Source organism: Thamnophis sirtalis, unplaced genomic scaffold (genome assembly GCF_051295495.1).
Source record: "Thamnophis sirtalis isolate CommonGarterSnake01/CBP01778 unplaced genomic scaffold, rThaSir2_p1.2 scaffold_3, whole genome shotgun sequence".
NCBI lineage: Eukaryota > Metazoa > Chordata > Lepidosauria > Squamata > Natricidae > Thamnophis > Thamnophis sirtalis.
This window is the reverse complement of record NW_028261383.1, coordinates 177151306-177293357: the sequence shown is the minus strand read 5'-3', so window position 1 is coordinate 177293357 and position 142052 is coordinate 177151306. Positions and strand designations below refer to the sequence as shown.

The 142052-nt window shown below is 42.2% G+C and overlaps 6 protein-coding genes and 1 long non-coding RNA gene across 30 annotated transcripts in view; 3 read left to right on the top strand and 4 right to left on the bottom strand.

The window, feature by feature from the left end:
• CDKN2D (cyclin dependent kinase inhibitor 2D) overlaps window positions 1–680 on the bottom strand; it is a 2927-nt gene extending 2247 nt beyond the window's left edge. The window contains exons 1-2 of the mRNA XM_014054473.2: window positions 322–680; window positions 1–15 (exon numbers count right to left, since the gene is read on the bottom strand). The exon at window positions 1–15 is cut by the window's left edge and continues 146 nt beyond it. Coding sequence (XP_013909948.2) covers window position 1 — 1 coding nt within the window. The 5' untranslated portion in view covers window positions 2–15; window positions 322–680. The remainder of the gene's footprint in view (window positions 16–321) is intronic.
• Window positions 681–3776: 3096 nt separating this feature from the next.
• Window positions 3777–22427, bottom strand: AP1M2 (adaptor related protein complex 1 subunit mu 2). Its single transcript, XM_014054476.2, has 12 exons — window positions 22315–22427; window positions 20513–20669; window positions 18905–18972; window positions 16095–16225; window positions 14871–15018; window positions 12772–12898; window positions 11551–11693; window positions 9844–9915; window positions 8992–9150; window positions 8484–8609; window positions 6136–6211; window positions 3777–4817 (listed from the first exon to the last, which is right to left on the bottom strand). The coding sequence occupies exons 1-12, from the start codon at window positions 22354–22356 to the stop codon at window positions 4795–4797; spliced, it is 1272 nt and encodes a 423-aa protein (XP_013909951.1). The 5' UTR covers window positions 22357–22427; the 3' UTR covers window positions 3777–4794.
• Window positions 22428–30555: 8128 nt separating this feature from the next.
• Window positions 30556–78178, top strand: SLC44A2 (solute carrier family 44 member 2 (CTL2 blood group)). 4 transcript variants are annotated; one of them, XM_087711093.1, is made up of 22 exons: window positions 30556–30790; window positions 44381–44429; window positions 46783–46856; window positions 48525–48609; window positions 50041–50125; window positions 52639–52767; window positions 52889–52949; window positions 54092–54221; window positions 57163–57246; window positions 58653–58765; window positions 59361–59492; window positions 59715–59814; window positions 61180–61272; window positions 61414–61498; window positions 62014–62276; window positions 62860–62954; window positions 63217–63320; window positions 64075–64148; window positions 65482–65552; window positions 66082–66170; window positions 66613–66697; window positions 74562–75654. In XM_087711093.1, exons 1-22 carry the CDS (start codon window positions 30739–30741, stop codon window positions 74681–74683), a joined length of 2175 nt encoding a protein of 724 aa, XP_087567219.1. In that variant the 5' UTR covers window positions 30556–30738; the 3' UTR covers window positions 74684–75654. The 4 variants fall into 4 exon arrangements, with proteins under 4 accessions (XP_087567219.1, XP_087567221.1, XP_087567220.1 ...); XM_087711095.1 differs by lacking the exon at window positions 74562–75654 and adding an exon at window positions 77829–78178 and having other exon boundaries at window positions 30558–30790; XM_087711094.1 differs by lacking the exon at window positions 30556–30790 and adding an exon at window positions 38713–38815 and having other exon boundaries at window positions 74562–75653.
• Window positions 69554–88772, bottom strand: LOC148048420 (uncharacterized). Its single transcript, XR_015696092.1, has 3 exons — window positions 88490–88772; window positions 84211–84373; window positions 69554–71201 (listed from the first exon to the last, which is right to left on the bottom strand). It is a non-coding gene; the product is annotated as an uncharacterized LOC148048420 (long non-coding RNA).
• On the top strand, window positions 87837–115446 carry ILF3 (interleukin enhancer binding factor 3). Of its 12 annotated transcripts, none has more exons than XM_087711092.1 (20): window positions 87837–87998; window positions 89608–89687; window positions 89769–89995; window positions 97252–97432; window positions 98802–98949; window positions 100284–100375; window positions 100733–100828; window positions 102985–103096; window positions 103444–103541; window positions 103825–103936; window positions 104019–104129; window positions 104357–104556; window positions 105882–106040; window positions 106557–106694; window positions 106792–106965; window positions 107136–107292; window positions 107593–107646; window positions 111915–112256; window positions 114225–114341; window positions 114814–115446. In XM_087711092.1, the coding sequence occupies exons 2-20, from the start codon at window positions 89685–89687 to the stop codon at window positions 114942–114944; spliced, it is 2652 nt and encodes an 883-aa protein (XP_087567218.1). In that variant the 5' UTR covers window positions 87837–87998; window positions 89608–89684; the 3' UTR covers window positions 114945–115446. The 12 variants fall into 12 exon arrangements, with proteins under 12 accessions (XP_087567218.1, XP_013909961.2, XP_013909957.2 ...); XM_014054486.2 differs by having other exon boundaries at window positions 107133–107292; window positions 111915–112265; XM_014054482.2 differs by having other exon boundaries at window positions 107133–107292; window positions 111915–112265; window positions 114225–114350.
• A 7405-nt stretch (window positions 115447–122851) lies between these two features.
• Window positions 122852–137143, bottom strand: QTRT1 (queuine tRNA-ribosyltransferase catalytic subunit 1). Its single transcript, XM_087711088.1, has 10 exons — window positions 136649–137143; window positions 134449–134517; window positions 133102–133240; window positions 130787–130865; window positions 128646–128761; window positions 127353–127491; window positions 127183–127258; window positions 126872–126981; window positions 126042–126126; window positions 122852–123042 (listed from the first exon to the last, which is right to left on the bottom strand). The coding sequence occupies exons 1-10, from the start codon at window positions 136859–136861 to the stop codon at window positions 122890–122892; spliced, it is 1179 nt and encodes a 392-aa protein (XP_087567214.1). The 5' UTR covers window positions 136862–137143; the 3' UTR covers window positions 122852–122889.
• A 4252-nt stretch (window positions 137144–141395) lies between these two features.
• Window positions 141396–142052, top strand: part of DNM2 (dynamin 2) — a 75232-nt gene continuing 74575 nt past the window's right edge. For 6 of the 10 annotated variants that reach the window (XM_087711085.1, XM_087711083.1, XM_087711084.1 and 3 more), the window contains exon 1: window positions 141397–141642. In XM_087711085.1, coding sequence (XP_087567211.1) covers window positions 141482–141642 — 161 coding nt within the window. In that variant the 5' untranslated portion in view covers window positions 141397–141481. Of the gene's footprint in view, window positions 141643–142052 lie in introns of all 10 variants that reach the window. The other 4 variants (XM_087711087.1, XM_087711086.1, XM_087711082.1 and 1 more) reach the window with 2 other exon arrangements.

Genomic DNA, 142052 nt, shown 5'->3' with positions numbered 1-142052 from the left:
TGCCCGCACAGGCCCCTGCGGAGAAAAAGAACGGGCGACGGTGAACGAAGTGACAGCCGGCAGAAGAGGCTCCTGGCGCCGCCACAAGCCCTTTCCTTTTGCGACGGGAGTTGCTCTCCCCGCCCGTCCTGCGTGGAAGCGGCCGCTCTTCCCGGGATGCGGGGAAAGCCTTAGGTGCGGCCATGGATGCTCCGCATCGCAGCTCATCCTTGACGTTTGACAGCAGGCCGGCAGGGAGTAGCGACATTTCCCCCGTCTCCCCGGCGGCGGCGGCGGCGGCCTTCCCTCGGGCGGGAATCCCGCTCGCTCCAGGGCGCTTACTTCCACTGCCGGGCGGGAGGGCGCCTCTTCTCCAAGCGCTCGTCCGGCAGAGCAGGAACCGGCGCCTTGTTCCGCGTTGCCTGCCCGGCTACAGGACCGGCCTCGCCGCCGCCGCCCCCGAGGAGGAGCCGGCTCAAAGCAGCCGCCGCGTCCTGAGCAGGCAGAAGCTGCTAGAGAGCCGAGCCAGAAGGGAGGCGTCCGACGGTCGGCTGCCTCCTCCAGGCTGCGCTGCGCGGGGAAGAAGAGCCGCCGAAGAGAGCCGTGGCGGGCAGCGCCGCCCAGCCGTCCAAGCGAGGAAAGCCCGTCCCGCTGATCGAGCCGCTTAGTCGAAGCTCCGCGCCGCCGCCGGCAGAAGGGCGCCCTCCCCCCCCTCCCTCCCCCGGCCCCGCCCCCTCGTGACGGCCGCTGTTTGTGGCTTGATTCCCTTCTGCGCGATTAATTTGGATACACTGTAACCTGTCTGACTCCCCATTTCACCGCCCCCGCCCGATCTGGCCAATCACGAGCCAGCTCCGGGCAGGGAGCCGGAGAGCCTCGCCTTTTGATTGGTCCACCAGTGGCGGACTGCTAGGCGGGTCTCTCCGATTCAAACAGTATTTCGGGCGGGAAGAAGCGGTCTCCGCCTCTCACCTCTCGGCCCCAGGCGGCCGGGCGAGGCAGAGGTCGCGACCCGGGAGGGGGGGGCGGGAGGAACGGCTCCCTGCCCGTGGAAGCGAGCAGCCAATCCCGGCCCTGTTGGGTTGGGAAATCAGTGCTCCCCTCTATGCTCCACCAGGCTTCCCTCGTAAAACCCGCCTCCCTTTTAGGCAAGAGGGGTAATTGCTTCTGGGCAAAGGGAACCACCTGCATTTGCTCTAGTTGGGATCAGCCTCACAGGTGGCTTCTGCACAGGTGTTTTTAAGAAAGCCCAGTCAGGTTTTCTATGCATACACTCCATCATCACACGGTGGTTTATCTCTCCGTCCATAGAAAGGATTTGGAAGAGCCGTAGCAAGTCCTGCTTCCAGTCTTCAGTTATTATGCTCTCTTTTGATGAGCAATTCCAATTGACCTCAGAATTTGCACCTATCCTTGATTTTTCATCATGGGCCCTCCCCCTCCCCCGCCCTTCACTGCAAAGGCAGCCTTTGCCTGTGTTTTCTTGAGTAAAAAATGTCAATCTGGTTTTCACCACCCCAGGGAATGCTGTCACTTCTAGCAAAGCTCCCCATTTCATTCTAGGCGAATATCTCTGCTGTAACTGGTCATCTGAGATCCTCTCCTATTTTTTAGAGGCAGAAAGCAGTCCCCGGTCTTTCTTAATAGCCCACAGCAGATGCCAGCCCTTAAGGAGGTGAAGAGCTTCCTGAAAGAGGAACCCAGCTATCTAGATCAGGGCATCAAACGCAATTTCATTGAGGGCCACATCAGGGCCGTGTGTGACTCCTGGGGGCCAAGGTGGGCGTGGCTAGCTTGACATCACTCATGCTGGGGGCACCTGTGGGGGCCTGAGGGCTCTGCCAGTGGAAACGGGCTCCTGAGCTCCATTTTTTCCTGTGAGGGCCTCCTGCAACCCTTTGCCAATGAAAATGAAGCTCGGGAGCCGGACCTTTGCTGGTTCCAGAGTAGCCCTGCAGGCCAGATCTAAGTACCCCATGAGCCAGATCCTGGAGTTTGACCCCCCTGGTCTAGATGGCTCTATTCATAAGCAAAGCAAACACAGCAGGCAGAAATCCATTCAAGACAGGATATTTCAAAACTCCTTGCAGCAAAGTTCGACAGCTAACAAAAGCAGAATGGTAGGATTCGTACCTCAGCCCCTCACCCAAGATCCATGCCAGGACAAAAGCCATTGGGCACAAAAAGAATTGCCCAACATCCTTTCAGAACACAAGCCCCTTCATCACACACACACACACACACACACACACACCAGCAGCATTTCAGGGCCTGTATAAAATCCTGGCAATCATCTAGCTAATTGTTCAGCTGACCCAAAACCACAAGCCCGGTGGTTCTGTTCTTCAATAAATGGCCCTCCATTCCAAGCAGCCTCCAGTCTCCATTTTATTCCCAGCATCTTTCTCCCACCTTGGAACTGAATCATATGGATTTTCCTTCCAACAATAGGAAAGAAGAAAAAGTTATGATTCCCACACTCCCACGGGTCCCCCCCGAGGGCAGCCCTCCCTTCGCAAGCTGACCAGAGTTTTTGGCGGCCCCCACTAGCTGCCGCAGCTGCTGTTAGACAGCTGACTGGCAAAGAAACTTCCCAGCCTCCCTGAGAGCCCCTTTGCAAAGGCAATGGATTTTGCAAGGCAATGGGATGCTTGTGTGTGAAGGACGTGGTGGCGATGGCAGCAGCTTTTTCACCCACCGGGACACTTTTCGGCAGCCTGCAGTCAGCCGCCGCCTCTTTGGCAGCCTCGGGGGCAGGGCCAGCCGGCCACCGCCAAACTCAGCCACATTTCCCCCACCGGTTCGGGTGAACTGGTGCAAAGAGGACGAATACCACCTCTGATGAAAGGACTGGGAAGCAAATCCTATGAGTAACAGTTGGAAGAAGGTTGAAAGGGAGCAAGTTTCCAAATATCTGAGGGCTGCCACACTGTGGAGGGTTTAGATTTGCTCCAAAGGGCAGGATTAGAACTCATGTAAGGATGTCGATACCGATCAGATGTTAGGAAGAACTTGAGAGCAAGAACTGCTAATTGGTAGAATGAATTAGCGCCTGGAGCAATTTCTTCCCCTTCACTGGAGGCTTTCAACATCGTCTCCCGGGGGATGGTTTAATGAATCTTGTACTGAGCTATAGATTGGATTCTTACGTTCTTTCTAACGCTATCATTCCGTAAAAGAGAAATTACATACTACATGCATCTGCATACATAGACATTCATTTGTAGGTAATGGAGAGTCAAATGACAAAGGAAATAATAAAAGGATGAGAACCATCATAATATCATTATCTGCTTATCCTGCAGTTCCAACTATTGCATTTGAAATTACAAAATCCCAATCAAGGAAGGAAGAAGTCAGAAGAAGGTTGTTGGGAGAAGAGAAATAAAATAATTGACAAATGCCAACATACAGAACACAAAGCATCTCTCTCTCTTTTTGCTTGCATCGAGAACTGCCTACAACGTTCCTAGTTTTTGTTTATCGTTCTTTGAAGGAGAATAGGGTAAACAAAACATTGTCCAGGAAGCAACTTCCAGGGCTTACACATTTTGCCTTGATAAGGTCAGGCAAATAATTCTTGATTAGTTTGTTAATATTTAGATATCCCTCCTATCCTGCAGGACTCCTGAGAGCTCTACTAGCTGCCCCGGTTTTGTCCATGTTCCCCCAAAATTTCATATCTATATCTCTAACCTCAATCCAAGGGTTCAAACACTGGAGTAAAAGTAAAATGCAAAACTGATCCGTTGGAAACAAAAAGGAAATAAGGATGAATATCATACCACAATATAATAATAATTTCACTGAATTTTTTTTTATTTCTGTCCCTTTAGAGTTAGTCATGCTTTAAGAACAAGAAAACTATTAAGTCATTTCATCATCTTTATAACAAAAGGTAGGCAGTTACTATTCTCATTTTACAAAAAAGAACAGAAATTAAGAATTTACCACAATTTCTCAGACAATTCAGGTACAAGTTGATCTTTCAACCCAGACCTGCAGTTCTTGATTCCATAACATTGCATTGCTTTCTGTCATTGCATCCTTCCTGCACACACAACTCTCCCTCTGAAGAAACTTGGTTATATTATTTCTGGATGAACCGAATTCTATTCAGGCACTAGTAAGAGGCAACATCCATTCCCCTGCATAAAGTTTTCCAAATAGAGAGACCCACCCACTCACCGGTGGTACTACCACATCTGCTCTTTTGTCTCAGGAGTTCTCTAAGAGAGAAATTCTGAATGAAGCAATAGCACTTAGGACTTATATCCCACTTCACAGGGCTTTACAGCCCTCTCTAAGCGGTTTACAGAGTCAGCATATTGCCCCCAACAATCTGGATCCTCATTTTACCACCTCGGAAGGATGGAAGGCTGAGTCAACTTTGAGCCTGGTGAGATTCGATCTGCCAAATTGCAGGCAGCTGGCAGGCAGGCAGAAGTATCTTGCAGTACTGATTCTAACCACTGCGCCGCAGTAGCTCTTTTACTCATTAAAGATTTTTCACCCCAAACCCTTGCAAGGCACAATATACAAACTTTCATTCTTTCATTCAAGCTAGGAAGAAGTATACATGCCATTGTAGACAACAAGAAGAATAAGAATAAGATTCTCTCCCACCCAGATCAACCTTTGGTGCAATTGTCCAACAACTATCTACCCAAGTGGTGGTTGGAGGGACTGAGGATCAGAGTAGCACTTTGCCAGGAAATATACAAATATACAAGATCAGATCCAAATAGAGCCTGGATTAAAAGTCATTCAGACGTCTTCATTCTTGACAGTATCAGAATCTCTGGAATCATACGATTAATGTGACCGAAGTTGATAATCTGTGGGGGGAAAGTATCAAATAAGTTAAACTCCCTTGTACTTTAATCTTCTTGACTGCAAATAGTTCTACTTCTTGGTGAACTTGCAATGTTTGCTGAAAAATGAAAATGTTCACATATTGAAACTTACTAAGTTCCAAAGGTGGAGTAGGACTGTGGAGTAGGACTATTATTGTCTACATATCTGGCAACCTCACAATTATCCCAGGAAATGAAAAAACATTTGGACAAAATTAGGCTGTAAACAGCATGTGCTTATAACAAGACAGGGCAACTTTTCCAGAAATCTTTACTCTCAGGTAGGGGTATCAAACTCATTGGCCATGGGCTGGGGGCGTCATGTGCATCACCCGCATTCTAGTGGTAATACATCACATCCCATGACCCCACGAGTTTGACACCCTGCTCTAAGGGCTTTGATCAAATGCCTGCTACAAGCCTCATCAAGGAGAAATTAACATAAGGACAAAGGTCTATCTAATTCAGCAAGAGCCAATTATATATTCCTAGGAAACCTACAAGCAAAACGGTATAGGACCACCACTTCATACCCTCCTCCAGCACTGGATGCCAACTCTGATGCCAGGAGAACTACCTAGGCATCAGAACTAATAGGTATTGATAATTCTTATACACTGCAAATTTGGCCAACAAAGCGGAGTAGCATAGATACAACAATGTTTGCTGGCTTCATATTTTCTCATTTCAAAAGTCTATCACAAGATAGGATCCCATACATTTAAAATTCCAATCCAGAGCTCTGCAGAATAATCACGCATATTCTAGAAAAACCAAAGGATGTGGTGGGAGGAAATAACTTAGCCGATATTTATTAAACTGGTGTATGTCTAAATCTAGATTAATGGCTACTTGGTAGTTAAAATTTGTCATTCCTCCTGTAGGAAAATGACACTGAGTACAGGAATTTCTATAAAGCAGAATGCTTCCTCTGTTCTGGCTTTGTACTTCAACTCCTATGAGTACAGAGGATTATTTCATTTTTTAAAAAGGGCTAAGGAAAATATTAGTTCTCTTTCATGGCATGCAGATTAACTCTAACTCCCATATGCCTGAGTGGACATTGGTTAAATATTAATTTTTGCACAAAACCAAACCAGGAAATGTTGGTTGGCAAAGATTGTTCAGATAGCTACCAGAATGAAGATTAATAAATCATGCAAATGGTGGCTTTCTTGGTTTCTGGAGCATATTTGAAAGTTAATGCTATAACTGTGCTCAATACTAAATTTAGTATGCTGGGTGAATATGGTCAGTATCTCTATATAGATCCAGGTTCTTCATGGGCTTTAAAGTTTACCTCCACTCTGGGTGATATAGCGGACCCATGGTAGAGCCTGGTACCCACTCTTTTCAATGATCTTCATGTACCGTACCTGGTCAGAGTGAGATAATATATAAGAGAGAGAAAAAAGAGAAAAAAATGTGCATTAACTATCTTTAATTCATTCAGATTTGGTGGCATCTCAAGGCTTCCACTGAATTTTAACTTCACACTATATTGTGGTCAAAGGATCTTTTCCTCACCAGTTTAGAATGATAATTATCCCAGGGATTCCCAATTGATGTTGCAGCAAGAATGGACTGGAAATTAGCGGAGCTCTGATGAGCTCCAAGAAAACCAGTCAGTATCAGTTGTCAGGAGCCTTGCAGTGACGGTGAAGATAGGAGAGGCGTTTCGTGGATGGCAATTTCCTCACTAGGACAGAAACAACTTTTCCGAATTGGTGGCAGGGGTGGCAGCCATTTTCTCACGGTCGTCTTAAAGCTGGGGCAACCGAACTTAAGAATTGTGCTAGAGCGATGTTTGGACAGATGCTGGAACTGGGTGAGATAACTGGCAACTCTCACTTAAAAGAATTTTTTTGGAAATTTGAAATCAATGTTCTTAAATTAATTCCGGAGCTTGGAATAGCGGCTATTTGACACTTTTGGAACAAAAAAGGAAAACCCTGAGACTATAAAATAAAAGGCCGAAGAATTATTCATGTAATTGGGAAGCGGGGGGGGGGGGAACAAAAAAACAAAAAAAACCCAATGAATTTCAGGAGAAAGTATGTGTATTTTAAATTCCCTGGATATTTTGATCAATTAGCTGTACATTATATGGAATAGAAATTCAGAGTGCCATCTACTGGAGTTAAAAAGTGCTACAAAGTTTATCAGATTTGGTGAGCGGAATATATACTAAAACAGATAAAATAAGAGCTGGAAGAGTTGACCTTGGCTACAAAGAAGAAGATAATTTGGTGATAATGAGGGAATTTAAGGAGTGCTTGTATTTGTCTTTTTTCTTTTTTGCTCTCTTTGAAGAAAACTAATTGTTAACTGGATTTGTCTAATTTTGGAATTGGATAACTATGAGACTATATTAATATAGCAGAGCACCTATCTTTGAAGAGAAGAGAATAATTGAAGAAAAGAAAAAAAACAAGGAAATTAAATAGACTTTAAATTTGGACTAATTGTGAAAAGAGATAATTGGGGAGGTTTTAAAAGATTTTCAGATTGTTCTAAAATGGAGTTTCTGATATTTGGAAATATTTGGAAGAGAGGGATAGGAGAGAGGGTGGGGGGGAAGATGAGGAGGATAAGGAGGAGTGGAATGTAGAGAGAGGAGAAGGAGAAAGGAAGGGGAAGTAGAGTAGGAAAGGATGATGGAGGGAAGAAAGGAGGTAGGAGAGAGGCAGAAGAAAGAGGTGTATGGAGAGCAGAAGAGCTAATAATGGGTTTTTATCTTTCTGGGCGTTGATGACAAGAGGAACTGATGTAATTACTACTTAATACAATAGGATATTGGCTATGGAATAGTATACATGTGATTGTATGTTATGAAAATGGAAAATAAAAACTTTCTATGGATATGGAAGCATAAATACCATCAACATAGAATGGAGTTTGCTCAGAAGCGGAAATACAGCAATGAGAGGAAGAGTGGGAAACAGAGGAGAGAAGAAAGGTGGGAAGAGAGGGATAGGAGAGAGGGTAAGGGGGGAAGATGAGGAGGATAAGGAGGAGTGGAATGTAGAGAGAGGAGAAGGAGAAAGGAAGGGGAAGTAGAGTAGGAAAGGATGATGGAGGGAAGAAAGGAGGTAGGAGAGAGGCAGAAGAAAGAGGTGTATGGAGAGCAGAAGAGCCAATAATGGGTTTTTATCTTTCTGGGGGTTGATGACAAGAGGAACTGATGTAATTACTACTTAACACAATAGGATATTGGCTATGGAATAGTATACATGTGATTGTATGTCATGAAAATGGAAAATGAAAAAGTATATTTAAAAATAAAATAAAAGAGTAAGAGATGATGGATAAGGGGGGAAATGTTAATAGAAGAGAGGTATAACGGACCCAGTCAACACTCTGTGCATAAAGTATGTATGATGAAAAAACAGAAAAATTGCTATAAAACCTTTTTAAAAAAAGAATGATAATTATCCCATGTATTTGGCATATAGTCATTTGAATAAATGTGAAAAAAAATTGCAGCAACTAGTAATAGTGGCCTGTTCTTAACTGCAACCGACCACAGTCTGAACAGCTCACATCCTTCACTCATCCTAGCTTTCTTTTCTCTTCCTCAATTCCACCTGACCTTATATAGTCCCAAGGTCAGAAACGATTCCCACGTCTCCATCAAATCTGGCTTACCTGAATCCCAGAGACCGTGAAGTAGGGGATTTCAAATCGGACCGAGATGGGTGGCCGACCTTCCAGCTCTTCCTTCTCAACGCTGGGCAGCCCAAAATGGGCTCGCATCAAATATTCTTTACCGCCCTGCAAATACAAAAAGGTTTTTCCTGGTGATCTGAATCCAGATTTCCTGGCCACTTGTTCCCACAGTGCGGCTCTAATGACTAGAAGACAACCCCACCACCACCACCACTATTGGCAGTTTTTATCATAGCCCAAGCTTCATTATAATCTAGTTGGAAAGAATTCAGTACCTATTATAGCCCCCCAGCAGTGGCTCTTACAATATTTGTCAGAAACTTCAAGATACAGTTAAAAGCTCTCCAATAAAATAGGGCCCCACTCCAAATTCAGCACCATATGACTTAAGGAATGTTCCTGGCGAAGGTCTAACTGATTGGGAAGGGCTGCTGATGTGAAAGATGCAGGGCACTGATCAGAGAAAGACAAAAGGATTTTTTCTTACTTGGAAGGACTTTATGTTCCAGACAACCGTATTCTTTTCAGGCAGATACTTGGCATTGCCAATGTTGGTTTTGAATTTGGGTGAGTCAGCATCACTTGGGACAGGCACACTTATCTCCACACCATTGGCCACTGATTGTTTCTTGAACTGGCCCTTTGCCTTTTAGAGGGGGAAAAAAGCAGAATAAAAATAACATATGGAAAAAGACATATTTCCCTGATGAATTAAGTCTTTGACACAAGAGAAAGATCCAAAACTCAAGATGGTTTGGACTCATTTCTTCTTACTCAATGAAGGCAGACATGCTGTTTTCTGCAGATTCCTTTGGAACACAGAACATATTGCAGAGTGTGGAACCTTAGAGCCGGATGGGTCTCAGGAGTCTTCCAGTTTAACCCCCTGCGCAAGGCAGGAGCCTTACACCGTCCCACTCAAATGGTTGTCCAGGCTATTTAAGATCTGGCTGCTCCGGCAGGCTGGGGGGCTGTTGAAATAGCCAGCCCCACGGTAACTATGAATGTTGTGTATTTTAAACTGTTGTTTATCTGTCTGTCTATTTATCCCCTTCCTCTGTTTATTGTAGAGTCCTTCGGGTGTGGGCGGCATACAAGACCAATAAATAAATACATAAAATATTTCTGAAAAGCTGAAGTGACGGAGCAGCCACAATCTGGGAGGCAACAACCTATTCTTACTTTTAGGTGGGATCTCTCTCTATGCTTGCCAATTGGAATCAATCAATAGCATTGACAGGAACAAAACATAAGAGGGTGCGTTTTATTAGCATCTAGTCTTTTTTTTTTTAACACTGGAGCTTGCAGATAAAGGATGATATTGCTCAAAATAATTCACCTTAACCATAATCTCCACTCGGCTGTGAGAGAACTTCTCAATGACAGATTCGATCCAGATGAGAGGTTTCACCTTATTGGGATGGGGAGGGGGAGAGAAAGAACAAAAGATATGCATGAATTTCAAAGCTTCCAATATAATAGAAAACGTAGAATAGTTCAATGATTATTGCATTAAATATGATGAAAATTATCATCTCCTTGGAGCTGTTATAATTAAAACTCCATTAGTTTTAATTAGACTGCATAGTTGAGCAGCCTTATTTAATGTCGCAACAGCAGGAATAATACTCCATGAGACATAGTCTAACAATAGCAGCAGTAGTACTTAGACTCATATATCGCTTCACAGGGCTTTTACCGCCCTCTCTAAATGGTTTAGAGTCAGCATGTTGCCCCTAACAATTTGGGTCCTCATTTTACCAACCTCGGAAGGATGGAAGGCTAAGTCAACCTTGAGCCTGGTAAGATTTGAACTGTCAAATTGCAAAAGTAGCTCCACTCTAACCACTGCACCATTGTGGCTCATCATCAACAATCATTTATAGAGCTTCTAAATCACTTTTTTTTACTACCAGTTCTGTGGACGTGGCTTGGTGGGCGTGACAGGGGAAGGATACTGCAAAATCTCCATTCCCACCCTACTCTGGGGCCAGCTAGAGGTGGTATTTGCCAGGTCTCCGAACTGCTCAAATTCTCTGCTACCGGTTGTCCAGAACCTGCTGAATTTCACCCTGTTCTAAATAATTTTTGATTGCAGCAGCATAGAAATATGTTTAAGTAAAATCAAGAATGGCTAATTTACTTGTTAACTGCAAAAACGCCATCAATACTATTTAAGAACTGATAGGAAGGAGAGATGGTCCTGGTTGGCAAAACTGCCCCAGCTATCTTTAGCTGGAAAGTATTGTATTCTATTTGGCAATAGCACTTAGATTTACTGTATATGCCTCCCTGCAGAACTTTACAGCATTCTCTGGGAATCTTACAATAGAATCATATCTGGGTCCAACAATCTGGGTCCTCGTGTTACCACTCTCGGAAGGATGGAAGGCTGGGTCAACCTTGAGCCCCATCAGGATCGAACTCCAGGCTGTGCCCACAATACTATATTCTAATCACTGCAGCACCAAACAACATATTTAATTTTATTTTGCTGGGGAAATGCTCAGAAGAAGAAGAAAGTGCTGGGATTCTATCAGATTAGAGCATATCTAATTATCTTGTGTAACACTGAGTTCATACTTTGCATTAAACGATATAACTCTTTTTGGGCTGGTTGCATGTGTTATATGCATGGCTGGCTTGTTGGTGCAAAGACCCCTGACACTCTATTCACAGCCATTACTGGGCACTTATCATGCTTGCAAAGTTTTTCAGATATCTCAATAGACAGTTTTCTGATAGGCAAAGAATCCGCCTGCTTGAAAAAGGAAACCATTAATTATCTGGACATATTTTCTTTTGTTCTCTCCTTACCAAAATAAAACCTCCCTTCCACAGCACTTTCTACTATTTTATAAATAGGCAACTGCCACTCTTGGACGTCAATCATTAGCCAAGTGTAGGTCTTATCTTGGTGAACCCAGAACCAAGGGAGGGATGCCTATCTGAGCAGAGGGAAGATGGTACATGAGATCACTCTTGCTGTGAGTAAAGTCCCAGAATATTTTTTCTCTCTGTTCTGTTGCCAGGAACAAAGATTTACCTGTGTACTCAGGCGATACGACATAAGCTCAAAATCTCCATCAGGGGGAATGAAGGAAATAGTACGATCATTGTCAAAACGGGATAGTCGCACACACTGGTGGAACTTGACATCCTCGAGTTCTACAGACTTATTTTTTCCACCTGAAAGTCAGAAGTTATTAAAAGACGCATATCATCTCTGGCACAGTTTCAACACTAGACGTATTAAGAAACAATTGCCTGTTTTTGGTTGGAAATGTCACAAAACTTTAAATCTTCAATGGAAGAGAAGTTTCACAAAAGAGAAGGAAAAAAATGAGCCCTACTTTCTGATAATCAAATCCTAGGCTGCAGAAGAAACATATAAAGTTAGGAACAGCTTTGCGGAGCAGAAAGCTAAAAACTAAATAAAATTTAACAGTACAAAATTCCAATTAAAAATTATAGCATAGTTGTTCTGACCCCCCACCTTGTTCGTTCAGAAACGAAAGCCAAATGAAGCTTGCAAAGGAATGTCTTTATCAGTCCCGGCTCGAGCTGGCTGCGAGCCCAAAATAAACACAGATAAAAGGCTCTGGCAAAAGGTCTTCACTCAAACTAATACCAAACAGAATTACATAAATCACTTATCCAAGTGCTTTTCTCAATGGTTACACACAAACGGAGAACGTTGACTTCTGCAACCAGGGCGTGGCACCATCAGTCTTTTTATCCGCAGGAGACCACCCTAATGAGCAACAGCTGCTTGTTATCACCTCCTATGAGTCCTCAATTGTTCCTTTCGGTCAGCTCTTCTCCTGCGTGCATCCCGAAACAACTCACAGGAGGTTTCTGTGTCAGCCTCTCTTGTCTCCTCCCCACTGACCCAAGGCTCAGTCGTTACCTGGGGACCAACTAGTCTCTCTGAGCCCTGCTTGGAGTCAGACCCCAGGCCCTCCGCCTCCTCCAGGCCTGACTCATAGGGCCCCTCGCTGTCAGAGTCTGAGAGCAGCTCCAAAGGCTCCAGCCGAGCCACAACACATAGTCTATTGAAATTAAATCAAAACGTATGGACTTTGATAGACATTCTCAAAGCAAATTTGCAAACTTGCTCTTTCTCCTAACTTTATAACCAATCTGCCACTTTCCATAGATGGATATGAAAGTGCAAAGACATTATTGATATGAGACTCAAATCTGAGACTCGCCTAATGTCTACTCCTCCCCAAATGCATCCGTCATTGCACTGTGATGTACTTACGTCCTGTGAGCTCAAAAAGGACCCTGTCGTTGAGGCCCAGGCGGAGCTCCGGCATGCCAGAAAGGAACACCTTCAGTTTGATAGAACCCACGATCTCGCTCAGCAGGACGCCCCCATTGGCATTAACCTGAAAGACAAAGTAGGGCCTGAGGTCCTCCATTTACTCTCCACATCTTCTCCATGGGGAAACGTGGCTTCTCCTCTCTCGAACATAGTCATGCTGAAGTTCCCAACAAAACCTTCACCACCGTTAAATCAGAGTGGGTAATCCTGTGAGACTCAAACGGTGGAGTAATAATGATAACATGAAATATGAATGACATCAAGTAAAATAATTTTATATTTATTTTAAAAAATTGAATTGTTAAATTGTCCTGTCGCTAGTTGTCCCATGGCAAGTTGGCCATGGCGAATTGTCCCACGGCAAGTTGTCCATGGTGAGTTAACTGTGGCTGGTTGTCCCATTCCATACAGTGATGGAGAACCCATGGCTGAAGGCAAGTCTGATTAATCGTTCTCATTGTTAGTAAATTCCTCCTTAGTTCTAGGTTGCTTCTCTCCTTGATTAGTTTCCCACCATTGTTTCTTGTCTTGCTTTCTGGTGCTTTGGAAAATAGATTGACCCTTCTTCTTTGTGGTAGCCCCCAAATATTGGAAGACTGCTATTATTGTCACCCCAGTCTTCCTTTTCACCAGACTAGACATATCCAATTCCTGCAACTGTTCTTCATATGTTGTAGCCTCCAGGCTCCTAATCATCTTTGTTGTCCTTCTCTGGTGACCAAAACTGGATGCAGTTTTCCACATGTCTTAGTATAAAGCTATAGTAGTACTTCACATGATCTTGATTCTATCCCTCTGTTAATGCCGTCTAGGATCGCCTTGGCTTTTTTGGCTGCTGCTGCTGCACACTGCTGGCTCATATTTGATTGTCCAGTAGGCCTCCAAGATCCCTCTCGCCGTGAAGGCTATTGAGCCAGGTTTCACCTAATCTGTACCTGTATATTTGGTTTTTCTTGTTTAAGACCTTACTTTTTTCTACACTGAATTTCATTTTGTTGGACAGGGTCCAGTGTTCAACTCTGTCCAGATCCATCTGGATCTTGAGCCTATCATCTCGAGTGTTGGCTATTCCTGCCAGCTTAGTGTCATTTGCAAATTTGATGAGTTCCCCTTCTATTCCCTCATTTAAATCATTTATGAAGATTTTGAAGAATATTGGGCCTAAAATAGAACCTTGTGATACCCCATTGCTTCCTTCCTTCCATGTAGATATTGAGGACTACATGTTGAGTGTGATTTGTCAGTCAGCCAATGAAAAAAATGAACTTGAGATTTATGGCTTTGACCTAGAAATTATAGAAGGAAGAGTATCATGATGTAGTGTAAGTTTAAAGAGGTGAAATTGTATTTATAATTACTGTAAAGAATATGGGAAGTCATTTCTTTGTATTTTTTCCTTTTCTATTTTTCTTTTAACTTTTTTCTTTTCTTGCTTTTGATTTCTCTTTACTTCCTTTCTTTTTTCTTTTTCTTTTTACTTTATATTAGTTTATTATTAGTTTTATCTTTCTAAACATTAATAAAGTTATATAATTACAAAATTACATATATAACAAGGCAGATGCACAGGTGCAGAAGCAAAATGAAGATCTTTCTCTATTTTTCTGTCCATTGCCAAAATGATAGTCTTCCTCTGCTTCATAGGGTTATTCTTTGAACTAATTTTCCAGGTTTTTCAGTTGCTCAGTTAAAGTATGCTTAAGGTATGACATTCTTATAAAATTCTATGCCAACTACACTTTTTTCAAGTATGTTGGCTTTACTAACTTAATAAAATAACATAACATTTCACTTTTATATATATATATTAAATTTTACATTATTTAATAAAGATAGTTGAGGTTCTTGAAAAAGTGTAATGTATGTATCCTTAGCGTTTAAATATGCCACCATGTTCATGGCATAAACTCAAAGTTCACTATTTTTGTACCTTACAGACATTAAAATAGCTTTCTGAACCTGTTACAATCATGTTGAAGCTTCTAAAAAACTCATTTATATAATCTTCCACCACAAATAATTGACGTCTGTCTCACCAACAGGTTAACCGATTCAATGACATCAATGAAGACCTCATTCTTCTTATATTTGAGCCCCTCCGACCTCCAAGAGACGGCGTTGGTGACAGTGGCTGGAACTTGGGATTTAGCTGTCTCCAGTTTGTTGCCCTGCTGAGTGATGTACCTGCGATGCAGGGAAAGAATTCTTCCTGATCAAACATCCCACCACAGAATAGCTTCTCTCAAACACATTTTGTTGTCTAGAGTACCATCAAAATATCAACAGCATTTCAGTTGGGCAGGGAGGGGAAGGGAGTGCTGGCACATGGATTTTCCAATGCGAAAAGTCCTTCCTTATTAGTAGGGCTAAGAATGATCTCTCTCTGAATCCTTCCTAGTTATAATGCTGAGACATACCTGTATATTTGACAAAAAAAAATTAAAGGTTCACATTCAAAAACTAGAATCTACTTATACATGCACATTAGGATTTCAAGAAAACCAAGATTAACAGAAGACGGGACCCCATGGACAGAAATGGGAATGAATTAAGTCAAAGGAGGAACAGGAGGATTGGGAACGTATTGAAAATAAGATACCAGAAGTTCAATTTCATAATGTTCCACCCCCAACGTTAACAAAACAAAGCAGACGTCATTGTGGATGCATAGGGAGTTTGGGCTGAACTCAAGAGTTACAGGAAATTGAATAGGGCGTAATCACCCAGGAGGGATACCAAGAAGCCATTAATATCTGCAGAAAGACAGAAAGCTTAGCGCAAAACATGCATTTAGGACCATAAGGAACGTTAAAAGCAATAACATTTTTTTTTAAATTATGGTAACAGTAAAAAGAACAATTGCAAAGAAGTGGGCCTCCTCCTGCCAAGAGGAGCCAAGAACTACTCAACTGTTTTGCTTCAGTGTTGCTCCCAGGGGGGAGGGGGGGATCTCTCTTCCACCTAAGTGGAACTATTGGCAAAGCTAGAGTGTAGTAACCCAAAAAAGATAGTGATGAAAAAAAGTTTGTCTCCAAGATAAAACTAATTTTAAATTTGAAAGTCTGGCAGATGTCATGTAAGAGTCCCTTTCTGTGATCTTTGAAAAATGTACTGGTAAGTATGAACATCTAAACTAAAAACCTAAAATTGTATGCATCTTGGAATTTTGTTTCATTGCAACATTTACAGTTTTTAAAATCCTGAACAGCAGCAGAAAAACAGATACAGATCCTAGAAGAAGAAGTAAACGGATTACTTACTCCTGCAAAATTTTACTATCTGTCGTCTGAGGAAACCCGAAGTCCATCAGCTCATCCAGTAGCTCATACACAATGACAAAGTTGTCACGGATGCTCTCTTCCTCCAGCTCCTTGAAGTATTCAGAAAAAACCTGGCAAGGAGAGAATGGATTTCATACTAAAGAATTGAAGCTATTATTACCCTGTAGTGAAGTTTCCAGAATCCGTATTGCTTGGGCCAAGTGTCTCTTCTGGAACGTCCAGTTTTGTGCACATATGGAACTTGGAAAAGACAACAGGTAGGGACTCAGGTCAAACTATTCGCAGGGGTAGGGAGGAGACTATAAAAGAGGCTAAGTATAAAGTTGGGTGAAGTAACCACCCTTCAACCGATTCTTAGGTCCTGCAAGCAATCTTCTCCAAACGTCTGTTAAAATATGTTCTTATTCAGAACATCCATCAAATGGAGTGTTCCAATTCCACTATGGCTGCTTCAAGGGGGGGGGGTGTTTCTCCTGGCATGACTGCCGGTTCGGTGCATGCGGTTGCCTATGGATAGGTCTGTGCATGTGCAGGATATTTTGAAAGGTCAAAAAAAAAGATGTTGCAATGACCGGGGAACCAGTTCGGGGACGTGGCGAGGATGCCATCCCTACCGGTGACCCAGTCACCATTTCCACTACTGGTTCCACTGAACTGGTGCGAACCGGTAGGAGCCCACCTGTGGGCTGCTTCTCTATGCGTAGGGTGTTCTGCTATGGCTTTGTACTAGAAGTAAATAAAGTACTTGGAGATGTGAAAGAAAACTGAAAATCCTTACAAGAATGAAGGTTGCTGAAAGAAAAACAGAATCGTTTTGAAGGATAAATTGCTTTAGTTGTAGGCTCCTCACTCTTCACTATTCTAGCTAATCAGCTGTTATTCATGTTCTGATACCTCTTCCTCTGAAGAGGTCTTCAAAATTACCACTGGTCCAAAATATATCTTGTAAATCATTGACAAGTATTAAATGGAGTAAGTGAATGAAAATGTCATTTGCTGTGGGCCCAACTGCTAATTTAAGTTTATACAGATCCTTGGTGCTAATCTTTGAAATAGATTCTACCATATTGTCAGGACTGCCATGCTGCTGCGCCAGCCATGCTTCATCAGATGCCAGTCTGCCATTTGCAACAGGAGAGGGAAATGTGGGGCGGAATAAGGTGCGGGGCTAGCATGAGGGGGATCGAAACTCCTCATCTTGACATTCCGTGAGAGCCACTGGCCATTCCAAGGTCTCCTCATGGAATGAAACACCTTCCAGCCTTTCAAGCCAGGGACCAAAACAGTTTGCTTGAATGTAATTGCCCAGAGATAAGCAGGGGGGTGGGGGTGGGGAAGTGGGGAGGAAGAGAATAGTTAACCAGATGCCACGGATGTGAAAGTTTAGATCTGGCTTTGCTACACTGTCCCCACTTGGCTGTACTTTTCATAAAAATGGATTCTTGAGTCTTTCTTTTCTAACTGATTAAATTGGGACAGCTGACACATATTTATTTACAGTTATTTAATACATTTACCTAGTTGTTTGTTTTATAACCAACTGGGCAGTTCCCAATCAATGAAGGATCACCTTCTCCACACAGAAACCTTTCTATAAGGTCATCCTGTGCGATTATGGGCAAACACTATTTGAATGTGCATGTAAATAACCTCAGATTTATTTTCTCAGATTTGGATAGAATTCAGAAGTGGAATAAACAGGAAAATGCAACAAAAAGTTAAGGAATGGCAAATGTCTATGGAGATTCACAGTCACCAAGGTCATGGCAGTCCCAAAGGTGTTTTTTCAAGAGGCAACTGGACTTTCTGGATTTTCTTTGAAGATAATATTCATAATAATGTTGCTTCGTTTATTGTTTTCTTCGTTGTCTGTTATGGAGGAGCTTCTCAAAAAAAGACCCCACAGGAGCTCCTCAGAACGTGTGGCTATCCCAAGTGGGCCTTCATCAAATCTCCAGAAAGGCCCCACAGGAACAATAAGGGACAATGAAGAGAACAATAGACAATGTTGTCATTCCGTACGTTGCGGGAATATTGGAAAAGCTCTGGAGGACCTTCAGCCAAAGTAACATACCTGCACACTTCAAACCCAAGGAACACTAAGGCAGAAATCTGTCCACCCCAAGGATAAAACACCCAGAAACAAACTGAGCCAAGTGGTACATGCAGTAGAATGCAGTGAGCCATGTGCAGATCCGTACATTGGGGAAACAAAACAACCACCTCATAAACGCATGGCACAATGTAGGAGAATCAACCCACCTGGACTAGATCCAGCAGTCCACCTGCATTTTAAAGACAAAGGACACCCTTTTGAAGACAGCAAAGTTCACATTTTTGGACAGAGAGAATTACTGGTTTGAAAGAGGGGTCAAAGAGGCCATCTATGTCAAAATTGATCAGCTCTCTCTCTCTCTCAACAGAGGGGGAGGGATGTGACATCATCTATCTCCAGTCTACAACACAGTCCGTTCAACGGCTCCAAAAATGCTCCACACCCATTTGCACCACTCAAATAAACCTCCAATTGACTTAAATGACCGGCTAAAAGAATGCAAATGATTATCTGTCTTCAAAGAGTATCAATCCTTCCATTCCCCAACATCCAGTCAGAGCTGAAGAAGCTTCTTGGATGAGAAGGGAAACGTCTTCAAGGAAAAACCAGAAAGTCTAGTTGCCTCTTGAAAAAGCCCCTTTGAGTTAAAGAATGGCCACTTCCTTTTTCCTTCTGAAGTAGGAGAGAATATTTTTTTCCTTGGTGTGCTGAATGTTTGAAAAAGGCTACGTACCTCAACCACTTTATAGAGAAAGGAATATACCAGTGAGGCATTGGCATTCTTCATGGTGATGGCCACCACTATGTGAAAGATTAAGGATAAAGATGAGACATATACGAACAGTTATATTGGACACCTGTACTCTAGAGAGAATATTAACACAAAGGGCAAAACTGCATATACTACATAGTGGATAGTTGAGAGCCAACATGCATAAATGTGTTACTGTGGGGAAAAAGGGCACTCTTGTCTTAATCAGAGCTTATCAGGTGCATAAACATGCTTATTGCAAATAGCATGATCAATAATTCCACTTATGCATCCAAAAGTAAAGGAAAAGAAGTAACACTGACACTTGGAAGCTTGGAAATATTGTCTTTTTTCCCCCTTTGAGCATTAAAATTCATTTTGTTGGATAAGGCCCATTGTCCAAGCGTGTCAAGATCTTTTTGAAATCCTGAGTTTGCCTCCTGGGGAATTTGGCTATTCCTGCCAGTTTAGTGCAACTCTCAAAGGGACCTTGGAATCCTAGTGGGCGGCCACTGAAACAGGAGCCAGCAGTGTGTGGCAGCAGCCAAAAGAGCTGATACAATAGGCTGCACCCAAGCTGGTGGAGCGGCCGCCCGCTCGGAACAACCGCACGGCTCACCTGCACTGGCTGCCTCCCTGGTGCAGCCGGACCGGAGCGGTTTCTCTTCTCAGAGGAGCTGTGGCAGCCTGCCTGTCCCTTTCAGGTACTACTTCGACCCCCGGGAGGGAGGGGGCCGGGGGGGGGCATAAAGGGAGCAGCAGTTCCTCTGTGAATGGAGTGGAGGGGGGAGTTCAGGTTCTCTGCCATTCAAGCATTCAAGGTTAAGGGCTGCAGCAGAGAATCCCAACTTTTCCCCTCTCCCTCCGTTCGGAACAGATGCAGCCTCTCCACACGCTGCCCAGTTATGGGGCCAGCCTGCTCTGCCCTGCAGTATTCAGGTGGGGGGGTTTCCTCTGTTTGGGGGAAGAATTTGGTTGCAGAAACAGCAAGTGGGGAGTAGCCTTGGAGGGCCTGTTCCACCTTCCCCCTTTTCCTCTCAGCCACGTAAAACCAGAAATCTCCCCCCCCTCCAAGCAGCAATTGACATAACAAGGATTGAGAGAGGTTATCAACTCCCATCTGTGTTGAAACATCTCTATTCCTTCTCAGTAAGTTTCCAAATTCGGTTCAAAAGGCTGCTTGAAGCTCAAGTTATAAATTCATAAATAAACAAGAATGCATATTCTAATTGACTCAAATTATAACTCAGCAATGGAAATTTTGGACTCAATTATAGTTTTAAGTTGAGTATCACTTGTAGCTTTCCTTTGAGACTAAACACTTACAGGGCGTGATCCAACAAGGCAAAACTTACACCCCACCTCTTTCTATCCCTTGGTTAATGACAATTTCTAGTGCGTACACAAAAGCATTTGCACACAGCCAAGTACAAAGCAGGGCGTCATTCTCAAGTATGGCCATATACTGTCTCCTCAACCACTACAGATCTGCTCTTTGTAACAAAACAAGAGGCTTGTTTTCTTGTTTGAGACGTACATTTGCAGCGTGGCTGAATCCCATCACTTCTCACTCGGGCTCTGAAAGGATACAGTAGAGGTTGCTATGCTTTATCCAAAGGAAGTGGACTTTCCCATGGGAGAGGACCGGGGTCAGGTCAGACTCTTCCTCTTTTTGCATGACGAGTGGCATGAAGTAATCAATCTCCGACATGCTGACATCTCCCTTATAGTTGCGGCTGATTAGTGGCTACAGTAGACAAAAGTGGTTAAACAATGTAGAATTCAAAAACAGTATGAGTACGTATGTTTGGAGTAAGCACCGGGAGAGGAGTCTTTCCTCTTACTACAGGGCAAAGCACATCTTTTTCTCCAGCTGCTGCTCCATTTAGACATCAGTTTCTGCCATTAAATTCTATAGCCTTCAGGCTATGTTGGATTGCAGATACGAGACACATTGCAGATCCAGGCTGAATAAAAAAAGAGCGATTCCATCAGTAGCAACACTGACGGATGAGCAGATGTGCTTCCGTGTATCTGTGGTGAAAAATAGAACCATTGCTTGGATACCTTGAGGGGGAGCTTCAACAGTGGGAGCCCCAGACTTCAACAGGCCCCTCCTGTCAAGAGCCTAGGGATGGCTTATAAAAACTGCACTGTCAACTTGCAAGAACAAAAAGATCCGTAGAATGCAGGGCTTCAGACTCAATTTGAGGGCTATTGGCAGGATATAGCTCCAACTACCAGTACTGTGCTTAATAAAATCAACATACTATATACAGATTTGGGGTGTTTTAGGTCCACTTTCTGAGTAACAAAACAATACAGGGGGACAGTTGGTTAACTTTGTTACCTAGATACTAAGGGTAGTGGGTGCATGTATGTGAAACAGAATAAGGGGCTTGTTTAACATACAGAAAATCATAGTAATATACTAATGATAGTAGTAAGAGTGAGCAATTCTCAGCTTACATATTACTTTAATAATGTTGTTGAAATGAAACCACAATGTAGAACTTGGAAAAGGAAGGAAATAAATGAATACTGTTAATATGTTGTCTTTACCAGCTTTAAATGATAACTTTTCATACAAATTTACTCTAAAGATTAGTCTTGCTCTCAAAAATTGCCACACACTGTAATGTTTATGCCAGGGAGAAGGTTCTGTGCTCTTGTTTTCAGCCATTCTGTTACAGAAAGTCTACCAATAATTCTTCATTGACAGTATTACTTCAAACCCTTTTCGGGCAGTGGGAGGCAACTCCACAGACCAGGCACGCCAGCTGTTTAGCCAAGTCTGCTATCCCTGAGCTGCTTCCATTTTGTTTCCTTACATGATGGGCAAATCCAGCTTCTAGCAGGATGAAAACAACTGGGCCCAGATCCCTGTTAGGAAAGGCTAAATGTTTCAGCCTTTGGGGGATAATTCCTTTGTGACTCCCCATCCCTGTACCACTTTCCCAGGTCTCAGCTCTAAAACAGAGGCAGAAAACCTAACTACAGAACTTCTTGTCTTTCTTCAATTTCCTCACCCGAAGGAAAATGTAGGGAAAAGAGAATGGGTGGAGAGGGAGGCAGACTTGTCAGGCAGTGCTGATGAAAAAGAAAGATCAAGTCAGGAGCTACAATCAAGACATCGAGGGTCTAAATCTGGACTTTTACTCCTCTTTTACTCCCCTTTGTTTAATTTGCACACACACGCACACACACACCCGGCGTGGGAGGGGAAAAAAAGTCAGGCCCTCCACTAGGATCCTCTACCAGAAGAAGCTTCACCTGCAAACAAGCAGGAAGGCCAATATTCGTGGACCTTCGTTACTACCGAATCAAGGGGATTATTATTCTCCCGCACACGAACATCTGAAGAGGAAGAAGCGAAGCGCAGGGAGACTCACCTTCCCTTTCAGGTCCAGGATGAAGATTGCCGAGGCAGACATACTGTCGCGCCGACCTACTTCCTCCTATTCGGCGGAGTTTTGCAACCACCTGAGCCAGGTGAGCCAGCTACACCTTCAGGTGAGCTGCGCTTCTTAAAGGGAAAGACCTGCTCAGGGGAGTCAGGGAAAACCTCCAACAGACAGGAAACGCGCAGCAGCCCTGGGACTGCAATTGTTCGAGCACGGTTACTTTCTCAAAGGAGAAGCCGGCTTCAGAGGCTGCGGGTCGGACATGGGGGGACGGGGGGGGGACGGGGGGGACATAGACCTGTTTTATTTATGAGCTCTCGGGACAGCCGCGAATTCGTCATTCTTTTTCGAATCTTCTGGTCAGTTCCTTTCCCGAATCTCGGTGGCAGCGAAGTGGGTTTATTGCAAAATAAGTGTCTGATAGGAGCATTTATTTTTGCGGCAACGGGCTGGATTTATACATTTGTTCTGCTGCTGGTGATTTAATTGTGGTGTTGCTTTGGCTAATCCGCAGTTGGCTGAGTTTATGCTAAAATATGGTTTGCAAACTATGTTTGCAAATTTTATATGTCACAATAAACTATAAGTAAGCCAACCATATAAAACTTGCCTTCCTCATTGTTCATACAGATCATACAGTTATTTGCTTAATGGTGACTTCTTGAATAAACTCTTATTGGCAGGGTTCAACAAAAAACCAAGTCTCATTAAATCACATGATGGAAAATGAACCCCACAAGTTTATCATATGCAAAAGGCTTAAACAAAATGCTGAGCCATCTTGTGGCTTATTTAAAATGGCTTATTGCATTATCTGAACCCAATTGCTGTGTTTTATAAGCTATGGTTTAATGTGCCATGTGAATCCAGATATGATGTATTGAAGAAATCATGATTAATTGGCAAAGAAAGAAAGCGAGAATTAGCATAAAAATGTTGCAAGATTCAAGAACTACAGGTGGAAAATTTGGTTTCCTGAATTGGGAGTTATAACTATCAAGCAGCAGCTTTAACGTGGATAAAAGAATGGATATTACTGAGAAATACATTATTGTCTTAGAGGGACATGATATGCAACATGCATTTTTGTGGTATGGGAAAAACAGAATGCATGGTTATTTTCAGAGACATCATGTAAGAAATGTTTTATACACAATACGGGAAAAAGTGAAACAAAAGCATTATATGGAAATATCAATGTGGCTTTCAACGGTGGAAGCTTTAACACACCCGAATATTAGTAGTATGAGAAATGTCATTAGACATAAAGATATACTAACAGTAAGGGGAGAATTAAAACAGAAAAAAAGAATTAGAAGAAGAAGGGTTCTTCATATAGGATGGTTTAAACAAATGCAAATACAAACAAGGTATGAGAAGGATGTTAAAGAGTATGGTTTTAACATGGAAAATTCAGAACGAGATAAGATACTCATGGGAACAGATGAAAAAATGATTTTAAAACAGTAACTTACTCAGAATAAACTTAGAAGAAGAAGAGGTTAAAGAAACAATGATAAGATGGGCAAAAAACTTTGGATACACAATAGAACTAGAAAATTGGCAACAATTATGGAAAAGGAACTATAAATTAACAATGGAGACAGCATATAAAGAGAATTTGTATAAAATGTTTTATAGATGGCACATGCCACCTGAAAGATTAGCAAAAATATTTAAGGATAAATCAGCCAAATGTTGGACGTGTCATCAATTGCCAGGATCATATTATCACATGTGGTGGACGTGCAGAAATGCAAAATGGTTAGAGAAAATGATACATCAGCCCATAGAATTTAGACCAGAGGTATTTTTATTGGGTATTCTACCAGAGAAATGTAGTAAAGAAAATTCATATTTGATTGTATGGATAATAACAGCAGCTAAAATTGTATTCGCACAAAATTATAAACCAGATAAAATCCCATCAGAAGGAGAGATAATAAAGAATCATAGGGCTGTTGTGTGTTTTTAAATTATGCATTATTATGTTTTGTTTTATTTTTTGTCTGTACCCCCTTCCCTGATTTGAATTGTGAGCCGCCCTGAGTCCCCTTCGGGGGAAAAGGGCAGCATACAAATATAATCAATCAATCAATCAATCAATCAATCTTTCAGCCCTCTCTAAGTGGTTTACAGAGTCAGCATATTGCCCCCACAGTCTGGGTCCTCATTTCACCCACCTCGGAAGGATGGAAGGCTGAGACAACCCTGAGCCGGTGAGATTAGAACCGCCGAACTGCAGTTTAGCAGTCAGCTGAAGTGGCCTGCAGTACTGCACCCTAACCACTGCGCCATCTCGCCACCTAGATCCCTCTCACAGTTACTGCTGTAGCAGTAACAGTTCGACTTATATACCGCTTCATAGGGCTTTCAGCCCTCTCTAAGCGGTTTACAGAGTCAGCATATTTGCCCCCAACAACAATCCGGGTCCTCATTTCACCCACCTCGGAAGGATGGAAGGCTGAGTCAACCCTGAGCCGGTGAGATTTGAACAGCCGAACTGCAGAACTGCAGTCAGCTGAAGTAGCCTGCAGTGCTGCATTTAACCACTGCGCCACCTTGGCACCTTGACTGCTGTTGAGCCAGCAACCTTCTATTCTATACCTGTGCATTTGTAAAGTGTAAAGCCTTACTTTTCTCACCACTGAATTGCATTTTGTTGGATAGGGCTCATTCTTCACGTTTGTCCAAATCATTTTGGATATTGAGCCTATTTTCTAAAATGTTGACTATTCCTCCCAGCTTGGTATTATCTGCAAACTTGATGAGTTCCCCTTGAACGCCTCATCTAGATCATTTATGAAAATGCTAGAACAGGGGTGTCAAACTGGAGGCCCGTGCGCTGAATGCATCACATGCAGGCCACCCCCACCCCATCTCCACAAAGGCAAACCCCGTCATAATACATCACGTGATATCACATGATGCGATTGACACCTGTGTGCTAAAGAGAGCTCGGCCTAAGACAAACCCTTGGGCTGCATGCTTCACTCCGTGTATTGTAGATTGGGATCCACTGGGGCCCACGCATTGAGTGCAGTTGTTTAGCTAAGTTATGAATCCATCTGGTGGTGATGTTGTCTATTCCATATTTTCTGTCTTTCCAAGAAGTAGGTTGTGATTTACATCTATTTAGCTCATAGCCGAGGGAAAAGAAATTATATATTTTCCATTCTCAGTTCTGAGCTAAATTTCCGTACCAAGATACAAGTATAATGGTAAATCGTAACTTGTTTTGTTTTGTTGAGTCTGTTCTGTGCATTTAGCAATAATTAAGTGGCTGCCATAAAGGAGAGGAATCAACCAAAGGACCTGAACAAGAAGCAATGGATGGAAATTAATCAAGGAGAGACCCAACCTAGAACTAAGGACCAGTGGAACAATCTGTCTCCAGAAGTTGTGGGTTCTCTAATACTGGAGTTTTTAAAGAAGAGATTGGACAATCATTTGTCTAAAATGTTTTAGGGTTTCCTGCTTGAGCCTCCCTTCCAAATGTTATTCTGTGATTAAGTGAATTATACGATAAAGCAAATCTGGTTTCCCCTATTAGTTTTGCTTGTCTGAAACTGGTTGGGAAATTATAGATGATGATCACGTGAACCGAGGACTGTGAAACTGTCATTCATATCTGCCAGTTGACAAGCAGCTGGATTTTGATCAGGGGATTCTACAGTTATAAGTATGTGGACTTTTCTGTGGACCATTGTAACTTTGAATAATCAATAAAAAATGGTTATAAGTCAAGAACTACCTGTAAAATAAAATGATAATTAATACACAAATTTTGATATTCTATGAAAACTAGCTATTAAAAGATAAAATTATCTTTCTTTAATAATACCATGGAGATCATGTTTTTCTAGTATTGAGCAAACCCAGCCAATCCCCACAAGACAAACCTTGAGTAAAAAAGACGAGTTCAAACCCCAAATGACTCTTATTTCAGATTATGTCATGAGTTATAAAAACCCCATGGAGCTTGTTTTAAAAAAATATTATTTATTAAAGTTGTGCAAAAGTTAAAAAATAAAGAAAAATGAAAAAAGAAAAAAGAGGAAGGTGCAAAAAATAAGGGAAAAATGGAAAAACCTTTTTCAAAAATTTCGAATCTAAAAATATATTGGCCTTTTGATGTAAAATTCAATATTACATAGTATTTCTATAAACAATTCTAATCATCAAATCCCCAAATTAATAGAGCCTTTCAGATCTAGCAAAAGCTCCAAGTGATTTCCACACAGAAACAAAGTTAGACAAAGTATTTTCTTTAATCAAGGTGGCACCTCACCGTTTTGGCCAGTTCTAAGAGTTACTCTTCCTAATAACTCTGAACCTGAAATATGGAGCTTTTTTATGCAGCTGCTAGAAGGGGGGGGGGGTTTGAAATGGGGAAATTCCCAAACTTGTTAACTACATTTTTATCTCAGCATGTTATGCAAACTCTGCCCACATCTTGCTAAAGGAAATGCCAGAAAATGGTTGAAAAGTGGGAGAAACATCGTTTTCTGGCATTTTAGAGTCAGCTGTTCAGCACATACCATGGCCGCATCTCCTACCATGCTTGGGTGATGGGACTGAGTGCATGAGGGTTCCTGCATTCTGTGGGTGTTCTTCTGCTGCTCATGCACAGTGCTAAGCTTTCTTAGGCCAGGAGGGGTGTCTGTGTTGGGAGGGAGCATTAGCCCCGTCTGGAAAGTACCAACTCCTCTGCTTCAGGCAATGCCAGCTATGCTGAGCCTGAGCCACAAAGGGCCTCCTTGATATCAGAACAGAGGACTTCAGAATCCTGACGGGAGGAGTGCAAGGAAGCCCCCTTGCCCCTCTTCAAGCTGGAAGAATGGATGAATAGCAGCCCCCTCTCCAGGAACTTGCCTGGCCACCAGCCATGTGCTCAGCGGAGCCTTCCGCCATTGGGCCCATCGGCAGAACAGATGAAAGCTTGCTTCGGCTCAATATCTTGGTCGTGGAGATTGCACAGCCTGCGATGTCAGATTGTTCCAAGGAAGCCTAGCTGAGCATGAAACCAACAGCTCTTCCTGCCTCCAACAGCTGGTGCTCAAAGAACAAAGATTTTGCAGCCAAACCAGTTCTGTTGAGTTACTTTGTATTGGTTTCAAATGCATTAAGTCACGTTTCTAATTTTCAAAGCAGCCTAGAAAGTATTTTTAAAAGACCACAAGATAAAATTGTAGTGCAATGTAATACATGTTTATTACAACACTTCTAAATTAGCATCAATACATGGATGTAAACCAGTGTCTTTCCCTCAATGGAGTAGCTACACAAGGGCGGGGGGGACTCCAGCCAATGCCAACCAATTGCCGGATCCCTATGACAGAAAATGACCCGATGGGGAGTGAACCGATCCACCCCTTCATCTTCTCCATACGCCTCACAGCCCCAAAACCAGGGACCCAAGGTACTTTTCAAGTACTCAGGCTAATAGATTCAGGCTGCACTAGATGCTTGATTAACCTAACCATGGCCCTGAAACTGGGGGTTAGAGCAAAGAGACTGGCCCATGCAATCAGATTTGAACAGGTTGATGGATCCCTACTGGGGGGAGCCTACGCCACCCACCTAACCGAACTGGTGAGGCTTAGAGCTGGTGGACCACTGGGAAGCAATTCGATTCAAGAGTGAAAGACTCGGTCGTACTGGGGCTCTCTTGGCTACACAAGTACAGCCCGACAATCTGGTGGTAACCAAGGGGCACCCGGAGGCTGAGGATAGCAAGAAGACCCCGACCCCTTGTTCTGGTGGGGCTTTTGGGAGGGTCCCTGCATGAAGACACCAGCAAATAGAAACATCGCGCATGCAGGAAACCCCCCCCCCAAAAAAGCCCCACCAGAACAATTGGCAGCCACCTCTGCCAAAACCCCAGAGGTCCAGGGACATCGCAAAAGTCCCTGGTCGATGCAAGAGAAGTTCTTCAAGCAGGCGACAAAAAATCCAGCCAAGGCTGACGAGGGTCCCTGCATGTGTGATGTTTCTGTTTGCCGGCTGATGAAGTCTGGGCGGCCCAAAACGGAAGGATACAGAAATAGAAAGTGTTTCCAGCTGGTGAGGAACCTTTACTCCTGAAGGCTCCGGAGGGTGAAAAACGGCCCTATGAGCAAAGCAGAAATCAGTTGCTGAATTTCCAGTCCGCCTGTAGGGCCGGGTTTTTTGTGCTCCAGAGACTTCAAGGAAGCCTCAGGAGGGCAAAAAACAGCCTTAAAAGAAGGTTGATCAGCAGGCCTGTGTGTGTATGTGCGCTGGAGCTGACAGGTCAACACCTTCTGTGCCCTAACAAATGGCTCCGTGTGCCACCTGTGAGAGCATTCCTCAATGCAGAATTAGAGGAAGACATTTACATGGTTCAAGCACCAGGGCATGAAAGTAAAAAGCCTAACACAGTTAAATTGAACAAGGCCATTTATGGGCTGAAGCAGTCAGCCAGGAATTGGAATACCTGCCTAGATAAGGCATTGAAGGGTCTTGGGTTCAAGAGTTGCAAGACTGATGGTTGTGTATACACTGGAAAGTTAAAAGGTGGGGATTGCCAATTATTAGCATTTGCGAAGGATGAATCACAGGTAAAAGAATTTGCTAATAAGTTAGAGAAGAAATTTAAACTAAAGAATTTGGGAGAAATACAAAATAATCTTGGTGTGGAGATACAAAAAACTGAGAAAGGGGTTATGTTCTCAGTCAAAAAATAAAAATTGAACAGTTGTTGGAGAGATATAACATGAAAGATTGTAATACTGTTCCAACACCTACGAGCACAGATTATCGTTATAGGACGAAAATGAAGCCTGTGATCAAGAGACATATCAGTCAGCAATAGGGAGCCCTGTTGTATCTGTCACAGGGGTCCAGTTCAGACATTCACATTTTGAGTTGCTTTACTGCTGCATCAACACAATTGCATCGGATGGATGTGAAAAGGATTCTCAAGTATTTGAAGGGAGCTGTGAATTTGGGTCTTCAAATGCAGGTCTCTGAAGAATTAAAATTGAAATGCTATGTTGATAGTGATTATGCAAATGATGTAAAAACCAGAAAGTCCAATTCTGGGATTGTGATACTGTTTGGAGGGGCTGTAATTGGCTGGAAGTCCAGGAAACAAACAACTGTAGTAATTTCTACCGAAAAGGCAGAATTCATCGCTCTGCCTGAACTCTGTTCGGAGGCAACCTAGTATGTGCAGCTGTTACAGGATTTAAATGTAAAGGTAAATGAAGCTGTAACAGTGTATGAGGATAATGCTGCCTGCATTAAAATGGCAACAGGTGACAGGGTAAAGAATAGAATCGTGGGCCTCTCTGCCAGCACGCGGGCCGTCACCCCAGCTGAACTCCACCACCACACACGTGTGCAGGCCTCCCACCAGCCAGCTAATTTTGGGGTCTCTGCAGTGTGTTGTTTAATCAAAATGCAGTTAAAACACTATAAAAGCCATCGAGAACATAACTATATACGCCCAAGGAATAAAGCTGCATACAAGGCAGACATAACACCTGTAACAGCGCAGGCATGCATGAGGGGGCAGGGGGAGCACTGGGGGGGCATGGCCCCCCAAGCCCCCTCATGCCCCTTTTTTGGTCCCAGGAGGCTTCAGGCCCAAAACGGACCAACTCTCTAGGCTGTTTTTAGTCCAAGTTTGGTTGAGCATCGCTTCTTCTCAGGTGCCCTGTGGAGAGATGGGTAAAGAGCTAATACTATCATGCCTTAACCTCATCACCCTGGAGCTGACGGGGAGGGATCTTTGTCATGTAGAATAGACTGGCTCAGGCTTTTTTAAATGGCCCACTAATAAAGGTGGAGGCTACTTAGAGTGAGTCTGTTTCCTACTTAAAAATATGTTTCCCCATTTCGTATCTGGGGAAATATAATATTCTGCCTTTTCAATATTTCCCATAATATTTCATTTTTCTAGGAAGGGGTTGGGTGCTAACTTCCTACAACACTAGAAAGTCTAATAGAAGAGAAGGGCTTTTAAGACACCCATTAAACATTCCTGATATGTAGATTTCCCTTAACATTTTCCATTGATTTTTCATTGGAAACATTTAGGAAGCAGTGACGGAAAAAGCCTTTGAAAGGAAGTTTCACAAGGGGAATCGCTTTCTGCCCTTTTCTCCTGCGGTTCCCCCTTTGAGTGCTTGGGCGGAATTTCTCCCGCGTTCTCTCGATGCCCTTTTGCGTAGCTGTTTGCGGCGCCGGAGGAATCGGAGCAAGGCGCGCTTCGGTGGCCTGTGGCGGCGCCCAGCCGGCTCGGGCTCCTGGCGGGGCAGCAGCGGAAGCCGGTCGCGCGGGCGCTTCTCTCCCTTAGCCTCCCCGCCCACGCGCGGTCCCTCGGGGGCTCCGAGACGCCTCTGCTGCTGCGTTGCCTTCTCGCAGCTACGCTTGGTTTCCGCAGCGATGGACGGCGACCCCAGCGACAAGGAGCCCGCGGATGCAGGCAGCGCTCACGGTAAAGGCCCTCCAGGGCTGGGGAGGGAGAAGCGCCCTTTCGCCGCGGGAGACCCCTTGCAAAGCGCCCCCGAGGCGCTGGGAGGGTGGGCCGGCAGCCGAGGTGGGCCGCGGCTTTTCCTTTTGCCCGGAGCCGTTGGGCGTCCTGCCGGGGTCCCGCCGTCAAGGCGCCGACGCGGCCGATGTGCTGCTGCTTCCCCGGGCGGCAACTGTTGAGAGGAGGACGCGATCTACGGAAAGAGCCCCGTTAAGCCCGGGGGAGGAAGCGAAAGGGGCCCGCGTCTTTCGGAGGTTTAGGGCAGCCTTTCAGCCGATGGAGACCAGGGTTGGTCCCATCAGCCCCGAGCCGGCCTTGCCGCCCGTCAGACCGGAGGGCTTGCTAGCCCGGGCTTCGTCCCCAGCCCTGGTCCCTCCGCTGGAAAGCAGGAAGGGAGCGTCTCCTGTTGCCCAGTTCAGGCTCCGGGTTGTGCATCCAAGACACGGGTCAGATGGCTCCGTTCGGGGCCCTTTATTCGTTCTTTTTCAGCGCGTCTCTCAGGTGGCTGTGAGCTCATTCTGGTTTGTAACCAGAAATCCTTGGCAGTTGCGTAGGTGTGGTATTCAATATCAGCAACAGTCCTCCCATCGGGTGAGTTGAGATGCTGCTGTGCTGGATGTCGTATCTTCCTTCCAGTCATGGTTACATTGAAAAAAAACCCTCTTGCTCTGGGAGTCTGTGCCATGGTTTAATTCAGGAGACCGTATTGCACTGAATGTGTTAGTCCCCCAGTTGTCTCTGCTGTTGTTGACTTCTGGAGTGTGGATCAGAAAGGAGGGAGAGCTAATGAAAATGCCCATTTCCCTGGTTGAGATGGTTGAATCAGCAAATGTAGGTATTGGAAGAAATATTGCTCTGGTTGAGTTCACAAACTGGGAGAAAGGCACTGGAAACATGGATTAGAGAAATGGCTTAATGATGAAGTGGAACCACAAGGGTTTGTGGTTCTGGGCAACTGACAAAATGGAGTTGAGAATGGGGGGTTTGTTTATACCTTCTCTGGGCTTTGTATTTGAGCTTCCTGTTCCTGTGCAAGAAGTTAATTTCCTGGTGTGCGCATGTCCCCTGGGCAGCTTCTCTTCCTGCTTGCAGCTCAGACAAGCGCGCACACGTATGTGAAGATATGTGCACACGGGAGAAGTGCTCCCTTTCTGGCACCCAGGGCCTCCCACCCATGCGCATGCTCCCTTCAGGTTCGCCATCACTGCCTTATAAGTGACACTCAGACATCCCTAAGGCAATATAAATTCTGTTTTTATTCATCTTGTACCAGAACAGTTTCACTTGGATGACCCTTAAGACACTATTGAATAAGTCACTTATTTCATAATTAGAGGTCCCTGTACTAAATCCAGTTCTTGGGAGATATATATCCTTGTTTTCAAGCTGCCAACCTAAAAGGGTAAAAGAGGGGAGGGATTGTGGTTATAGCAACAGAGTCAATTTAGTAAATTAGTCTGTGAAATAGTCTTTCTTTCTTTAGCTCTTGAATTGACAAATGTAGATAACAGAAGACTCATAATGGTTCTTCCCAGAATGTAATAAGATTCTGCTTCAGAGTCAGGGGTGAATTTCTCAAAAGAGAAATTGGAAAATTGTGTAAATGTAACATAGGCAGAGATTTTGTTGACAGCTGCTTGCTTCTTATTTTAGAGCAAGAGAGAAGGTAAGCCAGGATTTATAGGCAGATTCATGGATTATTTACATAGCTCTTATATCTCAATGGCTGAGTAATATAGCCAGAAAAAGGATTTTTTTTTTACTGCTAAAATCAAGAGCAGATCTGTGTGCAAAAGGATAGGGCGAAGAATGTTCCAATATTGACAGCAAATGCTAATCAGAACCAGCCCTCATTCATCCTTTGTCTCTCTACTTTTACTACTACTACTACTACTACTACTACTACTACTACTACTACTACTACTACTACTACTACTACTACTACTCTCACACACAAACAAACATACCTGTCTTTGGTAGTTAGGCCATATGTTTTTATGCATAATTATAGTTCAAATTCATAAGGGATCTAAAATAAAACTTTTATTTTATAATTACTGCATTTTAAGTACAACTATTTAATACAATAATGATAAAAAATAAAGCATAAAAAACTAAAACCAGAACAAGGTTAGCAGGCCGTAACCTGCTAACCTTTAGGAGCCAACATGATAAAAATACAGAGGCAGATACAAAAGGCTGCTTGATGAAAATTATACAATAAACTAGGATTTTAAAATGAATAGAAATCAACCAAGAAGTAAAATAAGAGCTAAGCCTACTAAATTGCAAAGAGGCACAGTTAACCCTCAACTTAGAACGGTTCATTTAGTGAAGGATTCCTATGATCTTATGATCAAAGTTCAGATGCTTGGCAATTGGTTCATACTTATGACCGTTGCTGTGTCACTTTTTGTGACCTTCTGACAAGCGAAGTCAATGGGGAAGCCAGGCTCGCTTAACAACCATGTCACGTGCTAACTTAGCAACTGCAGTGATTCACTTACCGACTGTGGTAAGAAAGGTCAAAAATGGGGCAAAATTCAATACATGCCTCACTTAAAAAACCAGAAATTTTGGGCTCAATTGTGGTCATAAGTTGAGGTCTACCTGTATTTAAAAAGTGAACTAAGGTTTCAGATCTGCCTCTTTCTTTGTTTCACTGAGTTCTCTCCACCCCTTGTGCCACCTCCCTCCTTTCTTTCACAGGATGTGCTGCCTTTCCCCCCCACCCCCACCCCCGTGACCCACGATGGCTCTAAGACAGTCTTTCTCAACCTTGGCCACTTGAAGATGTCCGGACTTCAACTCCCAGAATTCCCCAGCCAGCATTCGCTGGCTGGGGAATTCTGGGAGTTGAAGTCCGGACATCTTCAAGTTGCCAAGGTTGAGAAAGACTGCTCTAAGAGAAGCTGCCTCCATTCCTCTTGCTTTTTCTCAAAACACAAAATGGCTTTGGAGCAGTTGGGACTGGCCTCACCAGCTACAATGAGGACCCTTTGAAGGAGGGCTTCTGTGGAGCCCCAAGAAGCAGCTCTTTCTTCTGATTGTTCAGTGAGAATACCTTTTGCAATATTAAGTAACACGTGGTTCAATTTTCAGGTTCTTGATACTTTCTGAACCTGGAGGTTTTATTTGCTGATATTTCATTATCAGATAATATACTCTGAAATAGGGAAGTGAGGTTTGATGGCTATTTAAGGAAAGCATACGTTTAACACTGGCAATTGAAGATATAGTGTAAGGATTTCAAAACCACTGGCTGGAGTTGAAAACGATGCCAGTGCTTCACATCTTCATCCTTTTTTCTTAGAATGCCCTTTCTTGCTCCTTGGCATAATATCTTTCCCTGGCAGGTTCTGATTCTATACACTCACACTCCAAGAGTGTGTTGTCTTCTTGGCCAACAAACATGCCCCCCTCCCTCATGCTGTCTGTATTCTCCTGGTTTCGGTTTTCTGTTTAAAGTTACCTCATTTCTGCATGTTTACTTCTTGAGACAAATGCTCCTGCCCTGAATTCTAATTTAACCTTTTTCCCCCCTCTCTCTTTTTGCCTGCAGTAACAGTTTATCTCTTCTTCCTCCTTACTCCCTACTGTTTACACTATCCCATCTCCAAGGAGAGAGTACAATGTGTCCCCTCATCTCTACAGCCAAAGCAATGCTCTGATACGGACCTTTTGCAACAAATTTCACCTCTGTCACAACCATGAAGTTGCATGACTTCTAGGTTTTTTTTTTTTGTAAAAGGTTTTTTATTTCCTTACATATACAGGTATAAATTCACAGTTATTATTATTATTATTATATTTATCATTTTTACACGTTTATTTCTCCATAGAAATATGTGCATTCGAGATTGCTTTGCTTACCATCCCATACGCCTATTTTATCTTGTCCCTACCCTACTTTTCCTTCCTTTTCTCCCTCCCTCCCTTCTCTACTTCCTTCCTTCCTCCTTTCCTTTCCCTTTCCTTCTTCCGCTTCCTCTCCCCTGCTCCTCTCTTTCTCTTCCTGCCCTCTCTCCTTCTCTTCCTATCCCTCCCAAGCTCCCTCTCCTTTCCTCGTTCTTCTTTCCCTCGCCTTTTCTCTCTTCTCTTCCCCTCTCCTCTCCCTTCTCCCTCGCCCACCCTATTGCCTTGTAAGTCGCTTGAACTTGCCAGGCAAAGGGATGTGCAGGCGTGAAGAAGATGGCGGCGAGGGTAGCCGCTTTTTCACCAAGGAGAGGACTTTTCAGTGGCTTGTGGCCAGCCACTTCAGAGGTGGGGGGGAGGAAGTGGGGAAAGAGGGGCAACTAGCAAAGTGGGGGGCGGGGATAGATAGGGGGAAATCCTAAAAAAAATCTACCTTTTCCTGTGGCCATGGCTGGGTGTGGGGGGGGTATGTGATCGAGTGGGCATGGGCGTGAGTGTTGTCACATTGGCCATGCCCACTCAGTCACATGCCCCTCTAACCCAGCCATGCCCATGGAACATGGAACTAGTAGCTAAAATTTTGGAACCCCACCATTGGAGAGCTCAGTTAATTTGTTGCAGCAAAGCAATAAAGCTGTGGCCCAAAACATTTTGTGTGATCTCCTATCCGATGAAAGGTTTTGTGGGTGCATCACAAAGGCAGCCATACTACTGGAGCCGAAATAAAGAATGGAATCAGAAGGAAATGCAATGGAGAAAGATTGCTAAGGGTGCCAGATCTGGGCTCCAAAAGTGCGCCTGGCCGCTAGGTGGAAACAGAGAGCTCTCCGTGTTAAGAATTGTGTGGATCCAGCCAATAGTGGCATCTTTATCATTTAAGTGTGATTTGCTTCACAACTTATCAAGTTTGGTCCTCGAAACATTTTGATGTGAAGATATTGTCCCAGTACTCATCGTTTGTTTGGGACTCAACAAACAATGAGAATTTCTGCAAAAGAAAATGGGGGACAGCTGCAGAGAGTGGATAGGAATTTGGCTTGGAAGGTTGCTCAGGTAAGAAAAGGGATAGATAGGAAATCCTTCCCAGTTGAAACAAAGGTTCATGTGGTAAGTAACATGGTTTGTTTGGTACTCATCCCTTTTAATAATACATCATGTCCCCCCAAATCAATTGAGGGTGAATACCAAGGTACCCTTGTATTAATCTAGTTGAAACTCCAGGATGACCAACTCCAGCCTTTGTAATGAGAGTCTATTTCACTCTGATTATCCCACTCTGTCTCACTTCCTTCCTTTCATTTTGTTTTCAGGTTTTGCAAGAGAATTCAGGCAGGATGGAGAAGAGTAGAATCAGGAAGTAAAAGTTTGTAGCAAGATGATTGTGGCAGCCTAAGATAGAGATAGTGGTTATGTAATGAACCACCGCTCGGTCTGAAACTACTAGAAAGAAAAAGCAAGAACTGCTCTGGGAGAGCAGAGAATTTGCATAGAGGGCATTTCATAGTTTTTCTATGGCTTCGTCCTAATAGACAGCAAAATTCCTCATATCTAGCCATGCCAGGTGTGAGGGCCTTTAGCTGAGCTCAGGTCAAACAGACAAGATGGCTGTGCCAGGCTGTGCATCCAGGAATTTCAACCATATAAGAGTATTTGAAAAGGCTAACATTTTTTGTTGCTGAGCTGTGGTGCACCTACCTATGCTCTTCTTTTGAAAGGGATTTTACTTGTTCCAATAATTTGAGAGAATAGCAGGATCACTGGAATTCTGTCCGCCTTCAAGTCTTTCCTCTTTTTACAAGAGACTTGAGTCTATAATAAGGCTCTGTTTTATAAGAATCTTCCGTCTGTACAGTCTGTAAAATCAAATGGGATTCATCCTTGGGTATAACAGAGAACATACCTGTCATGATATACTAATAAGAGCTTTCAGGGAAGATATTTAATTTATTTACACACCGTTACACACTTCACTATTATTTCTGCTTGAAAATTGTGAAATGCTTCGGCTATTCAACCTGCAGAATTCTTGTCCTTTTGGTTCCTTCTCCTTCATCTACAGTGATATTGCAGAGCTCACCCTGAGCCTTCCCTGCCGTAAGCAAAGAATATCTGGAGTAGCTGATAACCTCTTGGTAGATATCTTTTCCCATCTCAATTAAATCTTTGTCTTTTTCTTCCTTGGATTTTCATTCCCTCTTTCTGTCCAAAGGATCCACAGCTAATTGTTTTGATGAAAAATATCAATGCACAACTTTTACTTCTGGTATCCCAGTTTGCATGAGTTTAAAAGAATAACAGAGCTGGAAGGGACCTTGGAGTTCTCCCAGTCCAATCCCCTGCTTAAGCAGGAGGCCTTACACCATTCTGGACAAATGGCCGTCCAATCTCTTCTTAAAAACCTCTCGTGATAAGAGCACAACTTGTGAAGGCAAGCCGTTCCATTGATTAATTGTTCTCACTGTCAGGAAATTTCTCCTTGTTTTTAAGTTGAATCTCTCCTTGATTAGTTTCCATCCGTTACTTCTGCCTTCGGGTACTTTGGAGAATAGGTTGATCCCCTCTTCTTTTTGGCAGCCCCTTAAATCTTGGAAGACTGTTACGTCCCCCCTAGTCTTCCTTTTCATTAGACTAGCTATATCTAATTCCTGCAATCATTCTTGATATGCATTAGCCTTCAGTCTTCTAATCATTTTTATTGCTCTTCTCTGCACTCTTTCTAGAGTGTGGACATATTTTTTGTATCATGGTAATCAAAACTGGACGCAATGTTCCAAGTGTGGGTCTTACCAAGGCATTAGAAAGTGTTATTAGCAGATTCAATGTGTTTGTTAATTGCTTGGCTTAGTTTAAACAAGCTTTTGCTTGGGGAGAAGCAAAGGAGAAATTGAAAAACTTTTCTTCATCACCTGTAAATTGCCCTAGTAGCAGATTTATCAATTCCTATTTATTTTTTTCCTTTTTTAAAGAATTCACTTTTATTGAGGTTTATTATAACATAAAATATAATAAAAACAAAAATTTTAAAAAGAGGGAGGGGAAGTGCAGGGGGGGAAAAGAAAAAAGGTGTTGATTTTCAACTCTATCCAAGGCAATGCTATGCTAAGGATATTTAGAGCTTTAAATGTTTATGTTCCATTTAGTTATTACAAGCCAGGCACACAATGATTCAATCTTTGAATTAAAATCCAAGTTTCTTTTTTTCCCAAGCATAAAAACCAGAAGCAAGTTCCTAATAGAAACAGGATCAAATAAAATGTCTTTAAAAAAAAGTTACAAAGGGAGGGAGGCGGTCAGATGGAGCCACTTGGCACCTTTCCAGATGAGATGCGATCCCTTAAACTTCCGTGGTTCTTGGGAATCCTGAACATTGCAGCCCTGGAATGCTGGAAAGTATCAGCTTGAGCAAGGCTCGGTGTAACTGGGTGGAAAAAGAAGAGAGCGGATGGGGGCTCCTCTGTTGACACTAGCAGCCAGCTCAAGGATAACCAAATCATTGAATTAATTCTGCTTAACTCCCAACACATCAAACTGAAATGCAGCTGAGCATTTTTAGGCTGCCTTGCAAACTCCAAGTTCCAACGAACGGAGGAGGCCAGAAATAGAGATGGAAACCCAAGTTCACGTCCCTCCCCCCCGTCGCTGCTCCCTTCTTTGGAAAGCTACATCCCATGGGGGGGGGGGAGAGAGGCGGGGTAGTTTCGAGATTTTCGGTGTTGCGTTTGGTTGAGAAAATGCGGCGTCCCAGGAGGCTCCGTTTGGAAAAAGACCGGCGTGGGGAAGACTAAACCCGGACTCTCGCGACGCCCTGAGGCGGTTTCTGTCGGGGGCTTTTGGAGCGCAGAGAGGCGCCTGTCAAGGAGGATTGGGCGGCTCTTCTCCCCCCCCCCACTTTCTGCTGATTTGGTTAGTTCGCCCCCCCCCCCCCGAGGGAGAGCCGGTCCAAGGCGCCTCATTGGGCGGCTGTTGAGCAGCTGACTCGGACGGAGGTGGGGAGAGAAGGAGCCAAGGCGAGCAGGGCAGCGCAGGCGGCGGAGGGGATGGCGAGGGAAGAGGAGACTTACTATGGCAAGCACGGTAAGCCCCGATTGAGCGCATGGGTTGCCCGGCCTCTTCCGCTCTTGGCGAGGGGCAGCAGCAGGTGGTCTTGGCCGGGGGCAGATCTGGGAAGCGGCTTCCGCGGTGGGCCACGTTCCCGGCTTAGCCTTAGGCTTCGGCCGCCTCCGGACCAAGGAAAGAGTCTGGGCGATCCCTTGTGCTGGGTGACTGGGTTTGCTTCGCAGCCGTGTAGCAGATTTCCTCGGATCTGCCTTGGCTCCCAAGGCGGGTTCGGAAGATATTGCGGAGAATACTGTGGAAAACCACTAGGAAAGGAGGAGGAGGAGGAGGAGGAGAGTCAAATAATGGAGCAAACCAAAGAGGGTTCCGATCAGCGCAAAGGCCTTTTGCTCCGGCCACTTCGCCTTCTACCGCTCCCGTTTCCGCAATTCCCGGTTTAATGTCTGAGTTCACAGGTGCCTGAAACTCTGCTAAAATTGGAGTGGATCGTTTGTGGTTCAGCACGTTGTAAAGCGACCTCTTGGCATGGCACAGAAACAGACTGACAATAACTGCCCAGAGTCACTGGGAGTTTGGATCGTATAAATTTAAGTTATTAATTATTATTCAAGCTAAAGTACCGTAGTTTTCTTATTTGGGCATATTCAACATTTTGTGTTCTGCCTTCTTCAAAGGCTCTGGGTGATTTGTAACAATCCTGATACATCAACATATAACGAATGCCACAGTCCCCTAGTCTTAATACTCAAATTCCTGATTTAATAAAAGCAACTTTTGCAAAATGGCCCAGCAAAATGGCTCACCCCCCCCCAAGTGTCCCCTGGAACAGGATGTGGCCTTCTGTCCCATGAATGCTGGGGCTCCCTTGAGAAAAAACCCCACAGGGAAGCTGTGGGAATAGAGCTGTTAGATTTTAACTGGGAGTTTTTCCCCTGAGTGTTGTGATAATCAAGCCTGCCTCCGAAGTGGTAGGGAAAAAAGGACTCAAATCTGGATTATGTGGTTATCCCTCTTGATTTGTATACTTGTGGGATCTTAAATAGGACTGAAAGACAAGAAAACAAATCTAGGGCAGGGATTTGAAATACGTTGTAAACAAACATTTAAGGCTTAAATATAATAGACTATATATCTTAGACCACTGTCTGCATTACCTACACCAAGGGCTTCTGGCAAGGAATGGGAGGCGCTTCATCAGAACCAGGAAGAATGTATTCAGGAAAAGTCTGGCCCAGCTTATCCAAAGGGCTTTCAACTAAATTGTGGGGGTGGGATGACCAATCTTTAGACCAGCGGTTTCCAACCTTTTTTTGGCCATGCCCCACCTAAGCATCTCTAAAATACTGATCCCCCCCTCCATGACATATAATTCTTACTATTCAAAAAGTTAACTCCTATGCACACGGAGGAAGCCTAAAAGGCCATTAACTTGGTTTAAACAAGGTTCCAAGGAACACAACATCCATGAAAGAGAAAAATAAAAGAATGAAAGACGGTAGAAGTACTGAGGAACTTAAAAATAATAGTATGAAGGGATATGAAAAAACAGCAAATAAAGTTTCAAAACATATAATAGAAACTGAAATGCATAAATATAAAATAATTTTAATGAAAGCTTTTTCTGTAATACTTTAATCATATTAATTAGTATACATATTAAAATAAATAAATTCAAAGTACAATTTGAGCTCACCTCAAGATCATGTTTACAATGCAACCCTATGCATGTCTACTCAGAAGTAAGGACCGTTGTCTTCAATGGTGCTTACTCCTGGGGAAATGTTGTAGGATTGCAGCATTAGTCTACTTAAGTACCGTAAGATCCTTGTGATTGATGCCTGTTGCAGAGAGATTTTATATTAGCCTCCAATTTAGTCGACTTCATTCTCAAGTCTCAGTGATATCCAGTTGATTTCTTTTCTTCAGTAGCAAATCATTGACAGCACTAAAACCACGTTCAGCTAAATATGAAGATGGGAATGGTAACCTCAGTTTTCTTGTAAAGTCGGTTGAATTTGGGTATTTAGTTTCTGCCTCATCACAAAGCCATCACTCCTTTTATATTTTCAAGTTTTAAGTGACTCATCATGTGCATTTCCAAGAGTTCTTCTTGGCACTGTATTGAAGCATCAGATAGATCCACCAGCACTGGCTGCCCTACCCATGTTGGAAAATCAATTTGTTTTAAATCAGAAAATCTTTCTTTCAAATCCGAGGCCAATATTTTCAGATGATTCACAATGACAAGTATAGCAGCATCAGTCACCTCACATTTTTTTAGCCAACGAAATGTACAATTTTTTTTGTCAGAAATATGTTTTTGACATAACTCTATAATTGTAATGAAGCCAAATATCTTTGCTTTTGCATCAGTAAGAGTTTTATTTGTTCCTTGTTTATTCAACGTATTCAGTTTTTCAAAGATATCTGCTAAATAACGTCCAAATGCTTTACCATCAATGGTTAGCAGCTTCTTCATTTCAGGCTTGTCACTTAAAAAATCACTAAGAACATAATATATTTCCATGAATCTTTTCAAACAATTTCTCTTTGAAAGCCACCTTACCTCAGTGTGAAGTACAAGTCTCACACGCTCTGCGTTTTTATCTTCACAAAATTGCTTAAAGAGACACTCACACTTGGCATTAGCTTTGATAGTATTGATACATTTTATAACTGATTTTAGTACCTCATTGAGAATAGGAAAAATATTTTTGGACACTAAGTTCTCTCTATGAATAACACAGTGCACAAGAAGCATTTCTGGATTCTCATCTTTCATCAATTTCAAGCAGCCATTTTTCTTGCCCATCAACAGGAGCACCGTCTGCAGGACAAGATGTTATGTTTTCCATTGATACATAAGTAATTTTTTAGATGTATGTATGTAGTGGTTGTGGTGGTCTCTAAGGATTTGCAGAATAACATTTCTTCAGCAAATTCACTTTTATCAATATATCTTGCATAGGTTAGCAATAGGGCCTCATTGTCTCTCAGAATTGATTCATTCATTTATACTGTTTCAACAAGTTGTGTTTCAGTATCTTCACTAACAGTATTGGGTATCTATATCTATAACTATCTATCTATTCATTTTCATAACAAATAACCATATGTATACTGTTACTTCCCCACCATTATTCTGTATTATTAAATATTAACATAAATTCAGCTTACCATCAACCCCCCAAAATGATTATTGGCTCCTCTGCTCTCTATACACCATATTTGTACCCTGTCCATCATGTTCTTCTCCCTCTCTCCTCCTCCTCCCTACCTCTTTTCTTCCCTCTGTCATCTTTCTCTTCTCTACTTCCCCTTCTTCTCCTCTCTCCCCTTTCCACCCCTTCTTTCTTTCCTCCTCTCCCCCCACTATCCTCTCTCCTATCCCTCTCTTCTTCCCTTACCTCTCTCCTCTCTTCCACACTCTTCATCTCATTTACTTGGTGTATTTCAGCCTCTGATCAAGCTCCATTTTATGTTGATTGTATTTATAATTTCATATCAATAAACATCTTTAATTTTAACATTTTTTGAAGAAATGAAGAAGAAAAAAAGTATACATATATAGCAATCATATTTTAAACACACACACCCAACTTATTTTTGGCCGGAACGTGGACTTGGTTACAATTCCCAGCTATTCTCATCATAATATTGTATATATATATGTTTTCTGAGGTTTTCGCAGGTGTTAGTATGTAGGTCTTTAGATATTCGGGTTTTCTCCTGCCAAGGTGTCTTGGCGACGTTTCGACGAAGTCTCATTCGTCATCTTCATCTTCAGGCTTCGTGCTTCCAGGAGCAATGTGAGATCTCGGCTGTTTCTTCCTTTTAACTGCCAGTGGGGGTTTGAGCTGATTGGGTGGGAGCTTGGCTGTGTTCTGATTGGTTGGGGGTTTGTGTTTCATGTAAGGATAGGAGGGGTTTAAAGTGGCTAATGGTGCAGTTGCAGTCTGGCTTCTGGTCCTCGGTCGTGCCTCCTCATCAGTGTGGGTTTTTGTCTGCTTTCTTTGTGGATGTTTGGTGGTGATATCCTGTGTGGCTCTTGTGAGTGTGGGCCTGGTGTCATTCATCATGTTTGGGACTCGTTTATCAATAAGGGCAGGTTTCCAAATGGCTGGCAGGCGGGAGGTATCGTCCCACCTGTTCATGTTGTGTGGGCGTTTTTCTATCTCGATGTAGAGATAGAAAAACGCCCACACAGCACGAACAGGTGGGACGATACATTTTACCCAATCCATGACATCTGGTGAATGACATCAAGTTGGCCATGCCCACCCAGTCACATGATCACCACGCCCACAAAATAGACCACACCCACAGAATAGGTAGTAAAATTTTTGAAACCACCCTTGTCTGGGGATCTCTTGGTATGCATGATTGTCTTCCCAAAGTTTCCATTAATGACCAGGAATCTTGCGGAAACTTGTCCTACTGTCCCGTCTTGCCAATCTTCTCAAACAAAAACAAAACTCTTGAAACTCTTGAAGCATTTTAAAAGGAACTTTTATTGAAAGACAGTGATAGCAAGGAGATCTAGGCAGGATCTGAGGTTTCCTGCTCAAAGTGCTAAATTAAACTATTGCAAGCAAAGCCCCTCCCAATGTCCAGTCCGTCATCGAGTCAATCGCAGTTGGCAAAGATGTTTTGAGAGCCTTCGGCACAGAAGATGATATCTGTCATTCAGCAGCTTCAGATTTGCTTTCTCCATCGCTGAGATAGCGCAGATGGTTTCAGCCGCATTCCGTTCCTCCTTCCTACGATGACCCGAGGCACATTCCTTCCCCCTCCTTATTTCCTCAAGGTCCCGTACAACAAAACAAGTGGAAGCCTGCAGAAAAATCCCCCTCAAGACTCCCCGCTCCCAACAGAACGGCAGCATCCCAATAGCTACAACTATTGTACTGTACAACTACTGTAGTCTCTGGATTGTTGTTTTTACTGTAGCTTGGATATCTGGGATGGAGAGAAGGCAGTAGAACCTCTTTACAGTTAGATCCTTCGCAGTAGATTTTCTTTGATGAGGATAATTATAAATTATGAAGGTTAATTTTGTTATAAGCAAACCTCTTGTCAATTAAAAGAACCTAGTGGTTTTTGTTCTGGTCCAACTGTAAGATCGCTCTTCTCAGGCAGATAAATATCCATGCAGAAGACATGCAGCACAAAATTAGTAAATATTTTCCAGAGATTTGAATAAACATGTTAGGAATTGGAACCTTTTGTTATATTGGAATCAAGGTCAGTCATAACAAACAGATCACATCCTATAAGCAAACAGAAAAATGGTACAAACTTATGTACAGTGATACTTCGAATCCTGATTTTCTATTACAGAAACCCCCCATCCTTTTTTCATACCCTCTTATCCCAACTGCATGTTTATATTTTCTGCGTTCCTGTGCTTCTGTGTAGACCGTTTCTACAAATTAAGCTGAGAATTGTCATGCCATTATGGAACACTGACAAAGAATTTGCACAGTGATATTTATCTTATTGGACTAGTGGAAATAAAATACCCAGTTTACATATTCTTGAGTTATATATGTAAGTTGTCTAACTTAACAATCTCATTTTTAGGGACACCACATAAATATGACCCAACTTTCAAAGGCCCCATTTATGACAGGTAAGACTACCCTGTTGGTAAAAGTTTTGAGATTTTTGCTATTATTTTTCAGTGCATTACGGTATGTCCAGAGTGACCGTTTATTGCCATCTGCTGATTCCCTTTGGGAAATAATGAAAAGATAACTATTGAAAGTCCTGGAGGGGGTCTTGATTATTTCTTTGGAACGCTTAGGGTGGGTTTAGACCCGAAACTCTTCTTGCTTTGTGCATGGACATAATTTGTTTTCCAGCTATAGTACTATTTAATTATAATACAAAGATGATAATATAATTTTACTGACATTACTGGCATATGATCAGATCAACATTTCAATTTGTATCTTATATTACAAAATCCATAAATAATTTCATCAGCCAGCATTTTATTTTTATGGGGGTCACATTAGTTGCCTTATTCTGATGATCAGACAAATATTTGTTTTGTAGGTTCTTAACCAATTATTATCATGCTAACTCATGAATAGCTATTGAACGGAGATTGTTCTTATTCTCTGATAATATGTGTGTTTCTGTTAGTTTAAATGTTAAATATTGCAAGGATAATTCAGATTTAGGGTAGCTTATAAACAAAAATTAAAATAACCATCCAATACCACTCTGAGTGATTGTTGTTTTTTTCTGACTGAAATTCTAATGTTACTAACTTCAGGAAAAGGCTTCAGCAATTACTGTGCAGGGAAAACATTGTTTTAATACTAAAATCCCTCTGATTAGCTTTTCTTTAGCCTGCCCCAGCTGTGGGAGGCCTGTAGGATGGGAGCTTTGTTTTAAAGGTATCTCACTAAATGGTAAGTTGTGTGTCTGGGTAAGCAGAGAAGGTGGATGAATCCTTTATATTTCATACTGAAATGGTTCTTTTTAAATAAGGGAATCACAAGATAGTTTTCATAAAGATATATCTCATGATATCAGCCATAACGTTATGTATCATGATAGCAACATATGAGGGGCTTTCACAATAAGGAGGGTGGGGCAGTCAGCCAATTTTTCAAAGCATCTGAAGGCAGGATAAGAAGAAACAGATGGAAGACTATTAAAAAAAATATCCTGACAATGAGAAGAGTAGAATGGCTTTTGCCTCCAGAAATTGGGAGTACTCCATCTACGGGAGGTTTTTAGGAAGAGATTGGACATCCATTTGTCTAGAAGGGTATAGGGCAGCGATGGCAAACATTTTTTGGCTTGCGTGCCATAAGTGGGGGGAGCACATGGGGGGGGGTCATGCGTAGGTGTGCCGTACCCATAATGCAATGTGCGACACCACCACCCCAGTGTGCATGCGCGCAGGAGAGGCATTCTCCCCCCCCCCATTTTTGCATGCTTTTTTTGCTCCAGAGGCTTTATAGGAGCCTGGGGAGGGCGAAAACGGCCTCCCCCCCTGGAGGCCCTCCGGAGGCTTCAGGGACCTTCAGGAGGCTTCGCTGAAGCATCCAGAGGGCAAAAAAAAGGACCCTACAAGCCTTCCGGTTTGCTCGTAGGGTCATTTTTTGCCCTCCGGAGGCTTCAGGGAAGCCTCCTGAAGGTCCCTGAAGCCTCCGGAGGGCTTAAACCGATCCTACCAGCAAACCGGAAGTCACTTCCCAAACTTCCGATTTGCCCATAGGGCCGGTTTTTTGTGCTGCGGAGGCTTCAGGGAAGCTCCGGGGGGGGGCTCTTTTCGCCCTCCCCAGGCTCCTGTAAAGCCTGTAGAGCCTGGGTGGGACACGAAAAATGGCTTTACAAAAGGCTGGACTCAGTTGGCCAGCGCAACGCCTCACCTGCCCTGACAAATGGCTGCACGTGCCACCTGTGGGACGCGTGCCATAGGTTCGCCATCCTGGGTATAGGGTCCAGAATGGTGTAGCTTGAGTAGGGGATTGGACTAGAAGACCTCCAAGGTCTCCTCCCATTCTGTTCTTCTGTTCTTTTATACTGTAAAACCAATGAGGTTATTTGATCTTAGATCTGGATTACTTTGTTTCTATTAACTTCTCGGTGTGTAGGATTAGCAGACTTGGGTTTAACGTATCATCTTCTCTGAATCATCTGTACTAGTAATCAGCATCCTTGTATGCCTGTGTAGCTCTCTAAAAACTAGAGATGGTGGTTTACTACTTCTGAGGAGTTAATGCCCACTCCCCAGCTTCACTACAGGATGAAGGAGGAATGTCTTGGCTATATTTGCCTGTCCCTTATTCTTGAGACGGACTATAGTTTATTTGCCATTTGATTAGAGAGTTTTCAAGCTTTTCTTTTTATTGTAAGTCTGAATTTGAATGACGACAATTATTCAAACAATCAACTAATCACTACTGTGTGCCAGAGACAAATACGTTGTTACTTATTCTTACTTAGCTTATTTTCTCTTCCAGGGGCTGCACAGATATCATCTGCTGTATCTTGCTGCTGGTTGCAATTGGGGGCTATGTGGCAGTGGGGATTGTGGGTAGGTATTCTACTGTTTATTATTTTTTTCTCTTCCTTGGAATGTTATTTTTTTTGTTGCTGGAAGTTGGATATCAAAGTTATCCAAGTTAGATGGAGAAGGAGAATTATGACAGCCAAGAAAGTACTGTATATCATCATAGAAGTAAATAAATAGGATTCAATTAATGGTATCAAATCTTAAATAATGGTTTGCTTTTTTATCATGTTGCTAATGTCTACTGTACCAAGGGTCTGACCCTTTTGTAAAAAAATAATACTTGGTCTTTGAGAGGAATGTTGGGGGCCACATTCTAAACTGTATTGGCTAGTGTTGGAACACAGACACATTTGACTTCATTTCAACAATATTTAAATGAATTAAGACAGAGAGTCCACAACCAGACCACGTAGTTAGAAATAGGTGAGCGAGCAAAGCTTCCTCAGTGCTAGTATCACCAACTCAGCTTCACCTCAGATCATCAGGGATTAGATTCTCATAGGATGTCAACCATACCCTAAACTGTGCATGCGAGGGAGCTAAGTTGCATGCTCTTCCTCCCTCTCCCCCCCCCAAATATACATGGGAAAATTGTCTTCCAGGAAAGGGGTTCATGGTGGCAAACTTAAATATAGACATGAATAAAAGGTTATGTTAAAAACCTACAGTCATGCTTAGAAGCTCTGTGGTGCTTCAAAATCTGGAGAAAAGTTACAGGTAATCCCCAGGTTACGAGCATTCCCTTAGCAAACATTTGAAGTTACACGATAAGCACCCCCTAATCTTTACGAACAAGTCCCAAAGCTAGGAATCTTGCAGCACCAGGGCAAGATTCACCCTTACGAAGAACCGCAGAGGCTCTGCAACACTCGTCCTGCATGTTGCTGGTCGAAATTGGGGTTCCGAAGGGCAGATCCCCCCTCCAGTGCTCTGGGCTTCTGCAGGCCTCCCCTGGAATATTGCAGGCCGAAATGGATCCGGCCTTCAGAAGTTCCGTTTCAGCCTGCACAGAGCCGAGGTGGCGCAGTGGTTAAATGCAGCACTGCAGGCTACTGCTAGATCAGCAGGTCAGCAGTTCAAATCTCACCGGCTCAGGGTTGACTCAGCCTTCCATCCTTCCGAGGTGGGTAAAATGAGGACCCAGATTGTTGGGGGCAATATGCTGACTCTCTGTAAACCGCTTAGAGAGGGCTGAAAGCCCTATGAAGCGGTATATAAGTCTACTGCTATTGCTATTGCCTGGGGAGGCCTGCAGAGGCCCGAATGGAGTGTTGGAGGGGCACACGAGGCTGAGAGGGAGGAGACAGCTTGCTAGATCTTCACAAGTGACCCAGCATTGTAGGTTGGGTGGGGGAAAGCAATTGTGAGGGGCATGATGTATTTCAGTGGGTCGGGGAGGCCTTGGGTAGCCTTAGGCAGATGGCCTGTTCCATCACTAGCCCCCCCCCCAATGGCTGCCTCCACCATGAAATACCTCGGGTGCACTTAACGAGCCCCACATTTGATTAGAGAATGCATGGGTGAAAGGTACGAGATTCACTCCCATGAATCCTTGGGTTACGAATGGAATGGGCAGGCTCCATTACATTTGAAACTCGAGGACTACCTATATTCTGGAATTGGGCAATGCCAAAAATAAGTGATTTAAATTAAATTCATCGAATTGAATTAATTAAATGTTCTTTTCAGCATGGACACAAGGAGACCCTCGCAAGGTCATTTATCCAACAGATAGTCGTGGACAGTTCTGTGGGCAAAAGGGCACACCCAATGAGTAAGTATCAAGGAGAAATTATCTAGTTTCCTGCATGAAATCTGCGCCAAGAGATTGGTGAATCTTCCGGTAAATTTTGAAGATCTCATCTGTTGAAGCTCTTATTATTCTAAAACAGTAAAATAATTGAGGGTTGACATTATCCCTTTCTGATATGTGACTGGGTTGCCAGGTCCCAGGTGAGTTGGAATAGGATGATTCTCTGAATTTGAACGAATACGGCACTAAACATATCCAACCAAACAAGGGCTAGAATATATTTGAAGCCCCCACTTAATGGTAATTATATTTCAGCATTTCCATTGTAACTTTGCATTAGACAACTTGGGGGGGGGAGGTGAATGTTTTATGAAGATTTCATGATAGCATATTATAAAACAGTTTGCCAAATTGCGCACAGACCAACATAGACTAAGAGATAACTGTCTTAACAATCTAACAACCTCTTTGCCAAGCCAGAAAAATGTGCCTTTGATTTGCAACAACTAGACTTCTTCTTGGGTTACCATATTTCTGCAAAAGGCATCCAGACGGACACCCAGAAGGTTCAGGCTGTCCTAGACTGGCAAGACACCCAATACTTCCTAGGCTTTGTTAACGTCTACAGGAAATTTATAACAGGTTTTGCTCATAAAGCCAAGCCACTGACCCAATTGCCTAAGAAAGGAATTAAGTTTGCATCTTGTATTCTGTTCTTCCTCTACTGTGACTTATCATTCCACCCCTCCCCCCACCACCACCCTTGCTACTGAAAGAGATGGAGATCAGTGAAGAGACTGCCGCGGGATGCTGCCTAAATGTCAAGGCAGTTTCTTAAAATAGCTGGGTTTTGGGCTTTGCTCATTTTGTGGGATAATTGCATTAATCTTCTACATCAAAGTTCATACAGAATTGTATGCTGAAGATATGCTTCATTTATAGCTTGCTTTTTCATTCATGCAAGCAGATGAGGTTTATGACAATAACGTAAACTACCAATTAGTAATAATCATACAATTAAAAGAAATATACTATTGTTCAAATCCATTAGCACAGTGGTTCTCAACCTTCCCAATGCCGCGACCCTTTCATATAGTTCCTCATGTTGTGGTGACCCCCAACCATAAAATTGGTGTCTCGGTTCCTAAGACCATCGAAAATATGTGTTTTCCGATGGTCTTAGGCGACCCCTGTGAAAGGGTCGATCGACCTCCTAAAGGGGTTCCGACCCACAGGTTGAGAACCACTGCATTAGCAGGATTAGCCCTGGTAAAAGCAAGAAAAATGCTTGATATCGACTTGACTGTAATTCATTTAGAAGTGATATCCAGCCTTTTCTGAAGGATTAGAGGGAACACCTTCCATTTCTTTGAATCTTTATGTATCATATGGTATCACTTATTGATAGGAACAAATAGAAGAACGGTTTCTAATGTTTTTTTCTGTTTCCAGGCAGAAGCCTTACTTGTTTTACTTCAACATCATGAAATGTGCGAGCCCTTTGGTGTTGCTGCAATTTCAGTGTCCTACTACACAGGTGAGGTTTTCTCTGGATTTCATCCTTAATGTTTTCTCCAAGGGTGTCAAACTAGAAGATTGTTGTGCCACTTTATTTGAGTTGGATTCATGGACTGGTAAATACATAGAATTTGATATTGCTCTCTGATTTTTGGAATATATCTCAGGGGCGCAGCATCAGTTTTGCGTGGGCTGAGAAACTAAGCTGAATTGGGCCTGGTTAATACTTAGATGGAAGATCACCAGAGAATATCAGAGTTGTAGGCCATTCTGATGGGAGGAAATGTAGCTGCAATATCCTCCAGCCTGTAGGAATAATTGATGCTTATTGGTGGTAAAAGATGTTTGCTTCAACTAATTTCCTAAGAATTCAGAAGCTGGGATTTGAGGTCACAGAGCTTCTTCACCAGTAGCTTATTAGACTTTCAGTTTATTAAACTTTTGTTCATTGATTTGTTGGATTTCCTCCGAGAACAAAAGTATTCTTTTCCTCAATTGTACTCCATAGGAACAACTTTGCAAGATAGCTTAATCTGAGGGAGTGGGAGAGAGTGTGGACGGCAGAAGGAATGGCCTTGAAAGACAGTAGGAAGATCCATTACTAAGACAATGATCAGACAAATGCAGCTTGAACCCATTCCAAGAGGAAGACTTAGGAAAAAGTCTCAGGCAGGCCTCTTGGTTTACTTCTAGGTGTTCGCTAATTGGTTGCTTGATTATCTTTTCCAGAATCTTCCCTGGTATTGAGGTCAGGCTGATAGGTCTAGTTTCCTGGATCTGTTATTTTCCCTTTTTTGAAGATGGGAACCACATCAGCTCTTTTCCAGTCCTCTCTGAAAGAGATAGTTCAGTGGTTCTGAGATCTCGTCTGCCAGTTCCTTCAGAACCCTGGGGTATAATCCGTCCTGGTGATTTGAACTCATCTAGGGTAGACAGGTGCTCACTTACCATTTTCTTTCCTATTTCAACTTGTGTTCCTAATCTGATTTTTGTGGTGCTGTTTTTGTTAGGTTGGACCGTTTTTTCCCTTTGTGAAAAGACAGATGCAAATAAAATGAATTAAATAATTCTGCTTTCTCCTTGTTGCTTGTCACCTTCTTGCCACTTTCTCCCAGCAATGAACCAATTGTTTCCCTGACTTTTTTCTTGTTTTTAACATGTTGGAAGAAGATTTTTTTGTTATTTTTTACTTTTGTGGCAAGCCTTTCTTCATTGTGAGACTTAGCTTTCCTCACTTCATCTTTACAGGCTCGGGCTATTTGCTGATATTCTGTTTTAGTTATGTCCCCCTCTTTCCACTTTTTATACTTACCCTTTTTGTCTTTCAATTTGTCGGAGAGTTCTTTGTGCAGTCATGCTGGTTTCTTTTGGGAGCTGTTATTTTTTCTCCTTCATTGGTATTGTGCTAGACTGGGTTTTTATAATCTTGTTTTTCAAAATTTCCCAAGCTTCTTGACTTGTTTTCCCCTTGAGGATTCTCATCCATTCTCATTCCCAAGCTCTCTCTAAGTTTATTGAAATGAGCTCTCTTAAAGTCCAATACTCTAGTTTGACTTTGTTCTACTACTTGTGTTTGCATAATGTTGAATTCCAGTTTTGCATGATCGCTTGCCCCCAAGGTATAACACCAAATCAATCTAATCACTAAAATTCAAAATCAAAGTTTTATTTTTTTTCTATCTCAAGCACAAAGCCCAGAAGCAAATAGAAACAAAAGTACTATATATATACTATATTCTTTTCTTTAATCAAAATGGTCAATGGTCAACCAAGAGCCGAGGTGGCGCAGTGGTTAGGGTGCAGTACTGCAGGCCACTTCAGTTGACTGTGATCTGCAGTTCAGTGGTTCAAATCTCACCGGCTCAAGGTTGACTCAGCCTTCCATCCTTCCGAGGTGGGTGAAATGAGGAGGACCCAGACGGGGGGGGCAAGTTGCTGACTCAATTTGCTAAAAAAAATAAATTGTAAACCGCTTAGAGAGGGTTGAAAGCCCTATTAAGCGGTATAGAAGTCTAATAAATAAATAAATAAATAAATTTAGCCATCTCTGGCAACTTCATCAACTTCTGTAACCATTCTTCCATGGTGGAAATCAAAATGTCCTTCAATTTTTGTGCCTACAGTAGTCTTGCTGCTGTCAACACTCAGCCCTCATAACATCATCGGTTCCCAGTTTATCTTTTGGGGGGGAAATTAACATAATTCCAGAGAAAGCAGGAGGTGCTAAGAATGTAGAATCCAAGAAAAGGATTTCATGGACATTTTTCAGGGTAGCAATTTATTTTAAGGATGACATTCTTTAAATTTTACTTAGAATGATTTTAAAATGAATAATGATGGGATCTTGCAGGCACCAAGGATGGCTTCCATAAGCAGGTTGACGGCCATGAATGCTTTTGGGGGGGGGGGGGGCAGAGATTCTTCAGATAAACCTTGGATTGCAAACCAGAGAAGTTGTACTTATTTATGGTACACTGCAGTGCTTAAATTTGATCAATAATTGAATTTAACAATTCTTTGGGATTTTTTCAGATCTGTGTGAAAACGTGTCCAGATCGATACATCACTTTTCTACAGGCCTCCAGTATTGACCACACAGCAACACAGGAACTAAAATATTATCAACAGTTTTGTGTCCCAGAGTTTACTGACTTGAAGAAGGTACCTGAGCTGAATTGTTGGATTGTTGCTGTGTTCTTTCTGAAAGTGCAGGTAGAGAATGTCCTTTTCTAGACAGAAGCTAATCTTTGATGCACCCCGTCTCTTTCGATCTCTGTTCCAGAGTGCACCTGAAGTGTTGAAAGATGGTGAATGCCCAGCCATGCTTACGCCAAGCAAGATCTGTAAGTCCTTCTGGAAAACAAGGCTGGAAGAAGAAACTCTGGGGATTTTATTCTGGTTTCAAGAGCAGTTGAACCACCTTAACACAGCCAACAAGGGCTGTGACTGCCAGCTTCCATAGTCATTCCATATACAAACTCTAGATTTGATGCTGATTTTACTTGTTACTCACAGGATAAATCTCTTACTTAGCCTAGTTTTCTTAAACTCTGTAGCTGCTTGGACTTGGTGCCTAATTCTTATTCACTTAAACTTTATGACACTTTTACTATGTAGCTTCAGTGATTTTTTTTTTCAGAAAGTAAAACCTGTGATAGTTTCCAGATTCTTAAGATTTCCCCTTATTGTTTTAAAGACCAATATATTAAATAGGAAGATCGAGGGTGTTGCTTTTAGCTATTCCCGTCTATTGAATAGATGACTATGATTCCTCTAACTTGAAATGTATATTTTTCTGTGTGCCAAGGGTTCCCTCTATGTTTTGGTTTTTGAGCCAATTTCTTTTTGAACATTTAGTAGTGGGTGAGCATCTTTCAGCCAGATGCTTGTAACACATGTAATTCTAATAAATTCACCATTGAATTTAGATTATGCTTTAATACAGCCTCTATTAGTAATCACAATTGGGAGTTGCAGATAGGTCAGAATGATGGGTATAATCAGCCTACATTGGTAGCAATAGGAGTAATAGGAGTTGGTATTTCCAAGAAAGAAAACAAGTGGGAACAATAGAGTAATTGCAAAAAATAAATAAATCAATAAAAACAGTGTATTAATAAAAGTAATTTTAAATACCTCTTAAAAACCTTCAGACTTTTCCCAAAGGGTAAAGAGGAAGCTAATTCTAGAGTTCTTGAAAGCTTAGAACCTAGAGATTACAATTCTGGATGGGGAACAGAAAGGGCACCCTTCCCAGAGAATATAAAATATGAACAATATTGTCAGAGGACATTCAGTTGTATACTGGGAGGAGATGAGATACTGGGAGGCTACTGGGAAAAACCAATAGTTTAAAGTGAGTTGGCTCAAATAGGGAACATGAAGGCCCTGCAGCATTTGTGAAACATGAGAATAATATGTTGCTCTAACGAGGCAGAGGAAAAAACTGAGTTTAAGTGTTTAAATCTCTTTGATGTTTAAACAGTGGCCCGTAGATGTTTGCCTGCAATCTATAGTAAGAAAGGTGTTATCATGGTTGGAAACGCAACAACTTTTGATGATGGAAGTGGAAGTGGGAAGAAAAGAAATGTGACAGATCTTCTGGAAGGGGCCAAGTGAGTTTTATTTGTCTGTTGTGATAAATTTATTTATTTGGTTTACATGGACAATAAGCAGAAAGTGACTCTTTTTGGTAGGAACATAAAAACCAAGTATTATAAAATCAAATTGCCACTGGAAAAGTGGAATAGTGTGAAAATGGGAGAAGATTGGTCACACTTACAGGGGGAAATGGCTGTCCTCCTCTCTGGACACTGACCAAGCACTTTCTGTGTTAGAACTGAGACAAGGCTTAAGTGCTCCAAAGAGACACCTACTGGCCAAGGAAGTTGGAAATCTTGAAGAAAGCCTTTTTAAGTGACAGTGTTTGTGCCTGTTGAATTGCAGATTTAGGAACTTTGGTGAACTGAGAATTTTATAGAGCCAGGGTGGCAGACAAATAGGGGCCAGATATAGCAATTAGGGACATGGTGGTGGTATGAATATATAGAGCCATATGTTGAACATTTGACTTGAGTGGGAGGCTATGTCAGAAAATTACTGAACTGAATTTCAATAACCCTCTATTGGAATCTAGAAGTTATCATCAATACCACTTCCTCAAGTATCTTTGATTTACCACTGTGGCTATCATAACTATTGTAACATTATAAGTATTACTAGGTTTATATTTATTTGTATTTACTAGATTAAGTGGTATATGGTGCTAGACAAATAAGTTAAATATTGTTAGGTCTATATAATTAGAACAATTTTGATCTTTTTGATATTTAATGACTAATATTAATAATTAAGTAATGAGCAGTGGAAGGCTCTATTGGTGGGAAAAAGTGGTGAGAACGTTGGGTCCAAGTTTGTAGAAAAATTTCTAAAGATGACAAGTACTACAAATTTAACTAAAGTAGGAAGAGGGAGGAAGCAAATGGCCCAGATATCATTGGCTATTTCTAGTCCGTCAAAGCAGAGATCGATTGAGGATGTGGGCCAAAGAGATAGGTCCAATTCATTTAAAGATCTGTAGGCCATGAGTCAATGCAAGAAGCCATGAGAAAAAACCATGATGAAATGAAAAAAGAGATAGGAGAGGGGAAAAACGATACGGGAGAACTTAAAGAAAAAATGCAAAAGGTGGATGATAAATTCGAATTTTTTCAACAACAAATTACCAAAAATGAACAAAAACTGCAGTTGATGGAAGAGAAAATGGAGAGAGAAGAAAATAGATTGAATGAAATGAGTGAGAAACTAATCCAAGCGAACAAGGAATTGGAGACTAGAGTTATTTCTCTGGAAACAGAGAAAGCTGGCTGCCTCAGCAACTGGAATTCCTGTGGCCCCGTCATTGGCCCTGTCATATCTGACACATCTGAGATCTTTTCTGTAGAGTTTTCTTGGTGAGTCTTTTTGCGGAGTAGGTTGCCAAGTCTTTCTCCAACCCTGTAACTTTAGTTTCAACAGCTGCTCAGGGACAGCAACTGCCACGGTCCTTGTTTATCCAGTCAATGATCAATCTAGTATCAGGTTCTTTTTGTGTTGTCTTATTCTGGTTAATGGGTTTCTGGATATTCTTAATCTGGCTCCTTAGCTGAGACCCGTCTGGCTTGGGTGATCCTTCCGGTATACTTTCTGGTGGCATATCTCCAGCACAGCTCTGAACCTTAAAAGAACATGCAATGCGCCCCGACAAGAGGGCCTCCGCATGGAGGAGGAGATGCTCATTAAACAGATACAGTAAGAGCAAGTGAAAGAGGACCTCTTGGTATAGATTGGACATCCTTTCTTTCATTTTCAGCAGCCTATATTAAACCAATAGTTGCTCTGTAACAGCTTTGCCTGTATCACATAGCTTCTAGGGATCAGCAGTATTCTTCACGGAGCAATGGGAGCATGAGCCTGTTCGCAAAGGCTTGACTGCAATTCTGTTTTCTGTGAATGCGGAGACAGTTGGGAGCAACTTTCAAAGCCCCACAAGCCTTGGGTAAAAATGTGTGCTTTATCAATGAAAATAGGCGCTCACATAATAATTCCTCTGTAGAACTGGATTAGCTGCTCTTTGGGAAGTTTGAGCTTCCTGAGTTGGCGCAGGAAGAAAATTCTCTGTTGTGCTTTTTTGATGAAGTTTTTGATGTTAGGTGTCCATTTTAGGTCTTGAGATATGATCAAGCCTAGAAACTTGAAGGTCACTACTGTTGATACTGTGTTGACTAGTATTGTAAGAGGAGGTAGTATAGGAGGGTTTCTCTAAAATCTACCACCAATTCTACGGTTTTGAGTGTATTTAGTTCAAGGTTTAGTTTGGGGACGCGGTGGCTCAGTGGCTAAGACGCTGAGCTTGTCGATCAGAAAGGTCAGCAGTTCAAATGGTTCGAATCCCTAGCACCGCATAACGGGGTAAGCTCCCATTACTTGTCCCAGCTTCTGCCAACCTAGCAATTCGAAAGCATGTAAAAAGGCCAGTAGAAAAATAGGAACCACCTTTGGTGGGAAGGGAACAGTGTTCTGTGTGCCTTTAGTCATGCTGGCCAGATGACCACGGAGACGTCTTCAGACAGCGCTGGCTCTTCAGCTTTGAAACGGAGATGAGTACCGCCCCCTAGAGTCGGGAACAGCTAGCACATATATGCGAGGGGAACCTTTACCTTTACTTAGTTCAAGGTTGTTCCGGTTGTACCACAAAGCTATTTGTTCAACCTCCCGTCTGTATGCAGAGTCATCGTTGTCTTGAATGAGACCAATCACAATTGTATCATCTGCAAACTTCAGTATTTTAACAGAGGGACCTTTGGAGATGCAGTCATGGGTATATAGAGAAAGGAGAAGTGAAGAGAGCACACAGCCTTGGGGGCTCCTGTGCTAATTGTACAGGTATCTGGTGTGATTTTGCCTAACTTCACCTGCTGCTTCCTGTCTGTTAGGAAGCTTATCATTTACACATTTACAGAAATGTGCATTTTCTTTCCTCCGGTTATTTTCACTTTATGCTGCTTTTAATTACAGAAAGGCAAATGTCCTTCTGGAGACCAGACAAGTAGCTATGAAAATCTTTGAAGATTACACCGTTTCCTGGTACTGGATAATAATGTAAGCAAAGGACTGAATAGCCCAGCTAATCTATGGAATGAATTTAGGACCGAACTATCCCGAAAACAAAACATTAGAGAAATTGTATAAACTTGATGTAGATTATATGGGGATCTCCCTTAATTTAATCTATATCAGCCTTACCAAGGAAGATTGACCTGAGATAATGACTGGCTCACTCAGTAAGCACCATTAAAAGCAAGATGTTGGGCTTGGATTTCTTTGGTCTGTAGCCAAAATTTTAATTTATTATACTAGCACTTTTGACACACTGTCTTTGCCCTAGCTGAAGCAATGCTCCCCGGCCTGCCTATTTGTTCATTCCCTCAGTTTTGGAGAGCATTCTCCATTGAACATTAATTTCTTTTACATAATTGACATTGTTTATCCGTATCCATCTACATTTTTATTGAGTTGTAAAGTAATGTAAAATATAAAATACAAAGTAAATAGGAAAGCAGGGGGGAGGAAAATGGAAGGAGAGGACTTCCGACTCTATTACAGTAAAATAAGGCATTAACATCGAGTCACAACTTTTTGCTTTTTCATAATAATATGAGCAAACCATTTCTATAAAGATCTATCAGTCTAATCAGTAAAACCCAAAGTCAGAATTTAGTTTAGTTCTTCTCCATATCAAGCACGAAGGTCAGAAGCCGTCTCCATGTGGAAGCAAAAGTACTTATGTTCTTTTCTTTCATCAAAGTGGTCAATTTTGCCATTTTGGCCAGTGCCATCAATTTCTGCAACCATTCGTCCATAGTGGGAATCGAAGTGTCCTTCCATTTTTGTGCATACAATAGTCTTTTTGCTGTCAACATATATAATAACAAAGTTCCATTTTTTTCTAGTTCTTTTTCTGTTAAACCCAAGAGGAAAAGTTCTAGTTTCATTTTTATCTCCATTTTTTAAAAAAGTGTATTCAAATATGAATCATACTTCAAAATTGTTTTGCTTTATCACATGTTCACCATAGATCCCCTCTTTATTTTTATCCTTCCAGCATTCATTTGACAACAAAATGTTTTGATTTATTTGGGATTAGTATGACATGTAAATCAGACTACTGTAGTTTATTCCACAAATCATGCTTTTAAAAATCCTGGTTTAGCATTAGGAGTGACTGTGGTTATTTTGTTTATTGATTCATGTAATCATAGTTGTAAACTTCTGCATGGTAAAGTAGCAAATGAGAGTTTACAGAAGAAATTAATGATTATTCCATATATATTTATGTAAATGTAAAACAAAGAAACATGGAAGTGAGAAGCTCATTTTACAAATCAGTGATGAAAATATAATATTCCTCTGAGCAAACATTTCTTGGATACCTTTTCTTCTTTTAAATATGGCATGTAGTTTTCAATGCAAGAACCATTTCAAGAATTTCTCTCTTCCATATGCAGAGGCCTCGTGATTTCCATGGTAATCAGCCTTGTATTTATTGTTCTGCTCCGGTTCCTGGCAGGGATCATGATTTGGGTGATGATTGTACTGGTGATCCTGGTGCTTGGATATGGTGAGTCAAATCAATTTTTGAATCTGATGGGTTATGGCAAAAGTCTCCTAGAAATTCTCATTCTCATCCGGGAGATTTAATTTAGAGGTGGAGAGGATATAGACTTCTAAAATATTCCAAATCTTCCCAATTGTGAGCTAACCTTCATGAGCTGCGGGGGGGGGGGGGCTGGAGTTAACAGTATCTAGAAGACTGTACTGGTACCCATGGGAGACAGTTAGGTCTTCAGCTATACCAGTGGTTCCCAAACTTGGCAACTTTAAGACTTGCGGACTTCAACCAGCCAGCAGAGCTAGCTGGAGAATTCTGGGAGTTGAAGTCCACAAGTCTTAAAGTTGCCAAGTTTGGGAACCACTGAGCTATACTAACAGAGACTTCTGAGAGGTGTAACACAACATATTTAGAAATATCAGATTTGGGAAGATTCTGCTACGCCTTTATATGCTATGTCCATATGAATTTGTTTTCTGAATCTTTTAATCACCACTCCACATTTAGGCTACAGTACTCTGGGTATACAGTAGTGAGGATGGTAAACTAAGGCCTTTGGCAATCATTTTCTCTGCCTTCTCCAACTCCTGTTTTTCTCTTCCAGGAATATTTCATTGTTATATGGAATATGCTCAACTGAAGGGACAGTCTGGTTCTGATGTCTCCTTGATGGAACTTGGATTCCAGACAGATTTTCGTGTCTATCTCCACCTGAAACAAACCTGGTTAGCTTTCAGTGAGTTCCTGTTCAAGTATACTTCCTAGTGACATGGCCTTTTTATTGAGCAGTCCTAGAAACTATTTAAAAATGGGAGAAGATCTCTTCAAACCTCCAAACAGATGAAAGTATATTCCTAATAGTTCTAAGAATTTTTCTAGTTTGTGTTTTTATTTTGCTCAGTAAAAGCTGTATAAAGCAGAAATCATATCATTCCCCCCCCCCTTTTTTTTGATCCAGTGATCATCCTGTGTATTTTGGAAGTTGTCATTATTCTACTGCTCATCTTCTTGCGCAAGAGAATACTCATAGCCATTGCACTGATCAAGGAAGCCAGCAGGTGAGGCTAACCTGGACTCTTCTTGGAAATGTCAGCTACAACAGGGGGGGGGTTTCTAGCAGTCACTGCTGCCGGTTCGCTCGTGGGAGCTTCGCATGTACACGCACACTTGGTGTGTGCATGCGCAGTGCAATAAAAATTGTTCTGTGCATGCGCAGAAGCAAGAAACAAGATGGCGGCATCTATGGTGCCACCCGGAGAACCGGTTCGGGGGTGTGGCAGGTCTGGGTTGCTGTCCGTTCCAGCGACCCAGGCCGCCAAACCACTACTGCTTCGGTAGAACCAGTTCAAACCGGTAGGAACCCACCACTGATCCACAACCATCCCCTCAGTTTTGCAGTTCTCAAGAATTGGCTCACTATTTTGTCTAAATATATTGCTGCTGGAAAATTGAGCAGATCTGTACAGCATCAACAAACAAAAGAGAAAACTCTAAAATGAGAATAATTTTGCAAAGGAATAATTTAGTTGTCCATCTCAAATACTGTATAAAGCATTCTTTTTATTCATTTCTTACAGAACCGTTGGGGTGGGAAGAGTTAAAAGTGTGCAGATATAATATGTACTCCTTGAATATAAACACTTAACTATCCTAGATATACCATAAGTTAACTATGGATATACTATATACCAGTGATGGCAAACCTTTTTTTGGCTCGTGTGCCAAAGTGGGGGGAGCGCAGGGGGGTCATGCGCTGGCGTGCCACAACCATAATGCTATGTGCATGACCACAGTGCTTATGCACTCACGACCAGCACTCCCCCCCCCCCATTTTTAGTGTTCTTTTTTCACCCTTCCCAGGCTTCAGAGGCTTTATAGGAGTTTGGGGAGGGCGAAAACAGCCTCCCCCGCCACCCTGGAGGCCTTCAGGAGGCTTCCCTGGAGGCTCCAGAGGGCAAAAAATGACCCTACGAGCAAACCAGAAGGGACTGCTCCTAGGGCCGGTTTTAGTCCTCCAGAGCCTTCAAGGAAATCTCCTGCAGGCCCCTGAAGGCTCCGGAGGGCTAAAACCGGCTCTATGAGCAAACCGGAAGTCTGTTTCTGAAATTCCAGTTTGCCCGTAGGGCTGATTTTTCGCGTTCTGGAGGTTTCAGGGAAGCCTCTGGAGGGAGAAAAATGGCCTCAAAGGAAGGCCAAAGTCAACTTGCAGGACAAGCCTTGAACGCCCTGACAAATGGCTCTGCATTCCACCTGTGACATGTGTGCCATAGGTTTGCCATCGTGGCTATATGGTATAGATGAATATAAGTGAAACCAAGTCCCAGTGGGGCCAAAGAAGAAGCTTTATTGCGGCTGGCGGAACGAAGGCCCTGGAACGGAATCATGCGCTTTTTCTTTCCCCCCGTTTCCCACCCCTTTTGCAGGGCTATTGGATACATCATGACGTCCCTTTTGTTTCCGCTGTGTACTTTCTTCCTGGTGTGTCTCTGCATTGCTTACTGGGCTAGTACTGCCGTGTATCCTTCCTCAATTGTTCGTTCTTTGCTGGGTAAAAGGGATGGGTAGCTATAACACCAAACAGTCCTCAGATGTTCATCTCAGGCAAGCAAAAGTCCCATTTTTATTTCTATACTGAAGAGTTCCTTGACTGCCTCTAGTTTCTTGTCTACCTCTAACGAAGCTGTCTACAAGGTATTTAATGATACAGAATGCCAATATGCTGGAACAACTTGCAAACCAGAGGTAAGGAACTTAAAATAACGAACTAGTGAAAATATATTCAGTCAAGCTGCTTAGAAACCACAAAAATATAGCAGCCCACTTCCTGCTGAATGTGTGGCAGATCTTGCAAGGGCCACGGATGAGGCTCCCTCCTTCCTCTGAGCCAAGCAGGTCTCCCTCCTATTCCAGAAAATGCTTGTTCTTTCTCCCAAGGGAAGGGACCCAAGGGTGCCCTATTTTCCTTCAGCAAGCGTCAACGTGACTTTATAGGAGAATTAGCTCTGTGTCCTGTTCATTATTCTAAATTACTTTTGAAAGGCAAAAGAAAAGGAACAATTTCTCTAGTTATATAATGTATTAGTAATTGTCACATTCTGGACATTCTAGAAGCCAAATTCTGGAAATTCACAAGGCAAAATGTCTGTCCTGCCTGGATTTTTGGAAGCCTGCACATATACTTAAGAGAAAAATAATAGAAAAGCAACATTATTTTCAATGGAACTTTAAAAAAATGACCATTTTCTTCCTCCTTTTAGACCTTCAGTACGTCCAACGTCACCAAGCTCTGTCCGGGAGCCCGTTGCCTCTTTGCCTTCTATGGTGGTGAGACTGCCTACCACAAGTATCTCATCATCTTTCAGATTTTCAATGTTTTCATGTTCTTTTGGCTGGCCAACTTTGTCATTGCCTTGGGCCAAGTCACACTTGCAGGGGCCTTTGCATCGTACTACTGGGCTTTTAAAAAACCGGATGACATGCCAGCGTTTCCACTCTTCTCCGCCTTTGGCCGAGCACTCAGGTAAAGGGACTGGAGTAGAAAGGGGGGAAAAAACCCATTTGCCTCGATATCAGCAACGTTTGCCTTTTGGAGGACTAGGAAATTGTTATTCGGGACCACTAAGTTCACAAAAAAGATTATTCTGAGCTTAGTATAAAATTCTTTGCAATTTAGATAAGATGAGTTCTTCGTTTTGTGGTTTGGAAAGTAGCTGATTTCTGAGAAGCTAGGATTGCAACTGAAGTCCATGTTAGGCTTATTCAAGGCCACTTACAGTAGATTCCCTTGGATGAAAAGTGCTGCAGTTTTCTTTGTGAGAGCAGAGTCAACATGATGTGCATCACAGGGAGTTTCAACAACTTGTGAAAGCCTGAAGAGGCTTCTGCAAAAGCCTAGTCCTTCAAAGGAATCTCTCCTGGGCCTGGCAAGGGCTGCTTGAGAAGACTCAGTCCTGCGTTCTTCAGCACAGAAGCTCCCACAACAGCCAGAAGAGACTCCAGGGAAGAACCACGTCACCATCCTCCCTCTTTCTTTAAGAAAAAAGTGTACATGTGTGTTGCAGCCTTCACCAGCGCAATTTCTCTGCTGCTGTTTTCTCCCTCAGGTATCACACGGGTTCACTGGCCTTTGGGTCCTTGATTCTTGCCATTGTCCAGGTCATACGAGTCATTCTGGAGTACTTGGATCATAAACTCAAAGGTATTGGCCCTTTCCACCGGCTTCTCTCGGGCGCTTATTTTGCAAACCTACTCCCAAGGGATGCTGCTCTTGTGGTTTGTGGGATGATAGTTTTTTTTAAATTGTTACTTAGATCTTTGTTCTGTCGTTCTATAGCCACTATAGGAATTTGCACTGCAGGAGCATAAATAAATAAATAATCAGAGGGATACACGACTCTTTCTAATGTGATGGGAGAGAATACTAAGAACTTTCTCCTGTTCCTGTTTTTGCAATCCATTAGGTTCTGAGAATATGTTTGCCAAGTTCCTGTTGACCTGTTTCAAATGCTGCTTCTGGTGCCTGGAGAAGTTCATCAAGTTTTTGAATAGAAATGCATACATTATGGTGAGGAATTTAAGCGCCTGTTACTTATTTAGGGCATTAATGCCGATTTCCAGATGCTCTGCACAGTAAGGGAACTGTTCTAAATACTTAGCCATATCTTTGGAAGAGGTTGCGAGTTTTCCTTTAGATCAGTGTTTCTCAACCTTGGCGACTTTAAGTCCTGTGGACTTCAACTCCCAGAATCCCCCAGCCAGCGCAGCTGCGCTGGCTGGGGGATTCTGGGAGTTGAAGTCCACAGGACTTAAAGTCGCCAAGGTTGAGAAACACTGCTTTAGATTCTTCATGACTTGTTAAAACATTTAAAGGAGACTTGGCTGCCGAATGCACTCATCCAGATCATTTGTGTAGTGCATTTACTTGTCCTGATTATGCCATGCCAATGCAGCAGCAGTTATGATGATGATGATTCTTAGTACTGGTTTTCAGATGAAAATGCTAATTACCCATTCACATTTATTCTGTGATGATTGCTATTGTGGAGTTGGTTGTGAATCATGAAGTTCTTGTGAATTTCATGAACTGGATAACCAAGATAAGAGGGATCCAAGCAAGTACAGTGTATTTTCCTTCTTATTCCCTTCCTTTCACATCCCCAAAAGTCATGTAAAAATTGTGTTTGTTTGTTATATTTATCATAGCTTTAATACTGTCCTAAAATCTATATTTGCCTTTTTCTGGCTCTAAGTAATCATGTCTTTGTAAAAAAAAAAATGCTCTTCAATATATTTTTTTTTTCATTTGGCAATTTGCACAGATTGCTATTTATGGCACCAATTTCTGCACTTCTGCTAGGAATGCCTTTTCCTTGCTCATGAGGAACATACTCAGGTGAGCCTGGAAGCTGCTTTTGGTTTTATTATTCTGTTTGGAAGAGCTCGGCCAAGTTCTTTGTTGTTAGATTTAATAGCTGAAAACTCCGTGATAAACTGGCATAATGATTATCAGTTAAATGTGCTGTGGCAGTGGGCATTCTGTGTGGAACAAACTGGACTCTCGAATGGGAAAGAGTACAGAAATACGAATACAAGTTCTCTTGATTGTCACTTGGCAGAATGAGATGGTGGCATATAAATTTAATATATAAATAAATGGTATCATCTCTAATTTTGAAACTATTTATATATTTTATTGGTTACATTGTATATTTTACAACAATTCTTATAAATCTAAACTTCATATTTTTAAAATGGAAAGCAGAATGAAAATGCGGTAAACGTTCATTCATGCAAACATAAATTTATTATGAAAAAATTACAAAGTGTGCTCAGTTTGAATGAGATATTTGACCACATTAAAATATTTGTTTACCTATGATCTAAAACCTGAGGGCCGGGGCCCTCTATCCCTCTGCGGCCGAGTCTCAACCGAGCCACGTGGGCGCTCTTCACTCAGGCTATCAGCACAGGTGCTCACAGCCCCACTCGTGTGAGCATCACAAGCACTCGTGCCCCCTCACACAAGCGTCTCTGTTGCTCATGGCCCCACTCACTTGAATGTTGCAGGCACTCACGGCCCCACTCATGCGAGCAACAGGTACTCCACACACACCTGCGACACCTGCAAAACCATCTCCTCTCTCCCCCCCTCCCTCCTGGCCTCCAACTCAGAAAGCTTAAGGGACTCTGATCTAAAAGAGAAGGTCAGATCCTCTTTTAACGGAGTTTGACTTCATGGTCCTTTTCTATTTCTGATAGTATGAAAAAGATTGCCACTACCTTCTTCCGGGATATTTTTTTCCCATTGCCCACTAGCTTACACCCTGGGATTTTCAGGTAGTCTCCCATCATCTGCTAACCAGGGCCAGCTCTACTTAGTTCCAAACACCCCCCCCCCAGGGCAAATGGCATTGACAAAAGTGACTTATGACCATGTTTCACATATAGCAACATTGCAGTATTCTCAGAGCCACATGATCCAAATCCAGATGCTTGGGGACTCTGATGGCTGCAGGGTCTGGGGGCACTTTTTGTGACCTTCTGACAGAGTCAGTGGGGAAGCCAAATTTACTTTACAACCATGTTACTAACTTAACAACCACAGTGATTCACTTAACAACTGTGGCAAAAAAAGGTTGCAAAATAGGGCAAAACTCAACACTGCTTAGCAATGGAAATTGTGGTTAAGGACTATCTGTAACTGTAGCTTTTCTCTTTGTATTCAGAGTGGCTGTTTTGGACAAAGTCACTGATTTCCTGTTTTTCCTTGGAAAAATCCTAATTGTGGGAAGTGTTGGTAAGACATTTGTGATATTTTGGGTTTTCTCTCAGGTTTGGCCACTTATTGGTCTTCTTTTTGGTGTTTCCATGCAGATTTTACTTAGGTTTAGGGAATTTACATTTGAATGAAATTATATTTGCAATAAAGAATGTATTTAAAGCAGGGATCAAAGCCTTTTTTTTTGTACAACAGGAATGGGACTCTGGAAGTAAAGCTGTTTCTTTTCCTAAGTATGATTTCCACTTGAAAGGTCACTAGTCATCAGCTTGCCTCAAATTTTAAGATACCAAGAGTTGTAATCCAGTATGTACAGGGCATAAAGCTAGGGAAGATCTTTTCCACCTTTCCCGCCTATTATTACAGCTCATTTTCACAATAGGCAGAAACAAGTATAAAATCTAAACCCTATTTGGGAGACGGAAAGAAATTTGTTAAAATGTATATGTGTCAAAGTCAAAGTCATTTGTAAAAATGATGGGATTTCCAAATTAGAACTAAGATATAGAGAAAAATGTGAATTTTAATTATTTTCATTTCATTTTAGGTATCCTTGCTTTCTTTTTTTTCACCCAGAGAATAAAACTGATTCAAGACACCGCACCAACTCTTAATTACTACTGGGTCCCCATTCTGGTTAGTATTTTTAAAAATATGAGATGTATTTTTTTTCTCCAGTTGCAGCTGTACCGCTTGGCAGCTGTTTTCTCAATTCTCACTGGCTTAAGATTGACTGAGTCTTCCATCTTTCTGAGATTGGTAAAATGGGGACCCAAATTGTTGAGGGCAACAGGCTGACTCTGTAAACTGCTTAGAGGGGGCTGTAAAGCACTGTGAAGCAGTATAGAAGTCTAAGTGCTGTTGCTATTGCTTTCCAGGGTTCAGACAAAGCCTGTTGTACCCCAACCAGGCCCCAATAGCCCCCAGACACAGCAACAGTATCACATGGGTCACCAGGAATGGAGATATATATATATACATATGATTATCATCAATTTAGACATGATTGTTATTGTCATAGATACGATATCACACTGAGGTGACTCTCTCTCTCACTCTCTCTCTCTCTCTTTTGTAGACAGTGATTGTGGGTTCCTACCTCATTGCACATGGATTTTTCAGTGTATATGCCATGTGTGTGGACACACTTTTCCTTTGCTTCTGTAAGTATCTTGTCTAAACTACTAAATGTTGACATTGTTGCTATACTTATGCTTTATTACTCAAAAGTAGATGGTCCTTTATTGACTCCAAAGCTGTTCCCCGGTTACTGTAGCATTAAGCCTGGAATTCAATCCTTAACAATATTCATAATCATGAAGTGCCTCTAGTAATAATCCCAAAACTGATCCTATAATCTCTTTGACATTGCCTATGCATCCATGTTGTTGTCTTCTACATCCATCAAGCACCACAGTTTCCCCAGTCTGTACCCTTTTGTGTCATATGTTCAAAGTAAGGTGAACCCCCGCTTGTTCTTTATCTCCACAGTCTTACTTGATTCTTCTTAAAACCATTCACCAAATCCATAATTCAAAAGTGACAAGCTTTTTCTGTGTCCATCTTTTATATTTGCACTAAAAGACAATTAGCTGATTCAGATCTTTCTTGTCTTAGATTATTACATGATTTTGTCTTAAGTTTCTTACTGCCTTCTTCCTGAGGATTTATTTCCTCGCCTTTTCTCCAGTGTGGGCGTCTGTTGACTTTGCCTGTGAGAAAATGGTAGGTCAGGCATGGTGACTATGGGACTGTGGGATGCTGCAACTGTTATGGTTGGCAAGTGCCTGAATCACAATCATATGATTGCAGGGATGCTGCAGTGGTCACAACTTCATGGACTGGTTGTAAGACCCCCTTGTTCAGTGCCACTATAGCTTTGAATGGCCACTGGACAGGTAGTAGTCAAAGCGTTACCTGTATATGACAGTATTCCAACTGTCATCTCTCATTATTATTCTGCTAATATATTTGCTGTACAACTGAGTACAATATGCATCTTTCTCAAGCTTTCCTTTATTTTCACCTCCCTGTTTCTGAATTTGGTCTTAAAACAAAAACTAAATTGGGTCTCCTTCATTGTAAAAGCCCCTCAGCTGCCTTAGAACAGTAATAAATGTTCCTGAGCACTCATTAGATTTAACATATACGCCAGAGGTCCCAGCACCTGGGCAGCAGACCACCATCAGGCTGTGGCCCATTGGAAACCAAGCAGCACGTGGCAAGTGCATAAATCTTTGTGTATATGTGGGATTGGGATGAGCGCACAAAACCATTCCCTTCCTCCCACTGCTGCCATGTGCCACCACTGATCTGTGAAACCAAAAATGTAGGGACTGTTGTTCTACACAATTAAGCCCTTTAAAAAAAATAAAGGGTGCAAAATAACTCGTATAGTCTTTTATTATCTCAATTATTCATTTTATATTGGTTCACTTTTGTAGGTTTACATTTTTGTTTAATGTTGCATCTACCATTTTTTGCAATTTTGTCATGGAATTCCTCAGTATTTTCCTCCATTTCATCTGTAGTAGGTGCATAAAGTTGTACGTATTCACTTGATATTCATTAATAGAATAAAATATTATTCTTGATTGGCCAAGTGTGATTGGACACACAAGGGATTTGTCTTTGGTGCAGATACTCTCAGTGTACATAAAAAAGACAAGATACATTCATCAAGAATCGTACGATACAACACTTAGTGATAGTCATAGGGTACAAATAAGCAATCAGGAAACAATATCAATATAAATCGTAAGGATACAAGCAACAAAGTTATAGTTCTGTAGTCATAAGTGGGAGGAGGTGGGGGATAGGAACAATAAGGACTAATAGTAATAGTAATGCAGCCTTAGTGAATAGTTTGACACTGGTGAGGGAATTATTTGTTTAGCAGAGTGATGGCATTTGGGGGGAAACTGTTCTTGTGTCTAGTTGTCTTGGTGTGCAGTGCTCTATAGCGTTGGTTTGAGGGTAGGAGTTGAAACAATTTATGTCCAGGATGCGAGGGGTTTGTAGATATATTCACGGCCCTCTTTCTAACTCGTGCAGTGTGCAGGTCCTCAATGGAAGGCAGGTTGGCAGCCATTGTTTCTTCTGCAGTTCTGATTCTCCTCTGAAGTCTCCGTCTGTCTTGTTGGGTTGCAGAACCAAACCAGACGGTTACAGAGGTGCAGATGACAGACTCAATCATTCCTCTGTAGAACTGCATCAGCAGCTCCTTGGCCAAGGCAATTCTGAAGGTTTGAGTTTGTCTTTTGCTGGCTTATAACAGAGGACATACTTAGCCATGGGGTTTTTTAAAATCTCATTGTCACTCCATTATTTTGTAGTATCTCATTTTCAGAACAGTATATTAGGCAAATGAGTTATTTAAATTGGCTCACCCTAAGGCCTAGACTAAGACTCATTCTAGGTTTTAAAATATACTATTCAATATTCTTTATTCTGCTTTGATGGTTTCAAATTTTCATTAGTTTATGCTTGTCCTGTTCCATATTCCAATTCTGTGTGTGAAACAAGGAACTCTACTTTCAGTGCCAGCATCATTCGTGACTTGCTTATTGCTTAATCTTGTTGTGTTGTCACTTTCAGATCCATTCACAAAAGTTCAGTGTTTTCTCCAGAAACTTTAGTAACTGGGGAAGTGCCTTCCAAACTTGAAATTAACATTCAGCATCCAGATTTAGAGATGCGGTGGCTCAGTGGCTAAGACGCTGTGCTTGTTGAGCAGATAGGTTGGCAGTTCGGTGGTTCGAATCCCTAGCATCACGTAACAGAGTGAGCTCCCATTACTTGACCCAGCTTCTGCCAACCTAGCAGTTTGAAATCATATAAAAATGCAAGTAGAAAAATAGGGACCACATTTGGTGGGAAGATAACAGTGTTCCATGCGCCTTCGGTGTTTAGTCATGCCGGCCACATGACCATGGAGACGTCTTCAGACAGTGCTGGCTCTTTGGCTTTGAAACGGAGATGAGCATAGGTTCATATAGGTTATCTTACCTCATATCTATAGAGTCCCACCTGTGCTTCCCCCCCCCCCCGGGCCCGGTACATTTATATGTTAGAAAATTTTGTAGTATTCCTATTTTGGTTACTTATTAAGACACAGTACAACCACTTAATGAATAGCATTAATCTAAAACTATTTTAAAAAGTGAATTACAGTATAAAAAGTTAGTTGTAGCTGGAACTTTTCAAACTTTTCTGCTTTAACAAACTAAGAATGCGGGTTTCATTCTGTGAGGGAAAAGAGCCATGGAATAACATAAGATAATAAAAAGTATAAATAAGAATGTGGCAGCTTGAGAGAAGTTGAAAAACATTCTCTGCAGTGAAGAATCATGCACAATGTTATGAGATCAATCTTCATTTGGAAAAAGATATGAATATGACCGAACAGCTGAATCAGGGGCTTGGAGAGGAGTAGGATCAACACAAGGTGGAAGCTTTACGTGGTACAAAATGAACATGGAAATGACAGTGCTGATAGTAACTGACAGTTTTTTTAAAAAAAGATGCCTCTCATTAGTTATTTGCTCTTATAGCTGAATTAATGTTGTTGCATAACTATTGCTGAGTCCCTGATGCTGCAGACAGAAGAAGAGGGTTGTTGCGGAGTTCAAAGTTTCAAAACCCTCTGTTAACAATCTAGTATTTAACTTGTAGAAAGTCAACCACAACGTATCTATCTGAAATTATCACAATAGTTAACTCTGAACTGTCCTGGGTTAAATATCCTTGTTTGCTTTTTAATAAATTTGTTATCAATTGTTGTCTTACTGAATATAGTTAATCCATTCTCCAAAATCAATCTATCTTCCCCCAAAAAAGTCCAGTTGAAGTTGTTTTCCGGTTGAATATAATATGCCCATTTCCCAATCTCTTATCAATCTTCTTTCAAAAAGCTAATTTATCACTCATCAATTCTGTTGAAATAACCACAATTTCCTTATGGAGAAAGCAAGTTATTCATAGCAGCAGAGTAGAACAAAGGAAAGATAGAAAAACAAACATATAAAACCCAGCAAGCAGTTAGACGAAATCAATATTCGGCCATTCAGTTAATTTTTTACAGTAAAAAAGCAAAGTAAAATAGAAACTTTGAAGAGTGCAGTTAAAGTCCAGATGTGCTTAGAAAACCAGTCAGCTTAAGAGGAAGAGATAGAGGCTTGATTTTCCAGCTGCTCCTACAGGAACTGTAGCCTTGATGATTCTTCTTCCCAGATGGTTCCACGCTCATCCAAAAGCCCTCTGGGGTCATTCCTGGGTGCACCTGTTTAAATCCAAGGAGCAGCCCCACCAAAGAAGCAGCTTTGGCCGAAAAACCAGCTGGTCATCCGCAGAGAAAAAGATTGCTCTGGGCAAAGCAGTGCACGGGGGCCTCTACAGCAACTGCTCACAGGAATAAAAATGTAAATGGTCAATAAAATTAAACATATATTTATTTGATTGGCACGTCGAACAAAATCAAGTGTTGGTATAGGGCCCCTGTGCTCGTGCGGTCCACAGCAAGTGTCCATCAGGTGTTAAGACAGCCCTGCCCCGCCATTCCGTAGACCATCTCGGGAGAAGTTCCTGAAGATGAGCTTTCTCTTGACCTCTTGTTAAGGAAAACTTTTGTAGCTTAGTTTTCATCTCCATATTTTATGTCTGGCAGTTCTGGAAAAGGAAATAACAAATTGACTAAGATATAAAAATAATATAAAGTTTTTAATATGAGTGGGTCAAGTTTAGCTTTTTCAAGCCTAGAAAAATGTAACTTTTTTTCCTCCATGGTTTATTTTTAATAGAAAGAAGGACTATAAATGTTTGTCATATTTTCATTTCAAATAGCATAAAATGATTTAAGATGTAGAAAAAAATCCACAAATCAAAAATACATGAAAGAAACAAAGTAAACTAGTTGTGTGTTTCCCCAAAATATTCCCTGCTCCGAAAACAAGGCCTAGCCTGATTTTCACACCTGCGCCTAAAACGAGCCCTCCCCCAAAAGTAAGCCCTGCTTAAGCCCTGCTCTCCACCTGGTGGTGTGAATGGGGGGAGGTGCAGGCTTAAAAATAAAGCTGGGGGGGGGGAGATCTGCCCAAAGCGCCCTGCACCCACTTATCTTAATTCCGCAGCCAGGCCTCCCACGCCCCGACACCAACTTCTTCTGCAGCTGCTCACAGCCCCCCACACCAGGATGCGAGTGTCTGCTTCTTCCTGCTTTAGCTTTGCTCTCAGCCGGGGGGAGGGGTGCTGGAATGAGGCTCCTGGCGCTGGAGCACGCGAGATTCGTGGCGTTGCATGTGGAAGTAGTGGCACTACTGTGAGGTTTGTCGCACTGGTGCAGCCGCTCGCAGCAGGGTGCCCACCAGGCTCATTGCAGTGGTTCCACTGTGTGCCTGCAACAACACAAGCCTTGCAACGTCCTGCCGCGACAAGCCTTGCGAAGACCCGTTTCTGGCAGAGTTTGGGGGAGAGAAACACGCCAGGGCAGCCTCTGCTGCTTCTGCTGTCTTTGCGTGCAGCCAAAACTTCGCGAAAGGCAGGAATGTGGAATGCTCAACCCATCCCAACATCTCGCATATTAACCCCACTTTCTCAGCCTCCTGTCCAAGTGACCCCCCCTCCTTCTGAGGCTTTAGGAATACCTCCCAAGTCAACTCAGTCACCATTTTGCCACGAACTGCCTTGCTTGCGACTGAAGGCAAAGCTGAAGCAGGAGAAAGATGCAGCGGTGACTCCAGCCACTCCCGCTCGCTGGCCTCGCGCATATGCAGAGAGCGCCAGCAACGCCTTTTGCGGCAGCAGAGCCCAGAGCCCAAGTGCTCTTTCCGGCTTCTCTGGGACGCTGAAGTGCCCTGAAGAGTAGGGCAAAAAAATTAAGACCGCCCCTCAAAATAAGCCCTGGCACTTATTTCGAAGGTCAAAAGAAAATAAGACTGGGTCTTATTTTCGGGGAACACGATATGTAAAATGATAGAGATGTTTGCCTCAGTAAAGGTAAATTTTAAGATTCAAAATGATCATAAATAAAGAACTAGAAAGAACTGCTAGTGATAGTGATTCAAATTTGGAAAACGAGAATGATTTTCTGAGTCTTGACTCTTATTTTTCCCCCCCATGAAAACGAGGGTGTTCTCTCTGTCTGGTCTAGTAAAAGAAACGGAAAAAACACAACACGTGATTTGCTTAATTACAGCATTGATGATCTGCTATTATTTTCAACATTAAATTTATGCTAAACAGATAAACATGAAGAGATGCAAAATGGAGAATTGTTATAGGGAATTTAGTTAATCCTGCAAAAGGCTAACTGCCTCTTTGGTGAGGGGTTAAGACTGCTTCCTGTTTCAATTGAGGAAAAACATTTCCAGGCAATTCCTGAAAATACCTATTTTGGGCCTTGTCTTCTAAGAAATAAGGATTTTAGGGCAGTAACAAAAGAGGCAAAAGAGACTTTTTCTTTTGGCCCCATTTTGAAAGCTGAGGAGGAAAAATGAAAATAAAATTAAGGAGTTCATGACAGCAATCACATTGCAGCTGATTGGCGGGCCAAAACCAGCCTCTGGCTCACCAGGATGGCTGGAAGACGGAGGGGTGGAAAGCAGTAGAAGCCTGATTAATAATTCACAAACAAAGTATGGTTCTTTGCTCTGTTGGAGTTGAGTGAGCCAAGTCTTGTATATTGTTTTTCCGGGGGCGTGTTTTGCTAGTGGTAGTTCTTGTTTTAAAGTGTAAAGAAATTACAGTTAGCTGAAGTCAGTGCATATAGTTGAAGGAAGGGGGTTTGCTGCAAGAGACTGGAAAAAGCTTAGGTCCCACTGTTTACCTAGAAGTAATGAACAATCCTTTCTTGTAGAATTGCTTCAAAGGCTAGAAATTACTATAAAGTAAATACAAGTACTATTCATTATATTTGAGCAACTCCTTATAACAAAATTTTAAAACATTTAATTCAGTACAATAAATAATGTACAAATATTGTCTATACAAATCATACTTTTTAATTTAGTTTGTTGTACAAGCAAAACAAGTTATATAAGTTCTGTAAAATAACACAGTGGTTTTGTATCTGTAATTTTTAAAAATTAAACACTGCATATATATTTGCAGTGTTTGGAGTGATGTGGTGGCCTAGAAGTGAAGCTCTCGCCTCATAATCAGAATATATAATATATAAGAATATATCTGCTGAATAAAACTCCGCATTGGCAACAAGAAGGGCATCCGGCCATTAAACACTCTGCTAGCTCCATTTCAGTTGTCCAGACTTCAGCCCGCAGGAAATTATGGAGTTGTTAAAAGATGATGATGATGATGATGATATATTTTTGCAGTGTTTAAAAATTAAACACTGCATATATTTTTGCTGTTCTAGAAATGTTCTTTTCTTTTTGAGCGAACCTTAAGGAGAAAAAACTGTCTTTTAAATTAATTCAAAATTTGTGAAAATATTCCATCTTGAATTAATTTGTTATCAAAGTCCAGGGACAGGATCAGACAGACAGTATTTAAACCTATTTGCCTTCTGCTTTGCTTGCCAATGAATGAATTATAAGCTTTGGAAGATCAGAAGAAATTGCTGGATGATATTGGTCTCAAAGCCACCAGCCATAGGAAATAGCAAATTGATGTCAAGTGGATGAATCTTCATTCGCTAGAATGTATATTCAATTTTGAAGCAGACTTTTTCCTATTGTAGCGTAGTTTTAGTTTTATTGTAGCATGATGAAAAGCTCATTGTGACTTTGCAACCAGGAACTTTTCATCCTTTCCACATCCCTTAATTCACAGCAATTCCCTTCTGCTATACTCGCAAGATTGTGCTATAATACAGCATAGAAATAGGCTACTGTCTAAGCTATCTTGTTCTTGACTTGGTGGAGGAATCTTAATTGCAATTAACTTCAACATTTCCTTTTTTCTCTCCTCTTTTGCTTTGTATCTCTTTGCCTTGTTTATTTTTGCTTTGCTTTGCTTCTCTCGTTCGTTCTTTTATGGATGCGTTCTCTGCCTTCTTTGGAATTCCAAAAGGCGAAGATCTGGAAAGGAACGATGGAACTCCTGAGCGGCCTTATTACATGTCCCCTGCCTTGAGTGAAATCCTCCTGAAGGGAAGCCTAAAACCTTCCAAAAGTGCTGAGAGTCAAGAATAGGGACGAGGCACCAAATGGGAAAGATGTGTGCAGGTGCCCCACTGCCAGCCTTTTATGTGCATGTGCTCTACCTCCAAGGGCAGTTTTCGATATTCTGAGAGACGATGAGAGCTCTTGACTTGCGTCAAACAAGTAGCTGTGGATGGTATATACTTTAAGCTGTTTCTGTCCAGGACATTTTCCAAAAAGGACTTGACATTGGAGGGCAAAGGTGTTTGAAGTTGGGGAGGAAAGCCTCAGTAAGATTGTGCTGTTGCTATCTTAACTATGCTTGCTTTTGGCACAGATATCCTATCAAAGAATAACACCAGAACAATTCAGTATGAAGTAAAATTAATATCAACAGCAGAATATTAACAATTTCCATGAAAATAAAAATGTTTTCAAATATTGGACCTTTTCAGATTCCAAATCAGTGGTGGGTTGCAGGCGGTACGCCCCTATACGGGTGTACTGGAGCCTGCCCGGAGCACTGGATACCCTTCCGGTACGGTGCTCTGGAGGTCCCCCCCACCCGCCCGAGCTCCTTACCGGTCTTTTAAGTCTCCGGCGCTTCCGCGCAGGCGCACAACACGTACAGCCCCTGTGCAACACTCTGCTGAGCAGCTGGAGCATCACAGAGCCTCGCTGAGGCGCTAAGACGCATGTGTGCGCTGCGCTCATCCATGTGGACGCTGCCGGGCGGGTTGGAACGGGATCCGGAATCCACCACTGTTCCAAATTCCCTATATTCCCTGTGCAGCTATCCATAAGAAAGATAGCAATATTTTGAGGCTGAAGAAAGCATCTGCTTGGAAACAAATGAAATGCTTTAACAAAGGTTTGCTTACTTGTATACTTCTATCGGTTGAACAGATTTTGAATTAGTATATAACTGCAATTGTAGTTGCATCCTCAAACTACAGCCCGCCGAAGCCATTAATCTGGCCCACTCGGGACCACGAGGCTGCCCCCCCCCAATCACCCCACCCCCCCACCAGCCCAGTGGTGGGTTTCCATTTTTACTACCGGTTCTGTGGGCGTGGCTTATTTTGTGGGTGTGTCTTGGCAGTTGTAATCAGTGTAATTTTCTGTAATCAGAAAAATGGCCGAAAAATCAGCTGGCCAGCAGGGCCCACGTGCATACTGGGGCTGACAAGGGAATGCCTCGAATGCCCTCAGCAATGGCAAGCGTGCCGTAGGTTCGCCATCATGGCTTTAACCTTGAGCAAGGACGGCTAGCAGCACTTTCCATAAGCTCTCAAGCTCCAAGCCAGAGGTCTTCACACTTGGCAACTTTAAGACTTGTGGACTTCTCCAGTCCACAGAATTCCCAGCTCCCAGAATTCTCCAGCCAGCAGAGCTGGATTCCACAAGTTTGAAGACCTCTGTTCCGTGCACTTGGGGATCCCAAAATGGTGAGGATTTCTTTCTTTTTTCCTCCCTTGAAGACCCCCCCCCACGCAACCCATTTTTTGCTCCCAGGGGGCTGCAGGAAGGCTTGCTAGGCACCCCATGCCCTATTTTGGGGCCTCGCAGGTGTCCCTGAAGCCTGCTGGGAGCCAAAAAGGGGCTTGTGGGGACTCCTGGAAGGGGCAGGGGAATGTAATGTGGTGAGCCCAGTGGGGACGGGGAGGGGGCGTTAGTGAGACTTACCTGTAGGCAGGAGGAGGCAGCTCAGTTGGGGTGCAGGGCAGCTCCACATGGCAGCTTGGGCAGGGAAGCTTCCCGGGGGGGTGAGGTGAGTGGGTGGGTGGGACGAGCAACCGGAGTGCCAGACCACTACTGGTTCGTCTGAAGCAGCCCCCACCCTTTGGCCAAGTGCAGGATGTATAGCATAGACTTTATTGTCATTGTGCAAAATAAATACAACGGAATGGGTTGTTTAGCCCTGGGAGAGGGCTTCTGCGGGCGGGCAGAGGGCTTCTGGAAGGCGGGGGAGGGCAAAAATGGGCCAGGACTTTTGCCAACCAAGGAAAGAGCTCGGAGATTTGCCAGGGACTTTAGTCCAACATTGCTCCGCTGGGGGGGGGGGAACCGAAGGGTCCCAAATGGGGGAGGCTATGCACGCCACGTAATTACGCATCGCTTCCATGCTTAGTGCAAGATATCTGCACGCTTTCCATTCGTCCTGGGTGAAGCAGAGCAGAAGCAGAGAGCCGGGGCGTTATCCCAGGCCAGCCAGACTAGCCCAAAAGCAGCAGATCCCCCCAGGAGAGAGCGAGAAAGGGGGAAAGAGGTATGGAAAGAGAGAGAGAGGGACGGGATGATTGTAAGCTCTTTGGGGCTGAGAAGAATTGCTGCAAAACTGAGTATCCTGAAACCGACCACTAAACAACTTAAGAGTCCACCAAAAGAGCAACATGCAAACAAAAGGAAATAAAACACCCCCAACAGCAAAACAAACGAAGGTTTGTGTGGATTGTTTAATGGGATGCTAAATTGGCAATGCTTACCCAGTCACATGACCATCTAGCCACACCCACCCAACTGGTCCGCCGCTCCCCCCAACAGTCTGAGGGACCGTGAATTGGCCTCTTGTTTAAAAAGTTTGAGGACCCAAAAGGCATAAAAGATGAACACAACTGCTCTAAAGGGATAATGCTGATTTTTATCTGCTATTTGCCTATTTCACTTGTATCTCTTGGTGTTTTACTACATGAGGTGTTTTACTATGAGTAGGAAATGTTTATCTAGGGAAGTTTAATTGCAGAAAAGAGGTAAAGAATAATTTTCAAATGTGAATAATGAATAGGAAAACTTTACATAACTCCACTTTTGTTTTGCTAATGACAGTTTCTGTTATCCAAGTTCTTTGTATCCCATGGGGGGAAATGTGCCTGGGATCTTTGAGAATGGCAAAATTTGTGCCCTTACTTTAAGGTTTTAAAAAGTCCCCAACCAGATCTTTTTGGGTGGAAAACTCTTGACATTCTTTCTGTTGAATACCAGAAGAGGAAAATTCTCAAATCAGAATCATTTTCAGTCCAATTATGAATGTTTGTCATATGTACTTATCTGCTCCTGGTGAGATCTACTCTCTACTGCAAGCAGTGATCAGGTTTACCTTAATTCCCATAAACCAGGATTCCTCCTAGGCAATGCTTAGTCCCGAAAAGATGTTTTCACATTCCTCTGCTTGGGGGGGATTTGTGTTTCTTTACAGTGGAAGACCTGGAGCGCAATGATGGCTCTCCGGAGAAGCCTTACTTCATGTCATCTGACCTGAGAAAACTCCTGAAGAAGACTAACAAAGAGGCAGATGCATGATTTCCATGAGATAGAATGAGATGCACCAACTTGACTTTTGTCAAGATAGAGCAGCATCTGCGAGGTTACAATATCTGCTACCCCTGGCTGTGCCGTATCACTGGAGCTTGGCAAAATCAGACACCTCTCATCTTGTATCTCTTGATTTTTGAGAGTAGAGGTTTTTGTTTCTTTCCCCTTTTAAAATGAAAAATTAGCCACAGGTTACAATAAATCAGTGTTTCTCAACCTTGGCAACTTGAAGATGTCTGGACCTCAACTCCCAGAATTCCCCAGCCAGCATTCGCTGGCTGGGGAATTCTGGGAGTTGAGGTCCAGACATCTTCAAGTTGCCAAGGTTGAGAAACACTGCCATAGATGTAGTTTAGGAGTACACCATAATAAATCAGACTGAGATCTGTTAAGACTGAAACCGGTTAAGAAAACCATTCATCCTATTCGGCCTGGACTGTTTAAACATTGGATCAGCAATTCTTGCTTGCTAATACAGGTAGAGCACTAAGTATTAGTGATCCAATAAAGCTGCATTTGATCAAGTTTAGTTATTAACCATGTGTTCCATTTTTTTCTTGTAATGACATTTATTTAATCATTGACCACTTAAAAAGGTAACTTTAAAGATTTAAGGAACAAAGCAAGGTTCTACATTTAGGCAAGAAAAACAAAATGCACAGGTACAGTATATATGGTATCTTGCACAATAGTAGTAACTGTGAGAGGGATCCTAGTGGACAACCATTTAAATATGAGCCAGCCGTGTGCAGCAGCTGCCAAAAAAGCCAACACATTTCTGTGTTGCATAAACAGAGACTCCATAAACAGAAAGATAGAATCAGGATCACGTAAAGTATTCCACTTTATAATACCTTGGTAAGGCCACACTTGGAATACTGTATTCAGTTTCAGTTCAATGTAGAGAAAAAAGATGTGGAGACTCTAGAAAGAGCGCAGATAAGCGCAACAAAGATGATTAGGGGACTGGAGGCTAAAACACATGAAGAACGGTTGCAGGAACTGGGTATGTCTAGTTTAATGAAAAAGAAGGACTAGGAGAGACATGATAGCAGTGCTCCAATATCTCAGGGGTTGCCCCAAAGAAGATTTGGGGGTCAAGCTATTATCCAAAGCACTTGGAAGGTAGAACAAGAAGCAATGGGTGGAAACTAATCAAGGAGAGAAGCAACTTAGAACTGAGGAGAAATTTCCTAACAGAACAATTAATCAGTGGAACAACTTGCCTCCAGAAGTTGTGAAAGCTCCAACACTGGAAGTTTTTAAGATGATGTTGGATAACCATTTGTCTATAATGATATAGGTTTTCCTGTCTAGGCTGGGGGTTGGACTAGAAGACCTCCAAGGTCCCTTCCAATTCTGTTATTCTAAGAAACTCAACGATCCCAGGATATTATATAGTAATGTTTATAGAAAAATCTATTTTCTAAAATTTACTTCACTGCCACTCCACATCCCCAAGACAAATTTAATAACGACACCAAGCATAAGTAAATCCAGGCAAGAAAAGTATATCCTAGATTGTTAAAACTGGAAAGAAAAGTTTGACAGTAGCTTTGTATTTTTAATAAAAATAGTCAAAATGATGTAAAACAATAACATTAGCATGAAATATGAAATAAATCAATTCATGACAAGAAAGGAGCCATAATAATAGAAAAGGTTCTAAATTATGTAGTATATACTCAGAAATTTACTTTGAAATTTCTTCTAAAAAGCCATGTATTTTTAAGCTGCCCAAATAAATGTAGCTTAATTTTTGCTTTTTGGTATTTTATTTCCTATATTGCTGTACTTTTCACAGAAAATATGAAATATTAAAACATTTTGTTTTGTAAATTTGTTTAGCATCCTTTTTTAATGACACACAGTCATATAATGCCTGCAAATTGCCATTAAAAAGGTTGTCTCTTCTTTCTGTCTCTAAATCTAGTTGTCTAAGCTTGTGGAAGATGTAAAGTTTGTCTTTCAAAATTATTTCTTTCTTTTAACTGAAACCTATTATGTCCTTCTTGCAAAATGCACAAGGTGTATCACATAAGTGAAATAATTGTCATTCTCCAACGTTGGTGCAGACAGCGGTCATGCATGGGTTAACTCAGTCAGTAACCAATAGAACTGAGTCTACCAAGTGATGTCATCGCCTCAGAGGAGCCTCCTCCCACTTTTTTAGACTCGGTTCACGATGTCACAACGTGTGGTCTTGATACTCCGAGACCGCTATTGATACTTTTGCCGCTGGATGGTCCATTGAGACCTAAACCGTCTCGCAGAGATGGTGATCAGGAAGACGAAGCCTTGCTGGTCTCAGGGACATCGCAAAGTCCCTGATCAACCCAAGGGAAGCGCTTCAAGATGGCGGTAAACAGGCAGCCCTCAGGCTGATGAAGTCGGGACGGCTCCAGAAGGAAGGAAGTAAAAAGAGAAAGTGAGTCCATCTGGTGAGGTATTTTTTCTATTTTGCGAAAGACTGTCCAAAGAAATTTTTCTTTAAAGCCAAATTAGATCCTTAAGCAAAAGAAATGAGTGGCGAAATTAACTCATATTGGATTGCTTTGGAAAGCTTTTTTTTTCTTTGTAACTATACTTTGTATATTGAAGTGCTCGCAACGTTTCTCATTTCTCCTCTTAAAGTGAACGGATTTATTTTTTTTTCTTCTGCTTTTTGCTGCTTTATTTTTTGACTTCTGGATTAAAACCTTCCTTTTTATTTTAACAATTCTTCCTATTACTTGTTATTAAATTGCATTAAAAGAAATCTAAAGAACTTTGTTTCCTATAAGCCAGAGATAAATATTAGAAACTGAAAAATAGCAACACTGCCACTCGGAGGTCAGAGGCTGGAGTTTTTGAAACAACGTATCTCTTCTCTTTCCTTCTTTGATTTCACTGACTTTGCAGCTGAAGGGTTTGCAACTTGTTTACAGACACTGATAAAGAGCCAAGGGCATGAATTGTTTTCACAGGTGCCTTTGAGAACTATTTTGGCAGGGAAAAGAAAGGGCGGGGAAACAGAACCCTTCTCCTTTGAAGAGCATAAAAGAACTTGTGTTCAAGTCAACCTAAAATAAAAAAATAAAAGAGGCCTGGAAAGCTAGAGTGGCAGTGACTATTAGTTTTTCTTTCTTTCTTCTTTTTTGGAAACATGGATCAATATTCAGATGAGGAAACCTTAAAATTTCAAAATATCTTGGCTGGAATTCAAAATCTATTGGAAGGATATGGGAGAATTGAGAAGAAGTTGGAAAGACTAGTCTTCCTCACAGCAAAAGGTGAAGGGGTTGGAGCCCCCAAAAATAAAGGGGAGGATGAAGATATAGAAGATAAAGACAAGACAATAGATGAATTTATTAATGGAGCAAATGTGGGTGAAAGTAGAAAGAAGGGAATATGGAAAAGGGAATTCGACGAATTGGAGCTCTACCCCAGATTCCAAGATACAGGAAAAAAAAATGGTAATGATGATGGATTTAAGAAGAATTTTTTTTTCAAAAGCAAGATTGACAACCAAAGACAAGCTAATTTTAGTAGCAGCTGGAAGGGAGCGAGATTACCTGAGAGATCCTTCAAACAACAGTGTGGAGAGAAGTCTTATAAAAACCTTATAAAGGAGATAAAAAGAAGACTGACACCACAATTGGCAAGAGAGATAAGACTGTTTTGTTACTGGAAAGATACAGGTTGACAATGAAAGTTGATAATAAAAAATTAGTTGATTTTGGTGATCAATAAGTAGGAATTTGGTAACTCTTAGATTGTTTTAGATTGTTATTAAATGTTTATTTGTTAACAAATAATTAACTATAATAACAATAATGAAATGATAATGAATACAGCTTAATGATATATACGTACTGGCAAACTAGTAAAAGAAATTTGGATATAAATTGCAAATTGAATCTTGGGAAAAAACCTATAAATTTTATTAACAATTTTTTATTTAGATCTTGTCATAAAGGTGTAAGGTTTTTTTTTCTTTTAGAGAGGGGTCTGACGAGAGGAGATGGGACATAAATAGTAAATGATTTTTAGCCAATTATAATAGCAACAAGGAAATGTCAATGGGCATTGTTTAATAATATATACATGCTATGGTATTGGCAAGCGTAACTTGGATATAAATTCTAAGCAGTGAGTTGGGGGGAAGGAGGGGGGAAGGTTTAGAAACTTTATTAATTGACTTTTACTTAAAAGATGTCATAAAGGTGTAATGTTATTGGAGGATTTTTTGAAATAGCTAATGAATGCCATTATGTGGTTGTGTCTTTAAGTATGAAGGATTTGAGGTAAAAACACGTTCAAATAATTGTAGTCAAATGAGAATTGGGGTACATTGATAGTAAGATATACAAAGATTTTTTATTTAATGTGTAATCTAATATGAACTATAAGTAATGACTGTGGAAGAAATGCACGAAAGTTATCTGTAACCAATCAACATGCTTTCTACAAGATGTAATGAAGGATGATTCTTTTTTTGTGTTTTTGTTCAATTAAAATAAAAAAAAACTTTTCAAAAATAATAATTATTATTTTCACCTGTTAACTAATTGGCTTATTGATGTTAACAAAAAGTGTTTATATTTTGGGTATCATCTAATGATTGCCTGGATTTCTATAGCTAAGATGTAGCTGCTGGGTAAGGGATGGTGAAGAGCATGTGTAAGAAAGGACTTTACTGATTTAGGTATCACATACAGTAGTAATTCAGAGAATAAGAGAGGGAGAAAATGTCTGCTGATTGGAGCCATATCTGTGTTAGGTTCTATGAGTAGACTTTCTATGTTGGGTGAACTTTTCAAAACAAAAGGAAATGTGTCCAGGCTTCCCAACAGAATAGTGGCATTAGGAAGTAAGTATCAAGCAGAAGTCTCAACAACGTAAGATCTTAGTTTTTCCGACTGAAGTGTTAAGCTAGGGACAGGGGAATGCATCAGTTTTTTTACCTGCAGTGCTAATAACTATATTGAGCACCTGCATATATGTATTAAATGGGTAATTAATCTGCCTCTCTTTAATAGGATGGTGCTTGAGCTATTAAGTTCATTATCTGAGTATGCCCTGTAATTATTTGAAGGCCAAGTTTTCTTCCCTTTACACCCAGGTTACCTTTCAAGAAGTCATTGTAGATTTGCTATGATTATAAATGATCCCATTTACCATTTAGTTGTATACCTAAGTCATATATGGCAAACAATAGTGATCCTTATATCTGTTGGTGAATTAGATGATTGTCTTTCTCTGCAGTAAGTAGATTTTTCAAAACGGCAGGGTTTTTGGAATTGGGTAGCCTTAACAATTATTCAAAACACAGAATCATAGGGCTTGAAGGGAACTTGGAGGTCTTTTATTCCAACCCCCCAACCCCGTCCCAGATAGGAGACTTTATACCATCCTGGACAGATGGATGTCCAATCTTTTCTTGAAACTTTCAGCAATGGAGCACCCACAGCTCTGGGGAGCAAGCTGTTCTGCTGAGTGATTCTTCTCCCTGTCAGAAAATCTATCCTTAATTCTAGGTTGGATCTCTCTTTAATAAGCTTCTTGTCCTGCCCTCTGGTGCTTTGGAGAATAGATCATCCCCTCCTCTCTCTAGTAGCCCCTCAAGTACTGGAAGACTGCTATCATGTCACTCCTAACCCTTGATTGTCCACTTTGATAAAGCAGATCACAGCCTACTTCTTGGTAAGTTAGAAAAATGTGGGATAGATAGCATCACCAGCTGATGGATCTATAACTGGCTGACAAATCACACTCACACTCTGTATTCATCAATGGAACTACATCTACATGGAAGGAAGGAAGGAAACAGTTGGGTACATCAAGATTCCATTTTAGGCCCAGGACTCTTCAATACATTCCTAAAGATTTAGATGAGGGAATAGAAGAGGGAACTCATCAAATTTGCAGATGACATTAAGCTGGCTGCAATACGCAACACCCCAGACGATGTGCCCAAGATCCAGATGGATCTCAATAGACGTGAACACGGGCCAATCCAACAAAATAATTTCCAATGTAGAGAAAAGCAAGGTCTTACACTTAGGCAGGAAAAACTAAATATATAGGTATATGTGAAACCTGGCTCATTAGCAATAACTGTGAAAGGGATCTTAGAGTCCTCTTGGACAAACACTTAAATATGAATCAGCAGTGTGGCAGCAAGCTAAAAAAATAAATAAAATCATTAAAAATCATTAAAATCATTAAATAATTAAAAGTCAAACTTTGTCACTTCCCCCCCCCCCCCAAGAGTCTCCAGTCACCTGGTCCAATCAGCATATAATCCAGTTGCCGGGTGAGCTCAGCCTCCATAGATTTTCTCTGTGAGATCTCTCTTCAGCTGTTCTTTCCACTCTCCTAATGGTGCATCCATCATCATAACTGTAACAGTCCATCCATCTTGCTGCGCGTTACCCTCTTTTCTTCCTTCAAATGGAAGGCATTAGAATGTTGCTCAGGAAATTAATCTGTCAATTAATTTACTTTTGGATGCTATTTGGAACCCTGACACAATCCTACACATTTATCTGGTTGGGCAGATTTGAATCTAATCATTTGTTCAATAAACCATCAATTTATTTTCTTGGCTGTCCACAGTATTTTCAGGAATCCACCATTCCCCCCCCCCCCAAAACCACCATTCAAAGGCATCAGTACTCCTCCTATCTTGCTTCTTCAAAGTTCATTCCAATGCAGGAGTTCAATACAAAGATGTCAAATAACACTTAGGGAAACATTTAGGGAATTCACACATTGAAAGGGGAATTGAACTTGTTGGCATTCTAAGTATATGAATCTATTAATTTAAAATGTAAATAAATGGGGTGGTAACGCTCAGTAAATTTATAATGATTAGAATGTAGTTTGTGTCTTCAATTTCTATAGCTGTCCATCTCAGCTAATGATGCTGGGTGACGTACAATTCCAAAAAGATATTGCGAGCAAAACATGAAGACAATAAACACAATAGACTCAATCACGGTCAACCTATCAGGTTAGTTGAAGAATTGTTTCTTGCAATAACCTTAAACTGGCTGGTTTAACTGGTTAGGTTTCTTGATTATTAAATATTATTGAAACAATTTTGAATCGATATTCTTATTATTGACTAATATTTTCTTAACAAAGACTATCCACATTTTATATCACTATTATTAGTATTGAGATATTGCAGGATTTTTATTGTTTGAATGTTTGAATGTTTATTAACATTTGTAGGCCGCCCTTTTCCCTGAGGGGACTCAGGGCGGCTCACATAAAATCAGGAAGGGGGGAATACAAACAATGACGTAGACACATATAATAAAAGTAATAAGCAACATTCATTCATCATTTGGGAGGGGTGACTATCCTTGTCCCCAGGCCTGACGGGCTAGCCAGTTCTTAAGGGCTGTGCGGAAGGCCTGGACGGTGGTGAAGGTACGAATCTCCATGGGGAGCTCGTTCCAAAGGGTCGGGGCTACTACTGAAAAGGCCCTCCTCCTTGTAGTTGCCAGCCGGCACTGGCTGGCCGATGGAATACGGAGGAGGCCCAATCTATGAGATCGAATTGGTCGCAGGGAGGTAATTGGCAGAAGGCGGTCTCTCAAGTACCCAGATTTTTATTGTGATTGTTATGGAAATTTAATCCATGATGCATGATACAAAATGGACAGTAGCTTCAACTGCATTATCTCTGAACTACTGTACATAGGAAAAAGGACTGAGAATAATCAGCATTTCTGGTTAGTATGCAACTGCCTGTTATAAAGTGACTAAAATGAAGTTGGTATACTTCTATATAGATAGTAGTGACCTTACAAATTTAGTGGCCAAAGTTACAATGGCTTATAACTCTTAAAGCATCCCCATGGTCAAAGTCTGGGCACTTTACAATTGGCATGTATTGATGACAGTTACCCTGTCCCTGAGTCACGTAATAACTGACAGGGCAATGCCTCGCGTGCCCTAACAAATGGCTCTGCATGCCACGGCATTATACAGTATCAGGGGTTCCCAACCTGTAGACCGCAGCCCACTTACCTATGGCCTATTTGCAGTTTGAATGGGGGGTCGGCACACGTGCATGAGCGGTGGACACAGCCCCACTCACATGAGTATCAGCCACTGGGATTGAAATAGCCAGAGCCTTGGGCGAAAATGATGTCACATTGGAATGCAATATAATGCAAACACAAGCCATAGAATATAATCCGATCAATGTCTTAAATTTTAAAAGAACTGTCCCCAAAGTGCTTTTTCAGGAGGCAACTGGGCTTTTTTTCTTTGAAGCTGTTTTGCTTCTCATCCTCAGCTCTTACTGGATGGTGCGGCTGATGGGGGTGGTGGAAGGATTTATCTTCTTTGCAGACAGCTGCTCATTTGCATCCTTTTAGGGAATCCTTGAGGCACTATCAGTGTCCTCAAAGCTACCCTGAAAAAACAAAGTGGAGTTGCCTCCTGACAAAGCACCTTTATCCAATGAAGCGACTGACTGGAGTTTACTTTTAAGCTGGAACTTGCTGTCACAATAAACAGTCATAGGTACCTTAAATTGTTTAAAAAGTTTAAGATTTTCAGAAGGGAAGTTTATCAAAGGCTGCTTATTATGGATACACACAAGGGTTTTGGTTCGCATTCCTCACTGTTGGGTTATACTAAAAGTAGTGTGGGAAGCCCCCTCCCCTCCAAAAATGAACTATTTTAAAAAAGCAGGATAGAATATTTCCCCCAAAAGTAGAAATGTGGGGGACGGGAAAACCTTAAAAGAGGCGGAAACCAGCCCTGGTTTCCCTGCCCCAAGGAAAACATGAGATGGCCAGCTTTTAGAAATGCAGATTTGGTAATCCGTTCAGAAATACTGGGTCATGACAGAAAAAGTCAGATAAGCAACAAACAAAAGGTTGACAAAATTAGCTCAGACACCTGGGATTTGCATTTCCCCTTTTGCTTGTAGAGCCAGCCATGACTCCCACATGGCCCCATAGGAATCCAGAAGGTGCCACTCTCAGCTCCATTTCATCAGCTGCACCAGAACAAAAAAACCCCGGTGGTTCCGTTCATCAGTAAACGGGGCCTCTTTCCAATCCGCCTCCGTTTTATTCCCAGTGCTTTTCTCCCAGCTTTCAACCGAACCAGATTGATTTCCCTTCCAATAGTAGGAAGGAGAGGTCAGGAAATCCAAAGGCCAATGGATTTGGAAACTGGCTGTAATGAATTTATGCTGGAGCCTTCAGTCTATGCAGCTTATTTTACTTTTTAAACTTTGTTAGTTCTTACACTCTGAACCAGTGTTTCTCAACCTTGGCCACTTGAAGATGTCTGGACTTCAACTCCCAGAATTCCCCAGCCAGCGAATGCTGGGGAGTTGGGAGTTCATTGCCTTTCGCCTCCAACTAAATCTCAGGTTAATGCCTTTAACTTTGAAGGCATTCCCTCCACTCATTAGAGCAGTGTTTCTCAACCTTGGCGACTTTAAGTCCTGTGGACTTCAACTCCCAGAATCCCCCAGCCAACTGCGCTGGCTGGGGGATTCTGGGAGTTGAAGTCCACAGGACTTAAAAGTCGCCAAGGTTGAGAAAAACTGCATTAGAGTGTAACTTATTTCTCAGTTAGCGCGCACAACCTCGCGACGAACGCCTCACATCTGTACTTTTTACTCCCTTTGTGCCCTTTTCTCTTTGCACCAAAACCACCCAGCGCCCAGCACGGAACGCTCGGGATCAGCGCAGCCCCACAGCGGGCGCCATCAGCGCCTCAACACGGGAGAGAAAATGGAGGCGGAAAAGAGGGCGGGGCGAAAGCGGGCAGAGGAGCTCTCGTAACCCTCCGGCGCGCGAGGCCATAGTGACGCCTCCTCCCTCCTCTCTGATTGGAGGAGAAGGCTATCTCCGGATCACGTGGGCGGCCGATCTCGCTTTCGCCTCCGTGCCGTACCCCTCCCCCCCCTCTCACGGCGCTGCAGTTACAGCCGAACAAAGTCGACGGCGTCGCCGCTTCTGCTGTCGCCGAGCGGCTGATTGACGTGTGGAGATAAACTACCGGTCACCCTCGACGGGCCTTAGCCCGGTCGGTGAGTAGCCGGCCGCATGGATTAGGGGAGGGCGGCGCTAAAAATCCGAGGATTTCCTCAGGGAGGATAGGTTTCGCTCGGGCCGGGCGCGAAACACGCGTGTCGACGGGGGTGGCGTAGCGGGTGGACGGACGGGGCCTGCGGGGCGAGGAGAACTGCCTCCCCCCCACCCTCCGGCTCGGCTCTCTCTCGCGCGCGCTCCATTGTGTGGAGGAAACAAAATGGCGGCGGTGGGCGAGCGGGCGGGAGGGAGGATAGTAATGGCGCGTGAGCGGATTAACGGGAAGCGGGCGATATTTGGAAGTGGGCGCGCTTATGATGTGGCCTCCCGAAACTCCTCGAATCGGCGGCGGAGGGGCATCTCACAATGGCGCCTTTTCTCCTCGTTACCGCACTGCCCACCCCCACCCCCCCGTCATCTTTCCCCGGGTGCTGCTGCTGCTTTTGCCCCGCAGTTTCCCCTCTGAAGGAGAGAAGAGCCGGTTTAGTACCTGGGAAAAGAGCGGGACGCTTCCCAGATTTCCTGGTGATTTATTCCACCCTCCAGTTCCGTCCGTTTTGGGTTTGCTGCTTCTCGCCTTCCCCGGAAAGCCTTTGCCTTTCTGTGGAGAGAGTACGCGGCGCTTCCTCGTCTCCGTATCCCGTGTGTGTCCTTCGCCAGCCTCCTTCTGGGAAGCCACATTTAAAGACTTGAGGCTCCGAACGCGTGGGGAGAAATTGCGGCATGAACTTGCTACCTCTTCTCTCGAGGACACGTCGCCCAGGCCGCCTTGATGGGTCTATAACGGCTGGCAGGGATAATCCTTTCAGATCGGGAGGTTTTGCCAGTAACGCCAGCTCCCTCGTGGGGCGACGGCAGGGTTGGGGTTTTCTTTTTAATATAATATATTTTCTCAGCTAGCATCCCACTTTTGTTTTAACCTTGACCAGAGTTTTCTCAGTTTACAGATTATTGTATACTCCAGGGCAGTGTTTCTCAACCTTGGCAACTTGAAAATGTCCTGACTTCAACTCCCAGAATTCCCCAGCCAGCGAGGCTGGGGAATTCTGGGAGTTGAAGTCTGGACATTTTCAAGTTACCAAGGTTGAGAAACACTGTTATATGTTCATCGGTAATTGTACGGCTGATTGTATGAATAAATTATGAGAATGGAAGTGATTTTTCATCTAGACGAGTGTTTCTCAACCTTGGCAACTTGAAGATGTCTGGACTTCAACTCCCAGAATTCCCCAGCCAGCATTGGCTGGGGAATTCTGGGAGTTGAAGTCCAGACATCTTCAAGTTGCCAAGGTTGAGAAACACTGCTCCAGGGTATACAGTTGAGACCTAAGATTTAGGATCTTCATAAATCCAATGTGTTTTGTTGTAGTAAGTGCATATTGAGTTGTGTGGTAGAGATTCAACTACTGTTTGGGGATGCAATCCTTACTAGTAAACTCCATATTTGAAATGGTTCCAATGTGCTACTTGTCAAGAGTTCTGTTAGAAACCACTCTATTCTTAGGTTGATGATTTGCAGTCATATCTTTAAGGAATACAAATGTTTGATTCTCTACCAAACCTTGTTTAATGAAGTTGGTGTTTTTGTTTTTTTTTAAATCATTTCAGAGTACCTGAACACAGTGCTGGTACAGCTTAGAAGAAACATTTTCTTTGGAGAAAATTCATCAAGGATCTGAAGCAAAATGGTAAGAATTTGCCATTCATAAATGAAATTAAGTGAAATGCTATGCGTTTTTGTTTTACTTATTTTATATTTTCAATTTCAGCGGCCAATGCGCATTTTTGTAAATGATGACCGCCATGTCATGGCAAAGCATTCTGCAGTTTATCCAACTCAAGAAGAACTGACAGCAGTTCAAAACATGGTCTCTCACACTGAACGTGCTCTCAAAGCTGTTTCTGACTGGATTAATGAGCAGGAGAAAGGTAATAATGAGCAGCCAGAACCTGACACCATGGAGACTGTAGCTGAAGAAGAGAACAAAGAAGGAAGGTATGTAACTATTCATAACTTACTCTTAATTTAACAACTTCTGAAAAGAATTTTCTCCTGCTTGAGATGCCAATGACCAGTTTACATTAATTGTTTAAAATAATTTTGAACATTACAATTAAAAAGATAAATACTAATAAAATTAAGAGTCTAAAAAGAGAAGAAAGGGAAAAAGAAAAATATAAAGGAAAGAAATATTAAAAAGTTGACTCCATATAAACAATTTTAATGGCTGATCAACTTCATTTAAAACACAATAGATTATTTCTTTCCATATTTCATCTCACGTCTAGAAATAAGTCTTTGAAGTCTTATCATTCAGTCTTAGTTTAGCAATCTTTAATCACCTCAAATAATGTTCTAGAACTTGATTTCTTTTTTTCCCTTTGTCCTTTCTCGTAAAATTCTTGCAAGCCTTAAGAGATCTCTTACAAAGGTCATCTTTTGCTTTGTTAAGACATCAGCTAGTTTCATAGGGATATACAGTGCGTCTCCTTTCACATTCCCACAGCCCGTCATTTTTAGATCCACTTTTAAATCAGTCTTATTTGGTAAATTTTGTTCCTTTTCCATATATATATAATGGCATACTCTTAAAATCCCTTGTTCATAAATATCCTTCAATACATCCAATGTTATTTTGTTCCATTTTGTGTTTGGAAATCAAATCTGAGTGCTCATCTCCTTTAATATATTCAGTATCATTGCCTGCCTAAATTCAGGACTTTTCTCATCGCTTAACTGCATCTTACTGAATAGGGCTCAGTGCTCAAATCTGCCAAGATCCTTCTGAATCTTGAGTTTATTTTTCAAAGGGTTAGCGATTCCCCTCAGCTTGGGGTCATCTGCAAATTAGATGAGTTCCCTTGCTGCCACCTCATCTAGATCTGGTTCACTAACCCCTGGGCTGCAGATTGGTACCAATCCATGGCCTGTCAGGAACCGGGCCACAGAAGAGGCAGGCGAGTGAAGCTTCATCTGTACATGTGCGGGATCTAGGTTGCATGCGAAACCATCCCCTGAACCATGGGAAAAATGTCTTCCATGAAAGCCGTCCCTTATGCCAGAAAGGTTGGGGACCGCTGGTCTAGATGATTTATGAAGCTGTTGAAGATTACTATAGCCCTAAGGAAAAATCTTGAGGTATGCTTCCCTCCATGTAGATGTAGTTTCATTCAGAACTAGGGTTAGGGTTAAGTGTGGTTGGTCAGCCAATTCTAAATCCATCTGGTGGTGATCTATCCCAATTTTTTCTAACTTAGTAAAAAGTAGATTGTAATCTATTTTGTCAAATGTCTTACCAATTCAATTCAATTCATTACAGTCATAGACCAGAACAAATAAAAACACTCAATAAATATATAATTAAAAATTCTAGTATAAAATAATAAATAACAGCTAAAATCTATGATAAAATCCAGTCCGTCAGTTATACATGATCTAACTATGTAGAGTCGGGAACGACTAGCACGTATGTGCGAGGGGAACTTTTAACTTTATACTAAAAGTAGGATCCATAAACTGGCCCATAGTCAGTTTAATACTAATGTCTTACTGAAGTCCAAGTATATTACATCCACACGTTTTGCAGGTTCACTAATTTAATCATTTTACCAGAATAAAAGATTTCTTAGGCATTTGGTTTTTTTAAACCATGTTGGCTAGTAATCGAGTAAGCACCTTGTTCATTTCTAGGTGATCATAAATCCTCCATTTGATTGTCTTTTCCAGGATTTTCTCAGGTATTGATTTCAAGGTGATTGATCTATAATTTCCTGGATCTATTTCCCCCTTTTTGTAGATTAGTACCGGTACTATATCAGCTCTTTTCCAGCCCTCTGGTAGTTTCCTTGTGCTTCAGGAGCTCCTTCAGAACTCTGGGATGCAAACCATCTGGTCCATGTGATTTGTACTTGTCCAGGGTGAATAGATATTCTCTTACTTTTTCCTAGCTTATTTTATGTGCCTGTTCTATCTCCCACCTGCAGAGTGTTACTTCTTGTTTTTCCTGCTTATCTGAGAGGAAAGTGTCTTCTCTTATTCTGCATGAAAGAGTAAAGGATAGCCCCAGATCTAAGCATGAAAACTAAATACTTGGTGCGGGATGCTGGTGGAATACTAACAGGAAATTGTAGAAGTAGGAGTCAAATGGATGGAAATTGATGAATTGGGAAAAAGTATGGACAGAGTCATTGTGTTTGTGTGAATGCATCTGAGATTATCATGAATGGATGCAAAAATGATTACATAAAGGTTGAAAGAAGGTTGAGAGAAAAAAAAGTTCAAAACAATTGTTCATTTGGATCTATCAGCTTCTATGAGAGAGGTTGCTTACCCCCCAAAACCACTTTTTAGGGAGAATGAGCGTGTGGATATAAATTGAGGATAACACCAGCTTATTTATTAAAATTATTTTGATTTGTAAATAAATGTATCCTCCGTTAAAAACTTAGTCTCTCAACCTAATACATAAAATTCCTATTTTGATTGCTAATGTGTTATTAATTGAATGTATAAGCTATATTTTTTAAATTGGCAAATTCCTTGTTGTATGTAATAAATAGAATAGGGAGAATGAATTTAATTGATGGCTTAGATAAATCCAGACATCTTTCTATCATGTTGTAACTGCAGAGAGTCCTTTCTTAATGACAATTTGTTTAGCGACAATTCAAAGTTATGGCACTGAATGAATTGCAGTTATACTCTGTCCTTGAAGTTGCAGTCCTTGCAAGTCCTTATCATATGATCAAAATTTGGGTGTTTGGCAGCAAACTTTAATTTTTTTAAAATATGATTTTTATTAAGCATTTTAACCACAATACCATGCTTCTCCAAAAAGAAGGCTGGGTCTTATTTTCTTTTGACCCCTGAAAAAACGGCTAGGTCTTTTTGGAGGGTTCTGATTATTGACTCATGGCGGTGGCACCGACAGCCCTGCCCAGGAGGAGCCTGCTGCTGGCCCACTTCTCCTGAGGCCGCTTGCCGCCACTCACACACATTGCCCCGGCCTCCGTTTCACTTTGAGATGCCTGCTAGAAGGCACCTGAAGGCGAAGCGGAGGCCAGGGTGATGCGTGTGAGTGGCAGCAAGCGGCCACAGAAAAAGACGAGGCAGGTGTCGTTGTGTGAGGTCTGGTAAGTAGGCAGCTCCACTATCCCCATCCCCCCACCCTAGCATATTATTTATCTGTGTGCCTTGCCCCACCCCCTGCAGGGCCTTAATTAGGGCTAATTTTGTGGGTGGGGCTTAGTTTGATCACATGCGCTCAAAAACATGATAGGACTTCTTCTCAAGGTGGGTCATCTTTTTAGAGAAACACGTTAGTAAGAACTAATTCAAACAAAACTTAGAGAACAAAAAAAGAATAAAAAGTGCAAGCAGAAGTAATTTCCATCCAAAATAACCAGATGTAATAACTTCACTCCCTATAGGATTAAACATCCATATTCCATCCCTTATCTATAAACAATCCATAATATACAAAAATCCATTAAAAACATTTTTTCAATACTGGTGTCAAAAAAAAATCCAAAAAAGGTTGCTAGAACATTGGAGGGGAAGTCTCATTTCAACCATAATAAATAAAACAAAACTTTGTATTCATTCCTTTTACTTTAAGTCTTAATTTTTGATTGAATTAAAGATTAAGACCGTTATTTGTCATAGAACTGGATTTCTCTTCACTTTTTCTTTATCTCACAGATTTCTTCAAGGTTTTAACAAGGCTGTTTTGAGAAATCTAAAATATTTTCCAGGTCTAAAATCTAATAAACATTTCCCTATTGGTTTATTATTTGTATTTTTTTACTTTTGAAAACTTCAAGTGTCATTTATATATCCAGTAAAGCATCCTTTTCTAAATTGTTATTTTGGCCTGTCATTTAAAGTTCCACTTTTGGTACTTTACCTTATCAGATAGTCATTCCTTCATTAACATCTTCTGAAGCACACATAATTACTGATAGTGTTATTACTAAACTCTGGTTCCATTCTTAAAATATCTTTCTTAATTTAAAAAATATTACATCATATTTTGTGCCATTTTATAAGTCGAATATTAACTGACCACACTTGTATTCTTTTTTCCTGCTTTCAAAACGTCAATATCCCCTAAAGTCCAGTTTCTAAAATTATCGGATATCATCTTAGGACTTGGCAGTAACCAGATAATAAATCTGTTTTCTAAGAAAAGCTTAACTTTTATAGTTAATTCCAAAATCTTAGTTTAAAAGTCAATATTCCAAATTCATCTGAACCCTTTGTTTATAACTTTTTTGGATCAAAATCTTATTTAAGTTTTAGATGTTTATTTCAAATTTTTAAAATTCTTAATCTTGTAAGCTATTTTTTAATTCAGAGTTATTATCACTCAACCAGTGGACTTTTCAAATACTTCAATTTCTGTAGCTTTATTGATCTGAAGAGCTTTAATGGCTTTAAGATGGTGAGTAAGCAATTTCTAAAAAGAGATTGGAAAGTGGGGTTTGCAAACTTAGTGTCCTTTAAAACGCTCTGCTAGGGTTGTAAGCTGGATGGTTGATTGCATCACGTCCTAACATTCAAATGTGCAAAACCTGTCTTGTGGTCTCCTCATGAATAGCCATCCAAAGCACATGTGGGCGATCTTCTGTCTTCCTTATGTGTAGACTTCCTTGGTCATTGCCATGGCCTTTAGTTCCACTTTCATAGAACCCTTTTCAGTTTGTTGTATCTCCCCCAGAAATCCAGAATTGTCTGCACTTAACGATCACAGGAACACTTCAGCTCCTCACCTGCCTGTCCCCCCGTTTCTGCCCTTTTGGGCATCCTGGGTTGTTTGGCCTGCTGGCCCTGCCAACTCCAGCTGACCATTACCATCTTTTGCTGCTGATCAGGTGCATCAGGCCTTTGTGCTGCTGACTGTTCTTCCTGCATCCATGCGTAGCCTTGTTCAAAGTGCATGTAGCTTTTTCATAAGGTTTTGAAGCCTTCTAAAGCTTTGCGAGAAAGCAACGTATGTGTAAGGAACTGCCTCAGTCCCTCAGGGCTCCATTAAGTGGAATCGAAGGAACTTTTACCGAGAGAGAAGTGATTCCATAAGGTGAAATTTGAAAAACCTGCGCAAAGCAAACATATTATTTTCAGTTCCCCAAACCCACCCACCCCCGACCACAGGCAGCCAATGTGATGCCGAAAAGTTGCTTTGAGAACCTCTGAGGTGCTTGGAGATAACAGTTCACTCTCAGGACAATACGGCCTTGGAGTCAGGCTGAAACCAGCTGGGAGAGAGTCCGCTCTGTCTCTGAAGATTCTCTCCCCACCTCCAATCCCCAAGCAGTTCTAGCAAAAGCAAAAAGCAAGCTAATAATGCCTCTGCCCCCCCCCCCCCCAACAACAACAGAATGGCAGGACACGATGGTGGACCTGGCACAATATGGCCCTGGGGAAGAAGATTTGGGGTGCCCAGCAGCTACCTTGTTGAGGAGTCAGGCTGGGTGCACTTCTTCAGTAATGGAAAGGAGGTGTGGCAAAGGCCTACTGGCCATGGCCAATAGAACCCAGATCTGGCAGGGGAGTGCAGGGTGGCTAAAAGGTTGTAGATGAGTAAACGGTGGGAGTTAAAAGGGAGGCGGTCCCTTCTACCAGAATTGAACTTTCACAAGTGGAATATATCTGCTGATCTGTTTCTAGGACTGACCACGATCCCTTTTGCTTTGATACCCAGAAATCACACTAATACCTTGAGTGAGAAATAGTAGTGTAATTTCTGACTCTACATAACAAGACAGAGATGCACCCCAGAGATGGGGTGGGGGGCATTCAGTCGACTGCATATGCACTGCCCTTCCCCCTGTTTGAAAGAACCCATATTTAATAATATATTTTTATGGGTTTTTATTAGGTGGATGTAATAATTCTCCATTATATTTTGCTTGGTGGACTAGTATGCTTCTTAACATTTCAAGAAAAAAACCAAGCTAAGCATTTTAGGAACTATCCCATCCATTGGCAGCTGCAATCTTTAGGGGAATGAAAAATAAAATACTGAAATCCAAAGATAACTCTCCGCCATTGTAGAAGTGTTTGCCCCAATTCAGATAGATAAATAAGATTTCCCACCTTTGATCCCTGACATCACACAACAACAGTGTCATTCATTCTTAGCTGTACAAAATAACAAGGGAAAGTAGCGTGTATCTTGATGGGGAAAAAATAAATAACCACCTCTGTGCTAATAATGTCAACACAGTTGCTTAGTAAATGTTGAAACTGGACAGAGCACCAACCTTCTGGAAAACTAAAATAAATGTATTTATACATACAAACTAAAATTTACTAGTTAGGAAGGAAATCCTCTCTGTTATTCCAGAGAGATCTAATGTTGGAATCTCTAAAATGACCAAAAGCCTGCTGGTGCAAGGTCTGGCAAGGCAGAAGGTGGGTATTCATTTTTTTTTTTTCATATTTCTCTCTTCAGTTGATTTAAATATTTGTACCATGTGCCATTGTGCTTTCTATCCAACAAGATCCAGTTCAGTGATGAGAAAAGTAAGATCCTACACTTAGGCAGGAAAAACCAAATGCATAGTTATAGAATAGGTAGTACCTGGCTCAACAATCTCTCTGGATCTAGATGTCCTAATGGACCACCACTTAAGTATGACCCAGCAGTGTGATGCAACTGTCAAAAAGGGTAATACAGTCCTAGGTTGCATGAACAGGAATAGTTTCAAGATCCCATCCATGAAGTGCTAATACCACTTTATAGCACAGTGGTGGGGCCACACTTAGAATATTGCGTTGAGTTCTGGTCACTATCAGAAAAAAGACGTTGAGACCCTGGAAAGTGTGCAGAGAAGAGCGACAAAGATGATAAAAAGATGTGGAGGCTAAATTGTATGATGAACACTTGATGGAGCTCTATATGTCTGGCCTATCAAACAGAAGGAATGGCGGGCGGGGCATGATAACTCTCTTGCGGTACTTGAGGGGCTGTCACAAGGGGATTGGCTTATTCTAGGGTACCAAAGGGCAGGACAAGTAATGGATTGAAGCTTGTCAAAGAGAGATCCAACTTGGAAGCAAGGAGAAATTTTCTGAAAGCAATTAAACAATCTTACCTCCTGGATTGTGGGTGGTTACCGTATTTTTCAGAGTATTTTTACCCCCAAAAGAGGGTGAAAATCTTTAAATGAAGAGTTGGTTTATTTTGGCAAACATATATGTGTCTCTGTGTGTGTATGTGTATATATATATATACGTGTGTTTTATAGTGAGCAGAAGACTACAGAGCACTTGACTAGGACGCTTCGTGGAGTGATGCGCGTTGGTCTTGTAGCAAAAGGCCTCCTGCTGAAGGGAGACTTGGATCTGGAACTGGTTCTGTTATGTAAAGAGAAACCTACGATTGGTCTTTTGGAAAAAGTAGCCGAAAATCTCAGCACACAGCTTGCTGTGAGTATAAAAACAGGCTAATGTGTACTATCCCAATATTTTTAATATGTATATAATGAACTGATGGTTCCATGTTACTGGAATAATTTTGAAGTTTGGTATTCCAGCAAGTTTGCAGTGTTCATGTAGTTCATAAATTAGAAGATCTTCAAGGTGTTGTGACACCTCCTACAGCTATTTAGAGTACTCCTAGTAGTGTTGTAATGTCTTCATGATTTAAACTTTCTAGGCAATGAACAATTTACCACCTACTTTTTAAAAATAGGTAGTCCTCAACTTATGACCACAATTGAGCACAAAAGTAAAACATTTGTTAAGTGAATTTTGTCCCAGTTTACACTTTTCTTGTCAGTTAAGTGAATCACTGCAGTTGGTAAATTAGTAACACAGTTAAGTAAAATTGGCTTCCCCTTTGACTTCACTTGCCAGAAATTCGCAAGAGGGAGTCACGTGACCCATTGACATTGCAATCATGATAAATATATACCAAGCGTCTGAATTTTGATCATGTGACCATGTGGATGCTACAGTGCTCATAAGTGTGAAAAACTCATAAGTCACCTTATTGGACCCAATAAGGGGCTTCTGTGTCTGTATAAATAACACTGTTAACATTGTTTTAGAACAATACATAATGCAAAATAGTTTTGCTTGATAAATATTCTTTCACGGTTCTCAATAATGGTTGATTTACTACTGTGAATATAAATGTAAATCAGCAAGTACCACCTCTTCAGTATTCATTTCACATCTGGAAGATACTTAAAAACCAGGATAAAAGCTTTTGGTCAGATTTTCAGTATTGGCCTGTCCTGAAAACCAACAGGTTTCTCCCTCCCTCCCAGGGGGGGACGGGCCTTTTCTTACTAAGATGCAGGGGTGAAATGCTACCGGTTTGGACCGGTTCACCCGAACCAGTAGTAAAAAAATGCTTTAAAAGGTTATTTTAAAAGTTCTGACAATCAGCTATGCCACAATCATTTGAACTTTTTTTTCTTTCTTAAAGCATTTTTTAACTACCGGTTCAGGAGAAGCAATAGTAAAAAAAATGCTTTAAAAGGTTTTTTAAAAGCCTGGTGCGCATGTGCACACATGAAAACTGATAGCAGACTTCAGAGCGTTTCACCCCTGCTGAGATGGTAAAGTTACAAAGAGTATATACTACTATTGAGATTTGACAGCTATCAAAGGTGGACATCCCTGAAGTATAATTGATATAGAAGGTAGACATCTGTGAAGTATAATTGATCCTAAATCACTATTGATTATATTAGTTATTCTGAAAGGACTGTTTTTGTTCCTGAACCTTAAAGTGAATGTTTGGAAGAGCCGAAAAGCTAAGAATATAAAGTATTTTCTTGTGTTTCAGGCTATTACTGAAGACAAATATGAAATTATTCAATCTGTCAGTGATGCTGCAATTACAATTAAGAATACAAAAGAGCCACCACTGACACTTACTATTCACTTGACATCCCCTGTTGTCAGAGAAGAAATGGAAAAAATGTTAGCTGGAGGTATGGAAGACTGAAAATTGCTAGCAGTCCCAGAATGAGTTTCCAGACTGACTTTGCTAATTATGATGGTGTACAGTTTCTTGATTAGGCAGAGCAATTTCATGCAAGTCAATTTGTGTTACAATGTTGTACAGTTTCTTGATTATGGATCACCTGTCACAGGCTTCTAGAATTTGAGTGATATTTCCAAATGAAATGCCTTTTTTAAACATTTAGGTCTTTTGCTCTAGCCTTTCTACAAGTGTGTTATTTCACTTGTGCATAATACTGTTTTTAATTAAATGTGAATATTATAGATGATACAGGTGCAAATCAAAATCTCTTAAAATATTGACATTTTTTTAAAAAAACCGTTTGCATGTTCTTGAAATTGAGTGCATTACATAAAGCAGTTTGTGTTGCAGCAAAATGATTGTCTTTCTATGCTTTTTCTCCTTAATTTTGGAGTATTCAATTGAATTTTAAAATGCAATGCAGAGTTTTTAATAAAGTTACTATATTTTTTGTTTTATTTCAATAGGGGCTAATTCACATACATAATTATAATCAATTTACAGCTGAGTCACAGAAAGCAGTTCGCATTTAGTATTTGATACTACAATATGTCTAGCATATTATGTAGTTGCTGTTCTCATGCGTGGCTTTCACACAATTTTGGCCATTTTCACTGGCATTTTGAACAGTGATTTTCCAAGAGCCAGAAGAGAGGTATGCTAAAGCGTTACAATCTCTTTTCAATGATTGAACTTGCCTTATCTAAAACTCAGGCTTCTTCCCTACAGTTTTGCTGCAGCACAGACCTCTTATTTGTTCCCTAATTGTTTATGGTTTGATATCTGACACATCTACCAAGCCTTCTAGTTTGTCAATTTTAGGGACGCTGGACCTTTGACCAACAGGACACATTCTGTCATGGGCTGGGGCCAGGGCAGTCAAGCCTTGTGGGCGGAGGGGGTTCCTTGTAGAAAAGCTCTTAGTTAAGTACGACGGACGACTGCATTTAGAGTGGGAATCTAATTTTAACCTTCCATTTTGTTGGTTAGTCTAGTTCTATAGCCTGGTTGCAATAAAAGCTACTATCCTTTTCTGTAAAGTTTCTTTCCCTGTATAAAAATGAGTGAATGCCTCACATTGTTCTCCTTACTTAGTTGTCACTTCATAAGGATGAAAAAAAAATAAAATAATGTATTGAGGCTATACTTTCAGGTACAGGGCCTTAGATCAGAGTCCGGGGAGCCTCAGCTGCCCTTTAGGAAACTGCCTCATCCCCTCTCCACCCGACAGAACCCCCTTGGTCAAACTGTGCCTTGTCTTCTTATTCCACCCACGAATAGAAACGCTATCAGTCAACGACTCACCGGACGTTCTGGACAGGCAGAAATGCCTTGCTGCCTTGGCGTCACTCCGACACGCCAAGTGGTTTCAGGTTTGCATTTTGTTCTTATATTTGTCTTTAAGTAGAAAACTTGTAAGTTGTAATTGCCTAAATTAAAATGTTTTAATGTGAGTTGTAGGTGTGCAGAACTTAGCATCTGTTAAATGCACAGTTGCTAAAGAAGCACTTGATGAATTTAGTTTCTCAGAAACGGCATAGTTCCTAGTTGCTGCTTTGTGCTAAGAGTAAGTTTTCAAACACAGTAACAAAAAATATAGAAATAAAAAGCTATGGAAATGTATACATAGTTTACCCTTGACAAAGTAGCACTACAGAAATGTATGTTTTGTCTCACATGGATTTCCACATTCACTACTGACCCCTTCTTGCTTATTGATTTTGTTCCAGGCCAGAGCAAATGGCTTGAAATCATGTGTCATAGTCATCCGAGTGCTGAGGGATCTCTGTACCCGTGTTCCTACCTGGGCTCCGCTTAGAGGATGGGTAATCTAATAAGTTAAATTTCCTTTGCAGTTTGCAAATGTTAAAAGTGTCCCATATTTAATGGCAGACTTCTAATTTTTTTTTATTATAAAAGAACACCTGTAAAGTTGGGCAATCTTAAAATGTCCCCATCTTTCCAGAGTTCATGTGAATTGACTAATGTGATCTTTCTCAACAAGTTCTTGTGCAGTGCAAGCTGCACAAGATGATGGAAGTTAGGAATTTTTTTCTAGATTTTGTCTCGAGTGTTCAGAAATACGTTGCTTAACTTAACCAGCCTCAAATATTATTGAACCTGTCTATTAAGCTTCTAATAAGTTCTAAACCTGAAGCCCTATGCTTTTAGAAGCGAACAGTCAATAATAAACTATTGTAGAATGTTTTTTATTTCTTAACAAAAGTGTTGAATGCCTATTATATTACTGTGATTCTATTTGATACTGTACATAATGACAGTGGATGCTGTTAAACTTTCCCCCCCCTTCCATTCATTCACATACACATTGCTTACCTCCAAACAAGCTGGTCTGTTGCTGCCAAATATATTCACAAGTAATAATTTAAATCCTAATGTTGTTTGCAACAAAATGAGTTTGATTTAAAGACCATGCACTCATGGATCACCACTTAATACTAACTCTCAATCTGTTTTTGCTATTTCCTTGCAGTTACAAGGAAAATGGCAGTCAAAGAGATTGAATAAAACTCTCATAGCTGTCAGTGGTAGGCAAAGACATAATAGTAAATTCTGCAATAGTTTGCAGTTCTCGGATTCTATTTGATAAATGTCTCAATTTTTACTATGGTAAAATTTAGGCTTTTTAAAAGTAGCTTTGCAATCATGGGAAAACTAAAATATTTTGGTACTTATGAATAGAATGTAACATTAGATATTGCATTCATATGCATTCAAGAGCCAAGGTGGCGCAGTGGTTAAATGCAGCACTGCAGGCTACTGCTAGATCAGCAGGTCAGCGGTTCAAATCTCACCGGCTCAGGGTTGACTCAGCCTTCCATCCTTCCGAGGTGGGTAAAATGAGGACCCAGATTGTTGGGGGCAATATGCTGACTCTCTGTAAACCGCTTAGAGAGGCCTGAAAGGCCTATGAAGCGGTATATAAGTCTACTGCTATTGCTATTGCTATTCATACATCCCTATCTGAATATTCTTTCAAAGAACTTATTTGGAAATAGAAATACTATTGACATACATTTTACATATCTGACAACATTTTGTTTCTTTCCTAATCTATAATCGGTAAACATCTTAACAATACTTAAATAGCAAGGCTGGTTTAAGAGAAGATCCTGATAGAATTATTCTACTTTGTTTCTATCTGCAATCAGATGCTTTTCTGTATTTCTAAGTATATAAATAAAAACAAAACATTGCCATAGAAAAGCAGCTCTGTTTAGCCTCAGCCTTCCAAGCCTTTTGGAAATAAGGGATTATAGGAAGCTTCTCCCTAGCTATTCTTAACTCTTCCGAATAATGGTTGAATCAGACAGTTCTGAAGATATCCACATGATAAGTCATGGATCAGTATCAGCACCTTAAGTTTTACCTAGAATTTAATCAGTATAAGTGCAATACAATTACTATTAAAGGAGCTCTGATGTGAGCATCAGCAAACACATTCTTTTAAATCCCTGCAGTTTTCTTGGCAAGATTTTTTAAAAGCGGTTTGCCATTGCCGCCTTCCTGGTGTTGAGGAAACGTGACTGGACCAAGGCCACTCAGCTGGCAGAGAAGAAAATAGCATTTAATAGTAGGGGAAAAGTCTGCGTAAGATTCGTTTCCTAACTTTAAATTAGAAGTACTTTAAGCAACCGTAATTAGCACTGGCAACTTGGTCATTATGCAGAGTAGTTGCTAAGTAGTATCACACCTCTGCTTATGACCTTCAGCTTTCCTTTGCTTTACAGACCTTACATGAAACAAATAAGTGCAAGGACAGATTGCAAAGTTAGTTTTTCATAACTGTTGTAACTGCAAACCATAGCTAAAGAAGGCAACTGCTGAATGAGGACTGCCGATATATTCTGCAACTGCCTATCATAGGAAACAGAAAGCTATGATCAAAAATATCTGTATTTGTATTAAAGATTTTGATAATTGTTCTGCTGTTTTCATTGTTTTGGAAATTTCTTTTCAGCCTCTAGAGTTGCTTTGTGAGAAATCAATTGGAACAGCCAATCGGCCCATGGGAGCTGGTGAGGCACTGAGAAGAGTTCTTGAATGCCTCGCATCCGGAATAGTTATGCCAGGTTAGATGGTCCTTGGCTGTTGAGAATTTCAATGGATATTTGCTCTCTTAACTAGTACAAGTTAGAGTTGGTCATCTGTTTCATTTAAAATTCTGTATTTAGGATGTAATGATATATTGAGTAGATGTTCTTTGGACCCACCCACTATTTCCGATTCCCTTTTGGAACATTTTTATACATCAGCAAGTTTGCCACCTTGTTGGGCTTAATGGTCTGCAATTTAGAGTAGATCAGATTATCAACCCTACTTACAGTATTGAGTGTTAGGTGATACTAAGGGAATATTCAGGTTTACATAGAGATCCTAGGATAATTCTCTGCATATCTTCCTTGTTTCCTGCCTTCAGATGGTTCTGGTATTTATGATCCTTGTGAAAAAGAAGCCACTGATGCTATTGGGCATCTAGACAGACAACAAAGGGAAGATATCACACAGAGTGCTCAGGTATAGTTTTGATTACAGATGTTACAAAACCGCAATGAGTTCTTACTGGTAGCTAGTAACTTCCGTGAGGCTGACTTTATGAGAAAAGGGTCCTATTTCACTAATATAGGAGGCTTTTATTGATTGCCAGAAATAAGGTATCAGGTTTTTAACTCTTTAAGTTCTAGAGTACTTCATTATGGTCTTTTTAGAAGATGTTTCTATGAAATACTGGGACTGGGTGTTGTCTTAATAGATGTCGCAATAAAGAGACTGATCAGTAACATCCATTATATCTTTCTAGCATGCTCTGAGGCTTGCTGCTTTTGGCCAGCTTCACAAAGTCTTGGGGATGGACCCTTTGCCATCAAAGATGCCCAAGAAACCCAAAAATGAAAACCCAGTTGACTACACTGGTATGTTTTGGAACTTGCGAACTTCATTTCTCAGAGATTTTATTGGCCAGCGGACTGAGATTTTGAACTTTTATCTTTCCAGTCCAGATCCCCCCTAGCACAACATACGCCATTGCTCCTTTGAAACGTCCTATGGAAGAAGATGGAGAGGAGAAATCTCCAAGCAAAAAGAAAAAGAAGATTCAGAAAAAAGGTATTGAGTTGGCAAGAGGTAGGTTTGCTTAGTTTTTAGGTGCTCACTAAGATGGTTGTTTTGGTTACAGCATTATATGCAACTAGATGAATAGTAAAAAGTTCTCATAAATTGACGGCCTTCATGCTTTTGCTTGATAGCAGTAAAGGCTGCATTTAGCAGTTGGCAGTAATAATGCATAGGCACTCATTTGAAGATATAATCTAAAAATAATTTCTTTTCTTCAGAGGAAAAGTCAGATCCTCCACAAGCCATGAATGCTCTCATGAAGCTGAATCAGCTAAAACCTGGACTTCAGTATAAACTAGTATCTCAGACAGGTCCAGTTCATGCTCCTATATTTACTATGTCTGTGGAAGTTGATGGCATTACTTACGAAGCTTCGGGACCTTCCAAAAAAACAGCCAAGTTGCATGTTGCAGTCAAGGTAAAGAGTAATTGTAATAGGTGCCTTTGCTTTTGAACATCGCTTAATTTATTCTCCGAAAATGAACTGCTATCTGCTTATTTGTTTGATTCTTATCCCAGCTTTATTTCTGGCAACTTGGGTGCATACATACTTTACATTTTTCCTGTTCCCCTGTTTTCTTTGGACTAGGAAAAAGTGATTGCTCTGTATCACCCAGTCAAGGGGGGGGGGGGAGCGTAGTCTCCTTGTTCTAGCCCAGCACCTTAGCCACTTGATCATTCTGGCTCTCAAAGTTCACAAAAACATAATGGATTTTCTAAGAAGCCAAAATTAAAGGCGTGTTTTTTGTGTGTGCGTCTCTGTATCCAGTATATGTTTGTGTTTATTATGATTTGGCATTCGCTGAATTAACAAACTTCTTCCACTTTGGGTCTTGCCTGTTGTGTATTCTGTAAAAGGAGCCTTTTTAGAATCCCTGTAACTTTTGCTATTAAATTGAATTAATTTTATTGGAAGTGAATACGGTAGTCCTCGACTTGCGTTCAATTAGTGACTGTTTGAAGTTACGTCACTAAAAAAGTGACTGATGACATTTTCCACATGAGCGTTGCAACATCCTCTTGGTCACCATCAAAACTCAGGCACTTGGCTATTGACTCACACTTACGATGGTTGCAGTGGCTGGGGGTCGTGTGGCCACCTTTTGCAACTTTGACAAGCAAAGTCAATGGGGAAGCCAAATTCACTTAATAACATCTGCAATGATTCACCTAACAACTGTGGTAATATAAGTTGTAAAATGGGTTAAAATTCATGTAACGGCCTCCCTGAAACTTTGGGCTCAGTTGTGGTCATAAGTCGGGGACTATCTGTATACTAAGCATTTAATTCAGCGGTCGCCAATATTTCTGGTTTTGCAGTGGGGAGGGGATGGCTCTGCACAAGCGCCTGCAGCTCCATTTACATGAGCGGCAGGCACATGCCATGCCTTCCCCTTGCACAAGTGGAGCTGCACATGTGCACTTGCCAGACATTTCCGCAGCTTGGTCCTGAATGGGCCATGGTCCTCTACTGTTTCCCGCACCCCAGGGGTTGGGAACCCCAGTGAAATTTAAATACAAATTAAATTAGACTTTTGTATTTGCTCCCTTCAACATCAATTAAATACGGGTCCTTCAGCTCCTAAAGGCAAGTGCTGAACAGCCAACAAATGAAAGATGGGTTACATCTGTTTGCAAGAGAGTGTGGGCTGTTCTTTCAAGATAGGCAATAGGATTGTTTAAAGTTGATAAGCTGTGCAATAGCTGTGCAATGGAACAATGATAGTTAATTTCTTGTTTTAGGTTCTGCAAGACATGGGACTCCCTACAGGTGTGGAAGGCAAAGAGAGAGGCGATGAATCGGCAGAAGAAACTGATCAGAAACCAGTTGCAGTGGCTGCTCCTCCTGTAGTGGAAATTATTTGTACTCCTAACGCTGCTTCTCCTTCAGAGCAAACAGAGGTGAACCTGACTTACTATTGGCTCTTGGGTGCTTCATATCTAAGTCTTACGTATCTACTCCCTTTTACACATTTTAAAACTATTATCTTTTTATATGCTTTGCTTCATTCCACTTAGCTCCCCTATCACTAACATTTCTAAGGATGTTCCCCATAGAATCATATTTTCTAGAAAACGCCTTTCTGTGTAGTATTCTATGGTCTCTTTAAGGAAATAATTGCTAAACTATGTTATCACTGTGCAAATCTTAGTGATAAGTGTTCTTAGTGACATGGCGCTTGTTAGTTTCTGTCCAGAACATGTTGCCATGCATTGAGGATATTTCTAACAAACTGGCTGTAAAGCCAATAGGACTTTGCTGGCTTATTTAAATACTTCATAAATATAGGGCTAGAATAATGTAAGTAATTGGTTTGGTGTGCACTTACCTTTCTTTAACTTGCAAATATTGGAGGAAATATTAGTGCTTTTTAACATTTAATTAAGACATATTTTCATTGTGATGTTTTTACTTAGAATGTGAAACAGCAGGGACCAATACTGACCAAGCATGGGAAAAATCCAGTTATGGAACTCAATGAGAAACGGCGTGGCTTAAAATATGAGCTGATTTCAGAAACTGGTGGCAGTCATGACAAACGGTTTGTGATGGAGGTGAGAGATGACTTGGTTCACAGAACTGTATTCATAATTGCTGTTACGTTTTGTCAAAGTTGTAGTTCTGTTCCTGAAATCCTTTCCCTTTTCGAAGGTGGAGGTTGATGGCCAGAAGTTCCAAGGAGCCGGTTCAAATAAAAAGGTGGCAAAAGCTTATGCTGCACTGGCTGCATTAGAAAAGCTTTTCCCAGATGCCCCCCTTCCAATGGAGCAGAAGAAGAAAAGGGCCCCTATGCCAGCACGGGGGGGACCCAAATTTCCTGTAAAGGTAGGCATGTGCACTACAGTTTATGATTATATTGGAAATAACCTGCGCATTTCTTTAAAAACTGCGGCTTCAAAGTTTGATAGATTATTTTAAAGCACACTTGAATATGTAGTTTTCGGGTGCTTTAAGTGGCCAGAGCCAGGAATAAACATTTTTTCTGATTTCAGCAGCATAATCCAGGAGGCTATGGCATGGCGGGACCTATGCATGCTGAAGTACCTCCTCCTCCAAACATGCGGGGTCGGGGCAGAGGAGGAAATATCCGGGGCCGGGGCCGGGGCAGAGGTGGATTTGGTGGTGCCAATCATGGAGGTTATATAAATGCTGGTGAGTTGCATTACTTTTATTTACCACTATGACATTTAGAAACAATATTATCTTGCCTTAATTTACCTTTGAAATGTTATAATATATCTTAAGTTTGAGCTTATTCTATTTGTAACATTTGGGATTTGGCTACTCCATTTGGAGTGGGTGAAATGTTGCTGGGTTTGGGAAAGATTGGCTAGACTAGGTTCTCTAGCAACCACTTTGTGCGTTTCAAAATATCTAGATAGTGTGCAAGCATAACAACTTAATGCATTTAACACACTTCCAGTTGTCTAACGTTGTTGGTGTTTTTCCTAGGGGCCGGATATGGAAGTTATGGCTACGGTGGGAACTCTGCAACAGCAGGCTATAGTAAGTGTTTAATGGGGGGGGGGGGAAATAGGCAACACTCTGGGATAACAAACTCAAATATCATTTTGCAAAATGAAATGACCTGATATCTCTTGAAAGTTGATTTTAAATTTCTCTGCTTTAAGCCAAGTGAAGCAATAAAGCAATACACCACTTTTTAAAAAAACATTTCTCCCTAAAATACACAATTTTGCTTTGAAAAGCCTTTGATGGGGAGGGAGGATGACGGGAGCAGAGAAATAAAAAATATTTTTTTTAAAATGTGGCACATTTTGCCATTTTCAAAAATTCTAATTTTTTTTCCTCTGCTCTGTCTCCCCCTTTTGTAGGTGACTTTTTCACAGACTGCTACGGCTATCATGATTTTGGGTCTTCCTAGATCATCTAAAAGTATTGCACATAAAACAACTTTTTACTCCAATTTTCTCAAACTCCAAAACCAATGTGTCCGTGCTGTGTCCCTGTGCTTCACTGGTTTCTCAACAGTGGCTTTTCACCGCAGCTTTCCGAAACTTAGCCTACAAACAGTGGCAGTTTTAATTGTGACTTGCCTTTGATCATATCGATGTACACGATTGGGGAGCAAAGGTTCAAGGAATGCCTGTGCATTGTGCACAATAAGAGCCAACTCTGTTCTGCTTACAAGCAAAAGGCATTTGTTTTGCTTTTTATGGAAAGCATTTTATTTTAACAGAACTTGCAAAAATATGTTACCTTTTTGTCTTAAATTTTCAGGAGATTTTGTACAGATTTTAGTCCCAAAAAGTGGGTAAATGCTTGTAATAAGGCAAAATTCCTTTTAATAATTCTTAAACTACAACAGCCTGAATTTTGAGCATGCGTATTCTTGACTTACATGTGCTGATTTTAATCTCTACGTCCATGGATTTCTTGCATTAATGAAAGTCTGAGACTTGTTGGGTTGTATTATCTTTTAACATGTCAGTGGCTTGGTTAACTGCAGTGGTTTTTTTGCAGTTCTTATAGGATGTGGCTCTTTTTTCTTGTTCTCCGGTACATGTCCCTAGAAGATAAATGTAGTATTATCATAAGACATGAAGACTACTGAACATTGAAAGGCACAGGGAATAAAGTAGCTATTAACGTTTTTAATAAATGGATTGTTTAGTTCTCTTTGCTTTAGTAGTCATATTAAATGTGCTCAGTTTGATTGTTGTCATTGTTTAACAATGTTAAACGTACTAAATTAATAATTAAATAAGTGGAAGTACAGTGGAGATATGAGTTTGAAAAAAGGCTCTAAACATAAAAATGACATTTGGTATCAATTTAAAAGCAAAACTAAGTTAAAAAAATCATACTTAAATGCTGTTATTCTAGAAGAAGCAGTTGTTCTTAATGTGTGTTAGGAATAATTTGGATTAAGAAGTAAAATTACTCCAAGTAACCAGGTTTATGTTTCTTTGTACATGACCTCTTGCTGAACCACAACTGTGAGTTCACTTACAACTTTTCCCACTTTTTAAGCATGTAGCTTTATGTTTTTATAAAGAATAGTAATTGGTAACTTGTATGCTAATTATGGGTCAGAACTGAGGTAGTGTTTTATGTTCCTTGAACAAAAAAAAATCTGTTTATACATGACTTGTGACATAAACTTCAAATTGAATTCTAAGTAGAGAGCCAAATCCTTTAAAATGAATCCTTTAAAATGAATAGCACTGTGCATTAAATGAAATTTTCCCCATGGACAAAATGAGCATGCAATGGCTCAGAAGTGGACATTTTTAATTTGGGGGGGGGGTTAATCAGGGCACAATCTAGAGCATCGATGTCGAACTCACTGTCACGTTGCTATCATTTCACATTGTTTTTCCCATTCTTGGAGTTGGGGTGGGTGTGGCCTGTGCATCTGACTTGCAGGCTGCCCGTTTGACAACCCTGATCTAGAGGGATCTTATGGGAAAGGCTGGAACATCTAAGACCTTTCCTCTATAGCTTGTGCTCTAAGCCCACCTGCCAATCTTTCCGTTCATTCCTTTCCGTTACTTTTGTATATTTCTCCTTGTGTATTACTTCCCATTAGTGGCTTTGACTTTGCTCTGCTCTCGCCACACACCAAGAATGCACGTGTTTCTGCCTGTACAATGCAGGGAACATTTTGTGCAGAGTATATATACTGTGCACATTGTTGTAAGTATTTTGATTTTGTTTACAGCTGTCATCATCTCTTTTCTACATTCTATCACCAACTGAAACATATCCCTTTTTTTTGGTGTATAAGATGCACTTTCCCCCCCAAAAAAGAGGCTGAAAATTTGGGTGCGTCTTATACTCCAAATGTAGCTTTTTTGCAAAGATTTTTTTTCAGCACAGAGGCGCTAAAAAGTGAAACAATCTTCTGCCTGCTTTGCCTGTTTTTCTCATTGCTTCTCTCTCAGCTGTGCTTTAGAAGCTGTTTTTTATCCCCATAAAAAGCGTACATACAGGTGCTCAAAACCAGCAAACTTAGGTGCTGAAGCTGACCAGACTAAGGATGCTAGCTAGATGAATACCTGGTAGGCAGAATCAAACCACCCCCCTTTATTTTCCTCCAAAAAAACTAAGATGTGTCTTATACTCGGTTGCATCTTACACTCTGAAAAATACGGTAACTATTTAATATTTGGAATGATTTTTAATTCTGATGTGGGAAATTGCTATTTACGAAAGGCTGACATTGTGCAAAATGCTATATTAGATTATTTTGAATTTCATGCAGCTCAATATGGTGGGACTAATTAATTTAACGTATAAATGATACATTGCATAATTATTAGGCAAGTGAGTATTTTGGCCGTATCATTTTTGTGTATATTTTCCACCTCCAAACTCTAAACTTGAATGCTTATTGGATATAAGGATATCAGGTGATGTTTATTTCTGTAATGAGGGAGGGTGTGGTCTAAGAGATCAACACCCTATATTAAGGTGTCCATAAGTATTAGGCAGCTTCTTCTCGGGCAAAATGGGTCACAAAAGAGATTTAACTGAGTCTGAAAAGTCAAAAATTGTACAAAGTCTTTCAGAGGGGTGCAGCTTGAAATTGCTAAGATACGGGGGGGGGGCATGATCACAGAACCATCAAACGTTTTGTTGCAAACGGGGTCGCAAGAAACATGTTGAGAACAAAAGACACACATTAACTGCCAAAGATTTGAGAAGAATCAGAATAAGATCACATTAGTTGAAATGACAAGACTGGGGCAAGAAATACCTGAAGACAGATTTTTCAGAGGTTTTAATGGACTGATTGAGGATGAGAGTGATCTGGGCACAGAGCTCCACTTCGACTCAGACACGAGCAAGGTGGAGATGAGGTCCTGGTATGGGCTGGTATTACTAAAAACGAGATAGTTGGACCTTTTCGGGTTGAAGATGGACTCAAAATCAGTTCCAAACTTACTGCCAGTTTTCAAAATACACTTTCTTCTAGCAGTGGTAAAGGAAGAAGGTGTGCATCTTTCAAGAAGACAATGATTTTTATGCAGGACAATTCTCCCATCGCATGCATCGAAGTGCTCCAACTGGGTGTGGTTAGCCAGTAAAGGACCTTCAAGATGAAAGAATGGCCCCCTTCCTCACGTGACCCTATAGAGAATTTGTGGGCCCTTCTCAAAGGGGAGATTTACAGTGAGGGAAAAGAGTGCAGCCCTCTGAAGAGTCTCTGGGAGGCTGTGGCTGCTGCGGGACAAAAAGCTGATTGGTCAACAGCTGAAGAAACTTGATAGACTCCATGAGTGGAAGGCTTAGGACTGTTATTGAAAAGAGGGGTTACCTTTTTTTTAAATGTCGAAATGTTTGTCTCACTTTTTGAGTTGATGATTATTCTCACTTTAGCAGATGAAAATAAATGAGAGGAAACAATTTTCATTTTTCATTTACTTGCATAATCTGCACACTAATAGTTGCCCAATAATTGTGCACACATAGATAGTCCCCTAAGAAAGCCAAACATCTTAAATATTCAACTTTGAGATTTATTAACATTTTGGAGTGACTGAGAGGACTGTAGTCGTTCAATAATAAACATAATCCTTAAAAAAAGAAGCCTTGCCTAATAGTGCACATAGTTTACAATACAACATCTTTACAATTGTCAACAGGAATTAAGACATTTTTGTTTTATTTTGCAGACAGCCTAATTAATGTTCCTTAATTGGAAAGAGATCAGTACAGAACAATTTCACACTGTCATATTCCTGAATATGGTATGTTGAACAAGAGTGTTGCCTTCTTTGTTGTTGACCCTGCTCTCTTCTCTTTAGGCCAGTTTTACAGTAATGGTGGCCATTCGGGCAATACAGGAGGAGGAGGTGGTGCTTCTGGCTATGGTTCCTATTATCAAGGTGGTGACTACAGCGCTCCTGCTCCCCCTAAGCATGCTGGGAAAAAACAACAACATGGTGGACAGCAGAAACCTTCTTATGGCTCAGGGTATCAGTCCCATCAGGGCCAACAGCAACAATCATACAACCAAAACCAATATGGCAATTATGGTCCCCCCCAAGGCAAGCAGAAGGGCTATAACCAAGGCAACTATGCTGCTTACTCAAATTCCTACAACTCTCCGGGCGGCAGCGGCGGAGGAGCAGACTACAATTACGAAAGTAAATTCAGTGAGTTTCTTGTGCATGGTGGGGGGGGGGGGAGTGAAGAAATGTTCAAATGGATATTGCATAAGTTAGTTCTGGTTTATAGCAAATAAATATGCTTAAAGGCATAACAGAAAAGATGGGAATAGTTCAAAAAGTAATTACTGGTTTAAGCACCCCTACCGTGTTTCCCTGAAAATAAAAGACCCGGTCTTATATTTTTGGGGTTCCAAAATAAGAACTAGGGCTTATTTTGGGGGAAGCACGATTTCAGGGTGATCAGCCCAGCTGGGTGCCCCTGGCCTGGCGCATACATAAGAGGTGGCAAGCACACACAGAGACCGATGGTATTTGCCGGTGGCTGCAGCAGCCGCCCACTGGTCCATTGGCAGCCCGTGCAGCGCAGGGGAGTTGATTCCCTGTCCAAACAACAGGGGGAGGGGGCATGCGATCTGGGTGGGCCGTGGGAAACCCGCCACCCTCCTCTCTGGACTTGGCTTTCCGTGGGGCACATCCAGATCATGTGCTTCCCTCCTTCCTCTGCCTGCTGTTTGGACAGGGAGTCAGTTGCGCTGTGCAGGCTGTGCCTGCTGTCGGACACTGTTGGCCTGCATGCGCTCGCTGCCTCCTGCGCTGGCCACGCCCTCTAGGCCTTATTTTTGGGGGAATGGTAGTTATGAGTGGTTGACAGGTAGTCCTCAACTGACAACTACAACTGAGCCCAAAATTTTTGTTCCTTTGTGAGAGGCATTTGTTAAGTGAATTTAGCCCCATTTTACTACCTTTCCTGCCACATTAGTTGAGTGAATCACTGCACTTGTTAAGTTAGCAACATGGCTGTTAAGTGAATCTGGGTTTCCCCTTGACTTTGCCCCTCAGAAGGTTTTAAAAGGTGATCACATGGCCCTGGGAACTCTTACCACCATAAACATGAGCCAGTTGCACACTTGAGTTTTGATCACATGGCCATGGGGCTGCTGCAACAGCCATAGGTTTGAAAAATGGTGAGGTCATTTTTAATGCTGTTGTAACTTTGAGAAGTCACTGAACAAACTTGTAAGTCGAGGACTTCCTGTAATTTTGGAAGTTGTCTAATATTGCAATGATCAGATAAAGAGCAATTTAAACTTGTGAAATAGCTGATATTGAGCTGAGAACTAGATGAAGTGATTCAGAATAATATTTTGAAAGTTTATTTTAAACAACTTGACAAATGTGGCAACGCGATAGTCTTCCTTAGCCTGGTTCACTGCGCATGCCGCATTCTTTCTGTAAGCCGCCCGGAGTCCTTCGGGATTGGGCGGCCTATAAATTTATTAAATACTAAATACCCTTAAATCTCAAAATTGCTGGAATAAAGATCAAATCTAGATAGCACCATTTGGAGAAAGGCAGAAGGTGGCCTAAACAGAATAGAAGCAGTTCTTGACTTATGACGGACCCCCACAGGGGACTTACGATCCAGATTTGAAGTTCCAAAGGGGGGGGGGGGGCTGTGCAGTCATATAATCACATTTTATGGCCGTTTGCAGCATCTCACAGTCACAGGACAGCAATTTATTACCTTCTGATGGAAATCAGTGTTCAAAAAATCCGCCCATGCAGACAATGGGTTAATTTAATGCCTGCCATGTTTGTTTTATGACTGCCGCATTTGCTTTACAGCCACCACAAATATGTTAGATCAGATCAGTCAGTTTGATAGCGCAACATGCAGCCATCATGTTATGATGGAAATTCTGGGCTCCACGCGAGCCATTCATCAAGAAATCCCTGCAATAGACAAGTGTTCTCATGCGTTGCAGTTTCTGGCATCTAGGTGCAGAATAGTTTTTGGTTGAAGCTACTATGCTTTAGGGTCCTAAAACTCTCAAAAGCACAGAGAGACGGTGGTGAGCATCTCATGTATAGGAAGTGGAGACAGCCAATCCTCTGTTCAAAGTAGTTTATGTAGGGGGCTTAATGTGCTTTCTTTGTTTGCAGATTATGGCAGTGGACGTGGAGGAGGAGGAGGTGCAAACAACTATGGTTCAGGAGGTGCCTCCTACAATCCTGGTGGCTATGGGGGAGGTGCTGGGGGAGGAGGAGCATCTTACCAAGGTAAGCAAGGTCAGTAGAGAGTTAGACACGCAAAGACTTCTGTTAGTGAGGCAAAAGTTTCCCATAGATGTTGCACTGGCTCAATGGCCAACTCTTTTATCTGTGGTCAGCGTCAATACTCTCTGCGTCCCTAATGCTTGATGAATGTAATCTATGAATGGGATGAATAAAACTCAAGAGGAAAGATATTTTTTTCAGCTCTAGGCATTAGAAGAAGAGGGAAGGGGGTGCTTTGAAAACATCAAAGCTTGAAGCTGAGGTCCTGTTCTCCAAATGTGCATACGTGCCAGAGCACTTAAATCAAGGAGTGATAGTAAAATATTCTTAAGTGATCTTAAATAAAGCCTACGTGTTGCAATGTATATGCCTGCTATGTTTAGTTCTGTGTTCTAAATATTCTTATGCATAATAATTGGAAATAACCGAAGTAGCATTTACGGTGGTATATTAAAGTAACTTTCTATTTTTCTAGGTGGATATTCTCAGTCAAATTATAATTCTCCAGCTTCAAATCAGAATTACAGTGGGCCTCCCAATTCCTACCAACCTCCACAAGCTGGATATGGCAGAAATGACCACAGCATGAACTATCAGTATAGATAAACTAGTTTGTTTTTGATGGGTCTGTATCTTTGCTTCTCCTAAATTTGCATAACCTTTGAATATGAAGTTTTATTGCATCACAGTAAACATGTAAACCCTGTTTCCATGTTGCAGTGCTCTTTGTGATATCAGTCACTAATGGTTGAGTACATTGTGATTCCATAATTAGCTGTATTTTGGACATTTAATGGTGTATTTAATGGTTTGTTAGTTTGCCATTTCAGTTTTTTTGTCTAAATAGAATTTCAGTTCAACATCCCTCTTTTGTTTAAATTAAATTCAGATATTAACATACAGGATTGCTTTAAATGGATAAGGGATGTCTCCTGCTTTTGTGAAGTGAGTTTAAAAAGGCTTTCTGTATTTTAATGCTTTAGTGTTTTTCAGTTTTATAAGTGATTTATTTTTAAATTTGTGGGAAAGAGTGGGTTTGTATGTCTGGGTCATTCAGACAGTTCCTGGATTATACTGAATGTAGACAAATAAACATAAACTCTTCATGTGTCTGTCTAAAATGTTATTCTGCCCCAAAATTATTTCTTAAACAGTAAAAGAACACTCAATAATGTTTTTTTTAAATTTTAAAGAAATGTTAGTATGTTATATTTGTATTAATTTTATTAAAATACACTTACCCTTATACTTACCCTAAATATTATGCCAATAATGTGCATTTGATTTGTTTTCTTTTTGGAGTTTAAAGTTTTTTATTAACTGAAATTATCTTAAATCTAATTTCTTTAAAAGGATTAGTAAGAAATGAGGCAGTGTGGGATTATGGGGTTCCTTGATTGTGCATGCTTTTCCTGCTGTGGTGGCTTCCTGGAGTATTCTATGCTCCACCGGGCCTGGAGCTTGGGTGTTGCTCAGGCTGCTGCTATGATGTGGCAGAAAGCCATGCGCCCAGCCAGAACCACCACCACCACCTCTACCCTGCTGCTGCTTCTTGAGAAAGGGGTGATCGGCAGGAAAATGGGGGGATTTTCATGCCTATTGCTCTTTTTTTTAAAAAAAAAATTTTTCCCCATTTTCATAACAACCACATGTATACTGTTACATAACCAACATTACTTTATATTATTAAATATTTACATCAATTCATCTAACCCTCAACCCCAAAAACAATTATTGGCTCTTCTGCTCTCCATACACCATATTTGTACCTTATCCACCATTTTCTTCTCCCTCTCTCCTCCCTACCTCATTTCTTCCCTCTGTCATCCTTCTCTCTCTCCTTTCCATGCCTTCTTTCTCTCCCTCTCTCCTAACCCTCTCTCCTTCCCTTATCTCTCTCCTCTACTCCACACTCTTCATCTCATTTACTTGGTGTACTTCAGCCTCTGAGCAAGCTGCGTTTTGTGTTGATGGTGTTTATAATTCTCAATAAGGGTGGAGATAGCATCTATGCATGGGTTGACACTGTACGTGCTCTGATTGGACTGAGTCTGGTTACTAATTAATTAACCACTATATAACCCAGAGCCGAGGGGGCGCAGTGGTTAGGGGTGCAGCATTGCAGGCCACTTCAGCTGACTGTTATCTGCAGTTCAGCGGTTCTAATCTCACCGGCTCAAGGTTGACTCAGCCTTCCATCCTTCCGAGGTGGGTGAAATGAGGACCCGGATTGTTGTTGGGGGCGATATGCTGACTCTGTAAACCGCTTAGAGAGAGCTGAAAGCCCTATGAAGCGGTATATAAGCCTAACTGCTATTGCTAACCCCCTCCATTAGTGGTACCGCCCAGTTTTCCGACTCAGTCCACTCTGGAACAGTTGTGTTACCCTTTGCTTCTACAACTTGTGAGAGGATAAATACTGAAGCCTAAATTTGAATCTGTCACCCTGCTCTCCATTGCTCTCTGGGGTTTCTGGACTTGAGAAATAAGGACTGCTGCTCCCAGCCTTAACGCTCTCCCCCTGCTTGCCTCAGTGAGTTCTCACCTCACCTGATCCTTGGGGCTGGCCACTGCGGCAGCAGAAACGGCGGCAGAGGCCTTTGACAGCCGCCCACACGGGGGGAGCACCCGAAACGCCGCTCAGCGGGTGGGCAGCATGCACAGACTTGCCAGAGCGCCGCAGAGGTAGCTGAAGGGCAAAAAACACGGCGGTAAGCAGAAGAGACGTGGGCAGGCCGCAGCCCACTTCGTGCTCCTCGCAGGCCTTCCAGGGGCCTAGCACAGCGCAAGGGGCCCTGATTCTGCAGAGAGAAAAGGGTGGGGACGCCATTTTGAAAAGGGGGTGGAGCCAGGGCTGGCAGCTAATCGTGGACGCCATTTTGAGGCTCACTGCAGCTCCCTGGGCAGCATGGCTGACAGCAGCATACCAGAGTCCGCCTCTAATGGGGGCAGAGAAGCGGCACTGGGGGAGCCTGGCCTTCTGGCTGTGGTGGAACACACACACACACACACACCCCTCTGAGGCCTCATCAAATCCGGCACACAAGGGCTCCTCTTGCAAAGGCTCCAAGGCAAGGAAGGCCTCTTCGGAGAGAGAGCATTCTGAGAGCCCCTCCCAGCGCCCCTCTGATAAAGCCCACTGCCCCCCCCCCCACTTCAATTAAATTTGGCTCAGGGACCATTTAGTCCAAGGCTGCCAATAAACACAGCAGGCCTTTGGGGCACCCCTGGCACACAGGGACAAGGCAGGATGGTTGAGGCCACATTCACCCCGACCGCAGCTGGGCTCCACCTGGCAGAGACTTCCGTGCCCACCCGGTATGCTCCCACTACTAGACAAAGCATGCCTCCTGCCTGCCTGCCAGGATACTTTATAACAGGCTATAAAGCAAGGGATCGCAGCTGGCCTGAGGGAGAAAGCTTCGCTATAACTACAGAATATTTGTAGCTCAAGGTTGACATGAGTTTGCCTTGGTTGGGATGGGATGTTCAGGCGCCAACCCTTGGCTTCGCCCCCCCTTCATTCTCTGCAAGAGCGCCAGGGAGATTCCCACCTTCGGTTGCCCCGGTTGCTGGGTGGCGGTGCAGAAAGCAACAGGTTGCATGTGTGAAGTCACAGAAGATGCCAGAAATGAGCCTTTGTGAGACGCAAAACAAGTGAGTGAGAATGGGGGGAGAGAAAGAAAAGAAAGAGCAAGAAAGAAAAGAGAGAGGGAGAGGGAAATAAAAACAAATGGAAAGGGAAGGAGGGGGAGAAAAAGAAATGAGAAAATGAGGGAGAGGATGAGAAGAAAAAATGAGAATGGGGAGAAAAAATGGAGGGAGAGGGGGAAAAATGGAGGGAGATAAATGAGATAGAAAAAGGGGGTAAGGAAAATGAGGGAGGGAAAGGAGAGGAAAATATGAGAATGGGAAGAGAGAAAGGGAGGGAAAGAAATGAGAATGGGGAGGGGAAAAAACAAGGGAGGGAGAGAAATGAGAAAGGGAAAGAAAAAGAAATGAGAAAATGATGAAAGCAAAGGATGAGAGGAAAAACAAACATATGAAAAGGAGGGAAAGAGACCCATTTCCCACACACGGAAACCACAATCAATTTATTCAAATTCATCCATTTATTCAAATACCTTCCTTTCTTCTGGAACGTTGTCAAAACTCTCCACACCCAGAATTCCAGTCTGAGTTTCTTGTGAGTCCATTTTGTTTGAAACCATTGATCCCAATTGCTGATGTTTAGCAATAGAGGTCTCCTTAAAATGGGGCGTTGGTTCTTACCTGATACGCCCCTTCTCTGGGCAGGTGGAAACAGCGGTCATGCACGGGTTAACTCAGTAACCAATAGAACTGAGTCTACCAAAGTGATGTCATCGGCTCTGCGGAGCACGCTCCTGCTTTTCCTGACGGAGATTAGTAGACGGCTGTGTGTGACCAATCGCTTTCTCTCCGGACTCAACCAAAAATGCTCACTGTACACCCCTGCGAGGTAGGCCAGAATGCTAGGGTGGGGATGACCGCTGTCTCCACCTGCCCAGAGAAGGGGCGTATCAGGTAAGAACCAATGCCCCATTCTCCTAAGTTGGTGGAGACAGCGGTCATGCATGGGACCTACCAGATTTGGCGTGTCCCCGTGAGGGCATGAGACTGGCCTAGGAGCTGGAGGACAAAACTCAGAAGTTTTTGCGCCAATTTCAACGGCCACTGAGGCTGCAGAGCCGATGGGCCGGAGCCACGAGGTAGCCGAGGCGCATTTCTTGCAATTCTGTTTTCAATATAGTCGTTTATAAATCAATGTGGCACCCCTTTGATCAATAGGTTTTTTTATTAAAAGTTTTTTATTTTTAGTTTTCAAAACAGACACAACACAAAAAATCCTCTTTCTTTACACACTGTAGAAAGTGTATTAATTAGTTACAAAATTTTTTCGTGCGTTTCTTTCACAGTCACCCATGATTCATATTAATTCTAGTATTTTAAATCAAATATATTTGTACATATTACCATCATCCTACCCCCATTCTCGTTTGATTACAATTGTTTAAACGTCCATCATAAAACATACCAAAAACTTAAGACCTAACCACATACTGGCATCTCATTTGCTATTTCTAGTATCCCAATAACCCTATTCCTTATGGCACCTGTTGACTGAGGTTATCATAGTCTACTCTCCATTGAGCGGGGGGTTGGACTAGATGACCTACAAGGTCCCTTCCAGCTCTGTTAATCTGTTAAACTCTGTTAAACTAAAGCCATGAAAGCAAAGAGACAAAAATCCACTAACAATCCAAACTGTCAACATTTTGCAACAACAAAATGAAAACTCTTTCACATTTAATCTGTGAAATGTGTTCTTATCTAGGCTTCCCCAGCAGCACAAAGCTGAGCCCTCATCCCGATAAACCCTTTTATTTAATTGACAGTGAATTCCTCTCCAGCAAAGTCCCGGCCAAGAGTCTTTCAAGAGAGTTCACAGTTGCTGACCTTCATCAGGCTTTGGGAGTGGCCAGGCCGATATCTTTCAGACGCCGCAATCCTTGGCAAGAATGCAGGCATGAATTAATTGTTGGTAGACATAGGGGTGACACTGTAATATAATTTTAAGCATATTTAATTTGTATCTTAAATTATTGCATTCTATTCTGATTATATTTTAAATTGTATTTTATTCCATTTATATTTTAAATTGCGGTCTGTTTCAATCTCACTTTAAACTGTAGTTTTTGTCTCTGGAACTTGGTGTTTTGATATGGCCCAAGGGCTAATCAATAAAGATTGGCTGATTGAATTAATTGTCTCCTGCAAACACCCCTCACCTTTCATTCCTCTTTTATTCCCTACGGGAGGGGCCATTCACCGTCCACTTGTGGCTTTACTCCCAAATTGACCCTCGTTCCTTAGCTGTTCCCTTCATCTGACAACTCTGGGCATGCGCACACTGGGAAGAGGCTCCAGCTGTTTAGCTGACTCACTGATGTCTGACTCTGAAGGCAACTGTTAACTGTCAAGATGGCCCTGGCCCCATCTCTGCCTGATGCAGAGCACTCCTCAAAGCTTTCCCCAGACTCCAGGACTGGCCCATGTTCCTCCCCAACCTCTTCACCATCCAAATCTGCTGCCAGTTCTGCTGATGGGCCACAACAGAATGCAGCAAAATTGCACAAACTGATTACAAAGCTAGGCACGACCGAGTTGCTAAATTAACCCGCTGGTCATCATGTAAAAATACGACTTACCTGTATTCAAAAAGTCATGGGAACATAAAGTGGAAAAAGTTATCAAAAATGAAAAGGTGAAGATCTTGTGGGACTTTCAATTACAGATGAATCATTATTTGGAACACAACATGCCAATTGTCGAAAACCAAAACGTACAATTTATTGATATCGCAGTACCAGGAGACACGAAAGTCGAAGAAAAAGAACTGGAAAAAGTAACGAAATATCGTGACCGGGCCATTATGGATGAAACATGTAACAGTGATACCCATTGTCATCAGGACCTTTGGTACCATGTCCAAGAATTTTATGGAATACATCAAGAAATTGCAGCTTCCTGCAATAACACCAGCGGAACTGAAAAAAAACCTGCTACTCGGAACATCGTACACCTTAAGAAGGTCCTTGGTTGGTACCTAGGATGCTGGCAGCAACCCGTATCAACCATTAGCACCAGTCAATAGTATTTGTGATACATTTTTGAATGTTCAGTTGACTTGAGTTTCATGTTTAATGAATAAAGTAAATAACAACAACAACAAGCAATTGTGGAGGAAGAAATCAATGGTTGTACCAATAGTAATAGGAGCCCTTGGAACAATACCCAAAGGGTTGCCTAGATCAGTGTTTTTCAACCACTGTGCCGCGGCACACTAGTGTGCCGTGACATAGTGTAAGGTGTGCCGTGGGAAAAACACTTTATATATAGTCAATATAGGCACAGAGTTATTTTTTTTTAACATTTTCTAATGGTGGTGTGCCTCGTGATTTTTTTCATGAAAAAAGTGTGCCTTTGCACAAAAAAGGTTGAAAAACACTGATCTAGATACATGGAAATGTTGAACTTTGCAAAAACCACCTTACTTGGAATGGCCTATATATTCAGACGTTACCTTAACAGCTCTGAGGTCCTTTGTTAAGACTTGAATTGTTACCAGTCCCAAACTATGAATCGAAGATTAAATTTATAACAACCACAACAACATTTTCCCAGTATATTCTTATATTTTTTTTCTTTTCGGTAGGTTTTTTAACTTTTAAATTTGTATGATTTGTTTTGTTTTTCTTGTAATTAGCATAAAAATATAGTATAAAAAGATTCAAGAACTTTTGACGATGATTTATTGCAGTAAAGAAACCATTAGGAAATCATCCTAGTTGTAGCAAGATGGCAAATGGAACACTGTCATACAAACACTGCTCTTTTGCAATGCTCTACCATTTTGCTGATATTAATTCACATTCTGGATTGCAAAGGCAAGACTTTTTGGTAAAACAAAGAGTCAAATGCTTGTACTTCTTTCTCCTGTCTGCATAATGTTATAGGCTACAAGTCAATTTCTTAGAGCAGCAGGGAGAGTTGTAGTAATGAGCTGATGTGGGTCCATGTGAGAAATGTATTTCAGTTTCCCTTGAAAATTCATTTTCTATAGATGCAGAGCTCCGGCTCCGTTTTCTGTAAAGCACCAAAGACATTTAGACAAGACACTGGCTCTTATGTGCAAATGATGCTTGTGGCCTGATAGCCAGCTTGAAAACAATTCCAGTGGAGGAATAGGCATACCATACACCCAGCATTTCTGAGGAGAAAAGAAGGAAGCAGGAGTTGAGAATTCTGCTTTTGGTATCTGATGTCAGCAATCCTCCTCCTCAAGTTTCAATTTTTCCATGTGAATCCCTTGCTTGTCTGTAACAAGGATACCTACGTATCTCAGTGCTGTTCACCAATGCCGACCTCAGATTCCCCCCCCCCCCTCCCCTGGAAGAAGAAAACTGAAATGTTGATCGGGGACGAGGAGCATAGAGGCAACTGGTGATTCTACTGAAATAGCCGTAAATAGAAAAATCAGAGCAGGCACGCTGTTACGTATGTACTCCTCTCTCTTCTTTATTTTTATCTTCCTTCTATATTCCCCTTTGTTATTAAATAAAGCCTTTACGACAGCCCAAGGGCAACGATACAAAGTTAAGCTGATAAGTTTTAAACAGAATGCACTGAGGTTATTTTATTTATTTATTTATTTATTATTTGTTATTAAAATTTATATGCTGCCCAATCCCGAAGGACCATTTAGCCAGGATAAATTAATTTTAGAGAATTTAATGAGAAGTTTAAAATATCAGCTGGAACTACAAAAGAGATACACCAGAGAACTTCTGGACACATTTAATTTAAGCTCCAACGACTGTGACAAGGCCATTGGGATAGACTGCCAGAGAAGGAACTCAACTTTTCTCCACCACTCCTTGGAAAGAAGTTTTCAAGTTTTATCACTACCCAAGTAATTGTTCGGGAAAGCCAGGCTGGGTCTGGGATCCGGAGTGTCTCTTGATGTCTCTCACTCCAGGTTAATTCCGACCGAGGCCAGCGCCTCCGTAGCCCACTGGGGGTAGTTGCTGGGGTTCCCGTACATAGTCCTCATGAAACTCTGAACAAACTGGGGAAACCTTTGCTCAGTTATACTCTCGCGGATCGAACGCATCAAGTTCATCTGGAGGGGGAAAATAGGTATTATACAGAAAGAAATATGCTGAGTGGGAAGAATAAACAATAACAAACCGATCCAATAGGTAAGTTAGAGACTAGAGCAGTGATCCCCCCCACCTGTAGTCCGTGGCCTATGGGCCACCAGGCCGCACGACCAGCGCATGCATGACCATGCACAGTTGTGCTACATTGCTGTGAGCGTTGTGCACATGCTTGCGGCCCCATTCGCACATATGGGTGTAAAGGTGCCAGCCCCTCCCTTTTCCTCCAGCCGCCAATCCAGAAACATTGGGGAACTCCATTGTAGAGCATAGATAAAGGCCTCTAAGAACCGTTTGCTTTATATGGACAGCCCCCATTGCCTAATCTGATGTCTCCATCCTTCAAATCTTCAGCAGTTTCTAGAGAAATCTCTTTCTCTGTTACCTCCGGCTACCCGGACAGAGGTTCACAACATTGTACAAGAGGTAGCAGCTGAAACCATCCCAAAGAGAAAGAAATGCCAGAAAGCAAAATGTCTGTCTGAGGAAGCTTTGCAAACAGCTGAGGAAAGAAGGGAAGGGAAAGGCAAGGGAGAAAGAGAAAGGTACATCCAATTGAATGCAGAATTCCAGAGAAGAGCTAGAAGAGAATGAACAGTGCAAAGAAATAGAAGAAGAGAATAGAATAGGGAGGACCAGAGATCTCTTCAAGAAAAGTGGAGATATGAAGGGAACGTTTCATGCAAAGATGGGCAAGATAAAGGACCAAAATGGCAGGGACCTAGCAGAGGCAGAAGAGATTAAGAAGAGGTGTCAAAATTACACAGAAGAGCTGTACAAGGATGAGTTTAACATCTCTGATAACCACGATGGGGCCTACATGCTAGCAAAGTTATGCTCAAAATCCCACAAGCCAGGCTCCAGCAGTATGTGGATCGAGAACTACCAGAAGTAGAGGCAGGATTTCAAAGAGGCAGAGGAACTAAAGATCAAATTGCCAAGATACGCTGGATCACGGAGAAAGCTAGGGAGTTCCAGAAAAACATCTGCTTCTCCTTCATTGACTGTGCCAAAGCCTTTGAGTGTGTGGATCAGAACAAATTGTGGCAAGTTCTTAAAGTGATGGGAGCACCAGGCCATCTTCTTTGCCTCTTGAGAAACCTATATGTGGGTCAAGAAGCAACAGTGAGAACTGGACATGGAACCACTGAATGGTTTGATATTGGGAAAGGAGTCCGGCAAGGCTGTATACTGTCGCCCTGACTATTTAACTTATATGCAGAGCACATCATGAGAAAGGTGGGGCTAGACAAATCAAAAGTTGGAATTACGATTGCCGGGAGAAATATCAACAACCTCAGATATGCAGATGATGCCACTCGAATGGCAGAAAGTGAAGAGGAACTAAAGAGCTTCTTGATGTGGGTGAAGAAGGAGAGTGCAAAAGTTGGCTTGAATCTCAACATTAAGAAATCATGGCATCCGGCCCTCTCAATTCCTGGCAAATAGATGGGGAAGAAATGGGGGTAATGACAGATTTTATTTTCCTGGGCTCCAAGATCACTGCAGATGGGGACTGCAGCCAAGAAATTAAAAGAGGCTTGCTCCTGGGGAGGAAAGCGATGGCAAATCTGGACAGCAGACTAAAAAGCAGAGAAATCAGTCTGCCAGAAAAAGCATGTATAGCAAAGGCTGTGGTTTTCCCAGCTGCAATGGATGGCTGTGGAAGTTGGACCATAAGGAAGGCTGAGCGCCAAAGAAAGGAGGCCTTTGGACTCTGGTGCTGGAGAAGAAGACTCCTGCATTGAGTCCCTTGGACTGCAAGGTGATCAAACTGGTCAGTCCTAGAGGAGATCAACCCTGACTGCTCTTTAGAAGGCCGGATCCTGAAGAGGAAACTCAAAGACTTTGGCCATCTGGTGAGAAGGAAGAAGGACTCCCTGGAGAAGAGCCTCGTGCTGGGAACGATGGAGGGCAGAAGAAGAAGGGGACAGCAGAGAAGGAGGAGGATGGATGGAGTCACCGAAACAGTCGGCATGAGCTTAAATGGACTCCAGAGGATGGTAGAAGACAGGAAGGCCTGGAGGAACGTTCTCCATAGGTTGGACTCAACTTCACAACTAACAACAACAAAGTGAGACATTAAGGTCACCTGGAGGTTCTCGCCCTCCAGTGAGAGCTGAAGAAGCTTCTTGGATAAGAAGTAAAACGTCTCCAAAGAAAAAACCAGAAAGTCCAGTTGCCTCTTGAAAAAGCACCTTTGGGACAACCAGGACCAGGATGACTGAGACTCTCCAGAGACATCTGTCAATGTAACTATGGTTGTTTATACAATGTGGCTTATGGCTTGGTGTGTTGTACAAATCCAGACATCTAGGGTTAGCAGAGTTAAGCAAATCCCAGCTTACTATAATGTGTAAGCCTAACGTACAGAATTTTATAAACGGTTAAAATTTTGCATAATATACTATATATTCCCTTTCACTGTAAACAATGATTGGCAAAGGATAGAAAAGAATAAACAAAACGAAGGAAAAAAGTAAGAAAACATAACTAAATTGAACTTCCCACATTTAGTTAAGAAAATTTTTGATTAGGATGGCATAGGCAGATGTCATGGAGCTTAAGAGAAAATATAGAATTTTAAAAGTGAGCAAGAGAAAAAAGCTAAAGTTATGATAAAAGATAGAAAAGCAAACTTAGCACTTATATACTGCTTCATAGTGCTTTATAGCACCCTCCAAGTGATTTACAGAGTCAGCATATTACTCCCAACAATCCTCGTTTTACTGACCTCGGAAGGATGAGTCAAGTTTGCGCTGGTCAGGACTGAACTCCTGGCAGTGGACAGTGTCAGCCTGCAATACAGCATTCTAACCACTGAACCACCCCAGCTCACCTATTGCACCCATTTTCTTATCCCTATTTGACAGCCCGTCTGCCGCAGGTCCCTAACTATGAACTGCATTAGCTATTCTGCTGCCCATTTAGCAGATGATTTATGGCCTCCGAACAGACTCACCTGGTAGGCAATGTTATGGATGGTAATGTGGTGCTTGGCAGCTGAATCGATAGGATAGAGAGCATTCAAGAAAGCTCGACTGTATCTGTTAAGGCAAAAACAAACAAGGAGATTGATCCTCTTGGAACCCGAGGTTTATGGAAGACTCTTGATACATCGAGAGCTAGAGAATAAGGGGGAAATGTTTTTGTTTCTTTACAATACAAGATAAAAGACAGAAAATTATACCTAGTATCAGCTGAGTGAAGTTATATCAGACAATTCAGATATCAGTCCTTTTACAGCCCTCTCTAAGCGGTTTACAGAGTCGGCCTCTTGCCCACAACAATCAGGGTCCTCATTTTACCCACCTCGGAAGGATGGAAGGCTGAGTCAACCTTGAGCCTGGTGAGATTTGAACTGCTGAACTGCAGATAGCAGTCAGCTGAAGTAGCCTGCAGTAGCTTGCATTAACTCGATAAAAGAGGAAGAATGCAGATTGTTGTGTAGCATAGAGGTCAAATAAAATTTAAGATGCAGCTGGAATTGTCAAACTGAAGACAATTCTAAATTAAATGTTTTATTGCATTTTTATTCCACCCCCTTGGGAGAAGGGCGGCATATAAATCTAATAAACCAAACCACTCAGAATGATGTCGCCTCATTTTAACCTCACATCACTGATTGAGATCAATTGGTTTGAGAAAGGACATGTAGCTGATAAAGATTATATACTGAGTTTTGTGACTAAATGAAGATCTGAATTTAATTTTTCCTTTAATTTAATGGAGATCTTTTTTTTTTGCCATTCCCATCTGTTTAAAAACCCACTCCACCCCAAGCACACTGACCTCTGGCAGGTAGGGCAAGAACAGTTTTCATCAATGGGCCTGAAATCCTTGGAATATTGCTTGTTCTTCAGCTGCAGGGACCCCCAAGGGACCAAAGCTGAACCGAAGCGCTGGGAATGAAGAAAAGGCCCACGTAGTTCAGAGACACCACTGAAAACAACACTGGTTCCCTGGGGGGGGGGGGTGTATTTCGAATCTCTACAAAATCCCCCCCTCCCCCCTTTACAGTCTTTCAATGCCAATCTGTTTCCTTGATCAGCTGGTGAAAGTGCTTTCAACTTGCCACTCCCTTTCCTCCCCGGTGTACTTACGGCTGTCCTTGTGGGATAGACACAGTCAAACATGTCGCAGCCCAGGGCTACACACACCACCAGATCAGTAGCATAACTTTGAGCAGAACAAAGACAAGAAACAGGCGTCAGGTGAGCAACTGCAAAGGGTCACTCTCCTTATCCCAAGAACACGGTTTGTTCGTTCCTACCCAACTCCCATAAGGTAGCGAGGCTTGTTCCTCGGGAGACGTTTTGTGCTGAGGGCCACCATCCTCCAGAAGTGATCTTTGGCCTCACCACCACTCAGGCCCCCAATAGCAAAGCCTGGGACATCTCGTTTAGTCATCTCTAGCGGGTGGGAAGAAAGAGAGACAGATGAAGGAGACCAGTCTATCTAAAACGTGTTATCTCTACATTGTTGTAAGTTTTACAAACCGTTTTGGCAAACGAATGGCCAGGAGATCATGGAAAAGCTTCAGAGTTTAGCCCAGGGGACCTCAAACTAAGCTCGCTGGCGCAATGTATCTGGCCCGTGCACAGTAGTGATGTAGCCCCTCCACCCACCCCTCCCAGCCGCTCCTTGTGCGCCTGGCTGCCCTCATTGCCCCTCCTCCAGCCCTCGCCCTTTTCTTTAGTCACAAAGGGCCGCCTTGAGTCTTCAAGTTTCAAGCAACAAGAAATGTGTTACTTTTGGGGAGACCGCAGGATTTTCCAAACCCCGCTAAGTGGCCAGGGCGGCGGGTAGACTGATGTGTGGGGGAGGGAGGGGAGCACGCTGGAGACGGGGTCGTCAGAACCCTCCCTGGCTCTTCCCCAAAGAAGCTGAGAAGGGGCAGGGCCAGCCTGATCCGAGCCCTGCTTCTCGCAAGGAAAAGCTTGCAGATTTGCACTCTTATACTTTTGTAGTATGTGTTTCTTTTAATGTTGTACGCCGCCCTGAGTCCTTGGGAGAAGGGCGGGATATAAATCGAATAAACCCCAACCTCACCACTCGTGAGCACACATGCACACACAGAAGCTGGCTCTCGCCAGGGCTTCCCAGGAATTAAGAGAGACTAGATTTTTTGAGGGGGGGGGAGAATTTTTAAACGGGGCCAATTCAGATCCCTCAGACTGTTGGGGGTCCAGACCTGCTGTGTGGGTGTGGCTAGGTGGTCATGTGACTGTGTGGGCATGGTCAATTTAGCCGTCCATTTTGCCTTTGTCCTTCCTATGCTCTCCTTGCTCAACCCAAGGCATCTATTTATTCAATAAGACCCCCCTCCCCGAAGGGAAAAAGAGCACAAACTTTCTTGCCACTTGCCTAACTTTATCTGAGGGATCTGAATTGGCCCCATTTAAAAATTCTGAGGACCCCCTGGTTGAGCCTGGTTGAGCCTGTATCACAATCAGAATCACACCTGAGACTTTTAGCTCATCCCAATCCCCTTGTAGGGTGTTCTAAAACAGTGGCGGTTTAAAAGAGCTGGAATTGACCAGTTTCGAAATAAAAGTGACCTCACCTTCCAGACATTTGTTTCGGAGGATGGGATCCAGCCCACCCTGAATAATAGCAAATAAATTCTGCTGGTGAGGTTTGCTGTGTGCCGCAATACATCTGTCCAACCAGCGAATAGACCTGCGGGGGGGAAAAATTATTAATTGCAATTGTTATTTCATTCTAATTATAGAAGTTCAATTCAATCAAATTTGCAACTGGGTGCTTTATAGCAATTTATTTAAATAGATTTTATTTAACTCTTTGATTTGAATGCTGTTGCTGTAGATGAAGTTTCGTACTCAATAACATTTTGAAAGTATTGAGATTTCTTTGCCTTTATAAATTTACATTTATAAAGAAGTTGAAAGGAAATAGATAATGCAAGCATGATTTATTTACCCAATAACTAGAATACTGTGCTTTAATATATTTTTGTGGACTAATGCCAGGTTGTTTTGAAATTAGTTATTGTCCAGTTATCGCCTAGCTGCCAATGCCAGCACCATAAGCCACGGTCAGCTCAATGGCAGCGTTGATGGGTGGGGTTTGCAAGAAGGGCAGCAACCGAATGGCTTTAGGAAAGTCAAACACTCCTTAGGAGAAGGAAAGGGAGGGGGGTGGAAACTCCCTGATAAAGAACAGGAAGCAGTTGGAGGTAAGTACGCCAGCTTCATCCAAAGGGGGGGAGAGAGAGAGAAAGAGAGAGAGACAAGGGGGATAAGAAAGAAAAAAAGAAAGAAAAAGAAAGAAAGAAAGAAAGAAAGAAAGAAAGAAAGAAAGAAAGAAAGAAAGAAAGAAAGAGGGAAGGGAAAGTGAATGAGATATGGATGGATGGACGGAAGTCTTATTTTTGGGGAAACACGGTATGTAGGTCATATAAAATGCCACGCGTGATCCATGGGCTGCCCATCTGTAGTATTATAAGGGATCTAAACATGTAGGCACAGCCTTTTGAATATTGTCCTATACCACAACATACATGTCCTCTAGCATGTAGGTCAATTCAGCCTTTCTGAACTGGGCTCCCACAAGAAATTGCTAAGGGTTTGGCATGGTTGAAAAAAAAGCACACACACACATTTTTGAACTTTGAGCGTTGCACAATTTTAGCACAAATTTTGGGAATGTATATGCTTTATTATTTATTAAATTTATATGCCACCTATTTTGCTATCAAAAGTGACTGAGTTGCAACTCAGCTGCCAACTTGCTGCTTTGCTGTTGCTGTAAATGTTGCAAAACGTGGACTGTGTGGGTTAAAAATGAATTATGTTATGAAGTTTTTATATTTTTTGTAATTTCTATGAAGGGGTTCTCGGAGACTGTTACATTGCTAGTGGGAATGGAACCAAGCTATCTTGTTGGAAAAAGAGGAAAGTTTTAGGACTTTCTCCTAACTTTGAATGGTAATTTTGCACTTGCTATTTATTTCTTTTTTTCAGGTGTTTTATTCTTTCCAACACAATAGAAGGTTGGAAATAAATTGCATAAGGGGGCTTAGTGCTGTCATCAGGATAGCTCTCCAAAACCTGAACAAACCTGTATAAAATTTAGTGTCAGCAAAACAAAGTTTGAATTTGAAAATGAGTCAAATCCAATTTTCCTGAAGAAAAATCCCCCAATGCCCTCCGTGGGAGAGGCCCACGGGAAGAGCTACTATCTCCTCTAAGCTCATCTGGTGACATGACTGAATGTAGGCAGCTGTCTTGTATTTTGTCCATGCACACCAGAGAACCTCAAAGAGGCAGCAAAAACCCACATAGAGATGCAACATGTAATTTCATATCACCGAAGAAAATATAGGTGTTTCTTATGGCCAATCAAGGCGCTTGAAGGAATCCCTGAAGCCACGCACTGCCTGGTTTTCCTAATTTGTTTGGTTCCACCGAAATCCAAACTTTGTCTCTCAATATTTTGCAACTGATGAGTTTTTTCTGAAGTCACTTCAGAAAAACGTATATGCTTAAAAACAAAATATGAAGGGAACTTGTATAAATGGCATAAAGATTATTCTATTGGCTGGCACTAAGTTTCAAAGCTTCCTGGTAAGAGACAAAGTTGACGCCAAAAAGCCAAGTCTACAAGCTACCCGGGAGCCGAGGATCGGGAGATGCTGAATGGGGCTGGCAAGAGCATCGAAGAGTTGATGGGCCCAGCACAAACCTCAGCATGGCTTCCTCCACGCGTGGCCCACTCACGGTGCTGCTGACCACGTCATCCAACTGCATTATAATGTCGGAGCCTGGGGGGGGGGGGGAGAATACAAGTCAGCTGAGATCAGTCAAGAGGGAAATGGAGGATAAAGTTGCCCGAATAAATTTTAACACTATTTAGTTTTCTGTTCTCTTTTATCTCTGAGGATAAAATAGGAATAGGAAATAGTGGGGAATAACAATAATTATATATTAATATGTTAAGATATACAAAAGGACAGAAAGATGGTTCGGAAATAAAAGGTGTAATAATAGGCAGGTGTAAATAATATGAAATAATGGAGATGAAATGTAATATTTAGGAAAAATAAGACTATAGTTATGTGTACTGAAATGTATATTACCCAGTTACCACACCAGGCACACACTGATATGTATAAAGATAATAAAAAATAAAATTTTGATTGAAAAAAATGTTATAAGTGACATCATATCAGTAAATCCAAGATAGTAAAATCAGTATTTCAAGAGAGAATTAAAATAAACAATGAGGAAATACATGATAACAAATAAAAACCTAGCGAACTGACTGCTATGAGGGAAAAGCTAACAAATAAAACACATTTAAAGATTTTTTGGAAAAAAAAGCATAATAAAGAAAAGGTAGAATGTACAGAGTAAAAGAGAAAATTCCAGCATGTTGGCCCTCAGTCCTAGCTGATTCCGAATGTGCATCTCTCTATAACAGAACAAAGAGAAGGCTGTTCTGTGCAGAGTGGAACTTTTTAAAAAAATAAACACAAATAATATAAACAGTACATATACAATTGAATACAAAAAAAAGAAAGACAAAGGAAAAAAACACCACATATTACAGTGCACCCCCAATCCCTGGAGACCTTTTCCCTCCCTTATATTTCTTAGATATACAATATATTCCAATTGTGCCCTACAAAATAACATATTCTTGAGTAGGTTTATTCCCTTTGCCTTCCACCAACACTTATTTTATAAAATCCTCTCCATATTTTATTATAATTGTTTGCTTCGATCATCCCTTTTTTAGGTTGGATTTCTGTTGTTAATTTATCATTTTTGCCATACTCCAAATTTTATTAAGCCACTCATTTCTTTGAATATCCCAATTTCATCTCCAATATCTAGCTGCCATTATCAAATTTACAATCAATTCCTTTTTTGTTTCATTTACATCCCGTTTTTCCACACGCAACAATAATGCAATCCTCGGTGATCTCTCTAGATCAGTGTTTCTCAACCTTGTCAACTTGAAGATGTCTGGACTTCAACTCCCAGAATTCCCCAGCCAGCGAATTCTGGGAGTTGAAGTCCAGACATCTTCAAGTTGACAAGGTTGAGAAACACTGGTCTAGATTTACATTCAACAGTGCAGAATGTAGGTTTCAGGAATACTCTATGGGGAAAGCAGTGACCCCAAGCAGGAGAAGGGGCTCGAGCCATTGGAAGGAATTGATAGGTAACAAATAAAACACCTCGAATGATAGATGGGGGTCTAGAAGGCAAATAGCTTAGCTAAAAGCAGGTGCTGTGTGCTCCCAATGGAATATTCCAGACAGAACATTCTAATTTCAGTACCTCTTTTCAAGAACTTTATTCCCATTCAGATCTAATTGGGAGGCTAGCAGTGAATGGACAACGGTCACCAAATCATATCTCGTCAAAAAGGAGCACAGTGGATAAACCATTCACTAACAGGAAAATAAGAAATGGGACTAAGGATGCAAATAGAGTCAAGTGGTTCACCGACAAAAGGGCGAACGACAAAACCGCGCCCGACTAAACTGCGGTGACAAAACCGCGTGTTCTAAAGCGCTCTGACAAATGAGCGCTGAATCGTGCCGACAACAGCGCGGCGACAGAAGCGCACTGTAAAACTAAACCTAACCCTAACCCTAATCCCTAACCCTAAACGTAACCCTAAACGTAATGCTAAACCTAACCCTAAACCTAACCCTAAACCTTACCTTAAGTTATAAGCGCTGTTGTAAAGCACCCTTCTGTCTCCGTGCTGTTGTCTCCGTGCTGTTGTTGCCGCATTGATGACGTCGCGGTTTTAGCGATGCGGTTTAGTCGGGCGTGGTTTTGACATTTGCCCACGGAGTCAAGTAGAGCGCTTGTGAGCTACTGAACTATTTTCTGCAGTACTATTTTTTTAAAAAAATTCCTAATCAGGTATTTCTGACATGATGGACAATCATGGAGGTAGGGAACTATCACTACCATTATAAAAACAAAAGGAAGCGTTGGGTTAGCCAGTCATATTATTATACAAAACAGAATAGTTACCAAGAGCATTCTGTATTTCGATGGATTTTTCAGGTGTGAGCAGAATCGGCTTCCCATCATAAGGAGAACAGAAATGCACTCCCTCCTCTGTCACCTTGGAGAACTCCACCAGAGACACCATCTGAAAACCACCACTATCCTGCAGAAAAGACAGTTTGAAAGGAAACTGGTCATTGTGTAATGGTAACAAGTGTCCCTTCACACATGAGCTGCATTCACTACCAGCCCTATAAGGTGCCCCACACATTTACACATTGTACCAAATCAAAATCAAGCAAAGTACACTATGGCTTAGTATAATACGTTAAACCAGATTCTTCTGCATACTACAATTATGGATTCTGTATGCCAGTAATATAAAAATGACCGGGTTCATGCATTTTGCTGAGGGTATGTTTTCTCAAAAGGTGCCAAGCGCGGGAGCCAGGGGAGAAGGCGCTCACGTTGCTTGCCGCCTTTGGGATACCGCTAGATTGGGGAGTGGCGTTATGCCTGGCTGGAGGGGGGAGTTGCCGGGCAGCTGCTCCCTCGCAAGTGGGCTCCCGAAGAGCCGGGCACAGCCTCAGGGGCGAAGCAGCCATGAGGTGACCACGCTCACGAGCAGCTGCCCGGCAAATCCCCTCTCCAGCTGGGCAGAGCGCCATTCACTGACCTAGGGGTATCCCTAAGGCGCCAAGCCACATGGCGCTCTGCCAGTTCCCCATCTCCCGCGGCTTGGTACATTATGGATACCCCCTAGGTCAGTGCATGGAGCTCTGCCCGGTTGGAGAAGGGAGTTGCGTGAGCGCCTGTTCTGCCCCCAGCCTCGCCATGCCCTGGCCCAGCTCTCCCTGCAGAGCCAGGGCTCCGGTGCGCTCCGAGCATAACTTCTTCTCCGGCTTCCAAACTCCAAAACTCGGTTGCCAACTCTTGCAGCAGCGGTCGCTCTAGGAGTACACTCTTTGGTTGTGGGCTACCTGCTGGAAGACTCTCTGTCTGGAAAACTCTCTCTCCTGCAGCTGGCCCACAACCATAGAGCGCACTCCTAGAGCGGCCGCTGCTGGAAGACTCGGCAGCTGAGTTTTGGAGTTTGGAAGCCGGAGAAGAAGTTATGCTCGGAGTGCGGCGGTGACGGTGGCGCCTAGCTCTGCAGGAAGAACTGGGTGAGGCTGGGAGGTATGCTTGCTTGGGTGGAACAGGCGCTCACGCATCCCCCTTCTCCAGCCCGACAGAGCTCCATGCACTGACCTAGGGGGTATCCCCTGTAATATAGGTCACTGTCTTCTGTTTTTTGTAACTATAACAAAGCTCAATTGCAGCAAAAGGATTGATTTCCCAGGTAAAGACAACTTCCTCAGTCATACTCACTGTGAGCAGGTTCCTTGGCCAGTTCATGAAGCTATGGAGTCCATTAGCTTTTTCGATCAGCTCTGGTCCCTGGAACAGCATGAAAGATTGTCATGAGTGCCCATCACATCACTAGGGCCAAGGTCTTTAGCATGTTGCATGAACCCATCCATGATTGCTTACAAACTATGAATTATGATTTAGTATGTTGGGTGTTATCAATAAATTATAGCTAAGCTATGCTACATGCAATATTGAGCTGTTTTGCCAATCTTGGCAAGTTCACACTAAACTAGTTCCAAGACAGATGCAGTGTACATTGTGATTTTATGCAAACCCAAAAGGGTAAGGGGATAAACACAAATCTCTGGTTATTTGTGCCACTATAACACCTGTGTGTATGCTTTAGAGGCCAAACACAGGCAGGCTACTTGGGATAAATGATACAGTAGTTATCAAACTAAACTAGAAATTAAGAAATTTCTGGTTATATTTGTTACCTTTTCTATATTCTCACTACAAATCCTGGGAAAGTAATTCTGAAATGCTCATAATCAGTTGCAATAAAATGATTCTACTTTAAAGAGGAGATATAGCATAAGATGCTTATAAAGTGTTAGAAACTACAATATACAAATTAATTATTTCTTTAACTGTTTGTTTTGTTTGTTTTGTTTGTTTTGTTTGTTTTGTTTTATTTATTTATAGGCCGCCCTTTTCCCTGAGGGGACTCAGGGCGGCTTACAATCAAAAAGGAAGGGGAGTGTAGGACAATACGAAAAAAGAAATGTGCACAAAGTAAATTAGACAATAAAACTCAACATTCACTCAGCATTCGGGAGGGGCGAAATAAGATTATCCCCAGGCCTGACGGGTTAGCCAGTTCTTGAGGGCTGTGTGGAAGGCCTGGACGGTGGTGAGGGTACGAATCTCCACGGGGAGATTGTTCCATAGTGTCGGAGCCGCAACAGAGAAGGCTCTCCTCCGAGTAGTCGCCAGTCGGCACTGACTGGCGGATGGAATACGGAGGAGGCCAACTCTATGCGATCTGATGGGACGCAGGGAGGTAATTGGCAGAAGGCGGTCTCTCAAATAGCCAGATCCACTACCATGGAGCGCTTTATAGGTGGTGAGTAGGACCTTGAAGTGCACCCGGAGACCAACAGGTAGCCAGTGCAGCTCACGGAGGATCGGTGTTATGTGGGCGAACTGTGGTGCGCCCACGATCACTCGCGCGGCCGCATTCTGGACTAGCTGAAGTCTTCGGATGCTCTTCAAGGGCAGCCCCATGTAGAGCACATTGCAGTATTCCAGCCTAGAGATCACAAGGGCTCGAGTGACTGTTGTGAGAGCCTCCCGATTCAGGTAGGGCCGCAACTGGCGCAACAGGCGAACCTGGGCAAATGCCCCCCTGGTCACAGCTGAGAGATGGTGGTCAAAAGTTAGCTGTGAATCCAGGAGGACTCCCAAGTTGATTATAACTGAGTTATAATCTATCCATGTAACTGTTATTGGAAGCAAAAGCCACAATCAGAACAGGGATACGTACTGATGGGATGTACAAACAGGCAATTTAACTTAATCAAATCCAAAACATTTTAAGAATAGAAATCTGATGAAGACAGGTACCTTGCTGGCTACGCTGTTGTAAGAGAAATGGCAGAATTTGGGAGTAGGGTTAGAAAAGGAATCAGCTTAGTATCACTACGTACACTATGTATAATTGAATGATTCTATAAAATGTAAAACACATAAATAAGCAAAGTACTGTATGATTTGATGGCGCATGTCTATGTTAGGAAAATCCAGTCCCGGCTAAAATTCAATCTTCCAAATCAAAGTATTGAGGATTGGTTCGGGTTGTCCTCTAAATACAGTGTTTCTCAACCTTGGCCACTTGAAGATGTCTGGACTTCAACTCCCAGAATTCCCCAGCCAGCGAATGCATTCGCTGGCTGGGGAATTCTGGGAGTTGAAGTCCGGACATCTTCAAGTGGCCAAGGTGGAGAAACACTGCCATAGAACAAATATTGTAGATGTCCTGGGAACACTGTCACGTGCCACACTTCTAAAAAAAGTTACATAGTACACGTGTTTCTCAACTTTCCCATATTAGGTCCCGGTAATCAGTTGTCCAAGACACTTGCATGAAAACTCTACTTTCCCCCCCGAAGGCTGTTCGGGACAGCCCAGGCTCCACGCGGGAGGCGGCTCCACTTACGGGTCGCATGCCCAGGTGATAGGTGTTGCCCAAGCACAGGCGGCACCCGAGCGCGTCCAGCTGCAGGGCGGTGAGCCCTTTCATGGTCCCCTGCGTGCCGACGGGCATGAAGACCGGGCAGTCCACCACGCCATGCGGCAGCCGCAGCTCACAAGCCCGGGCCCTGCTCTGCCCGCACTCCGCCACCACGCGCAGACCGAGCGGGGCCGGCATAGCCCGAGCGAGATCCGCCGCCAGCGATGATCCTGTGAACGCCGCTGCCGGAGGAGGAGTGGCGGGGGCGCAAAAGCTGGGAAGCCGCTTCCTCTCCTGCAAGGGGAAGAAAACCCGATTGCGCCCTCCTTTCCTCGCCCTCCTTTGGCTGAAAACGTCACTGGCCTCAGTCACGACTGTAGAACTATCCGAAAACAGAGAGACGGCTTTGTTAGCTCCGATCCCTTCGCCAAGAAGGGCTCCAAACCGCTTCCTTTGCAAACGGAACAGCAACTTCCACGGGAAGAGCCACGCGCTGCTACACGCTACAGTGTTTCTCAACCTTGGCATTCGCTGGCTGGGGAATTCTGGGAGTTGAGGTCCGGACATCTTCAAGTGGCCAAGGTTGAGAAACACTGTCCTAGCCACTGTCTTTCCACTGAAGAGGATGAAGGTATCTGAGGCTTTAAATCAGTGTTTCTCAACCTTGGTCACTTGAAGATGTCCGGACTTCAACTCCCAGAATTCCCCAGCCAGCGAATGCTGGCTGGGGAATTCTGGGAGTTGAAGTCAGGACATCTTCAAGTGGCCAAGGTTGAGAAACACTGCGCTACAACTTTGGGCAACTCCGTGGGAACTCAGCCCTGTTGGTGTTTGGAGTCTAACAAAGTTTGGCATGGAGGTCTCCTTCTCTGAGGTCCCTTGCTAGCTTTAGTATAGTTCTGTTGTTTTTCTTCTGAATATTCCACATCTTGGTTGCTTTGTTGGTTGTTATTGATGGGTTAACAATAGATACAAATAATTTCAATTTATTTACTCATGCACCTTTAGATAAGCCAAGGCTTTTTGTGATTTATGAAGATCTGAATGAAGAGGATGTCAGTAAGGTAACTCTTAACTTTCTGAGGCAAAATTAGTTTTTCTGAAGGACTTGGGAAGAGACACTATAGTGTGGAAACCCTCCTGGGAGAATGAAATATTTTGAGGAATATTTAAAAAGGCAGAATATTATATTTCCCCAAAGGAGAAATGGAGAATCATGTTTTTAGAGGCAGGAAGTAGCCCCCAAGTCTTCCTTAATTGCCCACAGCAGATAACAGCAGCTTACAAGATCAAGAGCTTATTGAAAGAAGTCAACTATCTAGATGGCTCTATTCATAAGCAAAGTACATACTGCAGGCAGAAATCCATTCAAGACAGGATATTTCAAAACTCCTTGCAGCAAAGTTTGACAGCTAACAAAAGCATAGGATTAGAAGCAGCCCCTCACCCAAGATTCAACAGGAAAGCCATTAGCCATAATAGGAATTGCCCAATACTCTTATCAGAACAGGAGCCCCTTCATTGCACCCCCAGAGCAGTCCAAACTTCAAAGTTACAGGCCTATTGAACCACCTATGGCTCCTACATAACCCCTACATGACCCGATAGGAATCTGACAACAGCCAATAGAATATTAAAGGTCATGTTCTTGCACAGGAACAGGAAGCTGAAATACAAAGCCCAAAGATGGTATAAAAACCTCCCACTCTCAATTCCATTTTGTCAGCTGCCCAGAATTACATGTGGTTCTGTTTCATCAATAAACCTTTCTTTCCAATCAGTCTCCGTGTTTCCAGTGTCTTTCTCCCAACTGAACCACGTGGATATTTCTTCCAACACCAGTGTAGTACCCAACTTGTCAAGAAAATCAATGAACTGATGCGTGGAACAACGTGGCACAGAGGGACAATAGAGTTTCTAAGATATTTTTTTCTATAGCCAGAGAAACTTGTCACTTGACTAATAAAAGAATCATTGAAATGACCCCTGAAGGATTAGAGCATACACAGAGTGTAAACTAATTCAGCTTTTGTTAAATTGCTGTTGAGAGAAGCTCCATTGTAACCTAAAGGTGCCAACTTCATAGATAAAACTTGTAGACTAATTGCCAAGTTTAGCCTAGTAAAATAACTATTTGTGAAAAGTAAAAAAAAAGTGGATTCAGTAAAGTAACTTTGCTTGCAACTTGAAATGTGTGTTCAGCATTGCCTAACAAAGTTCTGTCTTATATGCCAGAAAATGTATTTCTTTCCTCTTCTAAAGTTTTCATTGCGCGGAGAAAAATCATGAGGTTTGTGTAACATGAAATAATGTTTCTAACACTATGACTAAGTTTCATTTATATTGATTCAGTTTACATAAACATTGTTAATAATCTCTATCACATTTATCAAGTTTATATAATCCTCATTATATTATTTCTACATCTCCTCTTTAGTACTCCAATTCCTATCCGTTTTTCCATTTTAATCCAATTCACAATAACAGGATGGACAAATCGGAGGGAGGGGAGGGGGCTGGCTGCCAGTGCGAATGGCTGTTTGAGTGGAGAACTCCGCGAAGAGCAGCCGGGTTTGGCCTTTGGGAGGCTTTTTGCAAGCCAGAGGTGTCCTGGAGGGACAACCGAAGAAGGAGGGCGGTTTGTCACGATCATCGGAACGGCGGTTCTTGGTCTAGGCTTGAAATTTCCTATGCCCTATGAAGCGGTATATAAGTCTAGCTGCTTTGCTATTGCTACTGCTATTTCCTTCGCGATCCCAGGCGTGAAAGAAGGCAACCTTCAAGGCGCTAGTCGTCACTTATAAAGCCCTTCATGGTATTGGACCTGGGTACTTGAGAGACCGCCTGCTGCCAATCACCTCCACTAGACCGATCAGATCCCACAGATTAGGCCTCCTCCGGATTCCATCCGCCGGCCAATGCCGACTGGCGACTACCCGGAGGAGAGCCTTCTCTGTGGCCGCTCCGACCCTCTGGAACGAACTCCCCGTGGAGATTCGAACCCTCACCACCCTCCAGGCCTTCCGCAAAGCCCTTAAAACCTGGCTGTTCCGACAGGCCTGGGGCTAAAGAACCGTTGCCCCCGTCTCGAATGGTATGACTGCTGTGTGTTTTAAACCATGTATTGTTTTGTGTCGTTTTTAATTTTGTCTGTATCCCCCCCTTCCCTGGTTTGAGTTGTGAGCCGCCCTGAGTCCCCTTCGGGGGGAAAAGGGCGGCATATAAATAAAATCAACATTCAACATACATTCAACATTCAACCTGTCATGGCTGTCCCAGAGCGCTGACGGCTGGCCAGAGCAAGTGGGGAACAAGCAAAGGAAGCGGCGGAGTCGGGAGTGGCTTATTTGATTCCTGATCTTGGCGGAAGGTATTTTATTCCAAAATAGCCCAGGAGGTTGAGGGGCTCGAAACTAGGACTGGGGTTGGTTCTTCCCTTCTAACCCCCCCCCCCTCCACTGTAGCAGTGAGAGGAAAGTGTGCAGGGAAGCTGATGCAGGCAGGCAAGAAGATTTGATGGTTGAAGGGCAGCATGAAACTCCCCCCTCCCCCCACTGATCTAGACCAGTGTTTCCCAACCTTGGTGACTTTAAGTCCTGTGGACTTCAACTCCCAGAATCCCCCAGCCAGCTATGCTGGCTGGGGGATTCTGGGAGTTGAAGTCCACAGGACTTAAAGTCACCAAGGTTGGGAAACACTGATCTAGACATTTACTTTGTACTTCAAAGCAAGAACTTACTTGACCAATGAGTAGCTAGTTTCACACCACACAAATAATCGCGTATTTTAAGTACCCATTCGAATGTATTTACTTCTATGTTGCTCCTGATATATAACTTTCACTTCACTATAACAGCATTGCTATCTTACATGTGGCTATTTTAGTTTCTTCCAACAAATATGTCAACAAATACTAATTCCTTTGCAATTGAGTTCCTCTCTATCAAGTTCATCTAATGCAATGTTTCTCAACCTTGGCAACTTGAAGATGTCCGGACTGCAACTCCCAGAATTCCCCAGCCAGCGAATGCTGGCTGGGGAATTCTGGGAGTTGAAGTCCGGACATCTTCAAGTTGCCTAGGTTGAGGAACACTGCTTTAGAGTCTCAATATCTCTTTAGAACATTGGTGGCCTTCCCAGCGCCATCCACCCATGTTTCCCCCTCGAGGAAAGGGAGTTTGGTAGCGCATCGAACGGCAACGATACGTAAATGTAAGGCGCCATAAAATATAACGCCTCACGTCGCTTCAGCTAAATAATCTGTGGAAAGTGATTGGCCGTTCCCTTCACGTGATAGAAATATTGTCCAATAGAGAGCGAAAGTAACTCGAAGGGTGGGGCGGCCTCTTGCTTTTGATGATTCGTTGCTTTAAAGAGATGGACAGGTCCCTCACCAAATTAAAAAAAAACAAAGTAAAGAGGCCAAAGGGCGAAGGCAGGGTTATACCAAGGCAGGATTACGCTATACATTGTGGTCTTAAAGCTCCTATTGGCTATTTGAGCCGAGATGCAGTCGAACGACACATCATTTGCCCTATTAGAATGCTGGCTGGAAACATAATTGATAAGTGCCACCCTATCATTAGGGGAGCCTGCTAAATTCTCCTTCGCTATTGGCTTTGGACGGGAAGTGACAGTTTCTATCAGCAATAGCAACAGCGATCGGCAGGTTTAGGGCGGGCCGAAGAGGCAAACGGGCGTTCCCGGAGCCGGATGAGAGGCATCCAAAGGGGAAGTTTGTGGGTTGTTGCCCGGGCTGTGAAAGGAAGCGGCGGAGTGTGGGGGGACTTGCCCCCCCTCCTCCCCCAGGTCGTTGCTATGGGCAACCGAGGAATGGAAGAGCTGATCCCGCTGGTGAACAAGCTCCAGGATGCCTTCAGCTCCATCGGACAAAGCTGCCACCTCGACCTGCCTCAGATCGCCGTGGTGGGCGGCCAGAGCGCGGGCAAGAGCTCGGTCCTCGAGAACTTCGTCGGCCGGTGAGTCGAGCCTGCCGTCCTGACGGAGGGGAGGCGGGGAGGGGAGCGGGAGGAAGGCCCGGCGGGGGGGCCCTTTCGACCGGCCGGTTTGAGGAAACGCCTCACGTACGGAGACTTCGGAAGCGGCCGCCGCTCCAGTGGTGTAACCGCCCTCTGTGAATAACCCCCTTCGCCGGAGCGTCTCCCATTCTCCGCGGACGCCACTTGCGTTGGCTGGGCAAGGAGCGCCCGGAGGGAGCGGAAGCGGCGCTGGCCAACAGAGCGCTCTCTGTCACGGGCGGGCTCGGCCCTCCCGTCCTTCTCCCTGATAGCCTCGCTGACAGGGCGGGAGGGCGGCTGCCCGAAGCGTCCCCGCCGCCTGTCTTCTGAGGTGAACGGTGGTAGGAGAGCGCTCGAGGCGACCTTCGTGC

Coding starts and splice junctions, on each gene's coding strand:
- AP1M2 (XM_014054476.2), bottom strand. CDS start 22,356: ATGTCTGCCTCGGCAATCTTCATCCTGGACCTGAAAGGGAAG. Junction 18,973..20,512: donor AAAGCATAGCAACCTCTACT/GTATCCTTTCAG, acceptor TCTTTCACATAG/TGGTGGCCATCACCATGAAG. Junction 9,151..9,843: donor GAGTGGAGATTATGGTTAAG/GTGAATTATTTT, acceptor CCCCTCTAAAAG/GCAAAGGGCCAGTTCAAGAA.
- QTRT1 (XM_087711088.1), bottom strand. CDS start 136,861: ATGCCGGCCCCGCTCGGTCTGCGCGTGGTGGCGGAGTGCGGGCAGAGC. Junction 127,259..127,352: donor CGCTACCTTATGGGAGTTGG/GTAGGAACGAAC, acceptor TTCTGCTCAAAG/TTATGCTACTGATCTGGTGG. Junction 126,982..127,182: donor TCTATCCCACAAGGACAGCC/GTAAGTACACCG, acceptor CTTCATTCCCAG/CGCTTCGGTTCAGCTTTGGT.
- ILF3 (XM_014054477.2), top strand. Junction 98,950..100,283: donor GGAAAAAATGTTAGCTGGAG/GTATGGAAGACT, acceptor ACCCACGAATAG/AAACGCTATCAGTCAACGAC. Junction 100,376..100,732: donor GACACGCCAAGTGGTTTCAG/GTTTGCATTTTG, acceptor ATTTTGTTCCAG/GCCAGAGCAAATGGCTTGAA.
- SLC44A2 (XM_087711093.1), top strand. CDS start 30,739: ATGGACGGCGACCCCAGCGACAAGGAGCCCGCGGATGCAGGCAGCGCT. Junction 52,950..54,091: donor GCTTACGCCAAGCAAGATCT/GTAAGTCCTTCT, acceptor ATGTTTAAACAG/TGGCCCGTAGATGTTTGCCT. Junction 61,273..61,413: donor TACTGGGCTAGTACTGCCGT/GTATCCTTCCTC, acceptor GACTGCCTCTAG/TTTCTTGTCTACCTCTAACG.